Here is a 121,896-nt window from a genome sequence, read left to right as displayed (position 1 = left end):
TGATTGGAGGGAAGGAGCACCTTACACCTCCTTTGGTAGAGATGTAACTCCACCCTGCCGCACTAAAGATATAATTACACGGAAATAAATGCAAATATGATTGCCTGCAAAATAACACGAGCAACACTGTTTATTAACTAGTATAGAAATAGAATTGAGTACAGCTTTCTTGATTACTGATTTTTGATACTGGCAAAACTTGGGCAAAGTATTATTTCATCAGATAACTGAAGTATTGGTTAATGTGCAACCCAGTGTTCATAAAATTTATCAGTTTTAAGAGACAAATGTTTTTGGTTCCTTGGATTGTTAATGATTCTCCAGGTAGATGTGCTGGAAGTATAGGAGCAGGAAGATAAAAGTATGTTCGTATGTGGTTGGAAATGGTGTAGGAAAGGGATTTTCATAGTTCTGGGACACTGGAATGTATAAAAAATGGCCAAGTTGCACCTCAACTAAAGATCTTCCTTCTGCAAAGCTTAATTGGTACCCTGAATGTATTTAAAATAATTTGCAGGTACAGGGAGGTGGAAACCAGGAGAAAATATAATCAAAGGAACATGGGGTGCATGGAGGCATGGGGGAGTCACTGCTTTATTTTCTGTCAGGCACAGGAAAGGAGGTACAGAAGGAAGTTCGCAGACTAATTGTAGGAATATGCAAGAAGGATAGTATTAGGGATGTCACTTCTCCTAAATATAGATGGGGAAAAGTGAATGTTGAGAGTGAGAAAAAGGGAGAAATTCTAAAGTGGTTCTTAATCAGTGTGTTTGCCCAGTGAGAAAGGAGGCATTGCTGGATTTAAATCTGAGAAATGATGTGGAACAAATTTTCTGTACTTCAGTGGGATTGAATTTGGAAGCCAATGTTGATGCATGTTAGCTTTAATCATTTCCCAATATTTCACCATTTAAGAAAAATATAGTTGCTTCCTCATACAACTCACACTTTTTGCCCTTTGAGGCCTTTTTCCATCCTCAGGACAACTCACATTCATGTCCACAGCAAACTCTGATTTAATCTTCTCAGTCACAAGGTCCCCATAGATTATGAATAGTTGGAACTTTGAGCACTAGTCCCGCTAGTCACAGCCTTCCACCTGAGTTGGACCCATTTATTCCTAATGGTTAGGGTTAAGCAACTCTCAATTATTAGTGTTCCATGTGTTCTCAACTTGTTCACCAACCTTTTATATGACTTTTTCATAAGCCTTTAGATCCCAAATCTACGTGGCGTCCTTCAGTGACTCTGCTAGATACATGTATTGAGATTTCCAGTTGGCTGGTTGAACATTTCTAAATCCATGTTGATTCAACTCACTCACATTATTTTCTAAGTATCTTGATATCATTTTTTCATAGATTCTAGCACTCTTCCAACAAATTAGCAGGCTGGTAGTCTCCTGTAATCATTTCCCTTTCTCTCTGAAATACCAAGGTTCCCTTTGTCACCCTCAAATCTGCAGATATTAAGTCAGCTGAGACCATGTTTAAAAAGCCATGTATGTTTTGCTGTTTATTAGCTGAAGCGTTGAATTTAAGAGCAGAGTTGACTGCAGGAATAAGTTTCTTTTGTAGGAAAGTAGCTCAGACATTATGTGTGGAATTATAGTTTAACTGCATTATTTTACGATACCCAGACTCCCGACTCAAATTTACACAGTTGTACTGTGGAGAGCATTCTAACTGGCTGCCTCACTGTCTGGTATGGGAGTGGGGGCACTGCACAGGATCGAAATAAGCTGCAGGAAGTTGTAAAGTCAGTCAGCTTCAGCCTGGGCACTCGCTTCCCCAACATCCAGGACATCTTCAAGGAGCAATGCCTCAAAAAGGCAGCGTCCATCATTAAGGACCCCATCACCCAGGTCATGCCCTCTTCTCATTGCTACCATCAGGGAGGTGGTACAGGAGCCTGAAGGCTCACAGTGAATGATTCAGGAACAGCTTCTCCCCCCCGCCATCAGATTTCTGAGTGGACATTGAACCCATGAACACTACATTACTACTTTTTTGCACTACTTATTAACCTTTAAAAAAGTTACTGTAATTCAGTTTTTAACATGTATTGCAATGTACCTCTACTACATAACAACAAATGTCACGATATGTGCCATTGATATTAAACCTGATTCTGATCTGTGATTTCACCAGGGACCTATCTAATTGCTGCAAGGCCAATTTTCAGTTTCCTTTCCTCCTAGCTAACCTGCAGATATTCAATGACTTATGAACAAGGGGTCCTTTCCAATATCCACGATTACCAGCATAACATATTTATAACCAAGGTATTCAGCATTTTAACACAAACACGAGGAAATCTGCAGGTGCTGGAAATTCAAGCAACACATACAAAATGCTGGTGAACGCAGCAGGCCAGGCAGCATCTATAGGAAGAGGTACAGTCGACGTTTTGGGCCGGGACCCTTCGTCAGGACTAACTGAGAGAACAGATAGTAAGAGATTTGAAAGTGGGAGGGGGAGGGGGAGATCTTAAATGATAGGAGAAGACAGGAGGGGGAGGGATGGAGCTAAGAACTGGAAAGTTGATTGGCAAAAAGGATGCAAGGCAGGAGACGGGGGAGGATAATTTTTTTCTCTCTCTGTCCCTCTCACAATTACTCCTTGCCTGCTCTCCACCTTCCTCTGGTGCTCCCCTCTCCCTTTGTTTCCCCCTAGGCCTCCTGTCCCATGATCCTCTCATATCCCTTTTGCCAATCAATTGTCCAACTGTTGGCTCCATCCCTCTCCCTCCTGTCTTCTTCTATCATTTCGGATCTCCCCCTCCCCCTCCCACTTTCAAATCTCTTACTATCTCTTCTTTCAGTTAGTCCTGACAAAGGGTCTTGGCCTGAAATGTTGACTGCACCTCTTCCTAGAGATGCTGCCTGGCCTGCTGCGTTCACTAGCATTTTGTGTGTATTCAGCATTTTTCTTTGGTGCACCAAAGGGGATGATGTCACCTTTTCCACATTATATTTCATCTGCTGTATTTGCTCACTTAGCTTCTCTAGTCAGATTGCATAGAAATGGGGCCTTTAGCTCACTAGTTCCGCCTGAATTGTCAGGAACCCAATCCCAGTTTATTCTCCCCACATTCCCATCAATTAGGTACCACTAGGAACGTACCAACCTGCTCATCTTTGCCATGTGGAAGGAAACTCACACAATCAAGCTGAGACTTCCACTCTGGATCGCGATTACACCTACTTTATTGGGGCTATGACCTAGTGGAGCCGGCCTGATTGAAATCCCTCTTCTGCCAGTCACGTACTCAAAGAACTCCAGTGGATTAAATAAAAATATGAATCCGAGCTCACTGTTCTTACATGCTTTGTTTACGATTTATTAACTGCTAACAGGACGGAATATTGTGGAGAGTGTGCCTCAGAAGGAAAAGTTTATCCTTGTCCTAATGAAAACATACTGTTTAGAACCATTAGCACCACAGAGCCAGATCATTGACTGGCAGAGTTAAACCGGCAATAGCCTTGGAAGCACTTCAAACAAATTTTAAACGATTAATTATACAAATAAAAATACTAATAATCATTTTACTTAATAGCTTCGTTGCTTAGGGTTTTCGCTGACTAAATAACGCTGGAATCATGCCAAATGACAATTATATTTGAATACTATTGACTAAGCAGCATTTAGTGAATGGAAATGTGCTAACTCTTGTTTCCGCCGGATTTGCGTTCCTTCCAAGATTGAATTGTAACTCCTCGCGTACACTGGAACTAAATAAGAGGAGATGACTATGAATTCAGATTCAATCTATCCGTCGAGTACAATCATTCCGGAAAAACTTTGTAATTCGCAAATCATCACACCGTTAACTTTGAGCAAGTATGACAGAAGATGCACAGACCAGGAGGTGTTGCAGTCGAAGCGGAGATGAATGCACTTATTTAACGTGGCTGTTGGATTCACATTTTTTTTCGGTGTAATCCTGCGACAGCCGCATTCTCCATGCACCAGGAAGTCGGGCAAACTCGCGAAGAGGCGGGTCAGTGGGTGGGGCGGAGAGCTCGCTCGAGTTACCTACCCAATGGTTGCAGGCAGCTGCGCTTGTGTGACGGCAGGCGGGTTTCACCCAGTCAGCAAGTCCTGTCGTCCTAGTGAAACTGGTCCTCGGAATAAAGCGAGCGGTACTTTCTCTGGGTTGGAGACAATTTGTTTCCGCAGGTTAAGGTACCTCTCTTTCTGCACTCGCAAACCCACGAGCGTTTGAGGAGGGTGTTTAATTTTATGAGTAGCTTCGGGGAAGTCGTGCTAACGCTATTAATTAGCAGGAAATTCTTTAATGCACTTGGCAGCGTTGGCGCTGGTTGGAGATGATGCTGTTGTGGGCAGTATCGGTTGCCTGCTGGCTGCTGGCGGACAGCAGGATTACCAGGCGCTCCGCCCGCTGTGATCGGACGTGCGACATCTCCCGGTGTCCCGAGCTGCCTTCCGAGTGCTGGTCGGGACAGGTGATGGACTCGTGCGGCTGCTGCCCGCTCTGCGCCGCCGGCGAGGGCGAGTCGTGCGGCGGCCGGACGGACGAGGCCGGCTGCGGCGAGGGGCTCAAGTGCTCGGTGCCGCCGCCCGCCCACATGGGAAAGAGGAGGATCAAGGGGGTCTGCGTCTGTGCTAGCAGCGAGCCGGTGTGCGGCAGCGACGGCAGCACCTACCGCAACGTCTGCCATCTGAAGGCGGTGAGCCGCCGGGCGCAGAGCTTCAACCAGCCGCCTGTCATCTTTATCCAGAGGGGAGCCTGCGGACTGGGTAAGCGATGGACTGGTTGGTCCCCCTTATGAGCAGTTAGAATAATAAGTATATATAAGTATAATAGCATGTCTCTATATCTGCTTGATCATGTCTTAACAAGGAATGCATGACCTTTTATTGTGTACTTTGCTATCGGCGATGATCAGTTCCACCAATGGAGATTACGATGGCGAATTTGTAGATACCAATGGAGAATGCACGAGTCAGGGTATGCTGCATCCTGATATTTTATGCATACACGATTTCATAACATTGAGTTATAAGTAGATATGCACTGTGTATTTGGTAGGCTTTAAGTTTTCTGTGTTAGTGTGCATAGAACGTGGCTGTTTCAAATGTAGACCTCTGACACTTTTTGCTCTTGTTTAGAAAATAAAGCCAATTTATCCCGAAGTGTGAATGAAGGTTCAAAATACAAAGTAAATTTATTATCCATGTATGCATATGCTACCATGTCCTGACGAAGGGTCTCGGCCCGAAACGTCGACTGTACCTCTTCCTGGAGATGCTGCCTGGTCTGCTGCGTTCACCAGCAACTTTGTGTGTTATATAAAAACCCCAGATTCGTTTTCTTGCGGGCATATTGGATAAATCCAATCGCCATAATAAAATCAATGAAAGACCGCACCCAATGTTCAACCAGTTCAACCAATGTGCAAAAGAGAACGATCTGTGCAGATACAAAAAGGAAATAATAAATAACTCGAACATAAGATGAATATTCCTTGAAAGTTAATCCATAAATTGTGGGAACAGTTTGGTGATGGGGCGAGTGAATTTATCCCCTCTGGTTTAAGGACTTGATGGGAGCAGGGTAATGACTGTTCTTGAACTTGGTGGTGTGAGTCTTGAGAATTTGTCTCCAAGTATAACCTTTTATTCAAGTCAAGTCAAGTTTATTGTCATTTAACTATATCGATATATATAACGTATATAGCCATCACGACTGTACATTTTTCCACAGATGCTGCCTGGCCTGCTGAGTTCCTCCAGCATTTTGTGTGTGTTGCTTGTATATAGAAACGAGGCAACCTTTCTCTGAACCAGGGTGTAAAACACAGTAGTATACATAACACACGATAACTTATGAAGGTGAATCACACATAAATAACAACGGAAAGTGCATTAATATTACATATTGAAGGTACGGAACAGATTAACCGTTTCGAATATGATGCGGCAGGGAGCTCGGAAGGCCAGTGGCCCGGGGGAAGAAACTGCCATTAAAACAGGATGTTTTTGTTTGTCTTCAGTCTGAACAACCAAGGGATGTGTACTGCAGGGATTAAACAAATTTAATTCCTGAAGTTAGCTCCAGTAAATGAACTCGCCCCCGAAACTCAGCACTTTTGTACTAATTAATGTGCATTAACCTTAGGCTACAAAGAAAAGCACAATAACACAACACCCATTGCTCAGAGTCGGATCAAGTGGCCATTTTCCTGTCCTGGACATTAGATGTACTTGTGTCTAAATTTTCATTCTAATGGTTTCAGTAGAATCGAGTGAGTAGCCGATCTTCTGCACGTGATGGACTAATTGATATCAGGAGTTTTAAAATCAGAGCTGTACGTGGATAGCCCAAAATTATTGAGGTATAAATTATTAAGGTGTATTGTGCAGATAAGTTTAACTGAAAGCAAGTATTCAGTTGTGGCCTGTTATTTTTACAATATGAAGTTGTGAACTGAAGCTTGGCGCTATTTAACTATCACCTATTGACTATCTCTCCAGATTCTTTACTTGGCTACTACCCGTCAACCATCAGGCACTCGATCAAAAGGGGATAACTACGTTCACTTGCCCGTCCATTGAGATGTTCCCACAGCCAATGTTCTCACTTTAAGGACTTTTTAACTTGTTATTTCATGTCCTTGTTATTTATTTATTTATTTATATTTGCATCTGCACAGTTTGCTGTCTTCTGGTTGATCTTTCATTGTTCCTGTTATCTTTACAATTTTCTAGATTTGCTGAATATGCTCACAGAAAAATGAATCTTGGGGTTGTATGTGGTCACATATATGTATTCTGATACCATTTATGTATTCTTTGTACTTAAGCTCTGGCAAAGTATACATTAAAATAACACAAGTTCAGTTGCCTGATTTGATGGATTGTGAAGAAATTCTGGGAAAACACTGTCCATAAAATCTAAATATTATCTGAACAGGGTGTGTTGTGGCAGGAGATTCTTGGCATTCATTTCTACACTGCTTTTTATGATAATCATCTAATTGGATTGAAGAATCTCATAATTGGAAGTTTCTTGCGCTGACAGTGAGGCCTTTTATCTGCACGTTCTGATCAAAATCATAAATTAGGTATTTCATTTACTTATCTTGAAGGTTTCATCACTCTTTGGGGTATGTGCTTATGTCGTCTGTCCAAAAAGAAGGAAGCCCATAGTAACCCACTGCATAGTTGGTAAGTGCTCCTGCGACCCCACACATGGGTAAATCAATGAAAAAGTAAGTTTCTGGAGGAACTCAGTGAGCCAGGTGGCATCTGTGGAGGAAAGTAGACAGTTGACAGATGAATTGTCACGACGCAAACTGCTGCCTGTCCATTTCCCTCCAAGATACTGCCTGATTCACTGAGCTCTTCTATTTTTTTTTGCTCCAGATTCCAGAATCAGCAGTCTTTTGTGTCTCCAGGTAGATAAGTTACCTGGGATATATGCCAATAGTGGGTGATGATCTCATAAAATACCAGGGAAACATTGCTGCTTGTCTTTGATCCAGAACCCATGCTTTCATTGTCATTTCATATTCTGTTATGATATAAAGGAAACCATTTGGCCCATTAAATCAGTACTGGATCTTGGACCAATCCTATCAGTCTCATTCCCTCCCCCCCCCCCCCACTCTGCTCTGCTGGGGAGAAGCTGACAGTGATGCAGGTGGATGCTTCCCTGGTCTCATGGATTCTTGATTACCTGACTGGAGGACCACTGTATGTGTCGTGTGCTTGCAACACTGTGTGTCCGACAGAGTGATCAGCAGCACTGGGGCTCCAAAGGGGACTGTCTTGTCTCCCTTTCTCTTCACCATTTACACCTCGGACTTCAACTACTGCACAGAGTCTTGTCATCTTCAGAAGTTTTCGGATGACTCTGCCATAGTTGGATGCTTCAGCAAGGGAGATGAGGCTGAGTACAGGGCTAAGGTAGGAAACTTTGTCACATGGTGTGAGCAGAATTATCTGCGGCTGACTGTGAGAAAGACTAAGGAGCTGGTGGTAGACCTGAGGAGAGCGAAGGTACCGGTGACCCCTGTTTCCATCCAGGGGGTCAGTGTGGACATGGTGGAGGATTACAATTACCTGGGGATACGAATTGACAATAAACTGGACTGGTCAAAGAACACTGAGGCTGTCTACAAGAAGGGTCAGAGCTGTCTCTATTTCCCGAGGAGACTGAGGTCCTTTAACATCTGCCGGACGATGCTGAGGATGTTCTATGAGTCTGTGGTGGCCAGTGCTATCATGTTTGCTGTTGTGTGCTGGAGCAGCAGGCTGAGGGTAGCAGACACCAACAGAATCAACAAACTCATTCGTAAGGCCAGTGATGTTGTGGGGATGGAACTGGACTCTCTGACGGTGGTGTCTGAAAAGAGGATGCTGTCCAAGTTGCATGCCATCTTGGACAATGTCTCCTATCCACTACATAATGTACTGGGTGGGCACAGGAGTACAATCAGCCAGACACTCATTCCACCGAGATGCAGCACTGAGCGTCATAGGAAGTCATTCCTGCCTGTGGCCATCAAACTTTACAACTCCTCCGTTGGAGGGTCAGACAGCCTGAGCCAATAGGCTGGTCCTGGACTTATTTCATAATTTACATACTACTATTTAACTATTTATGGTTCTATTACTATTATTTATGGTGCAACTGTAACGAAAATGAATTTCCCCGGGATCAATAAAGTATCACTATGACTATTTCCTTGTTACTTATTTTATCTCATGTACCCACTGACCTCTTCACTTATTCCCCTACTACCCACTTAAACTTGGGGCAGTTCAGTTATGTGCCATGTCGAATGTCATTGGCGATCATGGTCTTTTCCATGATTGCTCTTGGCAAATGTTTCTACAGAAGTGGTTTGCCGCTGCCTCCTGGGCAGCGTCTTTACAAGGCGGGTGGCCCCAGCCATCAGCAATACTCTTTCGAGATTGTCTTCCTGGTGTCAGTGGTCGCATAACCAGGATTTGTGACATGCACCAGCTGCTCATTTGACCATCCACCACCTACTCCCATGGCTTCAGGTGACCCTGATCCAGTGCTACACCTTGCCCAAGGGGTGACTTGCAGGCTAGTGGAGGGAAGGGGCACCTCCCACCTACCTTGGTAGAGATCTATCAACCAGCACATCTTTGGGAAACTGATACATCTGGTGGAAACCTATGTGATTACTATGGAAACGCCATTACAAACTCCATGCAAGTAGCAAAAAAGGTCAAGATCAAATGTGAGCTGCTGGAGCCATGAGCAGTACAGGGTATGTGTGTGTGCCCTTTATCTCCTAAACTGCAATCCTATTGGCCATCAGATACCTTCAGTGTTTCTAAATACACCTTTTAGGAGGCATCAAATTGTACTTGAGTAATTTAAAAAAAAAAAGTAATCAGTGGCAAAAATAATTTTAAATGCATATTATGATACTAGCAAATACTATATTTTAATGTTTAAAATAAGACCAGCATTTTCTCCTCTACATAATCAGAGAGTTAATTAAGGTGAATGGTGTTACCGTCCATATACCAGCCTTCCCCGACCTGTAACTGAGGGCCTGACTCTGATGTGCATCTTTACTTTATCAGAATAGTGTTTCACTAATACGAATGGCCAATGGCCAGCCAGCATATGTCCTCCCATTGCTGTTAGCTTTCAGTTCTCTTTTGAACCGCATGTAATCAGACAGCATGATTTAGAGCAAAATGCAAAGGATATAATAAAACATTTTTTCAAAGAAGTGCTAAGCATGTTTGACGGCAGTTTTGCTGCATTCGCAAATGAATCAAAATTGTTGCGGGGCCCCCAATTTCTGGAGGCATTCTTTCTTAAAACCTGAAAGCTGTGCAAGAACTAGCTGGAGGCAAAGGATAACTGGTCAATGGCATCTAATAAATTTACCACGGGATTTCCTCTCTGCACCCTTGTGTGGTGAGATGATGAGCCAGATCTTTACAAATTAATTAACGATTCATTAACTTAGTGATTGACTGAGATACAGTGCGGAGTAGGCCTTTCCAGCCCTTCGAACCCCTGATTTAATCCTAGCCTAATCCCGAGACAGTTTACAATGACCAATTAACCTACCGACCAGTCTGTCTTCGGACTGTGGGAAGAAGCCCAAGCAGCCAATGTGAAACGTGCAAACTCTTTACAGACAGTGGTGGGAATCGAACCCAGATCACTGGTACTGTAAAGCGTTGTGCTAACCACTACGCTACCATGCTGCCCTTTCTCTCTGATACAAAGAAAAAAAATGAGCTGATCCATGGATTCATCGCAACTGCCATCCTGAATGCATTTGATCAAAAGTATTTAGTGTTCAAAAGTGCAACTTTGAATTGAAGTTGAACATGGGATTTGCAAATGTGACTTTTAGGATTTGCCAGTTATGAAATGACTCAATTTTCTTTAAAATTATTTAGCAGTACCCTAATTCAAAATGACCACATTTGTATGAAAGTCTGTGGAAAATGCTGAGATGAAATCATTCCACAGAACATTTTAAAAAATAATTTGCTTTCTCCACTGGCTAAATGGAAACTTGATGTTATTTTTTTAAAGAGCATTTGCAGATTGTATTGTAATATTGAAATTTAGCCAAATCTCATCAGTTCTGAGTGTTGTTAAGCCCAGCAATGGGGTATGATCTGATTTTTTAAATTTTTGTTTTGGTTTGAGCAGTTACTATTTAATCTGAGTGTTTTTATTGTTGGCTATTAATAACTGCATACAGTCTGGCCTACCTAATCCTTCATGATTTAAAAAAAAACACAACACTTCAGTTATTTTACATAGTTTTGAGATAACATCATAAAGAGACTTTGAACTTCAATACTTGGCTCAGATCATGCAGATACTGCATGTTGAAGCAACTGAAAGTCAGACATCAATCTCAAAACTGGAGTGAGTGGAAAACATGAAGTAACAGTGCGTGTAGGATTTTCTATATACTATTTCAGAGGGTGTACACGCTATACCTGTACAAATACAAAAGACTGTGTCCTCTAAGTCTCACAGTATTATAAGCAGCTGAAAATACTGAGTAAGTTGAGTATCTTCTGTGCAAAAGCTTTTTTCCTCTTGTGGGTGCCCGATCTATACATTCTTTATAAACAAATTAAGTGCTTATTCCTTAGTACTCTGAATTGAGTGTAATTATTTATCTTTCCTATACTTCAGACTGTAGGAAAATTAGTCTCACTCACTGGTAGTTGAGATAAAAAGAAAGAAGCAGCACAGAAGAGGTCAATGGTGTCCCATTTGTGGTAAAATTTGTACCGAATCAACTGATTTTACTTTTCAAATAAATATAAAGTGCTGTGCAAAAGTCATAAACATATTTATGTAGTTGGGGTGCATGAGATTTTTGCACAGTATTGTATTTGTCAACATGGAGCAGATATTTCATGAAATGTTTTTCTTTGCAGCAGCAGTACAGTACATAATACAATACAGTGCAATACATAAAATTGCTACAGTACTATGCAAAAGTCTTAGCCACAGCCACATATAGTTTTAAACTGAAGTAGGGCAAATTACAAAGGCATTGGGCAGGAGCCAGGAAGAGTTAATTGGGACCATCTTTTCTCTGGCAAATCCATATCAGTCACGTGGAGGGTGTTTAAAGATCAATTGCACAGAATATAGGAAAGGTACGTTCCTGTTAGAAGGACGACCGAGGATGGAAAGATAAGAGAACCTTGGGTGTCCAGAGAGGTGATGAATTTAGTTGAGGCAATAAAGGAAAAGTATGTAAAGCTTCAGGAGTTAGGATCAAATGAAGCATACGAGTAGAAAGAAGCCAGAAATAAACTAAAGAAAGGAATTAGGAAAGCCAAGAAGGGCCGTGAAAAGAGCAAGAGGCTAACTAGTGAAAGGGTGGGACCACTCAAAGATGCAGAGAATGTGAGTGAGGTCCTTGATGAGTATTTTACTTAAGTGTTTACCAAGGAAAAGGATATGGAGGACCAGGAGATCAGTGCTGAGTGTATAAATATTTTAGGGCATTTAGAGGTCAAGAAGGAGAAAATATTTGGCCCTCTAATGAGTATTAAAGTGGATAAGTCCCCAAGGCCTGATGGGATTTACCCCAGGTTATTGAAAGAAGCTAGATGAGATTGCTGGGGCTTTAACCAGTATCTTCCTGTCCTCTCTAGCCAAAGGTGAGGTCCTGGAGAACTGTTGAGTGGCTAATGAGGTAAACCTATTTAAGAAGGGAACGAGGGGAAAATCCTGGGAACTATAGACCTGTGGGTCTTGCGTCGGTTGTAGGGAAATTGCCAGAGAAAATTCTTGGGGATAAGATGTATGAGCACTTGTAAATCCATGGCCTAATTGGGGAGAGCCAGCATGGCTTTGTGCAGGACAAGTAGTGTCTTAACAACTTGATTGAGTTTTTTGACAAGGTGGCGAGAGAGATTGGTGAGGGTAGGGCAGTGGATGTTGTCTACATGGATTTTAGTAAGGCATTTGACAAAGTCCCTCATGGGAGCCTAATCCAGAAGATTAAGATACATAGGATCTGTGGTGAATTTGTTGTTTGAATTCAAATTTCGCTTGTGCATAGAAGATGGAAGGTAGCAGTTCAAGGGACGTGTTTGAGCTGGAGGTCTGTAATTAATGGTGTTCTACAGGGCTGTGCTGGGACCTCTGCTGTTCGTGATGTATACAAATGACTTCGATGAAAATACAGATGTGTGGGTTAGTAAGATTGCTGATGATACCAAGATTGGTGGAGTTGTGGATAGTGTAGAAGAATGGCAAAGAATACAACGTGATCAGCTGCAGATATGGGCAGAGAAATGGCAAATGGAGCTTAACCCAGATAAATGAGGTGTTGCGCCTTGGTGGGGCAAATGCAAGGACAGAGTACACTGTTAAGGGCAAGGTCCTTAATAGTGTTGCTGAGCAGAGAGATCTTGGGCTCCAAGTTCACAGCTCTTTGGAAATGGCTATGAAGATCAAAAAGCTGGTTCAGAAGTTTTACGGAATGCTCACTTTTATTGAGGCATTAAATTCAAAAGTCGAGATTATGTTGCAACATGTAAAATTCTTGTTTAGCCACATCTGGAGTATTCCATGCACTTCTGGTTGCCCCACTACAGGAAGGATGTTGAGGCTTTGGAGAAGGTGCAGAAGAGGTTTCCCAGGATGCTGCCTGGATTAGATGCCATGTGCTACCATGAGAAGTTGGATAAACTAGGGTTGTTTTCTTGGGAGCACCAGAGGCTGAGGTTTGAGATTGAGAGGCAGAGAGCAGATGGGGAGTATCTGTTTCTTGGGGTTGTATTGTCTAGTACCAAGTGAGAGGGGGTAGGTTCAAATGGGATGTGAATGGTGGATGTCTGGAATGCACTGTCTGGTATAGTGGTAGAAGCAAGTACATGAGAGGCTTTTAAGAGACTTTGGATAGGCCTATGGATATAAGGAAGATGAAGGGATTTTGTATGTGGGAGGGATTAGTGTTTGGATGTTTTTGATTTGCTTTTCAGCTGACTAGCATAGCATTTTGGGCTGAATGGCCTGTTCCTGTGTTGTACTGTTCGATGTTCTATATACATATGTGCCTGAGACTTTTGCACAGTGGTGTAAAAATGCCATACAACATCTGAAAAAGCAATAACCTTTGACTTGTTCTTAACACTATGTGTTAGCCACTCGGCTGCCTTTAAATGAAGATGCCTGCAACCAAAGCTGCCACATCATGGCTGATGGTCACCCAGCAGGAAATTCTTCAATACGTTCCATTTGGCCCTTCAACGGTATTGCAATTGCTGCAATTTATGGCATCTTGTTTTAAAATGTCGATGCTCTAATTTTGTTGATTTAAACTGAATTTGAAATCCGAAAGCTGTGGTCAATGATCCAGCAAGTCTTCATTTAAAGGCTTCAGAGTGGCTAATACGAGTTTCCTGCCTTCGTTGGAATCACTTGATGTCATGTGACATTCTGGTATTTACAAAGTAGTCCTGTTATAAAGATGCTGATAATGTTATATGTAGTCCTTAAGTCTTTTCATGGACCAACAACTGATGGTAAACTATCAGTCGCTACAAAAAAAAGCCAATCTTATGGATGCATGTTGTATTTTTATTATGTAGATATATCACGCCACAATGAATTTTGCTGTTTTGTCTTGTATTAGTATATTCCAAACACTAGTACTTTGTGAAATGTGTGTGTTCTTTGAGACTTCCTAAATATGTTTCGTTGCTCAAACAGTTGACTTCAATGCTGTCAGATGTCAGAGATCTTTTGCAGCAGACTCCGAACAGCAGAAGGTGTCAGAAAAGATGAGTCCTTGACATGGTGATCACGGTACTAGGACGATTGCGTCCTGGACGATTGTGTCCCACTCATTAGCGTCCCTGGACATTTGCGTCCTTTTTTTTTCGCCCTGGGCATTTGCACCCCACTATATGTAACTATTACTGAGTAACAAACCCCGTGTTATATATGCTAAGCCTCTTATCTCAGCTTAAAAAGTAACCTTCTAATCAATTAGTGTAATTGTAGGCAAATGAGGGGTGCCTCGTTTGCGACTGAGCTACTTATAAACAAACTCCCACATGTTTCCTGTTACAATTTGGCTTTAAATTTACTTTTTTTTCAGAAACTAAGCTATGTCACAGTTCTTGAAATCAAGCAAAGGTGGAAATATACTTGTTGATGACGGAAATTTTATCCATCACTATCATAAGGAAAATGCTGCGGGCAGGAAAACTTACTGGTGATGTGTGGTATGATCCTGCAAAGCAAGAGTTCATACCGAGAGCGATGTAATAACAAAATGAATTAATGAGCAATTAGAGCAAAAGAATTGATTTTAGAGTTGAAAGAAACTGCAAAATCCTCACAAGAACCAACAAGACATCTGATTGGAACAACTTTGTCAAAGCATGATGAATTTTCAATGGCAGAAATGCCTTCTGTCTCACAAATGGGGAGAAATGTTCGTTGTTGGAGACAGAAAGCACAAGATGCTCCATCTATACTAAACCAAAGATGTAATTACAAAATACCAGAAGAATATTGTATTCACCCCATTGGACAAAGGTTTCTTGCAATTGATACTGGCATAAATGATTAAAATAGAATGCTCATCCTTGCTCCTGAAGAGGGTTTGGATGACTTGACACATCACAGAATTGGGCAGCAGATGGCACTTTTAAAATTTGCCCAAAAATCTATTATCAATTGTACTGCATCCATGTCCAAGATGGTACATTCAGTATTCCCCGTGTTTTTGCTCTTCTACCCAATAAGACTAAAGAAACATATGACCGCCTATTCACTCTTTCGTTGCAGACTCACCCTCAACTTAATCCCAAATTAGTGCTAGCAACACACATCAAAGTTGCTGGTGAACACAGCAGGCCAGGCAGCATCCCTAGGAAGAGGTACAGTCGACGTTTCGGGCCGAGACCCTTCGTCAGGACTAACTGAAGGAAGAGCTAGTAAGAGATTTGAAAGTGGGAGGGGGAGATCCAAAATGATAGGAGAAGACAGGAGGGGGAGGGATGGAGCCAAGAGCTGGACAGGTGATTGGCAAAAGGAATATGGGAGGATCATGGGACAGGAGGCCCAGGGAAAAGGAAAAGAGGGAGGGGGGATAAAAACCCAGAGGATGGGCAAGGGGTATTAGTGCTGATGGATTTTGAACTAGGAGCAAGAAAGAGTATAGCAGAAACATATACTAATGCAACAATAAGCTCATGTATTTTCCATTTGTCAAAATCCATCTTTAAGAAAACATGCGACCTCGGTTTAAGACAACGGTATAATGAAGATCAAGGATTCAATTTAAAAATTAGATGTTTCTCTGCATTAGCTTTCCTTCCAGTAAATGATGTGGTAGCAGGCTTTTTGGATCTGAGTGAAAATCACGACTTGCCTCCTGAATTCATCGCATACTTTGAAGTTACATACATTGGCCACGCAAGAGGTAGAAGTGGGCACAGGATTGCAGCAACCTTTTCCATTGCATCTTGGAATGTTCATGATCGAACAATGAATGACTTGCCTAGATCTAACAATAGTTTAGAGGGGTGGCATAATGCTATCCAAAATTCAGTTGCTTGTCAACACCCCTCTGTTTGGAAATTAATTGATGCGTTGAAGAGGAAGCTATGGCCACAAAGAAGAAAATTGACTAGCAAAGAGGGATTATTGTCCAACCAAGAAATAAGAATATCAATAAGCGCCTTCAATCGTTAATTGCACGTTACAATCCTGAGGACAAATTAAGTTTCTTACGAGGGGTAGCCCACAACATGCATACTTTTTAAGTTTGGACTTATAAACTAATTTTTTAAATCAATAAAATGCATGCTACAATCCCTTTTTAAATTAATAAAACTGTTTTTGATAAAAAAAATTACATAAATATGTAAAATTATATCCTTTATGAAATATACATGTATTGGGACACAAATCTAATATGAGACATACATATATTGAGACACAAATGTCCAGGATGCCAAAAAACCGGATGCAAGTGTCCAGGGACGCATTTGACCGGGACATAGTTGTCCAGGACGCAATTGTCCTGGCACCGGCGATCACTTGTGGTGGGTTGCTTTGGGTTCCTTGACAAGCATTGATGCCTTGTCACTGACTACAAATTGTGGCCTTTTAGCTTGCAATTTAATGGCAGGAATTCATCTGAATTTCCTAATTAATACTGTGTATATCCCAAAGACATACAAATAATTTCCAAACGTATTTACTGCATGTACGGCGTAAATCCCCTGGTTGTTACTCACATCTTCAATAGCTGAATAAATGAAGTGGAAAGCAGTGGAGTATGTCACATTATTCAGGCAACAGCTAAAGTTTTTCTTTGAAATCCTATTGAAGCACTGTATTTTCCAAATAATTTGAAGGTTCAAAAAATTGGTTCAAAGATGATTTCTGCTTAATTTTTCATTTAAAAGCCTACTCTGAAACAAAACTAACCATTTGTTTTTCTGTGTCGGGTAACTGTCTCGTTTTGATAGCAAGGGCAAGGAATCAACTGCAGAGATGTTGAAAGACCTTGGCAGCTAGAATGAAGGATTAGGTTTAGACACGTGGTGAAGGCAGCAAGCAGCCAGGCAAATGCATTTCTTCTTATCCTAGGGGGAGTGGAACATTTTTTAATAATTTGAGGCTTCAGCTATTCCTTATTAGATAATAGCATTGGGTAGAGATAATGCCTTAAGCAGAAATTGGAGAATATGATAGAATTTATGGAATTAATAATGAAACTAATTTCTCAATGGTAGAAAATTAGATGAAATGAAATAGACAAGTAAAGGATAAATTTAGAATGTGTGCATGAGAGACTGGCTTGGTTTTGTAGTTACCATGGTAACACTGCATACCTCATGCTTGGACATAATTTAGTTCAATATTTTCAGTACAGTTTTGAAGGTGTACTTCAGTGTAGGAGGTGCCAATTTTAAACTAGCTTGAGATGCCAATTATCTTCAGATCTGTGGAAATGCTTGAGAAGCTGGAAACCTAATTAGTATAAAAAGCACAGGAGGAGTTGGTTGGCTATTCGTGCCTGGCCTGGCTCTTTGCCATCATCTTACCCCACGCTCTGTAATTTTCTGCTTTTTAACTGTTCGTCCAAGTTTTTAAAGTTATTTTTCCACCTGTTTTTATAATCCTTTTTAAGTCAGAGTATTCTAGATGAATGTATCTTGCTGGATAAATAATATTTATTCTGTCCTTTTCCCTACTTGTTAAAGCGGCTGAATTGAACTCACATCACTGGTGTTGTAATGATGTTAGCCTAAGCATCACACTATCCATGTTAGTGTGTGTTTTGTTCTATTGTGCTAGTTTTAAAGAATCTGTAATGAAATTTCTCTGAGGACAAAGCAATCATACAGGCTTGTTGTGGCCAGTAATTGCATGGTAGCTGTCTGGTCGTTCCTCTTGGCATAGAAATGTCCAGATACATCTAGGATTAAGCTGATGCGTTTTGGAGCAGAAACGCAGGGCATGCTTTTTTGTTTGGAGTGTATTTAGCTGAAGCCAAGCTCATTTTGAAAGGAGAATTGCTGAGAGACTAATTTCTTTTATTATACAAAATAACATGCTTCTATGTCATATAAAGTAGTAAAATATTTATCTGATGCAAAGATTGATTTATTTATTGAGATACAGTGTGGAATAGGCCCTTCCGACCCTTTAAGCCACGTTGACCAGCAAACCCCGATTTAACCTGAGCCTAATCACGGGACAGTTTACAGCAGCCAGTTACCCTACCAACCAGTATATCTTTAGACTGTGGGAGCAAACTGGAGCAGCCGGATGAAACCCACACAATCATAGGGAGAACGTATAAATTCTGTTGGGTTGCTGGTGCTGCAAAGCATTGTGTCGATCACTACGCTACCGTGCCGCTGTGTTATGGCAAATAATTGAATTGAATGATCTTTATTGTCATTATACATAGGTACAATGAAACTCTGTTTAGCTTCCTCTCAGGCAATGGATAATGGATCCAGAAGCACGTGTGTGTATGTATACATGTATACATATAGGTGTGTATATGTGTATACAGTGTGTAGTATATAATATGGGAGATCAACTACTTTAATCTTACAAAATTAGAATGGTATTTTTTCCTCAGTTGCTGAGTGATGATATCCTAGAAGAGGCTAAAATTTGATTTCAAGAGTCGGGTTTCTTTACTCAACCCTAATCAGCCTGGAGAAATTGTTAGCGAGACACTATACTGAATAGTTGCTGTCCTCTGGTAGCGCGACTCCCACCTCAATGTTTGGTCAGGCGCTCCAGGGTCACAACTTGCTGATGGAGTCACAGATACTGTATGTTTTTGCGAGTTGGGTTGGTGGGGAGCTAGCAACCCTTTTTTGCCTTCTGACTTTGAAATTCCGTACTGCCCACTCCGTGAATCTGGGAGCTTCTGACTCGTGAAAAGCTGCTCACAACGGAGCTCCAAAGGGCACTAGTGCAGCTCGTTGTGCTGCTGCCTCACAGTTCCAGAGACCCGTGCTCAGTCCTGATTTCGGGAGCTGTGTGTGTGGTGTGTGCACGTACTCCCATCATGAAGGTTTTCTCAGGGTGCTCTGCCTTCCAAGACATGCAGGCTGGCACGTTAGTATAATCTGGGTGAAGAAAAGACTGTGGGAAGAATAAATTAAGGGGAAAATTAGTGGAGTTATGTGGTTGTTCTGTGAGCTGCATAGGCTTGATGGGAAGAACTAAATTCCTGTGTCATATGGTTCTGTGGAAAGTCTTTATTAACCATCTATATAAATCAATAAAGTCCTTCAAACAGGTGCTGAAAATAATCAAAAAGGCTAGTGGAATATTTATAAAATTACAGTACAAGGGTGGTGGGGTCAAGGATCTGGGTAAAAGTTGTAATGTGGCACAGTAGCATTGTGGTTAGTATACTACCAGTGACCCAGATTCAGTTCCACCGCTGTCTGCTGGGCGTTTGTACATTCTCACTCTGACCACGTGAGTTTCCTCCCACATTCCAAAGATGCTCAGTTACAATTAATGATTTGTGGGTGTTCTATATTGGCACTAGAAGTGTGGTGACACTTGTGGGCTGCCCAGACCAATGTTCTCTGATATGGTTTGTTACAAACATCCCATTTCACTGTATGCTTTGATATTTGATGTACATGTGACAAATAAATCTTTAATCTTTGGATATTCTTGAGTCCTGAAGAAGGTTCTTGTGTCAAAATGGTGACTGTTTATTAATTTCCATAGACGCTGTCTGACCTGCTGAGTTCTTCCCGAATTTTGTGTGTTGCTTTGAATCTTAAGTATTTAATGCAGCTGCACAGAGCTTTGAGAAGACTACATCTAGAATCCACTGTATCTTAGGAAGAACAGTCTTGGGAAGAATACAGCAACACCTGATTGAAATTGCATCTGGACACCATGTCTTAAATCCTGAATAAAACATCTGAGAATATTATTGGTTAAAAGGGTGAATTGCTCAGCTTTCAAGTTATTAAGAGTAGACAGAGAATAGCTGTTTCTGAAGGGCGGAGAGTCGCAATTAGAGCTGAATCTTGAGAGAAGAGGGATCATTTCTGCAAAGAAGCTACTAATTCAATGATGATGCGTCTGCTGTTAGTTTTACATTAGATCGGTAAATGTTTATTCACAAAAGAAACTAAGTATATAGGGGAGAAAAGTAGATACCGCAAAGTTGGGTTGCTAATCAGCCATGATCATGGTGAGTGGAAGGTTAGGTTCAAGGGACCAACAGGAAATTCTGCAGATGCTGGAAATCCAGAGCAACATACAGAATGCTGGGGGTTCTCAGAAGGACAGGCAGCATCCATGGAAATGAATAAACAGTTGGCTTCAGTCTGAGACCCCTCATCAAATCCCTTTATTTAATGACCGTTCATCATTAAATAATTTGCTTCTACTTCGATGTTTCCTGTACTCCGTGTCTGACAATATCTCCGTAACAATAAAATTAAATAATTTTACGTGTATTTTATTATTAAGGGATGCAGTATTTTTGACTTGTGTGATGTTACTAAGCATGGAATGCATTGTTCAATCTATCTAAACTAAAATCCAGTGACTATCACACAAACTGCATCGCAATACCATCTTACAAAGTTAATAAAGAAATACAGTAAATTATTGTATAGCATGCCCAACCTGGAAAAAAATGCCTGAAAACTCACTTGATTACTTTTTTTTTTTTGCTTGCAGCTCAAAATGACCCCAACAGCCTGCGACACAAATACAATTTTATAGCAGATGTGGTGGATAAGATTGCTCCTGCTGTGGTTCACATTGAACTTTTTCGTAGGTATGCAAGACCCTTCTTGAGTCTTTCAGTTAATCTCTCTATAATTCACATGTTAATACTGTAGCACTCCTCAGACAAGTGAGCATTAGAAAAGAGGGTGGTATCACTTATTGAAAAGTCTCCTAAAGCTTCAAATAATGGCAGCCTTTTGTGGAAATTATAGGAAGAAAGAAATATGAAGATAATTTCCCAGGCCATGCTTACCATGGTGCTTTCATGTTTTTAAAAAAACTAAATATTAATAATGCCTAATGGAAAAGAGGGAGAAATCTGTTTTCTGGATAGAAAAGATTTAATTGGGCCATTTCTCTCTCAGATAAAAATCTTTTGTACAATTCTGTTAGCTCTGTTTGTTGTATGTTCACCTGTATTTAAATGTTTTAAAAACTTTGTGAGGTGTATAGGTTAGTCAGACTAGGAAGCTTAAAGCTTCTAGTAGGTGGGATGTCTGGCATGTTTCCAAATACTGTTGTTACTAATTGAACAATTTTGAAATATTGGTTACTTGTGACTATGCATTTGCATTAATAGGAATAATAAGAAAGGTAGAATTAAGGGACAATACAAGATGAAGGCAAATTATAACCAATCATAAAATTTTGAAATAAAATACCAAAAGCCAATGTTGGATACTTCACCACACTTTACATTATGAGTAGATTATTATGAATCTACTTTTATTCTCCCTGTTCTGGCTGCTTTTCAAGCTTATTAACTTCTCATTTTTTTGACTTCCCTTCCCCTGGATTTTGAATGAAATGGATGTTGTCATCTTAAACCAGGTCCAAGTCTGCTCCACCCAATGCCATTTGTTTGACAGACTCATAGAAAGCAAAATCTGACATAATTCACTCGCTGTACTCCCAGCCACGTCTTCACTGATGTTGTTAGCAGTACTATCACGTTCTTCTATTAAGGGAAATCTATGTCATCATCAGATCAGCTGAAATAAATAAAACTGCTTTTAATCTGAAGCTTTTACCTAGTGTTTTTAACATCTTTCCCATATAAGGAAGCCAATACAATACACATTTTTTTCAGAAGCAATCTTGCCAATGTCCTATAAAATGTTTGAAATATTCAGTTCCCCTCACAATAAATAAGTATTTGATTTCTTAACTACTAAAGAGGCCAACAAGTCTCATGGATCCTCCACTAGAACACCAAGATTGCTCTAAATCTCAGCCTTTGTAGATGTATTTTAAAAGTGATTTCCCCCCCCCCCCAATCAGGAAGGCCTAAAAGTCCTCTGCTTCTTTCTTGACAAAAGAACCAACTAAACCCCCGCCCCCACCAACCCACTCCATCTGGCAGAATTGGTCTTCATCCTGAACAACTTTTCCTTCGGGTCCTCCCGCTTTTTCCAGACCCGAAGGGTAGCCACGGGCACTCGCAAGGACCCAAGCTATGCCTGCCTTTTCTTTGGCTGTGTAGAACCGTCTGTGTTTGATGCCTTTCCCGGTTATACTCCCCCAGCTCTTCTGCTATTACATTGATAACTACATTGGTACTGTTTCATGAATCCATGCCGAGCCCCTCAATTTTGCCTCCAGCTTCCACCCTCCCCACAAATTCACTTGGGTCGTCTGACACCTTCCTCCCCTTGATCTGACTACTTCTGGAGACAAACTGTTAACCGGCATCTTTTATAAACCAACTGACTGCCATGGTTATTTTGACTATGCCTCTTCTCACCTATCTACTATAAAATTGCTATTCCTTTTTCTCAGTTTATTCGCCTCTGCTGCATCTATTCCCAGGATGTGGCATTCCATTCCAGGACATCAGAGCTGTCCTGCTCCTTTAAAGAATGGGGTTTCCCTCCCTCTACTATTGATGCTGCTCTCACCCGTGTTTAATGTAATTCCTCCTCGTAACTGAAGCCCTCTAGTCCAGGTAAAATCCTGGTGAAGCAGGATTGACAAATGTAGTCACTTATCTGACATTCATCATTTGTGGAGTATTTAAGGTCTTGGAGTTGTGAAGTGATTAAAAATTCAATGAGTTACACTACAGTGCAAAAGTGAGGCTGGGGTGCCTAAGACTTTTGTACAGTACTGGTTTTTGTCAACATAGAGCAAAGAACAAGTTTGTAACTCTGTCAGGAGCAAAGGATGTTGAGAATGGTGAGGGCAGAGCACAACAAGAGTGGCGTGGGACGGATGGCAAAGAAGGTGTGCCAGGGCAGTGGGTGGGTGAGGAGGGGGTGGGATGGGTGCAGACATACCTAGCTCTGAAATGACAGATAGGGTAATTTGATTCCAAATGATTGGTTTATTGACCATTACAGAATGTCCTGCTGATGCTTCCTGCTTCCCCTCTTCTCCCTTCCCCTTTTCTCAACCAAGGTTCCCCACTCCCTGCCCCTTCCCACCCCCACCAGTCCTCAGTAGAGACCTATATCAGAATCAGATTTATCATCACTAAAGTGTCATTTAAGTATTTTTTTTGTGGCAGCAGTACAGTGCAATGCATAAAGTTACTACAATACCAGACAAAAGCATTTGGCACCCTAACTATACAGTATGTATGTGCTTAAGACATTTGCACAGTACTGCATCTCATTGAATGGTTATCCTGCCACAAACCCAAGATCTTAAATACAACACAAATGATGGATTTGAGGCAAATGACTACACACTTGGAAATTCCCCCACATTTCTACCAGTGTGGCATAATTTTCAATATACCAAGCTTTATTATATAATTCAATTCAAATTTGATTGTCATTCAACTATACACGAATACAGTGAAAGGAGACAGTGTTACTCCTCCAGGGTCAAAGTACAAAACACAGTACTAACAGTCACACACGGAACAAAGCACACACAGCATGTTGACCTGAAACGTGAAGTAACAAGGTTAAAAATGCTTTAAAGTGGGGTCATTGGTTGTGGGCACATCTCAATAGATGAGCAAATGAGTGTAGTTATCCCTTTTTTGTTCAAGAGCTTGATGGTTGAGAGGTAATAACTGTTCTTGAACCTGGTGATGAGATTCCTTAAGACCATAAGATATAGGAGCAGAATTAGGCCATTTGGCCTATTGAGTCTGCTCCACCATTTCATGTCTGATCCATTTTTCCTCTAAGCCCCCACCCCTGGCCTTCTCCCGGTAACTATGTCCAATCAAGAACCTGGCAATCTCTACTTAAGTACACCCAATAACCTGGCCTCCACGGCTGCCTGTGGTAACAAATTCCATAAATTCACCACCTTCTGGATAAAGAAGTTTCTCTGCATCTCTGTTTAAAATGGACACCCCTCTGTTCTGAGGTTTCAATGATCCCCCCCCCCACCATCCTTCCAATTTCCAGTGAGTACAGGCCCACAGCCATCAAGTGCTCTTCACATGACAAGCTGTTTAATCCTGAAATCATTTTCGTGAACCTCCTTTGAATCCTGTCCAGTTTCAGCACTTGTACCTTCTACCTGATGGCAGCAGCGAGAAACGAGCATAGCCTGGGTGGTTGTATATGTTGCAGATTTCTGGGGGTACACAAGATATAAAATATAAACAATATGCATTGAAGCCTTTATATTTCTTATTTATTTAGAGCAGTTTTTTCCAACCGTGAATTGTCTGTTGCAAGTGGTTCGGGGTTCATTGTCTCTGAAGATGGATTGATAGTGACAAATGCACATGTGGTCACCAACAAGCAGAGAGTAAAAGTGGAACTGAGGAATGGAGCGACATACAATGCCAAAATACAGGACATAGATGAGAAAGCAGATCTTGCTTTAATTAAAATTGATACTCCGGTAAGTTCTGTGCTCTGGTTACTGTATAGTGTGTGATAATAAATATTATTCCCTATCTTTCAGAAGTTACACTTTAACATAAGTTAGCGCAAGTGGTGGATGCGGGGTCTAGTTCAACATTTAAGAGAAATATGGATAGATGGAGAGCCGTTGACTGGGTGAAGATTGACTGGACTAGGCAGATTAATGGTTCAGAACAGACTGGATGGGCTGAAGGGCTGCATGTTCTATGACTCTAAGCTAAAGCTACCAATTTTTCTCAGCACTGAAGTACTTATTAAAGAAAAAAAATGAATAATTGAATCTTTAATTGTATTATTTAAGGCAAGGAACCAGACATCACATTATGTGTTACCTCTAATGGAACAGTCTTTTAGTCTGTCATCAACCGTTACTTTTTGCTCTCTTTCAAAGAGGCATTATTTTCAATCCCAATATTCCACGCTGCCTTGTATATTACTGATTGACCAGCTGCCACGTGGGAACTTGCTAAAAGCCTTGCTTGAATTAACTGTGTTGTGGTGTTTAAAAAGATGGCTAAGCAAACTTTGCTTGAAAACCTTTCTTTTTATGATCTTAAATTCAAGTTAATCAGACCTGAGCTTAAGAAATTTATGATAATTTTCCTTGATTAATTAGTATGCTTCCAAATAATGGTTTTACTGGCTGCCTTTCCAGTAATTATATGATTCCTGAGTATAGGCTGGCCCCAAATTACCATTAAACAACAATAATATATTAGCAGACCTCCAGTCCTTAAGAATTTTTCCAGAATGAAAATTGGGCAGAGCCTCCTTTCTTTGTTTCTTTCAACAACCTGGGAAACATTTAATCTGAGTCTGTTAATTATCTCCTCCCAGAGATGCTAAACCATTTAATATCTCTTCTCTCTAGGTTTATCCCACTCAACACTTTGTACACCACCTGTTCCAGTACAATATCTGTGTCATTCCCCTATTTTGTAAAGATAATTTAGTAAAAACAGTGCCAATGCCTTTTGCATCTACACTTGTATTGCATTTTAAATCCTTAATATAGCCTTATCTTCCTTTAGTTATTCACTTCTGCTTATGAATTGGAGCAAAATAAACCACCTCTGTGTATTTACAAAATATTTTTGTTTTTCTTGGTTTTACTAGTTGTGCTAACTTACTGGTTTTATGTGGTTTCAATAATCTTTTAATTCTCTGATTTTTTTTCTCTCATCATGTTTTGATACCAGCACTATATATAGTCTTGTAGGTGTCCTTTAGAATAATAATTAGTTTATGGCATAAACTTTGCTTGTTTGTCTTAAACTATTCTGTGTGCTCCTTGGCATTTGGGATTGCCATTCTGTTAATGGAAATACCTCTGCTCCGACACCTCCCTTCCCCTTTCATAAACATCTCGTAGTTGTCTGACATTGATTTATTCCACGTAGCTGTTTCCTGTTTACTTTTGCCAAGTTACACCACAGTCAAGTTAAAATATTCTTGCTGCATTTTGGAACATTTCTGGGCCTGGCCAACCTTCAAGACTGTTTTCCTAAACCATTCTTCCACTGATATTGCAGCCTAGATCTTGGTTTCATTAGTTAAATCATAAGCCCAGAATTTTCTAGTATTATAAGGTATGCTACATTTTGAGGGCATTGTAAAAATCCTGTGCTGTTTGTATTTTTTGTGAACTTACCTCATTTTGGATTACAGTAATGTTCGAGTGTTTTTGCACTTCTTGGCTATTGCTCATGTACATGTTTGCATATGACAACAAACAGCCTGGTTGTTCCTTTTAATTTAGATTTTTTTTTGTGCCTACAGGGCCAACCCTATACCTTACTGACCTTACTCAACGTAAGTTCCATGCTCAGGAGCCTGTGACCAAAGATGCTGAAGGGTTTATCTTGCCCTTTTTACACATTGTCTGTGACAACAATGACATCACATTGCCACGTATTTGTCTGCTTCTCCGCACTGACAATATCTTGCATTATGTTCTACCAACATTCTTTGTCAATTCTCTGTTTTCTAGTCTGCTTTATAAATTTCTCTTCTGTTTCTGAATCAACACTAGGTGTACTATCTCCCTGCCAAGTAATTCCGCTCCAAAACCACTCTCAAACCAGCTGATAATATTAGGGCTGACCAAGAGATTGGGACTAATCTGGATTTTATTTCCCTTTAGTCCTGTTTATTAATTCCTTTCTAAGCCCTGCATCTTCCTTTCTGTGGCCTACCAACCTTTCATCTTTATCTTTTCATGTTTCCAACTCAAACTAGTCCATTAGTTGTTGGAAATGTTGAAGAAACGGAAAGGTTGCAGAGAGACTTAGTCAGTTTAGGAGAGTGGGCAAAGAAATGGCAGATGAGATACAACGTTGACAAATGTACGGTTGTACATTTCGGAAGAAGAAATAATCGGGCAGATTATTATTTAGATGGGGAGAAAATTCAAAAATCTGAAGTGCAAAGGGACTTGGGGGTCCTCGTGCAGGATACCCTAAAGGTTAACCACCAAGTTGGATTGGCGGTAAGGAAAGCGAATGCTATGTTGGCATTCATTTCAAGAGGAATAGTGTATAAGAGTAAGGAGGTGTTGATGAGGCTCTATGGGGCATTAGTGAGACCTCATTTGGAATACTGTGTGCAGTTTTGGGCCCCCTAGAAAGGATATACTGATGTTGGAGAGAGTTCAGAGAAGATTTACGAGGATGATTCCTGGAATGTAGGGGCTAACATATGAGGAGCGTCTGTCGGCTCTTGGATTGTATTCATTAGAGTATAGAAGAATGAGAAGGGATCTCATAGAAATGTTTCGAATGTTGAAAGGGTTGGACAGAGTAGATGTGGAAAGGTTGTTTCCCTTGGTGGGTGAGTCCAGGACAAGAGGCCATAGTCTTAGAATTAGAGGGTACCCAGTTAAAACAGAGATGAGGAGAAATTTTTTTAGCCAGAGGGTCGTGGATTTGTGGAATTCGTTGCCACATACAGCTGTGGAGGCCCGATCATTGAGGGTGTTTAAGGAGGAGATTGACAGGTATCTAATTAGTCAGGGTATCAAGGGATATGGGGAAAAAGCCAGAAATTGGAACTAGATGGGTGAATAGTTTAGCTCCTGGGGGAGCTGTGGAGCAGACTCGATGGGCCGAATGGCCTAGTTCTGCTCCTTTGTCTTGTGATCTTGTGATTAGCAATATATTTAAAGTTATGTAGAGCAGTGACATAATTTAGTAGATACTTAGGACATGAATTGCTAGCTACTGTACATAAGTAATGAACCAAAATATCTGGTCTGGATGCAATTGTTAAATTATGCTCAAACCTTTCTTGAAATTTCACTGTAAAATAGGCAGAAAATGACAAATATGCAAAATAAAAGTGGAAAATATTGCATTAGCCAATGCAGTGCAGTTTGGAAACGTTTTGGGATAATGCTTCTGATTTGTGTTGCCAGTTTTATGAATGAGGTACTATTGGCTGCAGCTGAATATAGAAATGGAAGAAAAAATCAGATGAAGAATTATATAAGTGGTTTTGCATATAAATTGCATACTGAAGATCTACTGATACTTTGAATTGAAAATGAGTGGAAAATTGATCTCCAAGCCCTACCCTGCTCAAAATAACCCTTTATTTTGCATTTAGCCGTTTTTTCACTCAAGATAAACATTGGGCCATTAGCGACAGCTGTATAACAGGCTGAACCACTGTTAGGAAGGGAATCATTGGAAGCATGTTTTCTGGAAGTGCACATTCCCAAGTCATTACTGTAACAGCGAGAATGCTTTAATCTTTCATCAATCCAGAAACCATTATTGATACTATGCATCCTAGCAGATAGAAATGGGTGAATATATGAAAAGTTTGATTGGATGATTGATGCGGACTGGGGCGCTACGGTGAGAAATGGTATTGGCTAGCAACGCAGGGCTGAGATGAACTAAACGGAACCCTGGTTTGATGTTTGGTATTTCTGTGTTGTTTGCTTTTTGCAATTTGTTCTTTATTTTTAGCATGTTGGTGTTTTCTTGAACGGGTTGAATGGTATTTCTTTGTTTGGTGGCTGCCTGCAGGAGGAGGGATCTCAGTTGTATTCTGTATGCATACTTTGTACTCTGAATCTTTAATCTTTGAATGTATAATGGATAATTAAGAAATTATAGAAATTTTAAGTTTATGTCTGTGAGATGAAGTTTGCTCTGCCAAAGTGCTAAGATAAAATGTGATTCCAAGCTTTATCGCTTTGTGGTGTTGCTGGCAGTAGGTGCATGAACCAGCCTGGGCTCACTCATTGTTCAGCTGCTGGATAGCTGGACGCTTATCGCTGTGACAACCTTTGACTGATGTTGCGGGCACACCCTTAGACTTGCTGAGTGCCAAAGCTGTCAAGTTTATTTTTCAACTTGCCTCGCTGGCACTCGGAAGCATTCAAAGCATTTCGAATGAAACGGAGAGTGTGTCTTCTGCTCCAGAGCCTGCAGTAATGCCAGAACTTGTCCGGATATCTTTCTGTAAGTTCTGGTTGTTCACCTTTTGGCGTTAACTTGTGATCGTGTCAGGATTTATGGCCCTGTCATCGCTGGCTACAGCTAACCCTATACTTAATGACGTTTAACAGCAGAGTGATCTTGGGTTTCTCCACTTTCAAGCCAGAAAATCTGTCCGTGGAATCTGAACCCAATGAAACCTTGGACAAGTGCCACAGGGCCCACTCAAATAAATGGGAAATAACAGCTTCTTGGGGTGGGGGGGAAGGTCAGGAATATTTTAAGTTATATTTAATGCTTCCATTAGATTTTTTTTTGAATACAAATGTGTGTTTCTTTTACTTTAATGGGCTATTTGTAAAACTGACATTTTAGGCAGCTGCTGAGCCGGGCAGTGTACGGACAGCCGCCAGTGAATGCAGCCGGCTGTCTGTACTCCTCTGTAGTATGGGCCATGCCAAAGTGCAGAGAGCCAGACTTCCTGTGGAAAACTTTCTACAAACCTCCCTAAACCAAAGAACATGACAGGGGGCAGACAGTGATTGATTTCTGAGATAATGGTAGTTCTGCCTGCAAGATTGGGGGGAGGATTATTTCTTAAACATTTAAAGAATAAAGTTTTATGTGAAGTCTTTAAAAAAGGAATGCTTTTTAAATATTTAAAGAGTACTACAATCAAATACTTTTTAAAAATAAAGCATGGGTTAGCTTAAATTTAAAGTTATCCATTAGTCTTGCGAGACCATGGATCGGTGCCTGGAAAGTCTTCACTCTCCAGGGCGCAGGCCTGGGCAAGGTTGTATGGAAGACCAGCAGTTGCCCATGCTGCAAGTCTCCCATCTCCACACCACCGATGTTGTCCAAGGGAAGGGCATTAGGACCCATACAGCTTGGCACCAGTGTCGTCACAGAGCAATGTGTGATTAAGTGCCTTGCTCAAGGACACAACACGTTCCCTCGGCTGGGGCTCGAACTCACGACCTTCAGGTCGCTAGTCCAATGCCTTAACCACTTGGCCACGTGCCCACATGGGGTTAACTTACCCTTGCCTTTATTCCTTAGAGCCATCAGTTCTCCATTTACACAAAAGGACACATGGATGATGTGCCGGGTCTATCCTGCCTGGTGCAGGATTTATTATTTTAATATTTTAAAACATTGGGGACAAATCTTGTGGGCAGGTTTACTAGAGCTGTTGGGAGTGGTTTAAACTAATATGGCAGGGGGATGGGAACCACTATGATAGAGCTGAGGATGAGCCAGCTGGTTTACAAGTAGAGATGGATATAAGGAAGGACAAGCCAATGATTGGCTACAAATGCAAACAGAGCAAAGAGTTGTACCGTAGAGACAAAATTCAAAAGGGCAAAGAAAGCAGGACTGAAGCTGCTGTACTTAAATGCGCGTAGCATTCGGAATAAGGTGGACGACTCATGGTGCAATTAGAGATTGGTTGGTTTGATGTTGTGGACATCACTGAGTTGTGGCTGAAAGAAGGCCAGAGTTGGGGGCTTAATATCAAAGGGTATACTTTGTATCGGAAGGGCAGATGGGAAGGCATAAGCAGTGGTGTAGGTCTGTTGGTAAGAGATTGAATTATATTTTTAGAAAGGGGTGACATGGGGTCAGGGAATGTTGGATCTCTGTGGGGGGAGGTAAGAAATTGCAGGGATTTAAAAAAAAGACATTATGTGAATCATATAGGCCTCCAAATAGTAGCCAAGATGTGGGGTTGAGATTGCAGAAGGAGCTGGAAAAGGCTTGTAATAAGGGTGATGACACAATTGTAATGGGGGACTTCAGTACGCAAGGGGATTGGGAATATCGGGTTGGTGTCAGATTGCAAAAGAGGGAATTTGTTGAATGCCTGCAAGATGGCTTTTTAAAGCAGCTTGAACTTGAGCCAACTCGGGGAAAGGCTATCCTAGATTGGATGTTGTGTAATAACCCAGATTGTATTGGGGAGCTTAATGTAAAGGAACCCTTGGGAGGCAGTGATCATAATATGATTGAATTCATACCGCAGTTTGGGAGGGAGAAGCTTAAGTCACATTCATCAGTATTGCAATGGAATAAAGAGTATTGCAGAGGCATGAGAGAGGAGCTTGCCCAGGTGGATTGGAGGAGGATACTGGTGGGGATGATAGCAGAGCAGAGATGACTGAAATTTCTGGGAATAGTTAAAGAGGCACAGGATGGGTATGTCCCACAGACAAAAAAGTAGGCAACTGTGGCTGACAAAGGAAGTTAAGGACTGCATAAAAGCCAATGAAAGGGCATATAAGGTAGCAAAAGTGAGTAGGAAGTTGGATGATTGGGAAGCTTTTAAAATCCAACAAAAGGCAACTTAGAAAAAAAACTATAAGGGAAAAGATGAAATGTGAGGGCAGATTAGCCAATAATATAAAGCAGGATACCAAAAAAGTTTTTCATTTATATAAAGAGTAAAAATGAAGTGAGAATTGATATTGGACCACTGGAAAATGAAGCTGGTGAGGTAGTAATGGGGACAAAGAAATGGCAGATGAACTTAATGGTACTTTACATCTGTTTTCACTGTGTAAGAACACTAGCAGTGTGCCAGAGGTCTGAGTGTCAGGGAGCAGGAGTGAGCGCCATTGCTATTACAAGGAAAAAAGTGCTAGGCAAGCTGAAAGATCTTAAGGTGGATAAGTCACCTAGCCCAGATGGACTACATCCCAGAGTCCTGAGAGAGATAATAGATGCATTGGTCATGGTCTTTCAAGAATTGCTTGATTCTGGCATGGTCCCGGTGGAATGGAAAATTGCAAATGTCACTCCACTCTTCAAGAAGGGAGGAAGGTAAAAGGCAGGAAACTATAGTCTATTATTAAGGATAAGGTTTGGAGGTACTTGGAGACTGATGATAAAATAAGTCAAAGTCAGCATGGTTTTTCTGAAGGGAAATCTTGCCTGACAAATCTATTAGAGTTCTTTGATGAAGTAACAAGCAGGGTGGACAAAGGAGAGGCAGTGGATGTCACTTACTTGGATTTTCAGAAGTCATTTGATAAGGTGCCACACGTGAGGCTGCTTAACAAGATAAAATCCTGTGGCATTACAGGAAAGATACTGGCATGAATAGCAGAATGGCTGACAGACAGGAGGCAGCAAGTGGGAATAAGAGGGGCCTTTTCTGGTTGACTGCCGATGAATAGTGGTGTTCCTCGGGTCAGTTTTGGGACCGCTACTTTTCACATTGTTTGTCAATGATTTGAGTAATGGAGTTGATGGCTTTGTGGCAAAGTTTGCGGATGATACGAAGACAGCTGGAGAGGTGGGTAGTGCTGAGGAAGCAATGCATATAGCAGGACTTAGACAAATTGGAAGAATGGACAAAAAGTGGCAGATGGAATACAGTGTTGGGAAATGTATGATAATGCATTTTCGTAAAGAAACAATAGTGCAGACCATATTCAAAATGGAGAGAAAATTCGAATATCAGAGGTGCAAAGGGACAAGAATCCCAGGTGGTTAATTCACAGGTTGAGTCTGTGGTAAAGAAAGCAAATACAATGTTGGCATGTATTTCAAGGGAGAATAGAATATAAAAACAAGGAGATAATGCTGAGGCTTTATAAGACACTAGAGAGGCTGCACTTGGAGTCTTGCCAACAGTTTTGGGCCCCTTATCTCAGAAAGGATGTGTTGTCATTGGTGAGAGACACAGAGGAGGTTCATGAGGATGATTCTGGGAATGAAGGGGTTAACATATAAGGAGTGTTTGGTGGCTTTGGGCCTGTATTCATTGGAATTTAGAAGAATTCAGGGGGATCTCATTGAAACCTACCGAATGTTTAAAGGACAAGATAGGGTGGATGTGGAGAGGATGTTTCCTATGGTGGGGGTATCCAGAACTAGAGGGCACAACCTTTTAGAACAGAAGTAAGGACGAATGTTTTAGCCAGAGAGTAGTAAATCTGTGGAATGCTCCGCCACAGGTTGCAGTGTAGGTGGGTATATTTGATAGTTTCCTGATCTGTCAGGGTATCAAAGGATATGGCGAGAACTCAGGTGTATGGGATTGAGTGGGATCCGGGATCAGCCATGGTGGAATGGCAAAGCAAATTTAATGGCCTCATTCTGCTCCTATGTCTTGTGGTCTTATTGAGATGCAGCATAGAATAAGCCCTTTGAGCCACTCCGCCCAGCATTCCCCAATTTAATCCTAGCCTAATTATGGGACAATTTACAATGACCAATTAACCTACCAACTGGAACGTCTTTGGACTGTGGGAGGAAACGGGAGCACCAGGAGGAAACCCACATGGTCTTGGGGAGAACGTACAATCTCCTTATAAGCAGCAGTGGGAATTGAACCCTGGTCGCTGGTACAGTAAAACGTTGTGCTAACCACTAGGCTATCGTGCAGCCCCAATGATCAGATTCACCATCATCTATGGTGTGGAGCTCCAGCAGGTTCATGCTCACTGGGGGGGAAAGCCCAGCAACCTTGGACCAATATAGATTGTCTTGCTGGTGAACTACTGCACTTTAAAGGTTTACCCAATTATTTATTCTGTCACACACTTCAATGCATTTTGCGTGGAATTATTTTAAATGCCAGATTAAGCTGTTATAGAATGCAAAGGAATCACTGTGCCAGGGAAATGTAGTTTTATCTGAATTATATCATATAGATACACTAAACCCAAAGTCTGAAGATGCTGGAGTTCCAAAGCCATGAGCACAGAATGCTGGAGGAACTCAGCAAATCAAGCAGCATCTACGGAAGTGAATAAACGGTCGATGCTTCGGGCCGAGATGCTTCTTCAGGACTGGAAAGGAAAGGGGAATACACCAGAATAAAAAGGTGTTGGGGGGGAAGGGAAGGAGGAGAAGTAGAAGGTGATAGATGAAGCTGGGTGGGTGGGAAAGGTAAAGGACCAGAGATGAAGGAATCTGATAGGAGAGGAGGGTGGACCGTAGGAGGCCATCCAGGGGGGAGGTGATGGGCAGGGGAGAAGAAGTAAGAGGCCAGAGTGGAGAAGGGAAAATCGATATTCATGTCATCAGGTTGAAGTGCTACCCAGACGGAATATACGATGTTGCTCCTCCACCCTGAGGGTGGCCTCAATGTGGCACTAGAGGATTTAGTGGGCTGTCAAATCAGAACAGGAATCAGAATTAAATCGTTTGGCCACTGGGAAGTTCTGCTTTTGGCGGATGGAGCAGAAGTGCTTGACAATGCAGTCCCGCAATTTACCATGGGTGTGTCTCACCAGTGTAGAAGAGGCTACAATGGGAACACTGGACATAACAGATGACCCCCACAGATTCACAGGTGAAGTGTTGCCTCACCTGGAAGGATTGCTTGGGGCCCTGGATGGAGCAGAGGGAAGAGGTGAATGGGCAGGTGTAGCACTTTGGCCATTTTCAGGGATGAGTGCCGGAAGGGAGACTAGTGGGGAGCGATCTCTGCAGAAAGCAGAGAGTAAATACACTAGATAACTATCTTGTTCTTTGGAGGTAGTCAAGTTTTGACAGTACTCAGTATAAAAGTATTAACATAAAACAAACCTTGGGGGTGCTAGGGAGGGTGCAGATAATAGAAATTTATTAAACTATAGGAATAATATTTAGAAGAAATCAGACTGTTAATTGCCACTTGTATGATCTGGGCAGCTAGATGTACAAATTTGACTATCAGAGGGTCAATGATTTCTTTCATATTAAGGAACACTTAATTATGATTACTTCGATTTCACTTATTGATGAGTTGATGATTAGGTTGCCTATTACCCAATAGCCTGTTGGACAGGGTGTATGAATTGCCAATCATCATATTAAACATGAGTTAAAATTGGGTTTGTATTAGTCACTCTGCTCTTTTGCTCTGTTCATAGGGATGTTCCTACTTGATATGCTGGACTGAAATGAATTTATTGGATAGATATCCTATTAATATCCGGAGGGACTATTTTCTAAATACTCTGACTTTGTGCATAAGAACATAAGAAATAGGAGCAGGAGTTGGCCATCTGGCCTGTCGAGCCTGCTCTGCCATTCAATAAGATCATGGCTGATCTGACTATGGATACATCTCCACCTACCTGCCTTTTCCCCAAAATCCTTAACTCCCCTGCAATGCAAAAATCTATCCAACCTTGTCTTAAATATATCTACTGAGGTAGCCTTTACTGCTTCATCGGGCAGAGGATTCCACAGATTCACCACTCTTTGGGAAAAGCAGTTCCTCCCCATCTCCATCCTAAATTTACTTGCCCGAATCCTGAGGCTACGTCCCCTAGATCTAGTCTCACCTAACAGTGGAAACAACTTCCCTGTCTCTATCTTATCTATCCTTTTCATAATTTTACGTGTTTCTATCAGATCTCCTCTCATTTTTCTGAATTCTAGCAAGTATAGTCCCGGGCAACTCAATGTCTCCTCATAGTCTAATCTTCTTCAACTCTGGAATCAACCTGGTGAACTTCCTCTGCACCACCTCCAAAGCCAGTATATCCTTCTTCAAGTAAGGAGACCAGAACCGCGCACAGTACTCCAGGTGCAGCCTCACCAGTAACCTGTACAGTTGCAGCATAATATCCCTGATCTTATATCCCTTCCCTCTAGCAATGAAGGCCAACATTCCATTTGCCTTGCTAGTCTGCTGCACCTGCAAACCAACCTTTTGCGATTCATGCACAAGCACTCCCAAGTCCCTCTGCACAGCAGCATGCTGCAATCTTTTACCATTTAAATAATGATCTGCTGTTCCAGTTTTCCTTGCAAAGTGGATGACCTCACATTTACCAACATTGTACTCCATCTGCCAGACCCTTGCCCACTCACTTAACCTATCTATATCTCTCTGCAGACTCTCTGTATCCTCTGGACAATTTGCTTTTCCACTCAATTTAGTGCCATTAGTAAACTTGGATACACTACACTTGGTCCCCTTGATTTAAAAACAACTGAGCCTGTGTTGATTGTCAGCAGTATAAGAGAACAAAGTGATCCCTAAAACTGTAGGACACAATCCAACCTTTGAAGCAGTTTGCATATGAATCAGACTCAGGTTTGATAGCACTTAACATCTGTGTCAATAAACTTAAAGGGCTGGCCATGAAACTTGATGTTCTTCTGTTATTGAACATGCAGAAATCTATGTTGGTTCTTTGCTCAGATATCTTTTTTGTAGTAAAATTTAACTTTCTTAAATTATAGATCTTTTTCTGGCTTGTACTGAAATGTTGAGTGATCATTTCTGCTGAATGATGCAATGTATCAATGATGAACTTCTAACTTGTTTGTAACTTCATGTATATTCCGCTATCTGTAACCAAGTGGAGTGCAGTCATTATAACACCAGTCTATTTTGTAAAATAGTTTTGGATTTGTTAGGGGTTCCGTACTAAACGTGAGAGCTAGAAGATCACATTACCGTACGGGAAAACTGCTGTCTGGTTAACTCATTGCCCTTGGTTTCAAACTGCTTTATCCACCACATAGGGAGGCCACAGTGTTTGCTCCACAATGCCATGTTATTGGATTCAACAACCAGCTTGCTGAACTGTTTTCACCTTGTAATACAGTATACTTATTACTATTCCATTATGGATTTATTGAGTATGCCCACAAGAAAATTAATTCGGGTTTGTATATGGTGACATGCATGTGCTTTGATAATGAATGTACTTTGAAATTTGATTATTTTTATGTCATTTGTTATGTCTTTAACATAATTTCTGCCGTCTTTTCACTTTTTGTTCCTAACCTTATTCCTTGACAGATTAATCTGTGTCTTTATCCTCATGCAGATTTTTCTTAAAACTTTTTTGTTCTGTTTCTCCTCAAATGTAATGCCCTTTGTATATTTGTAATATTCTTTGGTAATGAGGAATGGTTTTACCTGAAAGGTCAAATGAGGTCTTTTCTCAGTAAATGTTGAATGCTTGCTGGAGTCTGTTTTGTCCTGCTTTTTAAAGGGGGCTTTTTAGTGAAGATCAATTTGAATGTTCCTGTCCATTTGAGTTTCTCTGTCCCTTAGCCCAGATCATTTCAATAAACCAGTTTCCAGTGAGTATTTGAAAATTTAATTTTAATGGTGATGTTGACTTGCCTGCTTTCATTTCTTCATCATCATTATGTGCCGTGTCCTACTGACGTGGGCAATCATAGTCTTTCCATAACCATAACTGATCTTGTTAAATTTTTCTGCAGAAGTGGTTTGCCATTGCCTTCTGGGCAATGTTTTTATAAGATGGGTGACCCCAGCCATTATCAATGCTCTTCAGAGATTGTCTGCCTGGTGTCAGTGGTCACATAACCAGGTCTTGTGATGTTCACCAGCTGCTCATACAGCCATCCACCACCTGATCCCATGGCTTCATGTGACCCTGATCATTGGGCTGAGCAGGTGCTACACCTTGCCCACGGATGACCGGCAACAATGAATATCAATTGAGTCAGGTTTTATAAAAACAAACAAACATTTATTAAACTCTGCTCAAAAATAGCAAAAAGTATTCAACTGACTAACTTTAACCGGAAGTTAACTGCTATATGGCAACTCTGGAACAGTTCTTAAAAAGGGAAATGCGAAAACAGTTCTTAAAGTGGTAAATTTGAACACAGTTCTTGGAATAGTAAATTCAAAGGTCCAAGAGATTTATACAGTCAATTAGGAGAGACTTTCCTGAAGTAAAGAATTCCTCAAGATGTGATGTTACTGCTGATCCCAGCCAGAACCTGCCTTGTCCGCAGGATTCATGACGACAAAAATAAAACGGTGTAAAGGAACTGACCTTTTCCTCTAGAGAATAGACACTGCACAACCTTTCATACTTTAGCAGAGATTATCTCACGCAGGTCACTGTTACTGGAACGAAGATTCAATAAAGGTCGATCCTCTCCAAAACCACTAAACGATATCAGGTTTACTCGACTCTGTGAACTCCTGTACTTTGGTAAGGTCTTCACTCTCCAATACTACTTACAATAGAAAGTAGAACTTTAAAACAAAACTGTGTCGTAAGACAAATACGCAGCAATATAGAGTAACTAACATAAAACTAAACTGAAAACTAACTGCGTCACACCAGGGGTCTCCTTTATATACCTGCTGAAAACAGGTCATCATGTGACTTCACTGGCGGGAAAATTACATCATGTGACCTCCACAAAACCATTACCTCATCCTCATAAGACAGTCACAAGGTGTGTAACAACAGACTCTTTAATTTTTCAAATTAACTGATTATCCAGGAAGCAGGACTTAAGCTATCATTCAGTCATTCTCTTTGTTGTTTGTAAATTTTACTAAGGCATTTTGGTCTATACAGTTTTTGGGAAGTCACAAATTGAAGCAGATTACACAATTCTCAGATGCATTACAACAGATCCAAGATAATTTTATCTAAACATTTATGGTTCATTATAGCTGGCTGGTAGTAGAGTGGCATCTGTGCTAGACTTTGAGGTGAGTCACAGTGGTCCCAGGTTGAAATCCAGCCAGCTCCTTGCACACTTTCCATCTGTGCTGGGTTGAGCGTCGAGCTAGCAATTTGGCTTCGTCTTTTTTTTTAAAAAAAAAAAGGACAAATGCTAAAGAAACAGCAAAGTTGCCGCACGATGCACCACACAGCACAGAAAGGAACAGCAATCATTGTTTGTGCAATTGCTTCTCTGGAGCTCAAGACCTGAATTTCTCGAATAGATAAACAAAATTTTATCAACCATAACAGTAAAGTTTCTTTCAAAGAAGTCATTAAATGCCACACAAATCAAAGCATTCTGTGGAATTTAAAACATTTACTGTTGCCTGAGTTACGTTGTTTATCTTGATTAAATTTTATTTGAGTTTTTAAAAAAAAGTCAGTCAAAAGTAATTTTTTAATCATAATACTGTACGTCACCTGAGATTCATTTTTTTTGTGGGCATTCATGGTAAATATAAAGAAACAATAAAATCAGTGAAAAACTACATACAAAGGCAGACATAACCTATAAGCAAATACAAAAAGAAAATAAAAATAATAAATAAAAGGTAATAATTAATGTGGAGAACATGAGTTGTAGAGGCCTTGGAAGTGAGTCCATAGGTTGTGGAATCCATTCAGTGTTGGGCTGAGTGAAGTTATCCTGGTACTTTAGGAGTGAGGGATAAAAACTGTTCTTGAACCTGGTGGTGTGAATCCTCAGGCTTCTGTACCTACTTCCTGAAGACAGCGGTGACAAGAGAGCATGTCCTGGATGGTGGGAGTCCTTGATGAATGCTGAATTCCTGCAACAAAGATCCATGTCCATGTAGATGTGCTTAGTGGTGGGGAGGACCTTGCCTGACATGAACTGGGCTCCTTCCACTGCTTTTTGTAGGCCTTTCCATTCAAGGGCATTGTTTTTTTTCTATACCAGGCCATGATGCAACCAGACAGCATACTCTCCACTGCGCATCTATAGAAGCTTGACAAAGTTGTAGATGACGTGTCGAATCTTCGCAAACTTCTAAGAAAGTAGAGGCGCTGCCAGACATCCCACCTTGCAAAAACTCATTTCATGGAGGTAGCACCATCAATTTGTGAGAGACTCCCGGAACTTCTGGGAGAGGTGGGATGTCTGCAATAGAGTAGCTCCTTAGCAGCTAGCCAGCTAGGTTAAATAATGTTAGCTATGCTAATGAACGAATGACACCTGTTAAACTCACCTCAACATGTCTTTTACAGTCTTAACCCACCATGGGCAATAGAAAAGTCACTGTTGCAAACAGTGCAGCGAGCAACACTGTCATTATTTTGACCCCTATTAGGCAGGGGTACACTTTAGTGTAGTCTGGGGTGACGTACATTTTATATTTTTTTTGGAACACTCTGCCATGGCGCGCTCTCTGTCTCGTGGTCACTTGCGCGCTCTCGCTTGCTTGCTCTCACTCTCTCGCGTGCACACTCTCTCTTGTAGTCACTCTCGTGCTCTCTCTTGCTTTATCTCGCTCGCTCTCAAAAAAATTGATTTCCGTGATATTGTATATGATTTGCGGGCATCAGGGAGCCACTATTAATATGCAGGAGACTCCCGGAACTTCCGGGAGAGGTGGGATGTCTGCGCTGCTGTGTACTCTTAGTAATGGCACTTTTGTGCTGAACAAGGACAGATCCTCTGAAATGATAACACCGAGGAATTTAAAGTTGTTGATCCTCTCCACCTCTGATACCGTGACGAGGACAGGTCCATGGACCTCCAGCTTCCTCCTTCTGAAGTCAATAACCAGCTCTTTGGTTTTGCTGATGTTAAGTGAGAGATTGTTGTTTTGGTTCCACTTAGCCAGATTTTCAATCTCCCTCATGTGTGCTGATTTATCACCACCTTTGGTTGGCCTCTGACAGTGGTGACATCAGCAAACTTAAATATGGCGTCTGAGCTGTAATTAGCCTTACAGTCATCGGTGTAGATCAAGAGATAAGCACATAGCCTTATGATGTACCTCTGCTGATGGTGATGTGGAAGAAAACTGTGAAATCAGTGTTATCACTGTACTAGTGGCTTCTTTATTTAGAAATATGGAAATGACCGACTTTAGTAAACAAATTTAGGTTTTGCATGTATATTTTTAATTATAATGAATGATATTTTTCTCTATTTCTCCCTGATAAGGTGAAACTTAAATATTCTGTGATGCTAGAGATCAAAATACCGCATAGCAGTCAGCTGGTCACACACCATCTGAGGAGAAAGCAGCAAAGTTAATGTGTTGGCTTCATGATGTTTCACCAGAGCTGAAGGGCAAGTTAGTCACATGTACAAAATTTAATTTTGAGTTGGTGATCAGCTGAGCAAATTGACTGAACTGGAAAATGAAAGCCTGGTCAGGAGTCAGCTGCTTCTAGTTAGCTTCATTTAAATTAGGCATTTAATCAACTATTATTGAAGTGCTTAAAATTGCAGAGAATACTTGCTATTAATTTATATTACTTTTATCTAGAATGCATGCTTAAAATAATAAAGGGTGTGCTCATGCAAGCAAGTTGGATCATATATTTCTTAAGAAAGTTGTTCTGGGTTGAATCACTGAAGTAATCTCATGACTCTTGCACGCCATTCTCTGATTTTGTTTAAGGACAGGTTTGAACAAATGTTAACCACTGTGTATCTAAATAATAGCCTAATGTTGCTGTGAAAAGATATTTTTTTGTGGTGGGATCTGAATTCCATTGGTTGCCCTGGCCAAGCCAGCTGTAATACACACAAAATGCTGGAGGAACTCGGCAGGCCAGGCAGCATCGATGGAAAAGAGTAAACAGTTAACGTTTTGGCTCGAGACCCTTCATCAGAACTTCCCTGTCACCCAAGTTGCTGGATACACTTCCAATACTGCCCCTCAGTTGGTGTATCTAGTCCAATCCCATTCATCTGAAAGGCATTTGTGATCTTTATTAACATTTTTCTTTATTTCATACTAATTAAAAGTACTTTAATGCATTTTAAATTGAACTTTTTCAGAATTATTTTAATTTCAGCCATTTTAAAATTCTTGATAATCAGATATTTAAGAGCAGCATAACAAGTTTTTGACATCAGGGGAGTGGGAGACTGGGCCAGTATTGAGAGTATTGAGAGTATTGGGGGTAAAACTAAGCTTAGTTATTTAATAAAAGATAGAATTTCTGTTAGTGGGGGGGGGGTGGTGGAACTAGGATTATGTGTTGGAACAAGAGTTAGTGTTGGAGAAATAGCACGTTCATTCAATGTTACCATGCTAGGCTCACTGTTACTTTCAGTTTAATTTTAAATTTGTGAGAACCAATTATTTAAACTTTCTTATGCCTTTCCAAGATGCTCTCACTTGTCGTCAGATCTCCAAGAAGAGTCTTGCAGCATTTGTGCTGCTATATTTGGCATTCTCCCAGGGAATGCTCTTACCAGCTTCTATTGTAATGTTTGAAATATTTGTTGTCTAAGTAGGAAAATTTGCTATTTTAATATCGGAAATTTCATTATACCTTGAATGGAACAACTTCTGTCAGAAAAGTGTTTTGGCATTTTTTAGTTTCCACTCATAACAGGGATAATGAATTATAGAATTGTCATCAAAGAATGTGCCTGATGATTCAGGGTAAAACATTACCTTAATATTTTGTTTCTTGTTTTCCAAATATAGTCTCTTCAATTTATGGTTCAAATGACCAACTGAAAAATAAATTTGTCACCTTGTTTGAGAAGGGAAATCCATTTTGCTTTAATGGTGGAAGGAAGAGAATACCTGCCTATGACTGTGAGGCAAGTTGTGTGGTGATATATGTTCAGAATGGAACTTCAGTTATCTGCATTCCAGTACTCTCCTCTGAATAACTGCCAAGAGACTATGTTCATCTGGCCGATACTTTATTGTACAGGCAGATAACATAAATATCTGAGAAAATCAACAGAGAAAAGTTTGCATTTCTGTCCATGACCTATTTCTCAGTGTAGGATGTTGGCTTGCTCTGTAAGCAAAACTGTGAGCACTGTCCTGCAAACTCTTAATGAACAGGTGCGAGCAGATAAGCACCAATTTTAAGTCAGCCAGAGTTTTTAAGGTTAGCTGTGATTAAACACTTGCTAGGAGTGAATCTTATCAGATCACCAGGATCAGTGAATACTTTTGGTCTAATAATAATCCCCCAACCAGATGCATGTGAACTGCATTAGGAGAACAAAGTATGATGTGGTTTTTGCAACTTCAAGTCCAGGCATTCCCAATTATCAGTCAACTGAATCTCCTGGTTGGGTGAGTACTGAAGATTTTTGCCTAAAACACACTAAGAAATATGGGACTTAAGTAATTGAAATACCTTTCCCAAGGAATTGTAGATAACCCTTTCGAAAAGACTTAAAAAGGCATATTTCTTCAGTGATATTCTTTTCCTAATTCCTTTGTTCAAGAAAGATATTAGGGGTAACCCTGCGAATTGTAGACCAGTGAGACTTATGTTAGTCGTGGGCAGTCTAACGGAGAGGATTCTTAGAGGATTTATAGGCATTTGGAGAAGCACAGTCTAATTAGGGATTCTGAGTGGCAGGTTATGCCTTGTGAGTCCAATTGAATAGTTCAAGGTTAATGGCAGATAGCTTAGTGTGGAGTTAACAGAGGGATCTTGGAGTCTACGTCCCTAGACCTCTAAGTTGCCATGCAACTTGATAGGGTGGTTAAGAATGCATGTGGTGTGTTGGCCTTCATTAGTTGGGGGATTGAGTTCAAGAGCTTTGGGGTATACTTGCAGCTCTGTAAAACTCTGGTGAGACCATATGTGGAGTATTATGTTCAGTTTTAGCTGCTCATTAGAGGAAGGATACGGAAGCATTAGAGAGAGTACAGAGGAGATTTACCCAGAAGCTGTCTGGATTAGAGTGCATATCTCATGAAGAAAAGTTGAGCGAGCTAGGGCTTTTCTCTTTGGAGCGAAGGAGGGTGAGAAGTGACTTAATAGGGATGTATGAGATTAAGAGGCATAGAAAAAGTGGGCAGCTAGCACATTCCTTCCAGGGCAGCAATGGCCAATACCAGAGGACATAGTGAGTGGAGGAAAGTTAGAGGAGATGTCAGAGGGTTTGTTTTTTTTTACACAGTAGTGAGTGCCTGGAATGCATTTCTGGGGGTGGTGGTAGAGGCAGACATAGTGGGACATTTAAGATGGGCATATCCTCTGAGAGGCCCACAACCTTTGAGGGTTTGAAGGTTTGCATGCCTCAATGACCAGGAGAGCTACGTTAGGTGGAGTCAGGGCTTGTGCTTTGGCCCAGACCAAGCAGGTAAAAAGGTAGAGGCCAGACTAAGAGTGGTTCACTGGCTCTGCAGATTCAGCGGTTCAGAGTCAGGGCCAACAATGTGGACTAGTCAAAAAAAAACTATTTTACGGAAACAGCCACACAGACCAATGAAGGATCTTCATTGTTGTCCTAAATGCCAGTAACATAGTGGGCAGTAACAACAGATCAGCAATTGGGTGTAAGAAAAAGAGGGTAACATGGCTGTAATAAAAATGAATCTCAGGGTTGTAAATGGTGAACCATAGCTCTCCATACCCCTACCATCCATGTACCTATCCAAACCTCTCTTAAATGTTGAAATGGAGCTTGTTTGCACCACTTGCACTGGCAGCTCGTTCCACACACACAGTGAAGATGTTTCCCCTCGTATTCCCCTTAAACTTTTCACCTTTCACCCTTAATCTATGACCTCTGGTTGTAGTCCCACCCAACCTCAGTGGAAAAAGCCTGCTTGCATTTACCCTATCTATATCCATCATAATTTTGTATACACCCTGTCCTCATTATATGTGGGGGATACATTCCTTGAAGCCGATGCATAACGTGAAAACGCATAATGTGAGTAATTATTTAAATGGAGAAAATAGGGATACATTCTGGAGGCTTTCTAAATATGTTTTATCTGTAATTTATTCACATCTTCATACCAATACAACACAAAAGCAGTACCACAAGGCAACATTCGTATTATATTTCATCAATTTAAGGTGATATTCAACATAATAAATCATAGAAAGTTAACATACTAGGGTGTACAGTACACTACTCACCAACAGTGGCAGGTGTGTTCGCTCCGGGAGATGAGTGGTTGTTGTGGTCAGGCAGCTTTACATGAATGAGGTGGATGGTTGTGTGTCGTCAGGATCATCAAGGACAGCAAGGGGTGAAGGAAGACTCAGAGAACTCTCAGTACTGCCGGCAGCAGGAGATGACACCGGTTTGAAGAAAGTGGTGAGGGTTGTTTGCTTGGCAGCATTTTGTTTTCCAGCATAAATTTGCTTGTATGGAAGAAGGCTTGACTGCAGGGAATGACTGAAATGCTGACTCCTTTCTAAACTTGGGTCCATGTCCATCGCCATTTGTGCCAAGTGTTCCGCAGCCTTAAAAAATATTCTGCCAGTTGCTTCACCGTAAAATCCTTCACCTGCAACTCAACACTTTCTTCTTCATCGTTGTTAACTTTAAAGGCAAGATTCTCTTCATCTTACAGTCTCCTTTGGCATTGGAACACATAAGCAAAGTTATTCTATCCTTTGCTACCTTGAAACCTGATGCAGTTTTTTCATCTTTACTTAAGTAAGTGCGTTTCGGCATACGCTTCCAAAAAAGCCCGGTCTCGTCTGCATTAAATACCTGCTTTGGTGTGATGCTTAACTCAGCTAATATAGCCTGCAACTGCACAGGGGTAGCATTCAGCAGCTTCGTGGTTAGCACTATCTTGCTCACTACGCACAACTAAGTTGTGAAGCCTGTGACGATTAACAAACTTAGAAAACCATCCCCCTACTTACATTAAAGCTAAGAATATCACTTGACACTTCCTCATTAGCCTCTGCACAAAGGCGACCATAAACTTCTAAAGCTTTCACACGAAGATGATCGGAACTAAGTGTTTTTTTCTTTGTTTCATGCTCAATGTACAAACTCAACATTTTCTCCATTTTTGTCATAATCAGGTTACGCACTTTGGTAACAATCTTTGAAGACACGTGATGAATCAATCACTGAACTTTTTATTTTCTCAGCATTTCTCTTTATGTTTCTGATCGTGGACTCACCCAGGCCGAAGTAGCGTCCCAGAGCTGTGTTACCTTCACCTGACATCACCCTGTTTATATTTCCAACTTTATTTCAAGTGTTAAAGCAGTTCTCTGCTGCTTGGCTGATGGCCCAGGACTTGACATCGGATGCTTAGGAGGCATAGTTAAATATTTCAAGCACAAAATCAGTGCACCATAGGTAAAAAGAACAAAAGTTTAAGAGCGCAAGATCGCACATCCGCACGTTGCCCAAACCAATGCAAGACTGGCAAGAGTGAGACTGTGAGGTGTGCGCACGTGACTTGTACTGGCGGGAAAGCAGTGCTCCTCGCATAACTGAGTTTTGGACGCATGTAACGGGAAGTTGGTAGAAATAGGTTCCTCGCATTACTGTGAATCTGCATTGTCTGAAGTCGCATATAACGAGGATAGGGTGTACCTCTGTCCAGATCATCTCTCAATCTTCTATGTTCGTAATTGTTCTACCTGCATTAGTTTCAATTTGTACATCCTAAAGTCTGTTGTTGTTTCTTTTTTTTTTTGCTGCCTCTGTTCTCAGTACTTCGGTTTGACTAATGCCTTCAGTTACCACGCTGAAGAATACTAGAAAGCTGATGCTAACCATGAATGGTCAAATTCCACTGGATCTGCTCTTCATTATAATATCCTATGACTTTACTCATGGTCTGTATTAAGTTTACTTTCTGAACTATCTTAGCCCTTTGAGGTGAGCTCATGGGACATAGAGGTGTTTATTGCAGGCTGACTCTATTTTGTGTTCCAATAATTCCGACTTTTCTTTTGAGGCCCCTAAGCTCGTTTGCCCATTCCATAATTACAGAAAGGTATTGAAATGGAAAACTATTCAATATGAGAAAAAGAAAAAAGAATGGGATGGGAACTGTTATGTCCAAGTGACGAATACAAGAGTTATGGAAAAAACATTCCCACTGCTGTCTGAAAGGAGTTTGTGACCGCTTGGGTTTCCCCCGGGTGCTCCGGTTTCCTCCCACAGTCCAAAGATGTACCAGGGGTAGATTAATTGGTCATTATAAATTGTGCCGTGATTGGGCTAGGGTGAAATTGGGGATAGCTGGGCAGAGTGGCTCGAAGGGCTGAACAGGCCTATTCCACACCGTATGTCAATAAATGAATAAAAATTTTAAATACTACTATTTTAGATCTGACAATTGAAGCGTAATGTGGCAAACTGTTCATTTAAAAAAAAACCCTCAAAAATAAAGAGAAGCATAAGTGGTGAGCAATTGCAGAGGGATAGAAGTGTTTTGGTGAATGATTTGTTGAAGGCTAGTAGAGAAACATAAACATAGAAAACCTACAGCACAATACAGGCACTTCGGCCCACAAAGCTGTGCTGAACATATCCTTACCTTAGAAATTACCTAGGGTTACCCATAGCCCTCTATTTTTCTAAGCTCCATGTACTTGTCCAGGAGTCTCTCAAAAGGCCCTATTGTATTTGCCTCCACCACCATCGCCGGCAGCCCATTCCACACACTCACCACTCTGTGTTTATATTTTTAAAAAACTTACCCCTGACATCTCCTCTATACCTACTTCCAAGCACCTTAAAACTGTGCCTCTCATGCTAGTCATTTCAGGTCTGGGAAAAAGCCTCTGATTATCCGCACGATCAATGCCCCTCATCATCTTGTATACCTTTATTAGGTCATCTCTCATCCTCCGTCACTCCAAGGAAAAAAAGTCCGAGTTCACTCAACCTATTCTCATAAGGCATGCTCCCCAATCCAGGCAATATCCTTGAAAATCTCCTCTGCACCCTTTCTTTGGTTTCCACATCCTTCCTATAGTGAGGCGACCAGAACTGAGCACAGTACTCCAAGTGGGGTCTGACCAGGGTCCCATTACCTGAGCAACATTACCTCTTGGCTCCTAAATTCAATTCCATGATTGATGAAGGCCAATATATCGTATGCCTTCTTAACCACAGAGTCAATCTACACAGCAGCTTTGAGTGTCCTATGGACTTGGACCCCAAGATCCCTCTGACCCTCCACACTACCAAGAATCTTACCATTAATACTATATTCTACCATCGTATTTGACCTACCAAAATGAGCCACTTCACACTTATCTGGGTTGAATTCCATCTGCCACTTCTCAGCCCAGTTTTACATCCTATCAATGTCCCGCTGTAACCTTTGACAGCCCTCCACATTATCCACAACACCCCCAACCTTTGTGTCATCAGCAAACTTACTAACCCATCCCTCCACTTCTTCATCCAGGTCACTTATAAAAATCACGAAGAGTAGGGGTCCCAGAACAGATCCCTGAGGCACACCACTGGTGACTGACCTCCAAGCAGAATATGACTCGTCTACAACCACTCCCTGCCTTCTATGGGCAAGCCAGTTCTGGATTCACAAAGCAATGTCCCCTTGGATCCCATGCCTCCTTACTGTCTCAATAAGCCTTGCATGGGGAACCTTGTCAAATGCCTTGCTGAAATCCATCTACACTACATCTACTGCTCTTCCTTCATCAATGCGTTTAGTCACATCCTCAAAAAATTCAATCAGGTTCGTAAGGCACGACCTGCCTTTGACAAAGCCATGCTGACTATTCCTAATCATATTATGCCTCTTCAAATGTTCATAAATCCTGCCTCTCAGGATCTTCTCCATCAACTTACTAACCACTGAAGTAAGACTCGCTGGTCTATAATTTCCTGGGTTACCTTTACTCCCTTTCTTGAATAATGGAACAACATCCACAACCCTCCAATCATCTGGATCTTCTCCCGTCCCCATTGATGATGCAAAGATCATCACCAGAGTCTCAGCAATCTCCTCCCTCGCCTCCCACAGTAGCCTGGTGTACACCTTATCCGGTCCCAGTGACTTATCCAACTTGATGCTTTCCAAAAGCTCCAGCACATCCTATTTCTTAACATCTACATGCTCAAGCTTTTCAGTCTGCTGCAAGTCATCCCTACAATTGCCAAGATCCTTTTTTGTAGTGAATACTGAAGCAAAGTATTCATTAAGTACTTCTGCTATCTCCTCCAGTTCCATACACACTTTTCCACTGTCACACTTGATTGGTCCTATTTTGTCACGTCTTATCCTCTTGCTCTTCACATACTTGTAGAATACCTTGGGGTTTTCCTTAATTCTGTCCGCCAAGGCCTTCTCATGGCCCCTTCTGGCTCTCCTAATTTCTTTCTTTAGCTTCTTCCTGCTAGTTGTATAATCTTCTAGATCTCTATATTACCTAGTTTTTTGAACCTTTCATAAGTTCTTCTTTTGTTCTTGACTAGATTGACAACAGCCTTTGTACACCATGGTTCCTGTCCCCTACCATCCTTTCCCTGTCTCTTTGGAACGTACCTACGCAGAACCTCAAGCAAATATCCCCTGAAAGTTTGCCACATTTCTTCCGTACATTTCCCTGAGAACATTTGTTCCCAATTTATGCTTCCAAGTTCCTGCCTGATAGCCACATATTTTCCCCTTACTCCAATTAAACACTTTTCTAACTTGTCTGTTCCTATCCCTCTCTAATGCTATGGTAAAGGAGATAGATTTGTGATCACTATCTCCAAAATGCTCTCCCACTGAGAGATCTGACACCTGACCAGGTTCATTTCCCAATACCAGATCAAGTACAGCCTCTCCTCTTGTAGGCTTATCTACATGTAAGGGGTTTATTTTTTTTTAATGTCACTGCATAGTCTAATTAAAATGGCTTCTTTGTTCTGTTACAATTGAAAGGGCTTCTTTGTTATGTTAACTGCTGAGAAAGTCCTTCCTGCTAGCAGTTTGTTTGGATCACGTTATTGATGAGAAAGGTGTTATGAACCAATTGGGATAGTTATGCTTTTGGTGTATCTGTAAGATATTGCCCGGAGTTTTGTGTGCAGAAGGTGGGGGGGGTGGTAGGGTAGGAGAGAGAGAGAGAGAGAGAGAGAGAGAAAAACAAAAAAAAGAAAATGAGAATGGACCAGGTGCCGTGAGTCCGCTAACGGGGTCGGACCCCGAGCAGGGCGTTTGGCGAGGAGAGGAGACAGAGACGGGCTCGTGTGGAGCGTCTGGTCGACCACCATTGTTGGTCCCAGGCGGCCAGTGGAGGTGGTCCGAGGGGTCGCAGGGTGAAGAAGAAAGGTCCTGAGCTCCAACTGTTCGTGCACGAAGAGATTGAACTTTGATAAGTGTGGTGCCTTTTATTTTACTTTTATATTTTATTTTCTATTGATTATATAGTTCCAGTAATATCTATAAACTAAATCATTTACTCGTATCTGGTGTATTGTCTGTTATTTGGGCAGGGTGGGGTACATCTCACAGCATCCACACAAACTAATTACCTAGTTTGCCGGGGCCGAGGGCTGTTTCCCTAGACGACAGCAAGCCAAGTGACCCTGAGGCTGGCCGGGGGGCTACATACATATTGTATCAAGAAACCTTACTGAACACATCTCACAAACTCCACCCCATCTAAACCCCTCGCTCTAGGGACATGCCAATCGATACTTGGGAAATTAAAATCTCCCACCACAACAACCCTGTTATTATTACACCTTTCTAGAATCTGTCTCCCTATCTGCTCCTCGATGTCTCTGTTACTATTGGGTGGTCTATATATATATATATATATAAAAAACACCCAGTAGAGTTATTGACCCCTTCCTGTTCCTAACTTCCACCCACAGAGACTCCGTAGACGATCCCTTCATGTCTTCTTCCTTTTCGGCAGCCGTGACACTATCTCTGATCAACAGTGCCACACCCCCACCTCTTTTGTCTCCCTTCCTTTCCTTTCTGAAACACCTAAAACCCAGCACTTGAAGTAACCATTCCTGCCCCTGAGCCATCCAAGTCTCTAATGGCCACAACATCATAGCTCCAAGTACTGATCCACTCCCTAAGCTCATCCACTTTGTTCATAATACTCCTTGCATTAAGATAGACACATCTCAAACCATTGGTCTGAGCGCATCCCTTGTCTTCACAGTATGTAGAGTGAGAGTATGTAGGTACTGTCATTGATTGGGAAGTCTTAACAGTATGTTACCATCTTGTGATGGAAATTGAATAAGAAATTATGGAAATTGTTTCATTTATACAATAATTCTGGTAATTTCCCCCCTCTGCCTTCCTCCTCCATTTCCTCATTCTAGCCCCCTGCTTACCTCTTCTCCTCAACTGCCTATCACTTCCTACTGGTGACCTTCCAGCTTCCCTTTCTCCCATGGTCCACTCTCCCCTCCAATCAGATTCCTTCTTCTCCAGCCCTTTACATTTTCCACCTATCACCTCCCAGCTTCTTACTTCATTCTCCTCTCCCTCAGCCACCAAGCTCCACCTATCGCCTTCTAGCATGTACTCTTTTCCCCTCCCCCACTTTTTTTCTTTTCCAGTCCTGATGAAGGATCTTGGCCTGAAACATTGACTGTTTACTCATTCCCATAGATGCTGCCTGAGCTGCTGAGTTTTTACAGTATTTTTTGTGTGTGCGTGTGTGTTGCTTTGGATATCTGGAATGTGCAGAATCTCTTGCGATTATCTTTTATACTGTGTACAATATTGGTCACCTTGTTTAGGAAAAATGTTAATGCTTTGGAAGCAGTTCAGAGGAAGTTTAAGCTAATTCCTGAAGAGGGTGGTTTGTAATGTGTGAATGTTCATCAAGCAGGCACTTAGAAGAATAAGGAAAGACTTGACTCAAACATACCGTAGTGTGCAAAAGTCTTAGGCACCCTAGCTATATGCGCCGAAGACTTTTTGCACAGTTCTGTATGATTTGTAGAGTCTTGACGGTGTGGATGTGAAGAAATGTTTCCTCTTGTGGAAGAATCTAGAACAAGGGATCATAAAATCACTGTTTAAACTTAAAGGGTCACTCATTTAAGACAGTGATGAGGTAATTTATTTCCTCTTTCGGGGGCACGTAGGTAGGAATGTAGAATTGACATTACAATTAGATAATCTGTGAGCCTATTGAATGGCAGGAGAGGCTCAAGGGTTAAGTGGCATATTACTGTTCCTAACTTGGTTAATGCCCTCTCAGCAGCAAGCAGCAGTGATTATTCTGACTCATTGCAGCATGTAACTGATGCTTTTTTCCCCACATTATGGTTCATAGGAAAATATACAGCCAAGGGGATGACTTTTTTTCCTTGTATGCTTGTCTAAGCATTAAAGGCATCTCTGTAGATGTAGAAGGTGGTTTTGAACTGAATCAGGCAGACAAAAATCTTGTCATGCTACTGGTTGTACAAACGTGCTGAGGGAGCAAAGTCTTGGTTATTAGTGCTGAGCTTCTGTTTTGGATGATAGAACATATCTTAATGTGCAAATGTCAGCTGAACTTTTTCAGAGTATTGTTTCCTGCTGCAAATTTTGGAAAACTTCCAGAAATGGCACGGTAGTTGTAGCGGAGGGTTTATGTGTAGGATTTTCACTTCTTGATGAAGTTCTTCATCTTGGCTTGTGAGTTCAAAGTTTGCCTGATTAATCCTCCCATTTGATAGTTAATCCACTCTTTGGGAGAGTGAGGCCAGCTTTCTGCTTGGTCATTGTCTCCATTGGTATAATTCCCAATTGGTGTTCAGACTGAACCGAACATGGGTGCTTATGAATACAAGTAACTTCAAATCAGGAACCAGTTGGACTTTACCTACAGTTCTAGCATGTATTTATTTCTCTGTCTAAGTTAATTTGGCATATTAATTCACTAACAAAGAATTTTGCAGTTTTTTAAAAACCATAACGGAAATCTTAGAAGAGGCTCTCCAATTGTATTTATTATGTGGATAATGAACTGTCAATTTTGTGGCCTCAAGTTTTGTGAACTTCAAAGTTCAAAGTATGTTTAAATTATTCAACCTTGAGATTCGTCTACTTCTAGGCAGCCGCAAAACAAAAAAACTAAAACCCAGTTAAAGGAAGATCAACACCCAATAAGCAGAGGGAGGGAAAACAAACACAAATCATGCAAACAATGAAAGCAAGCAACAGCATTCAGAATGAAAGTGACTCCATAAACACAAAGCCTGGAGAAACCGGAACAGGCCCACAGCCTCAGTGCATCACACAGCGGGGCAAATTGTCACGTAGCCAGCAGACATATAGCCAGGAGCAGCCGGAGCAGGACACAGCTTCAACCTCAGTGTCTTGGAGAGTGGAGTAAGGGTCACGGAGCAGTGAGCAGAGTCAGCCCGTCCCTCACCTCCGGTCCCAACAGCTTGCCTTTTCAGTCCATCTGTCCCAGTGTTTAAATTGTCCAATCTTCGACTAAGTTATAAGCAGTTCATGTCCTCTTTCATAAACAATAAACTGGATTAAGTTTGTCCATTTTCCAGATGTTTTGCAGCTGTGCAACTCAGAAAATAACCACTTCATTAGTTTGAACTTGGATTCAAATTCAGTCTCATACATGAAAAACACATATGCATGTGTGCCAAAAACTGAGGAAAGCATCATTCTCCAAGTAATGTACCTATTTCTCTGGGCTATATACAAATTGTTAGGAATCATTGTGAACATTCATTCTGTGTGAAATCAAATGACAATAAAAAGGCTTTGTTCCTGCCCAACCCTGCAATATTTCTGGAGCTCATTGCATTTTTAAGGGCACATTGGGCATCTTGCATGCACCTCCATCAAAATGATTGGAATTGCATTGGAGGAGTGAGGGAAGACTTGAGCACCAGTGTATCCACTGTATGCCCTCGCTGCCTTGTATCAACATCGTATTTTCAAAGGCCTTCAACCTGCCTCTTTCCTTTAACCCATAACCCCACTTCTTCCTCCTTGAGGCCCTCAAATCTGACTTCTGCCTCATCAATAGCTCTATGCTGCATTGGCTGAAATCAATACTGATGTCCTCTGAAAGTGATTGTGATTCAGTCTTACCCTCCTTGCCCTTTTAAGATTGTTAACCACTGCATTTACTTTACACTTTTTATCTGCTATCCACTTTGATAACATTCTCTCACACCTCCACTAATCAGTTTACTTAGTTTCCTTTTGGTCCTGAAGAAGGGTCTTAGCCCAAAACATCGACTGTCTATTCATTTCCATAAAGGCTGCCTGACCTGCTGAGTTCCTCCAGCATTTTGCGTGTGTTGCTCTGGATTTCCAACATCCGCAGAATCTCTTGTGTCCTTTGATTCCTTTCTCTGTTCTCTTTAGCGAAAACAACCATGAGGAATAAAGACACCTGTAAACACTTGCAAAAGGAATTTAGCATAGACCATATGATATAGAAGCAAAATTAGGCCATTTGGCCCATCGAGTCTGCTCATCATGGCTAATCTATTTCCTTCTCAGCCCCTATCTCCTGCCGTCTCCCCATTTTCCCCCAACCTCTGCCTGAAATATACCCAATGACTTGGCCTCCACAGCCACCTGTAGCAACAAATTCCACAGATTCACCACTCTCTGGCTAAAGAAATTCCTCCTCATCTCCATTCTAAATGGAGGTCTCTCTATTCTGAGGCTGTGTTTTCTGGTCTTAAACTCCCCCATCATAGGAAACATCCTTTCCACATCCACTCTCCACATCCATTCTATCTAGGCCTTTTAATATTCAATAGGTTTCAATGATATTACCCTCCTCATTCTTCTAAATTCCAGTCAGTACAGGCCCAAAGCCATCAAACACTTCTCATATAAGCTTTTCACTCCCAGAATCATTTCATATCATATTTTTGGTGGAATTTCAGCTGAATTTTTCCTGTTAGTTTACTGCCTATCCACTACATCCCACACTTCAGCATTAGTGTCGGAGTATTCTTGTTCCGGTCCTCCTCATTCTGACTTTACTCGTCATCTCTGTGCTTTGTAAACCTCAGTAAAACCACAAAATGTTCAGTGCCCACTGTCTTTTTGTTACATAACTAGGAGAGGAATATTGTTGCAGGAAAACATGAAAGGGGCATAATTCTGTTAAGGAAGGTGGGGCAGTTATTTTAAAATCAATTTTTAGTGTTTGGGCATCACTGGCGAGGTGAACATTTTTTCACCTCCATCCCAAGTTGTATAAAATTATATATTACAACACAGAACCAGTTCATTCAACTATCTTGTTGGAGCTGCAATTATCGAGGCAAGTGGAGAACATTCTGCATACTTCTACCTTGTATTTTGCAGATAGCAGAAAGGTTTTGGGATGTCAGGAGATGAGTCAATTACCAAGAAAACGCTGTTACACAGAACATAGAACAGTCCAGCACCGGAGTGGGCCCATTGGCCCACAATGTTGTACCAAATCAATTAAATTAGTAATCAAATGGCCAACTAAACTAATCTCTTCTGCCTGCACAATATCCATATCCTTAGATTTCCCTGACATTCATGTGCCTATATAAACACCTCTTGAAAGTCCTTCATGTATCTGCATCTACCACCACTACAGGCAACATTTTCCAAACACCTACCACTGTTTTTTCAAAAAAAACTTGCCCCTTTCATCTCCTTTGAAATTACTCCCGTTCATCTTGAATGAATGATGTATGCCCTCTGGTGTTAGACATTTCAACCCTGGGAAATGAATACTCCCTGTCTACTCTTATCTATGACTCTCCTAATCTTATAAACCTCTATCAGAGCTCCCTTCGTTGTCTGACGCTTCCAGACATCCCATCTCTCCCGGAAGTTCCAGGAGTCACCCGCATATTAATAGTAGCTCCCTGATGCCTGCAAATTATTTACAATATCCCGGAAATCAATTTTTTTGAGAGTGAGCGAGAGAGAGTGAGAGAGAGCGAACGAACACGCACGAGAACGCACGCCATGGCAGAGTGTTCCAAAAAAAAAAAGAAAATATAAAACTTACGTCACCCCAGACTGCCCTAAAGTGTACCCCTGCCCAACAGGGGTCAAAAATAATGACAGTGTTGCTCGCTGCACTGTTTGCAACAGTGACTTTTCTATTGCTCATGGTGGGTTAAGACTGTAAAAGATATGTTGAGGTGAGTTTAACAGGTGTCATTCATTCATTAGCATAGCTAATATTATTTAAACTAGCTGGCTAGCTGCTAAGGAGCTACTCTATTGCAGACATCCCACCTCTCCCAGAAGTTCCGGGAGTCTCTCACAAGTTGATGGTGCTACCTCCATGAAATGAGTTTTTGCAGGGTGGGATGTCTGCGCTTCGTAGAAAACAATCCAAGTTTGTCCAACCTCTCGTTAAAGCACATGCCCTCTAAACCAAGCAGCATTCTGGTAAACCTCTTCTGCACCCTTAATAAAGCCTCGACATCCTTTTTATAATGGGGTGACCAGAACTGTGTGCAATACTCCAGATGCAGCCAAACTAAAGTTGCTTTTTTTTATGTATAACTTCCTAACTCTTTGTACTCAATGCCCCGACTAGTAACAACAAGGATGCCGTTTGCTTTCTTAATCACCTTATCAATCTGTGTCGCCACTTTCAGGGAGTTGTGAACTTTGACCCCAACTCCATCTGCTCATCAACACTGTTAAGGATCTTGTTCTTAAAAGTGTACTGAATCTTTGCATTTGACCTACCAAGGTGGCCAGGTTAAACTCCATCTGCCATTTCTCTGCACATATCTACAACTGATCTATACCTCACTGTATTCTTTGTCAGTCTTCTATGCTCTCCACAATGCCACCAATCTTGTATCATCTGCACACTTGCTAACCCACCTATCTACATTTTCACCTAGGTCACTTATATACATCACAAGCAGATGAAATCCCAGTACAGATCCCTGTGGAGCACCATGAATCACAGATCTTCAGCTGGAATAAGTCCCTTTGACCATTACCCTCTGTTCACTGGGCAAGCTAGTTCTTAATCCAAACTGCCTATTCACCATGGATCCCATGCACCTTAATCTTCTGGATGAGCCTCCCATGAGGGACCTTGTCAAAGACCTTACTAAAATCCATGTAGATAACATCTGCAGCTCTACCTTCATCTCAATCACCCACGTCACCTCATTTAAAATAAAAACTCAAAAACTCAGACGTGACTTGCCCTACACAAAACCATGCTGACTCGATCTAGTTGGGCCATTATTTCCCAAATGCTCATAAATCCTATCCCTAAGAATTCTCTCCAGTAACTTCCCTAACTTTGCTGTTATGGCCAGTTTTTATATGGTTAGTGAGGTTGAGTTTCTGGTCAACAACAATCCTTGGCATTCTGATAGTGGGTGCTCAGTGACAGTAGGTGCTCAGTGACAGTAATGCAGTTAGCTATCAAGAGAAGGAGCTTAGTCATTCTCCTGTTGGAGATGGTAATTACTTGGAACTTGAGTGACGTATTATTTGTTAATTATCAAGTTTATACCCAAATGCTATCTAGATCTTGCTGCATTTTCTGAGAGGATGCTAATAGAATTGAATAAAACACATTCATGGATGAATATCCTACATCTGACCTTATGATGGAGGGAGTTCATTGGTGATCCAGCTGTAGATAGTTGGACCTAGGACTGTGCTCTGAGGAACTTGTGTCCTGGGATGGGGATAACCACTTTCCTTCATGTGAGGTGTTACTTCAACCATTGGAATGGTTTTTTTGTTGATGCTTGACAGAGCTATACCAGGCTTTCATGATATCATGCTTAGTCAAAAGCTGCCACAAAGACAAAATGAGTAATTCTCACCTTATCTACAATCTTGCATCATTTCTTAATAACACACACAAAACTCAGAAGGCCAGGCAGCATCTATGGAAATGAATAAGCAGTCAATGTTTTGGGATGAGACACTTCTTCAGGACCTTCTCAGCCCAAAATGTCGACTGTTTATTCATTTCCATAGATGCTGCCTGACCTACTGAGTTCCTCCAGCATTTTGAGTGTGTTACTCTGGTATTCCAGCATCTGTACAATCTCTTGTGTTTCATCAACATCATCATTATCTGCCTTGTCGTAAGAGTTAGACGATCACGCTCTCATGACCATGAGTGTTCTTGGCAAATTTTTCTACAGAAGTGGTTTGCCATTGCCGCCTTCTGGCAAAATGGGGGATCCCACCATTATCAATACTCTTCAGAGATTGTCTACTTGGTATCAGTGGTTGCATTACCAGGACTTAAGATATGCACCAGCTGCTCATATGACCATCCACCACCTCCCATGGCTTCACATGACATTGATCGGGGGAGGGGGTGCCAAGTGGATGCTACACCTTGCCCAAGGGTGACCTGCAGGCCAGTGGAGGGAGGGAGCCTTTTGCATCTCCTTTGATAGAGATGTATCTCCATCCCACCATCCATCCCTTGTGTTTATCTTTTCTTAATATCTTTAGTTAAAATTATATTTGTATTTCAAATCAAGATGAGCAAGTCTGTAGAATATTTCGGTTGTTCAATGCAAGTGTATTGCCTACCCTATTCTCTCTCTAGTCTTGCAAGAATGCCTGAGCAAGAGGGTCATGAGACCAACTCTATCCAAGTTCTTTTGCACTTTGCTACGAGGGGTGATTGATAAGTTTGTGGCCTAAGGTAGAAGGAGTCAATTTTAGAAGACCTAGAAAATGAGTTATTAACTTCAAACTTTCTGCATAATCACTCAAAGAGTTGAACTGCACGTGCATGTAACGAGTGCTGTACAACTCATCTCCTTCTACCTTGGGCCACAAACTTATTAATCACCCCTGCTGTGGACCACTTCCTGGAGGTCCAAGATGCCGACTTCTATGAAAGAGGGATCAGTATGCTCCATGACCACTGGACTAAGTGTGTAAATGTAGGAGGGGACTATGTTCAAAAATAAAAGTGCAAGGTTTTCTAAAATGGACAACTTCTACCTTGGGCCACGAAGTTACCAATCACCCCTGGTATAGTATATCTTTACTTTCCTGTGGATTCCCCCAAGAAAATAAAGTATGTATACTCTGACTAATGATAGCTACATAAGATTGTCTAGAGTGACTTCCCTTGGGTTATGGACGTCCTTCCCTGCATCTGAATGCCATGAACTTAACATTGAGATGTTCTATGCTCCAGGCTGTATTAAAATTGTTTTATCAAGTTACCCACTCTGGTCTGTTGACTTCATAATAAATGAACTGCAAAGAAATTTGATGAGGAATTGGGCATAATTCCCTTGGAAAGGTTCTGTCACTTTATTTATTGTTTCAGTGTTGGAACGCAGTTCATTTAAATGACTGGCATGACTTTGCACTGAAATGTAACCAAACATGTACTGTAATCCTTTTGCCGTCTGTTGTAGGTAAAACTGCCAGTACTGCTGCTCGGTCGCTCCACAGACCTGAGACCAGGCGAGTTTGTGGTTGCCATTGGAAGCCCATTTTCACTGCAGAACACAGTCACGACAGGAATAGTGAGCACGACTCAGCGGGGAGGAAAGGAATTGGGACTTCGGAACTCTGACATTGATTACATTCAGACGGATGCAATTATCAACGTACGTTTGACACAGGCATTCTTGAAATTATTTAAGCTTTTCACTCAATTTTCCATAGTCCATGTTTTGATCTGAAAGTGTTCTGTTTTTTCACAGTATGGAAACTCAGGTGGTCCTTTAGTGAACCTGGTAAGAGCTTTTAAAATCTGTTTTCTGTGCTGCCATGCTGGTCTACATTAAACTTAATTTTTGTTTCTTTGTAGGTCTACTTTCACACTAACCACTGTCTTCATTCTGAGGTTTTTAACCTAACACTGTACTAACATGCCAGCAGCGAAAAGATGTCTATGCAGCACTTTCATTTCAAAGCCACCACTTAAGTCGGAATGGTTTGTATTCTTATACTTTACGCTCTCTGCATGGAAGTACTTGAATGTTGAAAATAAATTTCATAACCCTATTTTAAAGAAGTTCACCTTTCTCACTGTTCCTTCTCTGTCCAAGAGAGATCATTCTTAAATCGCGTAATGGGAATTTTTGTGCACTGTTCCTTTCAGGATGGTGAGGTAGTTGGAATTAACACCCTGAAGGTGACTGCAGGAATATCATTTGCAATTCCATCAGATAAAATTCGGCAATTTCTAGTTGAATCTCATGACCGGCAAGTGAAAGGTATGTTGAATTTAGATTTTTCTTTTATTGCTTTAATGAATTGTATCTGGTGTTGATTACAACTTGAATTTAAAATGTTCTGTTACGTTTGTTCATTTGTTTGTTACGTACTGTGTCGGATGATGTAGGCAAACGTGGTCTTTCCACGACCATGATTATTCTTGGAAGATTTTTCTGTGGAAGCAATTTTCTATTGCCACCTTCTGGGCAGTGTCTTTACAAGATGGGTGAGCCCAGCCATTATCAATACTCTTCAGAGATTGCCAGCCTGGCATCAGTGATCACATAACCAGGATTTGTGATATGCACCAGCTGCTGATACGACCATCCAGCACCTGCTCCTGTGGCTACACGTGATCCTGATCAGAGTGGGGGGGGGGGGGGGTGCTAAGCAGGTGCTACACCTTATCTAAGGGTGAGCTGCAGGCTAATGGAGGGAAGGAACACCTACAGCTCCTTTGGTAGAGACTCATCACCCCACCACCTGTCTTTTAAATAGTAGTTGTATTACAGTTGTGTACAGGCTTGTTTTGTGGAATGATTGGTGATTCTTTCCACTTACAAAACTCTCCTGAACACACATTGGAACTAAAGGAGGATTTTGCCACAGATCCAAGAATTCATGAATCAACTCTGTACAGTTTACATAATCCTCGGTGCAATAAGAACTGCAAATCAGTTTAGCCTGTAGTTACTTGCACAGAATAGAATACTATAAACAATCAACGTTAGTTCATTTTTAATGGGAATTTTCTTCAGATGAAATGTAATATTGGTTTTGGTTTACCATTGTCACATACAGTGAAAAGCTTGTCTTACATACAGTTCGTACAGATCAGATCTACAGAAATAGTGCAGTGCAGGTAAACGGTTGAGTGTAAGATCATAATGAGGTAGATTGAGAGGCCACAAGTCCACCTCATCATACAAAAGGTCTGTTCAAGAGTCTGATAACTGGGATAGAAGCTGTCCTCGAGCCTATTGGTACATTATTTATTTATTTTATTTAGCCAATAAGACACAGCCGCATTGCCCAGCATCACCCGACTTAACCCTGTCCTAATCATGGGACACTTTACAATGGCTAATTAACCTACAAACTATTATGTCCTTGGATTGTGGGAGGAAACCAGATCACCCAGAAAATACCCATGGGAGGACAGCCAAGCTCTTTACAGTGGACACCAGGATTGAATTCCGAACTCCAGCACCCCGAGCTGTAATATTGTCGTCTAACTGCTGTGCCCAAAACATTGAAAGCTTTTGTATCCTCTGCCCAATGGGAGAGGGAAGAAGAGAAAAAGTATGAGGTGGGCGTGGACTATTTTACCGAGGCAGTGAGAAGCGTAGGGTGCCAGGGTGGAGGTGCATCTCTACCAAGGGAGGTGTTGGGTGTTGCTTCCCTCTGCTAGCCTGTAGGTCACCCTCGGGCAGGATGTAGCACCCGCTTAGCCCTCCCGGCACCATGCAGACAATTTCTAAAGAATATTAAAAAAGGCTGGGCTCATCCGTCTGCCCCAAAGCAGGCAACGGCAAACCACTTCTGATTTTAAAAAAAACATTACCAAGAACAATCATGGTCATGGAAAGACCATGATTGCCCACATCACACGATGCAGCACAACAAAGGAACAAGTCCTGTGATGTCCGCTCCTCTCTGCATTTACTTGCAGTCACTTGCAGAGCAAATAGGATGCTGACATTTATCTATTAAGACACAGTGCTGAATAGGCCCTTCAAACTGCACTGCCCTGCAACCTGATTTAATGTAGCTCAATTATGGGACAATTTATAATGACCAATTAGCCTACCAAGTGGTAGGTCTTTAGATTGTGGGAGGAAACTGGAGCACATGGAGGAAACCCATGTGGTCATGGGGAGAATGTACAAACTCCTTTCAGGCACCAGTGGGAATTGAACCCCAGTCACTGGTACTGTAAAGCATAGTGCTAACCATTATGCCACTGCGCCACCTCACACGTTCTACGATGCATTGATAATAGCTCAGATTTCTAATGCTTGAACAGACGATCTGAACAATAAAAACAAGGTAGCTAAGTTAGGGACTGTGCACATTAAAGTTATTGTCAAAAAATTACTAATGGCAGGAGTTGCATGGTCCATTACTGTTAAAATTGGACCAAATTCAAAACCAGAGGCATTAACAGAGATGTCCTGTCATCAAAAATGTTTGTAAAAGCACTCTTAAGGAAAATTCCTAGAAAATAGTCCGACTCTCAATCTTCTATTGCTAGATATTTTCAGAACAAATTTAACAAACCTTAAAGATGGCCAAGAATGGTATGTGAAGGAGTTACATAATTCCATCTGTAGTTGCCCACTTAGTGTCAGACTGTCAGACATCCTTCAAGCTGTTTGGACTAGGCTGAGCGAGGCTTGCCATCCACACTTGCACGAAAGCACATAATTGTTGTGCTCTTGCCCAATTTGCATCTGGAAAATTGCATGCCTCAAAGCAAATCTTCGTGCTAAACGGTGGGGCTTTCAGTGGCTTCAGGGCCTTGCGTGTGTAACAGCTGCCATGTGGCTGAGGCAGAACAAGACTTGCCCACAAACTGGTTGCAAAATCTTTGACATATGCCAAAGCCTCCCTCACCTCAAGAAATTCCACCTGTTAGAGCAGTCCAGTATTTTGATGCTTTTAAATGAAACTGACATAAAATGTATTCAAAGACTTTTGAAATGTAAGTAAATTGTAATTGTTAAAAATGAATAAAATAATAAATTAATTCATACACACATTAAATAACTAGGTGCATTACAGGTAAAAATCTTGCAACCAATTAAAAAAATATAAATCCCCTCGGAATCCTTCTTCCCCACAGCCATAAGATCTCCCTTCCAATAACCCAGCACAAGAACCATAGGCAGACTTGCCAGTACAAATGCTGAGGATTGCCGGCTAGTTCGTGTTCCATTGTCAAAGGGTCCAGGAGAGGTTCTCGAGAATTATCCTGGGAATGAAAGGGTTAATGTATGAGGAGTGTTTGGCTCTGCGTCTGTACCTGTTGTCGTTTACAAGAATTGGTCGGGGTGGGGGTGGAGGATCTTACTGAAACCGATCAAATATGGAAGTGTTGAGCTAGAGTAGGTGTGGAGAGGGTGCTTTTTATAGGGTAGGGGGTTGTGTCTCAGAATTCAAGAACCCCCTTTAGAACAGAGTTGAGGAATTCCCTTAGCTACAGGGTGGTGAACCTGTGAAATTCATTGACACAAATGGCTGTGGAAGCAAATTCATTGACACAAATGGCTGTGGAAGCCAATTCATTGGGTATTTTTAAAGTTGGAGTTGATTACTAAGGGTGTCAAAGGTTATGGAGAGAAGGCCGGAGGATAGGGTGAAGAGGGATAATAAATCAGCCGTGATGGAATGGCGGAGCAGACTCGATGGGTAAATTGGCCTAATTCTGCTCCTGTACTTTACAGTCTTATAGTCTTATGGTCTTATTGCTGGATTCATTGAAAATGTCAGCAGAGTATAATGACTAATTTATCAATAGAGTGTGACAGCAAGTTTATGATTTTGGTAAAGTGGCCGAACGTAGTTGCATCTCAAGTGTTGTAAGCTTGTTGGGTATTAACTAGGAAGTCCTCAGCCACTGTAAATATTTTAGTGAGCATTTATCCTGTTTAGTGTTAAAAATACATTGTGTTGAGTTTCAGAACTAGTGGTTGTTTCCTAATGCCCTAATAAAACTGACAAGTACCTTCAAAAGACAAGTGCTCATGTGAAATGTGTTTCAAAAGCTGAATGAACTTAAGTGCTCCCTTTTTCTCATCAAGTAAATTTGTTTTGTTTTCTGCTGTAGGAAAAACAACAACAAAAAAAAGATATCTTGGAGTTAGAATGATTACACTTACCCCTGGGTATGTATTATTTGGTCATGTGAAAGCTTCATAATGTGCATCCTGAAGTATTTTGTTCCACTGCTGCTCTGTTGTCAAGTAGACAGAGCTACAATTGTACTGTGATATGGAATGTGCAGCTGCAAGTGATGGTGGGGCTAAGTATGAGTCCTTGTGTTTGATGGTTGCTTCCTGTTGACAGCCTGGTAAGAATGTCACTATTGGATTGAATAACTCTTTCGCACCCCTGTCACTCGCGCACACAGGATTGTACATCCCAGCAGCGTCTGACACTGAAATCAATGCACAGCTGTATGTGGAATTTCCAGGCTGAAGCCACCAGCAAAACAAAGGGCCGGATTTAATGATTGCAGCCAATTGACTAAAATCTGAAAGCCAATTTGTTGGAAAGAAAGTTGGGGACAAAGTAGTAATTGGGAGCGAATGTTATAATTTGGCTTTAGTGTGGTCCCTGAGGATTTGAATGAAGGCTAGGAGATGGACAGCAGAGCTTTAAATGTGCTGAAGATTAAGGAGGGTGGGGTGGGAAAAACATTGAGTACATCAAGTCTGAAGGAAACTATGGCATGAAGGAGAGTTTAAGGGTTAGTTAAGGAAAGGAATGAGCCTGGCAATATTGGAGAGGTACAAAGGGTGTGTCTGTGTAATGAAGCTCAGAAGCTCTGGTCAGCTCAATTATTTATGATGGTCACAATCTTGTTCAACATAAAGCAGTGACCAGAGAGTGGACTGGACATCAAAGTTAGTGGACATGGAGAGGATGTTTCCCATAGTGGGGAAATCCAGGGCCAGACGGCACAGTACCAGAATAGAAGGATGTCTCTTTAGGACAGAGATGAGGAGGAATTTCTTCAGCCAGAGTGTGATGATTCTGTGGAATTCATTGCCACAGGTGGCTGTGGAGGCCAAGTCACTGGGTATATTTAAAGTGGAGGTTGATATGTTCTTGATTAGTAACGGCATCGAAGGGCTTGGGGAGAAAACTGGAGAATAGATTAGATTAGATTATGAGGACACGCAATTCTCTTTTTATTGTCATTTAGTAATGCATGCATTAAGAAATGATACAATATTCCTCCGGTGTGATATCACAGGAACACAGGACAGACCAATACTGAAAAACTAACAAAACCACATAATTATAACATATAGTTACAACAGTGCAACAATACCATAACTTGATGAAGAACAGTCCGTGGCACAGTTAAAAAAATTTCAAAGTCTCTCGAAAGTCCCACATCTCATGCAGACGGGAGAAGGAAGAAAACTCTCCCTGCCATGCCCGACCACAGTCCGACTCTGAGTCGTCCGACAACTTCGAGCTCCGATCAGCCCTCCGACACCGAGTACTGAGCACCATCTCTATCCGAATGCTTCGACCTCAGCCTCGGTCGCCAGCAGCAGGCAAAGCTGGGGATTTTGGGGCCTATCCTCCAGAGATTCTCGATTGCACAGTCGCAACAGCAGCGAACCGGGCATTTCAGATATTTCTCCAGATGTTCCCCTGCTTCTCACGTCTGTCTTCATCAAATCAGAATTGTCCACGGCCCCTATTTAACAGATACAATATCATTTCACCGGAGAGCTGCACCAGAATAGGGTTGAAAGGGATAATAAACCAGCCATGATAGAATGGTGGAGCACACTCAATGGGCTGAATGGCCCAATTCTGCTCCTATAGCCTTAACCAGCCTATATTTGGTCTTTATTCACTCAAGCCACATTGATCATGTGGATACTCAGAGACTTTTTCCTAGAGCTGAAATGGCTAGCACGAGAGGGCATAGTTTTAAGGTGCTTGGAAGTAGGTACAGAGGAGATGTCAGGGGTAAGTTTTTTATGCAGAGAGTGGTGAGTGTGTGGAATGGGCTGCCAGTGACGGTGGTGGAGGCAGAAACGATAGGGTCTTTTAAGAGACTCCTGGATAGGTACATGGAGCTTAGAAAAATAGAGGGCTATGGGTAAGCCTAGGTAGTTTTAAGGTAAGGACATGTTCGGCACAGCTTTGTGGGATGAAGGGCTCATATTGTGCTGTAGATTTTCTATGTTTCTAAGCCATCACCCTTTTCCACATCTAAATCCATCAAAGTCTTGCACGCTCTTTCATTCTCGTGTGTGCTTTTCAGCCACTCCTTAAGTGCCTCAGTGCTATTTGCTTCAACCACTCCCTGTGGTGGCTAGTCCCACATCCTCGTTCTTCTTTGGGTAAAGGAGTTTCTTTTGAATTCCTTGCTGGAGCCTGTGGTTTGTGGTGTGCCAAGGATGATGCTGTGATCTTCCAATCCTCAAGCACATAGATTAGGAAGGGGAGAAAGCCAGGGGTAGTTTGGAGCTGCTGTTGGAGGAATGAGAAGCTGGGTTTATTCAGAGTGGGACCGTGACTACTCAGAAAAATAAATTTTCTTCCAACAATCAGAATTACCAAGATGTACTGAACAAAATTAGGGTCATATCCATGTATATCAAAGCCCACTTCAAAAACTATGAAATAACTTGGTTCCTCATGGTCAGTAAGAAGGAGAAAGAGCTGTGGTGACTCAGAAGATATACATGATTGTGGCAAGGGATTTGCTTTAATCCTCCAATCCTGCAGAGTCAAATACAATTTGTGTTCCTATTTGCTTTATTTATTTAAATATTAACCTTGTGTTTCATTTACTTACATTCTTTAATTGTGCAACTCGCACAACATACACAACTTGTAATTCCTCACGATTTAAAACTATTTGCATTGAAATTCATCCCCCCAGTTTGCAGTGCTGCACCCAAAACACGGCAGCATCAGCACTCAGTTCTCTGTCTCCAATTCATTGCATTTACTTTGAAAGCATGATGCAAGGAAATGGTCCAATACCCATGTGTCAGGGATGTAGGATACGAATGGTACTTGGTCCAATAATGAGAACTTGACATCTCAAAAGTTAGCCATTTACTTCTTCTATATTCTAATCTTTTATAAAGATTTTTATCCATGCTAATACCTTGCCTGAGGTCCCATGTGATGCCTTATCAACACTTTCCTGATATGCTTTGTCTGTTGGATTCATCCTCCTGTTACATACCCAAAGATTTGACAGACATCCCTTTTGTAAACCGTGTTGCCTCTGTCTAATCAATCTTATAATCCCAGCATTTTTCTGGAAGTTGCTTTCAGGCTACATAATCTATCATTCTTTTTATTAACCCTCCTTCCAATCCTCAAGCACATAGATGAGGAAGGGGAGGAAGCCAGGAGTTGGTTGGAGCTGCTGGCTTTCACAGTAACAGTAATATTGCCAATTTTGCTATTTTCCAATCTGCCAGGACATTTCCAGAATTTAGGGAATGTTGAGAAATGCCATTAAAGCAGCTACTTTTTTGGAATCTAGGGGTGTAGAACATCAGGTACTGTGATTGGCTGGCTTCTCATTCCAGTAATTTTGGAAAATGATGTTTTAAAAAAAGAAGTATAGGTTCCGGTATGGGTGTCGACCCTGATGAATTTAGTATCTTGTAGTGCAAAACCCTTTGTGGTCACACTTTGATATAACCATATGTTGTAACAAAGAACAATAAATTTGATGCAGATTTTTATTTGGATTCGTACAAGTTTTGCTGAGTCTTATTTGTTCCTCTAGCATTGCCAAGGAACTGAAGGAACGTCAGAGTGATTTCCCAGATGTTAATTCTGGAGCCTATATCATCGAGGTCCTTCCACGTACACCTGCTTCCATGTAAGTCCAGGAAACAGATTTTGTACCCTTTAGGAAATAAAATCAGCAAGTGCTGGAAATCCAAATTAAAAGTAGAGAATGTTGAAGTGTTCACCCGATTAGGCAGCATCAGTAGGAAGGGAAAAAGAGTTGATGTTATGGGTCAGCAACTCTTCTTCAGGACTGAAGGAGTCAGAAGGGAGGGGAGGGTAGAGAGAACAGAGGGACTCTCTGTAATAGGATGCAGACCAAAGTGGTCAAGTTTACTCTTTAAAATCTGGTGGTTGGATCAAAATGACATAGAGACAGACTGGCACACAAAAAAAAAGAAAGAAAGAAAGAAAGAAACAAAGGTATTACCACATCTTTGATTGGGGGAAAAAAAGGGGCATTGACCTGAAATTGTTAAATCAATAATGAACTCGGGTTGTAACGTGCCAGAGTTAGAAGATGAGGTACTATTCCTGAGTTACACTGGATTGATAATTGACGATGGAATCTGACAGGAAAGGGACATGGAACATCGCACTAAACAAGGTAGTGGGGTTGGGCAGATGGGAACAGTGGAGAAAGGGACTGTTGGGACTGGTGATATTGTAATCCAGGGGTTCTTCAGAAGTTAAAAATGAGGCATAAATATTGTGATTATAGCCATGTTTTTTTAGATGTTCGTAGCAAACAAAAATAGTAATCAACTTATTCTATTGTAAGGAAGGCAGAGAAGAAAGAACAAAGAGAAAGACAAAGAAGTTGTAATCATCGTATACTGAAAACTAGCCCAAACTAGAGAGTTAATGAGACATTCTAGAGATGAGGAATAACCAATGAACTAGTCAGGTACAATGTCATGACACAGGATGCAAAGAACTTACTAGAAAAATACAGAAATAACTATATAATTACTGAAAGTTCACTGAACATATACGTGATTACATAAAAATTATAAGCAAGCATAATTTTTTTGTTGAACTACAAGAAAAGTAGCAATTTTACACTCTAATCCACAGGTCCCAGTTTGTGGTTTATATAGACTATGTGAACATGGAGTATGTGGAGGAGGGAAAGAAATGGGGTGATTGGGGCTTGGGGAGTGGCAATTGTAGAAGGAATTGGGTGGACCAAGAGGAGAGAGAACCGGATGGGGGTGGAACAAAATACCTGAAATTGGAGAATTTGGTGTTCATACTCTTAGATGTAAACCACCCAGGCAGGTTGTGAGACGTTGGTCCTCTAGCTTGTGTTTAGACTCGTCTTGGCAGTAAAGGAGGCTAAGGAGAGATCTGTATGGAAATGGGGAGGGGAATTAACATGCTAGTAACTAAGAACTCCAGATAGCCATAGTGGATGGAGTATAGATACTTGTAGAGGAGGCCATAGTGAGGGTACCAAATCAAAAATATACAAGGTTGGAGGAGGTTCATGTGAATCTCTGCCTTGCCTGGGAAGTCTAGTTAAGTCCCTGGATGGTGGTGAGGGAGATGGTGTTACACTTCCTCGCATTGCTGAGGAATGTGCCTGGGGAGGGATAAGGTGTAGTCTTGGTAACTGCAGAATTCAGTAGGTTTTTACTAAACGTCAGTGGATGGCTTGTCTCCTGAGATGGAGATGTAGAGATCAAGGGAAGTGAGAGGTGTTGGAAGTAATCCAAGTGAATTTGAGGGTGGGGTGCAAGTTGGAAATGAAGTGATGATGAAATAGACAAGTTCTACATGGATGCACTAATACTGTCCTTGATCTGGTGGAGAAATTGCTGGTGAGGGCTATCAGAGTAGGTTTGGAACACAGGCTGTTCCTTGTAGCTAATGAAAAGGAAGGCATAGCTAGGGATCGTAAAGAGTGGGAGGAATCAAAAGAGAAGTTGTTCAGGGTGAGAACAAGATCTGTCAAGCAGAGGGGGGAATATAGAGTCAGAATATTTAGTACATGTCAATAGGGGGGGACTGGCTAGATCTTTGTTCAAAGGTTTCAAAGGTATATTTAATGTCGGAGAAATGTATACAAACATTGGACATGTATACAAAATATCGGACAAAGTCAGCATGGATTTCTGAAAGGAAATTCATGTCTGACGAATCTCATAGAATTTTTTGAGGATGTAACTAGTAGAGTGGATAGGGGAGAACCAGTGGATGTGGTATATTTGGATTTTCAAAAGGCTTTTGACAAGGTCCCACACAGGAGATTAGTGTGCAAACTTAAAGCACACGGTATTGGGGTAAGGTATTGATGTGGATAGAGAATTGGTTAGCAGACAGGAAGCAAAGAGTGGGAATAAATGGGACCTTTTCAGAATGGCAGGCAGTGACTAGTGGGGTACCGCAAGGCTCAGTGCTGGGACCCCAGTTGTTTACAATATATATTAATGACTTGGATGAGGGAAATAAATGCAGCATCTCCAAGTTTGCGGATGACACGAAGCTAGGCGGCAGTATTAGCTGTGAGGAGGATGCTAAGAGGATGCAGGGTGACTTGGATAGGTTGGGTGAGTGGGCAAATTCATGGCAGATGCAATTTAATGTGGATAAATGTGAAGTTATCCACTTTGGTGGCAAAAATAGGAAAACATTATTATCTGAATGGTGGCCGATTAGGAACAGGGGAGGTGCAACGAGACCTGGGTGTCATTATACACCAGTCATTGAAAGTGGGCATGTAGGTACAGCAGGCGGTGAAAAAGGCGAATGGTATGCTAGCATTTATAGCGAGAGGATTCGAGTACAGGAGCAGGGAGGTACTACTGCAGTTGTACAAGGCCTTGGTGAGACCACACCTGGAGTATTGTGTGCAGTTTTGGTCCCCTAATCTGAGGAAAGACATCCTTGCCATAGAGGGAGTACAAAGAAGGTTCACCAGATTGATTCCTGGGATGGCAGGACTTTCATATGAAGAAAGACTGGATGAACTGGGCTTGTACTCGTTGGAATTTAGAAGATTGAGGGGGGATCTGATTGAAACATATAAAATCCTAAAGGGATTGGACATGCTAGATGCAGGAAGATTGTTCCCGATGTTGGGGAAGTCCAGAATGAGCGGTCACAGTTTGAGGATAAAGGGGAAGCCTTTTAGGACCGAGATGAGGAGAAACTTCTTCACACAGAGAGTGGTGAATCTGTGGAATTCTCTGCCACAGGAAACAGTTGAGGCCAGTTCATTGGCTATATTTAAGACGGAGTTAGATATGGCCCTTGTGGCTACGGGGATCAGGGGGTATGGAGGGAAGGCTGGTGCAGGGTTCTGAGTTGGATGATCAGCCATTATCATAATAAATGGCGGTGCAGGCTCGAAGGGCCGAATGGCCTACTCCTGCACCTATATTCTATGTTTCTATGTTTCTAATATGCATCCTGAAATGTTTCTTCTTTGCAACCATCCATAAAAACAGAAGAGTGCCCCCAAAGAATGAATTACAGTTAAATGTTAGAAACCCAAAGTCCCCCCCCAGCTCCCCTCCCTGGCATTAGCAGCAACAAAACATTGATTCCCCCCTCCCCGACCAGCAAAAAAAGCATCGGCACCCACCACCGAGCACTCAAGCATGCAGCAAAGACACAGACTTGCAGTACCCCAAAGACTATGCGTTCACCCGGTATTTGACATACCACAGGCTCGCTCTCTCTCTCCCTAATAAGGGAGAAAGAGGTGTCCCTGTTTAGAAAGAAACTGCCCTAAATATAAAAATGACTATTCATTTGGATTACTTTGCAGAGTGTATTTACATATTTTCTCAAGTGGTAACCAATCCAAATATTCTCTGTTGTTAAAGTTTGAAAACAACATTAAACTTCTGTGTTCCGCTAATCCTTGCCCAATGATATCTCTTTGCAATGGCAGATAGATAGCATCAGCCCAAGCAAGATTTTGGAATTTCTTTTGTGTATGGACCAAGTTACAGTAAAGTGAAACAGATGCTGCCAAAGTTTGCAGAACCTTTTAAAATCAGGCATGTGCAGAGAAGAGATTTTTATGGCTAGAAAGTCAGCAATTTATCAACTCCTCCTGCGAACTGTTGAAAATGAAACATGCTCTCCCCAATGCTATTAATATATCAAGGAATGTGTGGGAGTTTGAGACTGTGATGATAAATTTCTTTCTCCTCAATCCCATGCACATATCTTGTATTGCTTGTAAAGGTCACTTGCATCATACTGGAATGGCTTGCATTAGAATGTCAGTAAACTTCTCTCTAAGCGGTTCCTGAACACCAACAATGATTTGTTTCCATCTCTGTGTGCGTTCTGAGGTGGCCATATCAGCCAATATGGTAACCATTATAATATTTAAAAGGAAAAGAACAGGCTGGACGCAAGCTGGTTTATGTCAGACTAGGCACATTAAAAATTTTGGTTATATATTTTCATGATCATTTTTTTTCATGGGGTGGCATGGTAGTGTAGCGGTTAACACAACACTTTACAGTACAGGTCACCTGAGTTCAATTCCCAACGCTGTCTGTAAGGAGTTTGTACATTCTCCTGTGAAGCGTTGGCTTCCTCCGGGTTATTCTGGTTTCCTCCCACAGTCCAAAGGCGTGCTGGTTGCTAGGTTAATTGGTCATTTTAAATTGTCCTGTGATTAGGCTAGGGTTAAAATGGGGGTTGCTGGGTGTCACGGCTTGACAGACTAGAAGGGCCTGTTCCGTGCTGAATCTCAATAAAAAAAAAATAAAAGGGACCGATTTATTGTCCTTTCAGTCAGATATTGGGTTTGACAATTTGATGTTTGTGATGCCAGTGAACTGCTGCAGCATATCCTTGAAACTTCACCATAATGCTTGCCTCTTTCCACAGAAACAACCACTTGACTCAAACATTTCAGTGCCCCTGATTAAGCATTACCGTATAACAACTGCACAGTTCTATTCCCAAACAGACAAATCAAACTCCAGTGCAAAATTGAGGCTTTTTTCATTTAAATAGTTTCCAGAATATTCTGACATGCACCAAACTTGCATTTATCTTTTTGTTTCTCATGATGGTTCCCACATAGGCATCTTCAACGCAGGAGTCCAAAGGAAAAATAAAATTCGCCCTTATCCCAACAGCTGATGGTTAACTGACAAGTGGCACATTGTCAGGAAACATAATGGCCTTTAATATTTTGTCAGCTTTATTTTTACTTTTTTAAAATTTTAATCTTAAAACATACTTTGTTGCACATTTGTATGCAAGAATCATTTAACATCTTTCTTGAATTATTAGGGTACTAGAAATAGGCACCGAAAATGTTCGAAACTGCAGTCATTGGAGAAATCGGACTAGAGAAATTAGATAAGTGACACAACATCAGTACATTTTGCAGTGATATAGTACTACAAGTTCTACATGTTCCAGGAGCATTACAAAGTAGATGTTGATACTGACGAAAGAATGTAAGTTCTTGTGAATGTGTGATTGTGAAGGATATTAAAGAGAGACTAATATCTCAAAGGACAGAAGGCCACAAAAAAGTAGAAGCTTTAGGCTTCTTGGCTCTTCCTTAGAACCTTCTGTCTGATCTGTCCCAAAACCTCAACGTGTCTTCTGTGCCAATTCCACATAGCTCTTAATTCTCCAACCTTCTCCAACTAGCCTCCATAACCAGCTGGTGTAGAGAATCCCAGAGATTCAGGTCGAGGCTTTTATAAACAACGATTCATGTTCTCCCTCTTAACTCCAGATTTACCCTTCTGATTCTTTTTCCATAGCTGCTTGGATTTCCATCTGTCTGTCTAGGTACCATATCCGATGCGGACATTGGTGACCATGCTTTCCCATATAGATCTATCCTTCGTTTTTGGATAACTTCCATTTCTTCGATGTGTAGCCACCTGGCTGTGCTTTTGATGTACATAAGCCGAGGTCTTCCTCTAGGTTTACTCCCTCAATCTTTCCAGAGAGTATGAGTTTTTCTAGTTCATCTTTCTGCATGATGTGTCCTAGGAATCTGAGTTGTCTTTCTCTTATTGTTGGTATGAGTGATCGAACTGCTTGGGCTCTTCTGAGAACTTCTTCATTTGATGTGTGTGTGGTCCATGATATTCATGGATTTCCATCATCTGCAGGTTTTCTCTTGTTGCGGATTTACACATTGACTACATTGTCTCGCTTACAGTTCATCCCCACCATATTCTCCCAAGCCCTTCCCTGCTTCTTAAAACTAACCTGCTTCTCAATTCTGGGAGATCTCGGACCTGAAGCATTGACTCTGTTACTCTTTCCACTGACCTGCTGTATGTTTCCAGTATTTCCTCTTTTTATTAGCAGCAACTTAATGGGTTAAATGGAATTTTGAGTTTAAGATTTTATGATTCCAATAAATTCCAAAACAATTTAATGAATCTTTCTAATTTCCATTAAGTCATTGTTCTATGTGGTGTAAGTGTAATTGCTCCAATTAACTGTATAAAGTGGAGAAAGATTATTTACCTTTCATAGTGATTGAATCAGTTTTGTTCTAAATCAAGACCAGAAAAAAATCAACTTCCATTTGCCTTTGACTATTAACAATAAATATCCTTGTCCTTGAAACTTAATCAAGCTAAGTTGGCATGCTTGGAATGCATTAAGGCTGCAGTTTTGAACATTTTCAGTGGCTATTTCTAGTACCCTATCTATTCAAAAAATTATGTTAAGTGATTCTTGCATACAAATGTGCAATAAAGTATGTTTTAAGATTAAAAAAAGATCAAGTAAAATAAAGCTGACAAAATATTAAAGGCCATTAAATTTCCTGTCAATGTGCCACTTGTTAATTAACCATCAGCTGTTGGGATAAGGGTGAATTTTATTTTTCCTTTGGACTCCTGCGTTGAAGATTCCTGTGTGGGAACCATCATAAGAAACAAAAAGATAAGTACAAGTTTAGTGCATGTCAGAATATTCTGGAAACCATTTAAACAAAAAAGAATTTTCCTCAAAAAGCCTCAATTTTGCACTGGAGTTTGATTTGTCTGTTTGGGAATAGAACTGTGCAGCTATTATACAACAATGCTTAATCCGAGGCGCTGAAATGTTTGAGTCAAGTGGTTGTTTCTGTGGAAAGAGGCAAGCATTATGGTGCAATTTCAAGGATATGCTGCAGCGGTGCACTCTCAGTATAATCACCAAATTGTCAAACCCAATGTCTGACTGAAAGGACAACAAATCAGTCTTATTTATTTATTTGTTTGTTTATTTATTTGATATACAACATAGAATTGGTCCTTCCAGCCCTTCAAGCTGCACCATTCAGCAACCCCCGATTTAACCCTAGCCTAGTCACAGGACAATTTACAATGACCAATTCACCTCTCAGCTTTGGACTGTGGAAGGAAGCCAATGGACCTGGAGGAAATCCATGTGATCATGTCGAAAATGTAGAAGCTCCTTACAGACAGCGTCGGGAATTGAACCTGTGTCACCGGTGCTGTACAGTGATGTACTAACCACCACACTACCCTGCTACTCAATGACCACCCCATTTTCTTCGTTACCTTGATTCTCCATTCATCTGAGAACAGTTCCCACATGTCCCATGTCAAGAACCTGAATTTCTGTATCAGGTTTCTAGTCTTTACATCTCTGCATTCACCAGTGAATTTGATTCTGACCACTACAGATTTTGTTCATTGCTGCTATGATCCTGTCGTATCTCAGATTTTTCAGTGTGAAACATGGGAGTTTCTTTAGCAAGAGGATTCAATGTTTGTCGGCAGACTTGTATTATTTATGATAGTAAGATGTAACAAGTGTTTAACTGTAGGAACAGCTTTTGAGAGCTTTCAGTGGAAATTGAAAGTGCCAGCATGGAGGTACTCTTTGGCCATTCATGAAGATCCACTGGGAAGTGGGTAGGTGAAGAAGTCATGGTCCTGCTGCAAGAAGAGGTTTCTTGCAATCTGCAAAGAACAACAGATTTGAAGGGATTCATACTAGTACATTCAAGAAGATTATCAGACTTCTCAAGAAACTACAGCTGGGTTCTGACAAAAATAGATAATCAGTTAATGTAGGTGTCATGTCCATTGGCCAATTTATCCTCCACCATTGTGTGGAGAAACCAAAAATCTCCTCTGCTGTTCATTTGCCTCATCAAAAACTCTACAGCTGCACCTGAAAGCTAATGACCTGAAAGCTGGAACTTGCACTGATCACAGACATCTAAAAACAAACAAGAGAAAATCTGCAGATGCTGGAAATCCAAGCTGGAGGAACTCAGCAGGCCAGGCAGCATCTACAGAAAAGAATACAGTCAACGTTTTGGGCCAAGACCCTTCATCGGGACTGGAAAAGAAAATAGACCTGGAATCGGCTCTGTCTGCTTTACCTTTTGTTAATGGAAGCTCCTGCCCTGTCCCACTTACTTAAGAAAATGCAACCCATTAAGAGCCTCCAGACTTTACTGACATTCTATATAATTGACTACATGTGAAAAGGAATCTCCTTTCATGTTCAAAGGCCACATCCATGTTAAGTGGATTTGCTGTCTTGTTCTTTAGTTGCCAGATACCTAATTGTTATCGTCCATAAATCTAAATTAAACTTTCCCCTTGAAATCATTGGTACAAATTCGACAGTTGAACAAAGAAATTAATTTTAAATTAAATCAGAGTTCTTGCTTGCCTAAAGAAGCCATCGTAAAGAAGCATCAATAATCATTTAATAACTTCTTCCAGTGATGTCATGTGCTATAAATTTCTGGGTAGTGAAGTGAGAAAATGAAACTATTATTGTTCATGAGATAATGTAGATCATCTTGGAGAGACAGTTCCGGTTAGGTGAGATAAGCCAGCATGGTAGATCTTCCTATGTAAATTTATTTCTTGATTTTTTTTTTGACATGATCTTCCACGGTTAGAGACACATTTGGTGGCAGAAGCAAATCAAATAATCAGAATCCAGAAGCTACTTAGTAAGCATCTATTTGTCTGTCACCCCATCACGTATTGGGGTGGCATGGTAGTGTAGTGGTCAGCTCAATGCTTTACAGTACAGGATCGGGTTCAATTCCCATCGCTGCCTGTAAGGAGTTTGTACGTTCTCCCCGTGACTGTGTAGGTTTCCTCCAGGTGCTCTGGTTTCCTCCCACAATCCAAAGAAGCACTGGTTGATTGGTTAATTGGTCATTGTAAACTACCCTGTGATTAGGCTTGGATTAAATTGGGGGTTCTGGGTGGTGTGGCTTGAAGGGCTGGTAAAATTCTAGATAAGTAAAGACATCTTTGTTCTTTCCACTCCTAATACAACTTAAAGTAAGTAGGTTCTGTTGAAAGATCATTAGAATGAAATGTTAAGTTGGTTTGTTCTTCAAAGATACCATTACTTGACTCAGTAAATATTTCTAGCATTTTTGGCTTTTTCTTGGGATCTCCAGCATTAGCAGTTCTAGTTTTCCCATTTCAGATAGAAAATTGGGCTGTATAGAGGACAATAAGTTATCACTGAAGTTGCTGTAATACTCAGTTGGTTGACTTTTTTTTTTCCTTTTCCTTTCTAGTGGTGGCCTGAAGGACAATGATGTGATTATTAGCATCAATAATCATTTAATAACTTCTTCCAGTGATGTCAGTGAAGCAATTAAAAAGGATCCATCCTTGTCAATTGTGGTCCGTCGAGGCAATCGAGATGTGATAATAAACGTCGTCACTGAAGAAATTGAACCTTAAAATGGAGCTGGGTCTCCTGCCTTTATGAATGAAGCAACAAAGATATTGGGTATTTACTGGATAAATGCAGTCTCTAGTTAGCAGCTTATAATCCTGTTAATATTTCTGCTACAAGATGTTATCAGAAGATATCTACGGCCTGGGTTTAATTCTTTGTTGATTACAAGCTGAGATGATCCTGAATTTGTAAAGCACGTTTCATGTATTTCCCGAGGCCTCTTTTCTTTTTATTTTGATTTTATTGTAATCTGTTTTACTTAAAATGTCAGTGTAAACAATGACTTGACTGGAGATTTCACTCCATGACAAGATTATCATTATTGGCGCTAATTCTCTTGCAGTTACCTAACTGTCACTTTGTAATGGTAAATCTGAGTAGTGATGTTGCTCACGTGGCCCTGGAAGACGTTTGTGCTGCCTTTTTCTCCTACTGGATCTCAGTAGCCAAGCTACTCAATCACGACAAAGTAGACTGTGGAAACATGGGAACATATTCCCCATTCTTTCCTTCTTTCAGCACTCACTGTCCACGGTTTCTACAGCACAGGCGTACTATGAGGTTGAGGAGGCAACATTCCCTGGGCCATGAGAGTGATATGTTGGTGAATTACTTTTGTTCTTCTATTTTGTATGAATATTTTTCCCACCAGCAGGTTATTTTACATGCATTCCAGTATCATTCTACAAGGGAGAGTGAGAGGGCATTCTGGGGAAGTGAGAGGGTAGAAATTCTTTATCCAATGGACCAGGCTGGTAATTTTTATATCCCACCAGCTCCTGGGAAATCTGAGTTTGTGTCGTTTGTGTACACTCCACCCATCTCTAGTTAAAAAGTTTCAAGTGAAACTTGGGGGAGATTAGGTTTAAACTGCAAATGTGAATAATGCCAGTTGATACCAGGACTTTGTGGCCGTGGTTAATATGCTATTAAAGCACACTTATATCAGGGTAAGTTTTCTCTGTACTGCTCCAATGCGCAACAAAGGAAAACTTGATGCTAATTGTTTGCCTTGAACAAGACGGCAGCTGAATTTTTGTTTGCACCTGGTTTTATTTGAAACATTTTAATGAGGTGAATGTCAAATAGCCCTGCACAAAACACCTCTCTAGATTGCACTAGGAAAAGTCCAGTGGAAAATTGTCCCATTAATGAGGTACTCCTGCCTCCTGCCCAGTTGTTCAGGAAATAGATATTGTCTTTGGAGTTCAACTTGTATTGTCAATAAAGGTCTTTATTGGTTATACTTGGTTTAATTTTTTTCCTGCTTTGGCGTTTGTTTCAAAATGCTGCTCAATTTTTACATTTGTTCATGAAAAGCGCACTGTACAAAATGAGAATAAAGCTACACAAATAAAGCCACTCGTTCAAATCCTGTTCTCAGTCAAGTTACAAATCCTTTGGGAATGCTAACAAGGGAATGTCCTTTGCCTCTTAAGGTCTGAGTTGCCTTAGCATAGAACATAGCAGAGGTCAGGAGCAGGAGCTTCAGCCTACAATGCCTGTGACTAGGTCTCAAAGTACAACACCTCACTCCTGTCTGCATTGAATTCCATCTGCCATTCTCCAACCGGTTTGGATCCTGCTATAAGCTTTGATAGGCTTCCTCGCTGTCCACTGGATCCCCAATTTCCTCAAAGAAAGACACTTTACTTGTAGCATATCTACAATGGAGGTTTCACTTCTATAAATCGTTGTTGAAGTCCCAGCCAAAGGTGCTCTTAGTTGTTACCCAATTTAGTTGTCCTCTTGTCTATGTTGAGGATTTGTATACTTGTCTTCAGTCTATTCATAAAGGATTTATCATTCTTTGCCATGTTCAGTATTAACCAATTTCCCCCGGGATCAAGTATGACTATGACTATAAATGGGTAAATTATAGTACTGTTCAAAAGTCTCAGGCACATTTTAATAGCTAGGGTGCCTTAGATGTTACTACAATACTGTACAAATTTTGTGTATTGCACTGTACTGCTGGACCAAAAAAAATAATTTCATGACCTTTGTGAGTGATGGTAAACCTGATTCTGATATGGGTTTGTATTTGTGGACTTGAGAGTGGGACAGGACGAGGGAGAGGGGAATCATGGTTGGAGAAAAAGGGAAGGGAGAGTGGAGGGGGTAGGAAGTACCAGAGAGACATTCTGTAATGATCAATAAACTGTGAATCAAATTACCTTGCCTGGTCTCTCAGGGCTGGGTGTGACTGCACACATGCCATGTCCTGCCCCTGGCACTCCTCTGCCACCTGTCCCGCACCCCTCCTGCAGTACTCTACCCTCACCATTCCCAATGTCCTTTGCTCCCACCAGATTTACAAACTTGCTCCCTGCTCCACATTGGCAATGCAGTACTGTGCAAAAGTCTTAGGCACCCTAGCTAAATATATACATGCCTGAGCTTTTTGCACAGTACTGTATGTGTAAAAGTCATCATGTGTGTAAAAATATTCCAAAAAAAATCTGCAGCTCTTACAAAACAATGAAGCTTAACACTGAATATGTTTCATATATAGTGTATTCCTTTTATTGTGCTGTTTGTAGATAATTTGAGCTTAATAATTCAATTTTCATGCTTCCACGAACCATTGCCACCATTCTCCCCTACCCCCGCCCCCCCAGCCATCTAAATAGAAAGCTGAATATAAGGGCATCCATGTATAAGAAGATACAAAGTTTATCCAAGCTTGTATCCATGCCCCACTCATAGCTGGGGTTCGGAAATCAGCAGAGGAACTTATTCACCACTTGTTACTCATAAAGTATGAAGTGACTTCAACAATCTGGCTCTATTTGACAATTCTGGAAATAGAATTCCAAGTCTTAAATTATTTAAAAACATGAACTCCATATATAGTGCTGAACCAAGCTATCAGCACTCCTTGTTATGATCCATTAATATTAATTGTATTCCTGAAATAAATGGTGGTCTTAACCCTCTGTGTAAATGACTCTGACGCTAGAGCCTGGTTTAGGTCACTATTACTTTTCTAAAGTCAGCAATTAATTGGGAACCACTCTAATTAAACTACCTTTGCCACATTCCTTTGCATAACGCTGATATTGTAGTCATCCCCAGAGGGACTGTTCAGTTTACCTTCTATTCTTCATCTTAAAACATTTGTTCTTGTTGATTGAGTTAAAGGTCAAGCTTGGGAGTAAATTTGGTGCTTCATGCATTTTGTGAAATAATTGAGTGGAATTTATAATGAAACAGCTTTAATTTTAAATGGGTGCTGTTGGTCATTAGATTTGCATTTCACTGACATATTGAGCCTGTAGTTTGAGTAACAGCATACAGTATAGAATTGAATCTGTACAGTTTTTTCACACAAGTAGTCTTTTATTTCCCATTTTCGCTTGAGGGAGCAAATGATTAATGGGATTATGATTCAGAAATGGAAGCCATCAATCAAATGTAATCATCGTTTTTAAAGCAGCTTCAGAACTGAAAATAACTTGTTATTTATTTATTGAGATAGAGCACAGTAAATGCCCTTCTCACCCTTCAAGCCATGCCACCCAGCAATCCCCAAATTTAATCAGAGCCGAATCATGGAGCAAATTACAACGACCAATTAACCTACCAACTGGTACATATTTGGACTGTGGGAGAAAACCAGAGCACCTGAAAGAAACCCACACAGTAACAGGGAGAATGTACAAACTCCTTTCAGGCAGCAGTGGAAATTGAGTCCTAGTCGTCTGTACTGCAAAGCCTTGTTCTAACCACTACGCTACTGTACAGCGTCCTGGTTATGAAAGGTTCACAGGATTTTATACATGTTAACACTGATCACTGCAGTCTTAATATATTTTATGTTATCAGGCTCTTGAGTGAATTGAAAAGGGCATCATTACTGTCTGCTAATTTCTATCTTATGAACCCAATGTTATTTCAATGCTCTAATAAGTGGAGTTGCCTTTAAGAGGAAAATCTGACGAGGAACAAAAATGGGGCCTCTTGAAGCAAGCCAAAGCATTGCATTAATTGTGGTTTCTCATTCTACATTTAAAATCTATCCCCCTGGAAAGGTACATTGGTTTATTGTTTCAGATAGAGTATGTGCAGAAATGGGACATAATGGTTAAGTTATCAGAATTGTGTCCAGAGGTATTTAGTTGTGAGACCAGGGCTAGCTGCAGAATTTAAATTCAGCTAGTTAAACAAATCTGGATGAAGAAAAGATATCTATAAAGGTAGCCAAAAACCTGCTGCATTGACGTGGAAACCAATCTGACTCATTAATGTCCTTTAGCAAGAGAACCTGCTGTTGTTGCTCAGTTTGCCATATTAACTGCTCTCTGTTAAGGGGCAATTAGGAGCAAGTTATCAAGGTTCAAAGGACATTTATTATCAAAGTATGTATATGATATACAACCTTGAGCTTGGTCTCTTCAGGCAGCCACAAGAAACCCAATAGAACCGAGATGGAATCTTAGAGCAGCTTGTACTGGAGCCTACCAGGGAGAAGGCAATTCTGGATCTAGTGTTGTGTAATGAACTAGATTTGATAAGGGAACTCGAGGTAAAGGGGCCATTAGGAGGTGGTGACCATAATATGATAAGTTTTAATCTACAATTTGAGAGGGAGAAGAGAAAATCAGAAATATCAGTATTACAGTTGAACAAAGAGGACTATGGAGCCATGGGGGAGGAGCTGGCCAAAGTTGACTGGAAAGATACCCTAGCAGGGATGACAGTGGAACAACAATGGCAGATATTTCTGGGAATAATACAGAAGGTGCAGGATCAGTTCATTCCAAAGAGGAAGAAAGATTCTAAGGGGAGTAGGGGGTGACCGTGGCTGACAAGGGAAGTCAAGGACAGTATAAAAATAAAAAAGAAGAAATATAACCTAGCAAAGATGAGCGGGAAGCCAGAAGATTGGGAAAGTTTTAAAGAGCAACAGAAGATAACTAAAAAGGCAATATGGGGAGAAAAGATGAGGTGCGAAGGTAAGCTAGCCAAGAATATAAAGGAGGACAGTAAAAGCTTCTTTAGGTATGTGAAGAGGAAAAAATGAGTTAAGAACAAAGTTGGGCCCTTGAAGACAGAAACGGGTGAATTTATTATGGAGACCAAAGAAATGGCAGACAAGTTGAACAAGTACTTTGGATCTGTCTTCACTAGGGAAGACACAAACAATCTCCCAGATGTAATAGTGGCCAGAGGACCTAGGGTAACAGAGGGACTGAAGGAGATTCACATTAGGCAGAAAATGGTGTTGTATAGACTGATGGGACTGAAGGCTGATAAATCCCCAGGGCCTGATGGTCTGTATCCCAGGGTACTTAAAGAGGTGGCACTAGAAATCGTGGACACATTGGTAATCATTTTCCAATGTTCTATAGATTCAGGATCAGTTCCTGTGGATTGGAGGGTAGCTAATGTTATCCCACATTTTAAGAAAGGAGGAAGAGAGAAAACAGGGAATTATAGACCAGTTAGCCTGTCATCAGTGGTGGGGAAGATGCTGGAGTCAATTATAAAGGATGAAATAGCGGCACATTTGGATAACAGTAACAGGATTGGTCCGAGTCAGCATGGATTTTCGAAGCAGAAATCATGCTTGACTAATCTTCTGGAATTTTTTGAGGATGTAACTATGAAAATGAACAAGGGAGAGCCAGTGGATGTAGTGTACCTGGACTTTCAGAAAGCCTTTGATAAGGTCCCACATAGGAGATTAGTAGGCAAAATTGGAGCACATGGTATTGGGGGTAGGGTACTGACATGGATAGAAAATTGGTTGGCAGACAGGAAACAAAGAGTAGGGATTAACGGGTCCCTTTCAGAATGGTAGGCAGTACCTAGTGGGATACCGCAAGGCTCGGTGCTGGGACCGCAGCTATTTACAATATACATTAATGATTTAGATGAAGGAATTAAAAGTAACATTAGCAAATTTGCAGATGACACAAAGCTGGGTGGCAGTGTGAAATGTGAGGAGGATGTTTTGAGAATGCAGGGTGACTTGGACAGGTTGAGTGAGTGGGCAGATGCAGTTTAATGTGGATAAATGTGAGGTTATCCACCTTGGTCGCAAGAACAGGAAGGCAAGTTACTATCTCAATGGTGTCAAGTTAGGAAAAGGGGAAGTACAATGAGATCTGGGTGTCCTTGTTCATCAGTCACTGAAAGTAAGCAAGCAGGTACAGCAGGCAGTGAAGAAAGCTAATGGCATGTTGGCCTTCATAACAAGGAGATTTGAGTATAAGAGCAAAGAGGTCCTTCTGCAGTTGTACAGGGCCCTGGTGAGACCACACCTGGAGAATCGTGTGCAGTTTTGGTCTTCAAATTTGAGGAAGGACATTCTTGCTATTGAGGAAGTGCAGAGTAGGTTCACAAGGTTAATTCCCGGGATGGTGGGACTGTCATATGTTGAAAGGTTGGAGCGACTGAGCTTGTATACACTGGAATTTAGAAGGATGAGAAGGGATCTGATTGAAACATATAAGATTATTAAGGGATTGGACACGCTAGAGGCAGGAAGCATGTTCCCGATATTGGGGGAGTCCAGAACCAAAGGCCACAGTTTAACAATAAGGGGTAGGCCATTTAGAATGGAGTTGAGGAAAAACTTTTTCACGCAGAGAGTTGTGGATCTGTGGAATGCTCTGCCTCAGAAGGCAGTGGAGGCCAATTCTCTGGATGCTTTGAAGAAAGAGTTAGATAGAGTTCTTAACGATAGTGGAGTCAAGGGATATGGGGAGAAGGCAAGAACGGGGTACTGATTGTGGATGATCAGCCATGATCACAGTGAATGGCGGTGCTGGCTTGAAGGGCTGAATGGCCTACTCCTGCACCTAATGTCTATTGTCTAAGCCATTAAAAGACTGCCAAACACCAACGTGCAGGGAAAAAGAAACAGATCAGTAAACAAATAACATTTGGAGCTGAAGTTCACAATGGTGAATCCACAGCCACGAAACCAGTCATTACTGCGGCCAGTTCAGGAGCCCATTAGTTACAGGCCACAGCCTCCGTTCAGCACAGAGATGAGTAAACCTTGCAGAGCAGTGAGCTGAATTGGCCCATCATTTGCCTCCAGCTGCGAAACCCTGACATTTTAAATCTGGTCCAGTGCTTAAATCATCCAGACCGCAGGTCGTTCCTCTCTCTCGGGCTCTGGCCCTGTCGCCTCGAATTGGTCTGTGCCCGCCCTTTCCAATTTGGTGGTTAAATTGATCAAGCCTCAGGCCTTTCCTTACTCTTGGGCCCAGGCCTGGGCGCGGGCCCCTGCACCTCAGCTCTGCATGATCTGTAAGTGCTGATCCACCCATTGATATTCTCATCCTGCAGGAGGTAACATCGAAGGCTGATGAACGCTGATGGGAGATGTTGTCATTAAGGATGTTAGTAAGGTATTTGACAGCATCCTCGTAGTAGGCTGCAGAAAATTGAGGCAAATGGGCAAAAAGGCTAAGATGCTAAGTTCTGAGTCTTCCATTTTCAAACTTGCCTGAGTTATTTGTCCTGTTCACAATTTCTGCCTTAACTGAATAATGATAGAAAGACAGGATGTGTGTATCTTGCAATTAGCTTTGCTAGCAATCCTTTGCTTTCCCATCCTGGAAATGTACCTGTTTCTTTGGTTGTCCGATTTTTCACAGTAGATCTGGATTCTATAAATTGTTTTATGATTTCTGTTTGCTTTGCCATGGGATCCTGTTCCCTTCTCATCTTTATGCTTTCTGTTAGGCCTTTTTGTGGTCCCATTTACTTAGAGCACTGTGGACGTTTCTCATTTTTGATGTGGCTGAACCCTTGGCATCATACTATTCGATGTCTTGCAATAACACTATCCAAGAGTTAGAAACCAGAGAGGTAGAAAAAAAATCTAGCGTACTAATGATTCCCATTCCATTATTTTGTGGCACATCGGACAAGATAATGATGGAAAGAATTAAGGGTATAAGAAGGCTCTCCAAGGATTGTCCCCAAGGATTGATTGAAAATGCAAACGCTGTTGAAACTGAAATAAATTGTTGCAAGAACAGCAAAATATCAGAGACGAAAACAATTGAGTGTGTCGTTAAAGAAATCGCTTTCATTGTTCATGCCTTTAATACCAATCAGTGTTTATGCACACAGTCTGGATTTGATTCAGCAGAGTGCAAGTTGATTGAGAGCTATGATATGCTCCGTGCAGCATGTGAAAACTATGAAGTAACTGATTGCCTGCTGACAAATTATGAAGGTATGTGCAGACTTTAACTTGATTTCATGCCCATTTGTCCATCAATGTTACACAGACTTGTGTATTTATCAGCCCAGAACTAACAAAGGGCACTTCACATTGACAACTGTAAACCTTCTCTAGTCACAGGTTCCTATTTGCTACTAATGTGCTTTTGAAAAGACCCATAGCTGTGCCTGGACAGCATTCTGAATGAACACAGATGTCACTGACATCTTCTGATTGGCTTATGCCCATCTGTCACATCAAAGCCTCAACTTCAACAAAGTAATTCTTGTTTTATATTGTTCCCAACATTTTGCTGGAATTTATTCTGAAGAACTAATGAAAAAGTAGCTTTCCAACTAATGATTTTGAAACTATTTCTGTTGATGCCCTCACCCACCCTCCAATCAACTCATCAGGGATAGGGTTCCTCTTGTCCTTACCTACCATCCCACCAGCTTCTGCATCCAGCACATAATTCTCCATAACTTCCGTATCCCCACTGGGGTCCCACCACTAAGCACATCTTCCCCTCCACCCCCCCACAATTTTTGCTTTCTGCAGGGATCACTCCCTACGCAACTCCCTTGTCCATTCATCCCTCCCTACTGATCTCCCTCCTGGTACTTACCCTTGCAAGTGGAACAAGTGCTACACCTGCCCCTCCATCTCCTCCCTCACTACCATTCACTACCATGAGGCGACACTGTTCGGGTCATTTGGTGCTCCCAGTGTGGTCTCTTGTATATCGGTGAGACCTGACATAGATTGGTAGATCGCTTCGCTTAGCACCTATGCTCCATCTCCCAGAAAATGCAGGAACTCCCAGTGGCCACCCATCTTAATTCCACTTCCCATTCCCATTCCTGCATGTCCATCCATGGCCTCCTCTACTGTCGTGATGAGACCACACTCAGGTTGGAGGAGCAAAACCTTGGTTTCCATCTGGGTAGTCTCCAACCTGATGGCATGAACATCAATTTCTCAAACTTCTGGTAATAGCTCCCCCACTTCACCATTCCCTATCCCCTATTCCCTCTCTCACCTTATCTCCTTGCCTGCCCATCACCTCCCTTGGGTGCTCCTACCCCCTTTTCTTTCTTCCATGGCCTTCTGTCCTCTCCTATCAGACTCCCCCTTCTCCAGTCCCGTATCTCTTTCACCAATCAACTTCCCAGTTCTTTACTTCATCGCTCCCCCTTCAGGTTTCATCCATCACCTTGTGTTTCTCTCTCCCCTCCCAACACCTTTTAACGCTACCGCTCATCTTTTTTCCTCTGGTCCTGCTGAAGGGTCTCGGCCCGAAACGTCAACTGTACTCTTTTCCATAGATGCTGCCTGGCCTGCTGAGTTCCTCCAGCATTTTGTGTGTGTTGCTCAGGTTTCCAGCATCTGCAGATTTTTTTCTTGTACATTATACTAGGTATATTGGTTGACCCTGATGTCAATATCTCAGAGTTTAATATGGGTAAGCCTGCCGGTCTATTTCACATATCACCAGGTGGCATGGTAGTGTAGTGGTTAGCACAATGCATTACAGTACCAATGACCTGGGTTCAATTCCTGCCACTGTCTGTAAGGAGTTTGTACGTTTGCACATTCTCCCCATGACCCGTGGATTTTCTTCTACAGTCCAAAAACATACCAGTTGGTAGGTTAATTGGTTATTGTTAATTGTCTTGTGATTAGGCTAGGGTTAAATCAGCATTACTTGGCTGGAAGGTCCTATTCCATGCTGTATCTCAATAAACAAATTTTTTTTATTGCAGACATGTGGTGTAACGTTTGCTGTGCAGTGGTCTGTTGAGAAACAGCTTGGCTAAGGCAAATGCAACCTACTGAGTGTACTGGAAAGCAGAAGCAAAAATAAAATGTACATATCTGGCAAATGAGGCAGACTGTGGAGAGAAAACTGCTGGCGACATTTCAGGTTCCAGAGAATGGCAGCGGGGCAAGGAGACTGGAGAAATGCTTAACATAAATCTTGTATATCATTGTAGAATGAGATTACATTCTGGGCAAAGTGAATTCCATTTATTAAAGGCCATAAGGGAAAGAAAACAAAATGGCTGATTAGGTTTTGCTCCCTAGTTCAATCACATTTCACTCTGACAATCTGCACTCTTCCCTTCCATCTTACATAGAAAATAGGTGCAGGAGTAGGCCATTCGGCTCTTCAAGCCTGCACCACCATTTATTATGATCATGGCTGATCATCCAACTCAGAACCCCGCCCCAGCCTTCCCTCCATACCCCCTGACCCCCGTAGCCACAAGGGCCATATCTAACTCCCTCTTAAATATAGCCAATGAACTGGCCTCAACTGTTTCCTGTGGCAGAGAATTCCACAGATTCACCACTCTCTGTGTGAAGAAGTTTTCCTAATCTCGGTCCGAAAAGGCTTCCCCTCTATCCTCAAACTGTGGCCCCTCGTTCTGGACTTCCCCAACATCGGGAACAATCTCCCTGCATCTAGCCTGTCCAATCCCTTTAGGATCTTATACGTTTCAATCAGATCCCCCCTCAATCTTCTAAATTCCAATGAGTACAAGCCCAGTTCATCCAGTCTTTCTTCATATGAAAGTCCTGCCATCCCAGGAATCAATCTGGTGAACCTTCTTTGTACTCCCTCTATGGCAAGGATGTCTTTCCTCAGATTAGGGGACCAAAACTGCACACAATACTCCAGGTGTGGTCTCACCAAGGCCTTGTACAACTGCAGTAGTACCTCCCTGCTCCTGTACTCGAATCCTCTCGCTATAAATGCCAGCATACCATTCGCCTTTTTCACCACCTGCTGTACCTGCATGCCCACTTTCAATGACTGGTGTATAATGACACCCAGGTCTCGTTGCACCTCCCCTTTTCCTAATCGCCCACCATTTAGGTAATAATCTGTTTTCCTATTTTTGCCACCAAAGTGGATAACTTCACATTTATCCACATTAAATTGCATCTGCCATGAATTTGCCCACTCACCTAACCTATCCAAGTCACCTTGCATCCTCTTAGCATCCTCCTCACAGCTAACACTGCCACCCAGCTTCGTGTCATCCGCAAACTTGGAGATGCTGCATTTAATTCCCTCATCCAAGTCATTAATATATATTGTAAACAACTGAGGTCCCAGCACTGAGCCTTGCGGTACCCCACTAGTCACCGCCTGCCATTCTGAAAAGGTCCCGTTTATTCCCACTCTTTGCTTCCTGTCTGCTAACCAACTCTCCACCCACATCAATACCTTACCCGCAATACCGTGTGCTTTAAGTTTGCACACTAATCTCCTGTGTGGGACCTTGTCAAAAGCCTTCTGAAAATCCAAATATACCACATCCACTGGTTCTCCCCTATCCACTCTACTAGTTACATCCTCAAAAAATTCTATGAGATTCGTCAGACATGATTTTCCTTTCACAAATCCATGCTGACTTTGTCCGATCATTTCACCGCTTTCCAAATGTGCTGTTATCACATCCTTGATAACTGACTCCAGCAGTTTCCCCACCACCGACGTTAGGCTAACCGGTCTATAATTCCCCGGTTTCTCTCTCCCTCCTTTTTTAAAAAGTGGAGTTACATTAGCCACCCTCCAATCCTCAGGAACTAGTCCAGAATCTAACGAGTTTTGAAAAATTATCACTAATGCATCCACTATTTCTTGGGCTACTTCCTTAAGCACCCTGGGATGCAGACCATCTGGCCCTGGGGATTTATCTGCCTTCAATCCCTTCAATTTACCTAACACCACTTCCCTACTAACATGTATTTCGCTCAGTTCCTCCATCTCAATGGACCCTCTGTCCCCTACTATTTCTGGAAGATTATTTATGTCCTCCTTAGTGAAGACAGAACCAAAGTAATTATTCAATTGGTCTGCCATGTCCTTGCTCCCCATAATCAATTCACCTGTTTCTGTCTGCAGGGGACCTACATTTGTCTTTACCAGTCTTTTCCTTTTCACATATCTATAAAAGCTTTTACAGTCCGTTTTTATGTTTCCTGCCAGTTTTCTCTCATAATCTTTTTTCCCCTTCCTAATTAAGTCCTTTGTCCTCCTCTGCTGAACTCTGAATTTCTCCCAGTCCTCAGGTGATCCACTTTCTCTGGCTAATTTGTATGCTTCTTCTTTGGAATTGATACTATCCCTAATTTCTCTTGTCAGCCACGGGTGCACTACCTTCCTTGATTTATTCTTTTGCCAAACTGGGATGAACAATTGTTGTAGTTCATCCATGCAACCTTTAACAATAATGCAATCTTCCACAATAAAATCTTCTGGCCAAGAAAAAGGAGGAGGCATGTATAGGGTTTAGGAGAATGGGGATGAATGAGTCCCTTGTCGATGAAAAAGCAATTAAGAATACGAGGGAGAGGGAGAGAAAGAGAGAGAGAGAGAGAGAAAGGAATCTGGAGGAAAAGAGAGAAAGTGTGATGAATTTGGCAAGCAGGGCAGCCTATGTCTCAAGCCCAAGGATAGAATTTCTAGCAAATATTTCTCCTTAATATTTACTGAAAAGGTAATCATAGTTGCTCAAGTGATAAAGGAAATAAGTAGAGATGTTTTTGGAGAACATTCATATTACCATGGAGTGATAATTTCAGCCTTGCTGCACATTATGGTCTATAAATCCCCAGGACCTGACAGAGCAAATTCCTGGGCTTTGTGGGAGGCTAGAGAGGAAATTATGGAAAGAATTGCTCTGTGTTAGTCACTGGTGAAGTTCCTGAGGACAGGAAGGTGACTAATGTTGTTCTGTCATTTAATAGGGGTAACAAAGGTACATCAGGGAACTACAGGCTCGTCAAATGGACATCAGTAGTGTGGAAATTACTAGAGGGAATTCTGAGGGACAAGATCTAACAGCATTTGGATGGGCAGAGTCTGATTAGGAGGAGTCAGCATAGATTTGTGTCTGGGATTGGTTTTGCTATTAATCAGAGACATAATGAAGGGGGGGAGTGGGTCATCCACTAAATCTATATGGGTAGAACTTAAAAATCCGAAAGATGCAATCACTTTGATGGAATTATACTACGGAACCCTTAAATTGCGTGGCTGTCAGGATCAAGTAGTCAATTGGATTATATATTGGTTTAGCAGAATAAGGTTGTAAACAGCTGTCTCTCTCATTGGAAGCCTTGTGACCAGTTGTGTTGTTGAGGAATTGGTGTTGGGTCTGTTGGTTATCATCTATGTGAATGATTTAGATTTAATGTGGTAAACTGGATCAGCAAATTTGCTGACACCAAGATTGGGGGTGTAGTGGACAGCAAGGAGGTCTATCAAAGCCTGTAGCATAATCTTGACCAGTAGGGAGAATGGACTGAAAAAATGGGACTTGGAATTTAATCCCAGCAAGTGTGAGGTTTTGCATTTTGGCAGGAGAAACCAGGGTGGGACTTACTGTCATGTGGGAGGGGGTTGGCTTATTTGCTGGTCAAAAGCCGCTTTTGCTGTGTTGGTTGTTGATTGGCCCATTTCACGGATACTGCTGCTCTTTCCCATTGGTTCAATTGCACTCTTATACCCAATGGCTTCTGGTTCTGACTGCTTCGGGTATAACAATAGCATTCACAGGAGCCTTTGCCTCATTCTTTTGTCTCCAAGGCCTGCTTCAGGCTGAAGTTGTGACCAGCGCTGAAGAACCATCGAGAAAGAGTATTGTGGACATAGACAGCTCCGCATTTGTTTAGTTAAGAATGGAAAGATTAGAGAACCTTGGATGTCCAGGGAGTTTATGAATTTAGTCAGGAAGAAAAAGGAAAAGTACATAAAGCTTTGAAGTTAGAATCAAACAGAGCACATGAGGATTATAAAAAAAGACAGAAAAGAACTCAAGACAGGAATTAGGAAAGCAAGGGAGGGCCATGAAAAGACCTTGGCAAGTAGGATTAAGGTGAATCCCAAGGCATGAAGAGCAAGAAGATAACTTGGGAGAGGGTAGTTCCACTCAAGGATAAAGAGGGGAACATTTGCTTGGATGCAGAGGATGTGAGTGAGGTCTTTAATGAGTATTTTACTTCAGTATTTACCAAGGAAAAGGACGTGGAAGACCAGGGTATCAGTGCTGAATGCATAAATACATTAGAGCATTTAGAGGCCAAGGAGGAGGAAATGTTGGGTCTCCTAATGAGTATTAAGGTGGGTAAGTCACAGGGCCTGATGAGGATTACCTCCAGTTATTAAGAGACGCAAGAGATGAGATTGCTGGGACCTTGACCAGTATCTTCTTGCCCTCTTTAGGCATAGGTAAGGTCACAGAAGACTGACAAATGGCTAACATTGTACCTCTATTTAAGATGGGAACAAGGAAATATCCTGGAATCTATAGACTGGTGATTCTCATGTCAGATTATTGGAAGTTAGCCAATGTTGTTCTGCTATTTTAAAAAGGCTCTAAAAATAAAACAGGAAATTGTAGGTCGGTGATTCTGATATCAGTTACGAGAAAGTTATTGGAAAATATTTTAAGTGACTGGATATATACTGTAAATATTTACATAGACATGGACTGATTAAGGATAGTCATCATGGCTTTGTGCATGGTAGGTCATGTCTTATAGAGTTTTTTGAGGAAATTATCAGGAACGTTGATGAAGGCAAGGCAGTGGCTGTTATCTACATGTCTACAAAGCATTTGACAAGGTCCTGCATGGGAAGCTGGTCAAAAATGTTCAGTCGTTCGGCATTCAGGATGAGGTCGTTAGCTGGATTAGACACTGGCTTTGAGGGAGAAGCTGGAGAGTGATAGACCATAAGACAAAGACAAAGGAGCAGAAGTAGGCCATTCGGCCCATCGAGTCTGCTCCACCATTTTATCATGAGCTGATCCATTTTCTCCTATTTAGTCCCACTCCCCCGCCTTCTCACCATAACCTTTGATGCCCTGGCTACTCAGATACCTATCAATCTCTGCCTTAAATACACCCAATGACTTGGCCTCCACTGCTGCCCATGGCAACAAATTCCATAGATTCACCACCCTCTGACTAAAAAAATGTCTTCGCATTTCTGTTCTGAAAGGGCGCCCTTCAATCCTTAAGTCGTGCCCTCTCGTACTAGACTCCCCCATCATGGGAAACAACTTTGCCACATCCACTCTGTCCATGCCTTTCAACATTCGAAATGTTTCTACGAGGTCTCCTCTCGTTCTTCTAAACTCCAAGGAATACAGTCCAAGAGCGGACAAGTGTTCCTCATATGTTAACCCTCTCATTCCCGGAATCATTCTAGTGAATCTTCTCTGTACCCTCTCCAACGTCAGCACATCCTTTCTTAAATAAGGAGACCAAAACTGCCCACAGTACTCCAAGTGAGGTCTCACCAGCGCCTTATAGAGCCTCAACATCACATCCCTGCTCCTATACTCTATTCCTCTAGAAATGAATGCCAACATTGCATTCGCCTTCTTCATTACTGACTCAACCTCGAGGTTAACCTTAAGGGTATCCTGTACGAGGACTCCCAAGTCCCGTTGCATCTCAGAACTTTGAATTCTTTCCCCATTTAAATAACAGTCTGCCTGTTTATTTTTTCTGCCAAAGTGCATAACCATACACTTTCCAACATTGTACTTCATTTGCCACTTCTCTGCCCATTCTTCCAATCTATCCAAGTCTCTCTGCAGACTCTCCGTTTCCTCAGCACTACCAGCCCCTCCACCTATCTTCGTATCGTCAGCAAACTTAGCCACAAAGCCATCTATTCCATAATCTAAATAGTTGATGTACAATGTAAAAAGAAGCGGCCCCCAACACTGCTCCCTTTGGAAAACCACTGGTAATCGGCAGCCAACCAGAATAGGATCCCTTTATTCTAACTCTCTGTTTCCTGTCAATCAGCCAACCCTCTACCCACATATGTAACTTTCCCGTAATTCCATGGGCTCTTATCTTGTTAAGTAGCCTCATGTGTGGCACCTTGTCAAAGGCCTTCTGAAAATCCAAATAGTAGATGGTTGCTTCTCTGACTGAATGCCTGTGACTAGTCGTGTGCCTCAGGGATCTGTGCTGGGTCCTTTGTTGTTTGGCATCTACAGTATATTGATGATCTGGATGATAATGTGATTAGCTGGATCAGCAAATTCGCGGATGACACCAGGATTGGGGGTGTAGTGGACAGTGAGAAAGGCTATCATGGCTTGTAGAGGGATCTGCATTGGCTGGAAAACTGGCAAATAGAATTTAATACAGTGAGAAATGAGCTACCAGCACAAGTGGTGCATGTGAACTTAATTTCAATGTTTAAGAGAACTTTGGATAGATATTGTACATGAATGGTAAGGGTATGGAAGGCTATGACCCAGGTTCAGGTCAATAGGAGTACACAGGTTATATGTTTTTGCATGGACTAGATGGGCCGAAGGGCCTGTTTCTGTGCTGTACTTTTCTATGACTCTTTGACTCTAAACATGAGGTGTTGCCCCTTGGTAGGTCAAATGCAAGGAGGCTGTAAACTATTAAGGGCAAGACCCTTAACAGTGTTGCTGAGCAGAGAGATCTTGGGGTCCAAGTTCATAGCTCCTTGAAAGTGGCTACACAGGTCGACAGACTGGTGAAGATGGCTTATGGAATGTTTGCTTTTATTAGTCAAGGTATTGAGTTCAAAAGTCATGAGGTCATGTTGCAACTTTATAGAACTCTGGGTACGTCACATCTGGAGTATTGCATACAGTTCTGGTCACCCCACTATCAAAAGGATGTTGAGGCTTTGGAGAGAGTGCAAAATAGGAGTACTGGGATGCTGCCTGGATTACAGGGTGTGTGTTATCATAGAGGCTGGACAAATTTGGGTTCTTTTCTCTGCAGCAGAGGCTGAGGGGAGCTCTGATAGAAGTTTACAAAATTATGAGAGGCATAGATAGAGTGGACAGAGAGCGTCTGTTCTCCAGGGTTGAAATGTCTAATACCAGAGGGCATACATGGAAGGTGAGTGGGTTAGGTTCAAAGGGATGTGAGGGGGAAGTTTTCAACTCAGAGAGTGGTGGATGCCTGGAATGTGTTGCCTGGTATGGTGGTAGAGGCAAATACACTAGAAGCTTTTAAGTGATGTTTAGATAGGCACATGAATAAGAGGAAGATGGAGGGATATGGACATTGTGTAGGTAGGAGGGATTAATTTTTGAGGGCTTTTTGAATTCACTTTTTACCTTGTGGTCCAAAGAGCCTGTTACTGTGCTGTACTATTCTATGTTCCATTCATTTGCCTAGTTCTTCAGTTTTATAATTTGGGAAGATTTGATGGAGTACCCATTAACTTAAAGGGTGACTGAATGTTTAATATTGTACTTTTGAGTATTTCAGATGAGCACTAGTTTAGCTAAACACCTGGTTTATTGCTCTGCTGTTCATTTTTCAATAAATAGTTATACTTTATACTTTATTGTCACCAAACAATTGGTACTAGAATGTACAATCATCACGGCGATATTTGATTCTGCGCTTCCCACTCCCTGGATTACAAATATTAAATATTAAAAATATTAAAAATGGTAAAAATTAGTAAATATTAAAAATCTAAATTAGAAAATAGAAAAATGGAAAGTAAGGTAGTGCAAAAAAACCAAGAGGCAGGTCTGGATATTTGGAGGGTACGGCCCAGATCCAGGTCAGGATCCGTTCAGCAGTCTTATCACAGTTGGAAAGAAGCTGTTCCTAAATCTGGCCGTACAAGCCTTCAAGCTCCTGAGCCTTCTCCCAGAGGGAAGAGGGACGAAAAGTGTGTTGGCTGGGTGGGTCGTGTCCTTGATTATCCTGGCAGCACTGCTCCAACAGCGTGCGGTGTAAAGTGAGTCCAAGGACGGAAGATTGGTTTGTGTGATGTGCTGCACTGTGTTCACGATCTTCTGCAGCTTCTTCAGGTCCTGGACAGGACAACTTCCATTAAGTTAAGGTGTCCATTCACAAACTGTCATCTATTTCACTCAGTGGATCCTCAAATCTGCCTCCACATTACACTTACAGAGAGGGTGTTAGTCCTCTGAGGTGTGCAGTAGAACAAAAGGACCTGGAAATACAGATCCATAATTCCTTGAAAGTTGTATCATGAGGAAATAGGATCATATAGAGAGCTTCAGGCACATTGGCTTTCATAAATCAGAAGATTGAGTATAAGAATTGGGATGTTATGTTGAAGTATAAGATGTTGTTGATTTAGATGACTAGTGGGGTACCGCAAGGCTCGGTGCTGGGACCGCAGCTATTTACAATATACATTAATGATTTAGATGAAGGGATTAAAAGTAACATTAGCAAATTTGCAGATGACACAAAGCTGGGTGGCAGTGTGAAATGTGAGAAGGATGTTATGAGAATGCAGGGTGACTTGGACAGGCTGGGTGAGTGGGCAGATGCATGGCAGATGCAGTTTAATGTGGATAAGTGTGAGGTTATCCACTTTGGTGGTGAGAACAGGAAGGCAGATTATTATCCAAATGGAGTCAAGTTAGGAAAGGGGGAAATACAACGAGATCTAGGTGTTCTTGTACATCAGTCACTGAAAGCAAGCATGCAGGTACAGCAGGCATTAAAGAAAGCTAATGGCATGCTGGCCTTCATAACAAGGGGAATTGAGTATAAATGCAAAGAGGTCCTTCTGCAGCTGTACAGGGCCCTGGTGAGACCACACCTGGAGTACTGTGTGCAGTTTTGGTCTCCAAATTTGAGGAAAGACATTCTTGCTACGGAGGGAGTGCAGCGTAGGTTCACGAGGTTAATTCCCAGGATGGCGGGACTGTCATATATTGAAAGATTGGAGTGACTGGGCTTGTATACACTGGAATTTAGAAGGATGAGAGGGGATCTGATTGAAACATATAAGATTATTAAGGGATTGGACACGCTGGAGGCAGGAAGCATGTTCCTGCTGATGGGTGAGTCCAGAACCAGAGGCCACAGTTTAAGAATAAGGGGTAGGCCATTTAGAACAGAGTTGAGGAAGAACTTTTTCACCCAGAGAGTAGTGGATATGTGGAATGCTCTGCCCCAGAAGGCAGTGGAGGACAGTTCTCTGGATTCTTTCAAAAAAGAGATGGACAGAGCTCTTAAAGATAGTGGAATCAAAGGTTATGGGGAGAAGGCAGGAACTGGATACTGATTGTGGATGATCAGCCATGATCACAGTGAATGGTGGTACTGGCTCAAAGGGCCGAATGGCCTACTCCTGCACCTATTGTCTATTGCCATATTTGGACTACTGTGTGCAGTTCTGGTCATCTACCTCCAGTAAAGAAATCAATAAGCTTGCAAGAGTGCAGGGAAAGTTTACGAGAGTGTTGCCAGGACTTGAGGAAGAAAGGCCAGAGCAGGTTAAGACTTTGTTCACTGTAATGCTGAAGAATGCGATGGGATTTGATAGACATATTCAAAATTGAGGGAATAGATACACAGGCTTTTTTCCCCTTAGGCCGGGTGAAACTAGAACTAGGGGTCATGGGTGAAAGGTGAAATATTCAAGGAAAATCTGAGGAAACACTTATTCACTCAGAAGGTGATGTGAGTGTGGAATGAGCTGCCAGCAGAAGTGTTAGAAACAGGTTCAATTGTAACATCAAATAGAAATTTGGATAGGTACATGGATAAGAGAGGCATGGAGGTCTATGGTCTGGGTAAATGTTGATGAGATTAGGTTTAACTAGATCAGGCCAATATGGACTAGATGTGCTGATTGACCTTTTTCTGTGCTGTAGTAGTCTATGACTCTGATTTGGAGTGGCATATTTTTAAATTTTGTTATAAAAACTGAAACGGTTGGAGAGAAGATTAGCAAGATGGAAAGGAAGAAGGAAATGCCTGTTATTCAATGAGGTCAAACTGTCCTCAGGATAAATCCTATACATCCACTTGTCAGATGAAATAATGGGTAGTTAGAGGGTCATAATACAGTTAAGATGTGAGGTATTGTAAGTGCAACATGTCCAGCAGGTCAGGCTGTGCTAAAAACTGAGACAATGTCACAGATGGATATCCGATATGTCAAGCCTTCCAGTTCCGAAATCATCATTATGAATCTTTTTTGCACCTTCTCGAGCTTAATCTCATCTTTCCTATAGAATGGCAACCAGAAATGAACAAAGTACTCCAAGTGCAGTCTCATCAAAGTCTTACAGTAGCTCTAAAATGGCATCTCAATCATTGTGCTCAATGCTTAGGCCTATGAAGGCAAGCATGCCATATATCTTCTTCACTACCCCACCTGCAGTATCTCTGTTGTCAATTTCAGAGACTAGGTCATCTACGGAAATGAATAAACAGTCATCAGGACCTTGAAGAAGGGTCTCAGCCCGAAACATCAACTGTTTAGTCTTTTCCATAGATGCTGCCTGGCCTGCTGAGTTCTTCCAGAATTTTGTATGTGTTGCTCTGTTATTCCTCTGCCTATGTCCCCGCTGATCAGTGTACTGTTTTAAACTTAAACAGGTTCCTTAAAGTTGTCATTAAATGGGTGGGGCAAGGGATAGCGGGCTAAGCTCCCACTACCTTTCAAATGCTCCCAATCATGTGTCTCTCAAACAGCCTCTGACAACCAAGTTGGTCTCCTGAACTTCATGGGTTATTTAGCTACTAAGCCCGGTGAAACTGTTTCCACTGACAGGAGAAAGGGCAAAGGCAGGTTACTGGTGCCTTAAAACCGGTCACTTCAGGCAGATGTGGCTTGTCAGCTGTAGATGGCAGCTCATCCAGGTGAAGGAAAGCTCTGATACCAAACCTCTACTGCCTTGCACCTATACTCACCCATGGGGAAGGCTTTGGGAGTAAACCTTATGGGAAAATCCAGAGATGGAGTCCCTAAGGCAGTCCTATGTTGGGTTCAATGCTGACTGGCAACTCCGGCAATGCTGCTGGTGCCCAGCTGTATCGGTTTCTACCATTCCTTTGGATTCATCAGCTGCATGGAGAGAGAGAGTCTTCTACATGGGAAACAACTTGCTCTCAATATCGTATTGCCCTGGCTTGTGTAACATCCTGGATGCAAAATCCATGATTGACCAGACTAATGGAGAGCCTTCAACCTTTAACATTCTTTACAGGCCTCCACCTCATCAACAGTGCCACTAATTGTTTCACCTACATTCTCATCCAAATCAATTAATATAATATCATGAAGTATTGTTCTTGAGATTACGTTGGGCAACATCTGTTGTACGTGGCCCATTTGTCAGTACGAATAGAGAGGAGAGATGAATTTATCATCCGGGCTAATCTCTGAGGGCCAAAACATTAGTCTGCCTGCTCTGCTCATGATTTCTGTACTTGGTTGAGCTGATGTAATGTATTGAAAGGGAGGAGGTAAGACATTGCTTGGATGACAGAAGAGAGGAGAAACTGGAAATCAACTCAAGCTGGACATTTATTAAGAGTCCATCCTCTTGGGTAGGAAATTCAAAGCAGAAAGGGGGAAAAACACATTTGTTCCAGGAAAATTAATACTGAAGATTTTTTTCTTAAGTGCTTCGCAATGCAAGTCTCATTTCAATTATGAGTGACATACGAAATAACATAGGAGATTGTATTGAGTCATTACAGCTGAAAAAACATAGGCACATAGCCACAAATTGTGATTTACCTCGCCCATAGCCAAAGCCCTGTCATATTAGAATTTGGCACAGATTATTTAATATGCTCCTCTTCTGCATTAAGAAATTCAAAGCTTTGCTGGCAAGTTGAGGAGTGCTTTAGTGATCTGACAATGGCAGAAATATGAAAAATTAAGTCTTGCTATTAAACTCATCAGCTATAACCATGATATTCTGAATTCAGTGCTATTTAGATGAGCAGGATTAGAGGCCTGAACTAAAATAAGGTTGTTAGATAGAGTCTGTGGCTCTAAACAATTCTATACAGTTAGGCACATAATCAGAGCTGCTCTAAGATTTCATAAAGGATTAAAATATGCTGATTTGTATCAAAAGGTTTTTTGTTTATTATAAACTTAAAACAGAAAGGAATGAAGGTTTGGTTAATGCATTCAGGGAAAGCTTTCTTTTGTAGGTTCTGTCTTGTGACATTGTAAAGATATCTGTAAAGTAATGGTAACAATTATATTATAAATGGCGTGAAACTGAGTCAGAGGAAGAAGTATTTCTAGCTTTGCTTTCTGAGTCATGCATAAAAAGTAATATGTATTTAATTTCCCACAACTGATTACAATTTACTACATTAAAACATCTAAATAAAATGATTTGTAAATAGCAGACTTTGATCATAAGGAAAGATTGTACACTAATTCATCTTAAGGCTACCCAAAATATGCTTCTTATGTAACTGTGCAATACTTAACAAGAATACTTGAATTTCTTGCTTGCCGAAATCTCTGAGACCTTAAAATATGCCGATCCAACTGGACTATGAAGTTCAATACTGTCCCTACGAGAATTGACTATGTGCATAGGAGAGCCTCTCTTTGTTTGACATGATACTGAAGCGTTCACTCTGAATCCCATTGAACCATTCAGCTTTCCAGAAAAGCTCCACTTCAGCATTCTTATAATTGTGCCAATTCAATGAATATTTTTAAAATTGCTGTATGTCCATGAAAAACCTGCTAACCACAGGGGAGGAAGGGAGCGCTTTATAAATCACTCAAAGCTGGAAGGTGATGTACCGGCTTTTGGATTTCTATTTAATCTATTGATTCTCCTTTGTCTATCCTGCTTGTTATTTCTTCAAGCAATTCCAATAGATTTGTCAGGCAAGATATTCCTTTGAGGAAACCATGCTGACTACAGTCTATTTTATCATGTGCTTCCAAGTACCCTGAAACCACATCCTTAACAATTGACTCCAACATTTTCCCAGGTCAACAACTACTGAGGTCAGACTAACTGGCCTATAATTTTCTTTCTTCTGCCTCTTTCCCTTCTTGAAGAGTGGAGTGACATTTGCTTTTTTCCAGTCCTCCAGGACTATGCCAGCACCTATTGATTCTACTTTCATAACCCTGGGGTGTACACCATTTGGTCTAGCTGATTTATTGACCTTCAGACCTTTGTCAATTTTCCAAGCATCTTCTTCCTAGTAATGGCAACTTCATTCACCTTTTCCCCCATGACACCCTTGAACTTCCAGCATACTGCTAGTGTCTTCCACAGTGAAGACTGATGCAAAATACTTAATCAGTTTGACCGCCATTTCCTTGTCCCCCATTACTACCCCTCCAGCATCATTTTCCAGCAGTCCAATATCTACTCTCGCTCTTTTACTCTTTAAATATCTGAAAAATCTTTTGGCACCCTCTTTAATATTATTGGCTAGTTTACCTTATTCCATTTTTTCCCTCTTTATGACCTTTTTAGTTGCCTTATGTTGGTTTTTTAAAAGTTTTCCAATCCTCTAACTTCCCACTAATTTTTGCTCTATTATATACCCTTTCTTTGGCTTTTATGTTGGCTTTGACTTCCCTTCTCAGCCATGATTAGAATACTTGATCTTTGGGCTGTGTCTATCCAGCACCTTTTGGATGGCTCCCAGAAACTCCAACCTTTGCTACTCTGCTGCCATCCGTGCTAGTGTTCCCTTCCAACCCACTTTGGCCAGCATCTCTCTTATGCCTCTGTAATTTCCTTTACCCCAGTGTAATACTGATATATTTGACTTTGGCTTCTCCCTCTCAAAGTGCAGGATGAATTCTATTACCTTATTATCACTGGCTCCTAAGGGTTCCTTTACCTTAAGTTCTGTAATCAACTCCAGTTCATTGCACAACACCCAAACCAGAATAGCTGATCACTTAGTCCACTAGTAGGCTCAACCACAAGCTGTTCTAAAAAGCCACTTTGTGGGTATTCTACAAATTCCTCCTCTTGGGATCCATCACCAACCTGATTTTCCTAATATTGAAATCTCCATGACTAGTGCAACATTGCCCTTTTGACATGCCTTTTCTATCTCCCATTGTAACTTGTAGCCCACATGTTTGCTACTGTTCAGAGGCCTGTATAAAACTCTCACCAGGATCTTTTTCCCTTGTAGTTCCTTAGTGCTACCCTCAACAATTCTCCACCTTCTGATCCTATGTCACCTCTTTCTAAGGATTTGATTTAATTTTCTACTGTCACGTACCCAGTGACGGGAATAAAGAACCAGCAGAAATAGAAAACACTTTGAAGTCCAGTATTGTTATTAACTAATAACTATGCAATACAGTAATATAAATGTAGATGAATCAAACAGGTTAGCAATAATACTTATTAGTAACTATGCAATATAGTAATATAAATGTAGATGAATCAAACAGGTTAGCAATGATTATATATATAAGTAAATCAGTAAGTGTGGAAATATATATATGAAAAGCCAAGCTCCTTTAAGTCTAGGGGTAAAAAGATACGGTCTTACAATGATGAGTAAAGTTCAGTTCAGTTCAGTTCATGGTATTGAGTTGAGTAGTGATAGAGAGAGAGAGGGAGAGATTTGAGACTTCAGGTGAGCTGACGCCGTCGATCTTCTCGTTGTCCTCCGAAATCCTTGAAAAGTCACCGACTGTGAATCTAACAAAGGGGACCGGTTTTCTGTGGTGGAGCTATCACCCCAGGCGAGGGCGGACACATGGACAACTCCCCACCAGTCAAACCCCTTTCTCACTGCAAGAGCGACTGATCGATCTGCCTGATCAATCCTCCAAAAACCCACTTTTCCTGCGGGCACAACAAAACTCATTCAGTGTCCGAACATGTGTCTGAGGTCTATATCATCTGACCTCCTATTTATCTCACTGTACTGGATACCAGCTGTCATTCAGATAACTCCTCCTTCCTCTCTCTGTGTAAGAAATGCAGGCAGGCGATGTCCTTGAAGAAAACAACCTGAGAGCAGTCTTCATCTCTCTCTCTCTTTCAAAACAGCATGTCGGTGTTAAATAACTCTCTCTCTCTCTCTCTTTTCCAAGGCACAGTTCATAGGGGTAATTCAGGACCCCGTCACACTACCAACAGAGCCACTCCACTCCCTCTGCCTACCTGCCTGTCTTTTCAATACAATGTGTATCCTTAGATGTTAAGCTCCCAGATATAATCTTCTTTCAGCCACGATTCAATAATGCCCACAACATCATACATGGCAATCTCTAACTGTGCTACTAGTTCTATATTATTCTGAATACTGCATGGACTCAAATATAAGACCTTCAGTCCTGTATTCATCACCCTTTTCAATTCTGTCTCCATTTTACATTGCAATTCATCCTGTTGTCTGCAATTTTGCCCTATCATCAGCCTGTCCTTGCTAGCCATCTCACCACACACTGCCTCTGTTTGTAAACCAATTGCCTCATCCTCAGCCCTATCACTTTGGTTCCCATCCCCCTGCCAAATTAGTTTAAACTCTCCCGAGCAGCTCTAGCAAACCTGACTGCAAGAACATTGGTCCCCCTCTGTCATAAGGAGGTGGCTGGGAACAGACCCAAGTGCAAGACGCAGACACTGAAGTACTAGGGACAGGACTAGGATACAGGCTGATGGCAAGGACATGGTCAGGAAAACCAGGAACCTGGAACAGGACTGGACAAGAGAGCTCGGAGCCCAGGCTTGGACTCCGAGCCAGAGACTGGACAAGGACCCAGTACCTGGGTCTTACTTCTGGCTTGGACCCCAGAACTAGGCAAGGATGAGGCTTGGCAGGCAGGCAGGTCAAGGCTGGAGTCTTCAGGCTTGAAGCTAGAGGCAAGGCTTGGCTGGAGGCAGGAGGCTGGAGTCTTCAGGCTAGAGACTAGAGACTAGAGACTAGAGGCGAGGCTTGGCAAGAGGCAGGAGGCTGGAGTCATGGGACAGGAAGGGACAGAACCAACCGCAGGTAACGGCATGATGGCTTGGCTTACCCAATGGAGGCAAGGGACAGGAAGGGACAGAACCAATCGCAGATAATGGCAAGATAGCCTGGCTTACCCGACGGAGGCAAGGGACAGGAAGGGACAGAATCAACCATAGGTAACAGCAAGACGGCCTGGCTTATCTGGGCAGAGGCAAGGGACAAGAAAGGAGCTAGGTACAGGGTGGCTCCAGGACAAGACTGCAGGCGAGACGAGGCAAGAGTTACCAGCAAGACAAGGCAAGGCTTCAGGTAATGCAAGGTGAGACGAGAACTTCAGGTGAGGTGAGAGTTACCGGCAAGACAAGGCAAGGCTGCTGGCAAAGCAAGGCGAGACAAGAACTTCAGGCGAGGCGAGAGTTACTGGCAAGACAAGGCAGGGCTTCAGGCGAGGAAACAGAAGGCAGAGGAAGAGATACAAGGAGTAAGGACAAGAACAATCCAGCAGCCACACCCTGGTCTCTGAAGGTATTTATGCAGCCAGCCCCAACGAGCATCAGCTGGCTCAATTAGAGCTCAACAAGAACAGAAACAGGGTAGACAGGAAAACCTGGAGCAAGGGTCGATGGACTGGACCATGAACCGGAATACGGACATCACGGACCGGACCATGACACCCTCGTGTTCAGGTGAAACCCATCCCTTTTGTACAGGTCATACCTTCCCAAGAAGAGATCCCAATGATCCAAACATCTGAACCCCTGCTTCTTGCACCAGGTCCTCGGCAATGCATTCTTCTGCCAGATCATCCTATTCTTACTCTCACTAGCGCATAGCACAGGCAGCATTCCCAAGGTTACTACCCCGGAGTTCCTACTTTTCAGCCTTCTACCCAGCTCCCTAAAATCTCTTTTCAGGACCTCCTTGCCTCTCCTACCTATGTCATTGGTGCCAATGTGTATCAAGCCTTCTGGCTGCTCACCCTCCCATTGTTGCAAATGATTTAAAATTTACCTCACTTGTTAATAGAGAAAAGTACTTAGTTAGTCATAACCTTTCTTATAAAATAGTTTGGCCTTTATCCAGCAATGTTTGAGAACACAATGGATGGATGCTGTTTGCCTGACAGTTTCTATTGGATCCTGATGAAGTGTTTGGCCCAAAACATTGACTGTTCACTCTTTTCATAGGTGCTGCCTAGCCTGCTGAGTTCCTCCAGCATTTTGTGTGAGTCGCTTGGATTTCCAGCATCTGTAGACATTCTCTTGTTTCTTCTGTTGGATCCCATTGCCTTCGTGGCTCTTCAGCTATAAAATCTGTATTTTTCTGCATTCTCAAAAGGAGCAGGCTCAGATTAGCTTGCTGATATACTACGCTGGAAACCATAACAAAACAAAGATGAGGAGAATGTCAGATTACAAAGGCATTCGTTACCATTGGCAAAACTTGGCAAGACTGCCCAGAATTTTGGTTTTTCATCCTTGACAAAGTAAAGGATAGGTTCAGAGAGAAAATTTTTTAAAGTGGCTCAGAACCACCATTTTGCTGGGCAGTTCATATTCATGAAAACTTCCAAAATAGCCGTAGTTATCATGCTTGCAGGCTTCTAAGCATTATCCATGACTTTCCATTCCTCGCAGAGGTAATCCCCTTGATAATCGAGTAATGCTGGCAATAGTATACAATTTTGTCTATCTGGTTGCTCACTACCTGTTCCTTGTATATGGTTTCCAATAGAAATTGCAGTGCCAGAATAAATAGTAATGAAGAATGAATGTTTTATGTTTATTTCCATGGCACAAGTTACACATGAAACCAAATCACTTTAAGTAAGCAATATTAATGTCAGCACACAGAAGCTGTTTTCTAAATGGTGGACCCAAGTCAAACTTCTCTGATGTGCAGTGGCGGTAAATCTTCTGCATCTAGGAGAATGAAAAGATAATTACTACAGGGAAATCTTAGAGTTTCATGAAAGCAAAATTACTGAGCCATCTGTCATTACAAATAGAAAGCTTGTTTGTAATTATAATTTTAATCTTGTACATGCTTAATGTAGAATTTTGTGATCTGTGTTAAGGTAAACCTGTAATCATAACAATTATGGTGACTCTAGTTGAACGCCCGAGTTGGGCGGTCTTTCACCGATTCTGTTATAGTTAGTATTTTATAGATTTATTGAGTATGCCCACAGGAAAATGAATCTCAGAGTTGTATATGGTGATTATGTTGACTTGTACAGGGAACACCACCTCCTCCCTTCTCTTCTCACGCCAATAAAAATGTATGTAATTTTATATGGGTTAGGACATGTCTGTCTTCTGAAAGCAAATGGAATTGTTCCACTGGAAAAAACTTATGTAAGAATCAGCCAGTTCTTGTTTCTACTTGAGTATGAAAGACCTGTTTGCTGTACCTACTGTATCTGGTGCTCCCATGTGGCCTCCTGTATATCAGTGAGACCCAATGTAGATCCTCCTGTATATCAGCGAGACCTGATGTAGATTGGTAGACCACTTCGCTGAGCACCTACTCTCTGTCTGCCAGAAAAAGCCGGATCACTCAGTGACCACCCATTTGAATTCCACTTTCCATTCCCACTCTGACATGTCAGTCCATGGCCTCCTCTACTGCCGCGATGAGGCCACACTCAGGTTGGAGGAGCTACACCTGATGGTCTGTCTGGGTAGTCTCCAACCTGATGGCATGAACATCGATTTCTCAAACTTCTGGTAATTACTGTACGAGAGCCCCCTCTCCTTTACCATTGCCCATTCCCATTTCCCTCTCTCACCTCATCTCCTTACCTACCTATAACTTCCCTCTGGTGCTTCATCCCCTTCCCTTTCTTCCATGGTGTTCTACCCTCTCCTATTGAATTCCCCCTTCTCCAGACCTTATCCCTATCACCAATCAACTTCCCAGCTCTTTATTTCACCCCTCCCCCTCTCCTGATTTCACCTATCACCTACCACCTTCAACTTCTTCCTCCCCCCCCCCAACTTCTTACTCTGACCTCATCTTTTTTTCCAGTCCTGATGAAGGGTTTTGGCCTGAGATGTCAACTGTTTACTTTTTTCCATAGATGCTGCCTGACCTGCTGAGTTCCTTCAGCATTTTATGTGTGTTGCTTGGATTTCCAGCATCTGCAGACTTTCCCTTGTTTATGAAAGACCCACGAACTTTTATTATAATCTTCTCCATAGACTTTTTGGTTCACTAGTTCTCATAGGTTGCTGGATAAAGGCCAAACTATTTTATAACAAGGGTTATGCCTAATTAAGCATTTTCCTCTAATAACAAATGAGGTAACTTTTAAATCATTTGCAGCAATGAGAAATTTATATGGAGATTTTCCCTTTAGTCACATAAAGTTATAATGACTACATGAGAGAGTACCAAGTTATAACCGGGTCATCTTGGAATGTTAACACATGCTGCTACAAATGTAAATCCTTTGTAAATATTTCATTCAAAGCAAATTAGTTTAGATGTTAGAAATGGAAATAGAGCAGGAAATACTGGTAATGTTCAGCAGGTCAATCAGTGTCTGTTGGGAACAAAGCAGAATTAACAGTTTGGGCTCAATCTTTTCTTCTGAACTAGAAATCTGTTGAAAAGTTTGATGTTGCAGAGAAAAGGAGACAAGGAACAAAAGAGATATGTGGTTCTATCACTGATACTTCTACACATGAACATTCTTTGCAGCAGAAGACTGTGGTTGAGGTCTAGCCCTTTAAATTTCAGGAGGCCTTTATTCCCTGCACCCCCTCACCACTTTCTGCTCGGCAACAGCTTAGGTTACCCCTCGGAATTATTGTTAGGTCATTAGTCAGTATACAGGGTAAGTATGAGCAATAGCTTGCTCTGTTTTTGGTTAGGCTTGTGTATGGTCACAATATCCATCTGTCTAGACAATAGTCTTCAAGTTCTGTGTAATTTCAACTAATTTCTTTGAATTCAACTTTAAACCATGACAATTCCTGAAAGCAGCAATAAACATGGACTAGTATTCTATTGGTCCTTCCAAACCACAGTGCACTGCTGCTCTGCATGATTAACTTTTCAAACTGGTGGGTAAAGTGACGTGGTTAGCTCTTGTCAAACTGTATTGGTGAACATTCTGGATGCTGGATGTCAGAAATAACAAAAGGAAATTCTTAAGTTTTTAGGCAACATGTGTGATGAGAGTTAACATTTCAGACTAAGGAACTTCCCATCTTAAACATCCATAACAAACAGGAAAGAATTTTGAGTACAGAATTTGTTGAGCCTTCAGGAACAAGTGATCATAATGTTGTTTTTTGGGAGAGTATGTCACTAAAAGCTAAAGCCAGTAAATTGAATTTCAGAAAGGCAAAGTTTGTGCAGATGCAGCAAAGACTTCAGAAGGTAAACTAGAAGGAACTGCTTGATGTTGAGTTAGTTGAGGAACAATGGGGTCAATTTAAAGAGGTAATACACACAGTGCAGATGATGTTCATACACAAGGTAGGGAGAAGCAATAAAAACAATAGATCAACTACATGGATGAATAAAAATATACACAAAAGTTATTGAAGAAAAGGCAGTTGTACAAGGAATACAGAAAAAATAGTAATGATAACTTTAGAGCACATAAAAGTATGACAGCTATAGTCTAGAGGGAAATTCAGATCGCTAAAAGGCAGTGTGAGAAGGATATTGCTGATAATGCTAAGACTGACTCCAAAAGATTTTTTTAATACTTTAGTAGTAACAGAAAAGTCAAAGAGGAAGTTTTATTTATTGATTATTTATTTATTGAGATACAGTGCAGATTTAAGTGTATTAGGAACAATAGTGGGATGTTAAATTATACAGAGAAGGACATAGCTGATACTCTTAACTCATATTTTGCTGGTGGTGTTAGCAATATGCCAATAAGTATCGAGAAAAATAATGTTGTTTTAAGTGACCTAGAGATCTTAGAAAGTGAGGTCCTGCTTCAGCTCAAAAGGCTGAAAATTAATAAATCTCCAGGCCCAGACAACATATATCCTAAGATACTTAAAGCGGTCTGTGATTTTATATATATATATGGGACCCCTAACATGAATTTTTCAAAAATCATTGAAGACTAGTGAAACCCCTAAGGGCTGGAAATAGGCTAACATTGGTATCCAAGAGGGGTTACCACACTGACCCTGGTAATTATAGATCAGTAAACTTAATGTGTATTCTAGGTAAGATAATAGAAACAATAGTAAAGAATGAGATGAAAAATCAGCTGATAAGACTAGGGATGTTAACAAAAGGCCAACATGGGTTCAGGAAAGGAAAATCATGTTTTACTAATATGCTAGAGTTCTATGAAGAGGCAACTAAAATTTATGATAACAAAAGAGTGGCTGATATCATTTACTTGGACTTTCGGAAGGCTTTTGACAAGGTACCCCACGAGAGGTTAATAATCAAATTATAAGACATAAGGATTCAGGGTAAGGTGTGCAAATGGGTGCAGAATTGGCTCAAAAACAGAAAACAATGAGTTATGGTGAGAGGATCATTTTCACACCTAGAAGATATTAAAAGTAGGGTTCCACATGGAATAGCTTTGGGGCTGGTGCTGTTTTACATTTACATTAATGATTTGGATACACCAATAAACCAGTAAAGTTTGCCAATGACACAAAATTAGGGGGACGGACTGATAACATTCAGGTAGCAGAATCAATACAACTAGATCTAAACAATTTCCTGATGTGGGGGAATAAATGGCAGATGAAGTAAATATAAGTCAATGTGAAGTATTACATATAGGAAGTAGAAATATTAGATATAAATATACAGTGGGGGGTATTGAGTTAGAATGTGCACTGTCTGAGAAGGATTTGGGTGGCCTGGTAGACTCCTCTCTATCAACATCTAGAAATGCACAGAAGCCATTAGGAAGGCTAATAGAGTGTTAGGCTACATAATGTGCTCAGTGGAGTTTAGGTCTAGAGACATTCTCCTTAAGCTGTATGACGTGCTTGTGAGTTCCTCGTACAATTTTGGTCTCCATATTGGATGAGGGTTGTGGAGGCACTAGAGAGAGTTTAGAGAAGGGTAACTAGACTCATTCTAGATCTGCAGGGTATGAACTATGAAGAAAGATTGAAAGAATTAAATCTTTTTAGCCTATGTAGACAGAATGAGAGGGGACATGATAGAAGTGTTCAAAATCATTAGGAGGATACCAACTGCTACTTCAAAATTAATCCATCATCGAGGACCTGGGTCCACAGGTGGAGACTGGTTAAGGGAGATTTCAGAATAACTTCACAAAGCATTTCTTTACACAGCAGGTTGTGGAGACAGGGAACAAACTATCTAGTTGTGTAGATGAGGGTAGTAAATTAGAGACTTACAAGTCTAAACTCAATAGTTATTTCAACGCATTATGTGAATAGGAATTTGGTAAGCTTTGTTGGACTGAATGGCCTGTTCTTGTCAAATACTTTCTAATTAGCTTTTCCTAATAAAGCTGTAGGATAATGGTTAAAGGTTAAAGGTTAAAATGAATCTGAATGAAACTTGCTAAGGACAATGTTGAAGACATAGAGTTATAGAGTAATACGATATTCAGGTCCTTCAGGCCTGACAGTACATCGGAAGCACAAGAAAGTCTGTGAAATCCAAAGCAACACACACAAAATGCTGGATGAACTCAGCAGGTCAGGCAACATCAATGGAAATTAATAAACAGTCATTGTTTCGGGCCGAGACCGTTCTTCAGGACTGAGAAGGAAGGGGGAAGTTGCCAGAATAAAAAGGTTGGGAAGGAGGGGAAAGGGAAAGTGATAGGTGAAGCCCATGTGTGGGAAAGGTCAAGGGTTGAAGAAGAAAGAATCTAATAGTACAGGAGAATGGACCATAGGAGAAATGAGGGGATCTAGGGGAAAGTAATAGGCAGGTGAGAAGAAATAAAAGACCAGAGTCAGGAAGTTGGGGGGGCTAATTTTGTTTACTGGAAGGAGTAATTGATATTCATGCCATCAGGCTGGAGTAACCAGATGGAATATCAGGTGTGCTTCTTCACTCTGAAGATGGACTCATCTTGGCCAAACAGTACATGCCAACCACATTGTCTACCCAGATAGTCCTAATTTCCTGCATTCGGCCCATACCTCTCCAAACTCCTTTCCATGTACCTGTCCAAGTGTTTCTTAAAGATTCTACTGTACCTGCCTCAACCCCTTCCTCTGGCAGCTCATTCCATATATTCACAACACACTGCTCGAAAATGTTGCTCTTAAATCCCTTTTAAATCTTTCCTCTCTCCACCTTAAACCTATGCCCTAGAGGTTTAGACTCACTCGCCCTGGGAAAAGCACCTTCCATCTCTCATAACCTTAAACACCTCTATAAAGTTGCCCCTCATCCTACATTCCAGGGGATAAAGGACTAGCCTGGCCAATCTGTCTCTATAACTCAAACCCTCTAAGTCAAGTCCAGTATGTTTTCTTTTATTTCATCAATATATTTTCAGAACTATTACTTTTTCTAGAAATAGTTTACAGTATATTGTTTATGAAAAGCATTTTTAAATTCTAAGAGTAATTAACATTAAGATCCAGACAAAAAACAAACAAAGCTGATAAAGTTGTAGCAACTATTTCGGACAACCACAATGGAAATTACTAATGCACCAGGAAAATTTCAGTGGAAAACTCCTAATGCATTGGAATGTATCCCGTGAGAGCATTTTTGGGGTTAGCACATATAGAAAGTAACTTCAGCAACTGACTTCAGCTATCAATCGTCAAATTCATATATGAACTGTGGATTGAATCTAAAATGCAGCTCTAAACCAGGACTGTGAGCCACAGTTAATTGGAGGTATGTAGTTCAAAGGAAGCATTGTAAATATGGAATTGCCCTTTGACCTTTAGCGGATAAAATATTGTGTAGTGTTGGATCAGGCAGACCTTCTTCCTCCAAAAGGGTCTCCATCTGATGCCAGCTGTGTCAGTAGACTGCCATTACTTCTCTCCAGTGACTTTGTTCACGTGACAATATATCCCATAAGCAAACAACTAATTTCAAAACTTGCAAATTCTCTATCACTATAAATTTGTATTGAACAAAGGCTAAACACCATAAAGTTATCAAATTGTTGGGTTACAGAAAGGAGGGTAGTTAACTCATTAAATCCATCTCTGTTCTTCCTAGAGCAATCTATTTTGTTGCAACCATTGCTTTTTCCACATACCCTTGCAAATTATATTCTGATTACTGCTCAATAACCCTGATTGGGCTATCTACCGCCCTTACTGACATTGAGTTGCACACCTTAAATAGAGCTGCCTTCTTAAATAACATTCCAAATCTTTCTTTGCTCATCACTTTGGTAGATCTCTGAAAAGAAAATGATTAACATGTATTAATTAGCAAAAGAAATATACTTCTCTTTGTTACTGTCTGATACAAGAGGGCATGGATTTAAGGGGAGAAAGGGTAAATTCAGAGGCAGTGTGTGGGACAAGTTTTTTTTTACATAGAGCATGCTGGGTGATAACTGGGGGGGGTGGTGGAGGCAGATACATGATGGACTTATAAGAGACGTTTAGCTAGGCACATGAATGTGCAGAAAATGGAAGGATATGGACATTGCGTCGGCAAAAGGATTTAGTTCCGTTGGCCGTTTGATTACTGATTTAATTGGATCGGCACAACATTATGGGCCGAAGCACCCGTTCCTGTGCTGTACTGTTCTATGTTCTATTGCAAGCAATAAAAATGTTTGCACATTCTGTCCTTCCAAATCAATGGCCTGGTTTTCTTGGCGATTGTTATATGACTCAGTTGAAATTTGGTTACTTTAAGGAAGTTTGTGGTATTAAGTCATACAGTTTTTGACATTTATAAAAACAGAGAGCTAACAGATGAAAAAAAAAGGAATGATTCCAAAGTGTTATAATTTTCAGAAATATAAAGCTTTCATCTTCAGATACAAATCATATGAAGGATTAACATTAGCAATATGCAAACTGTGTTTGGGTGAATAGACAATTAGTGGTTTTACCATCTTGCAAAATAGCAAGGATATTGTGACAAGATGTTACCGTACAAAGTAGTAAGGAATTGAAAACATCTTAGGAAGTGGATTACTGGGTAACTTTCCATGCCAAAAAAACAAGCTGGTTCTCAGAAAAAGCCCTAAAACAAGGCAAGTTGTGTAATGTTTACTGCTTTCTAAATCTGTCAAAACAAGTTTGTCTTTGTTGACCTTTCTACATTAGTGCTAAAAAAAATCTACAACAGCAGAAACTTGCATTTATTTTATGTTTTAGTGTTATGAATTCTCTTAAGGTCTTTCATAGAAACACAAACTCCAAATTTTATTCCCAAATGTTCGGCTTGATAAACGGAAGCTTGGTCAAAGAGGAAGTCTTTAAGTAATGTCTTAAAGGAGGAAACAGACGTGGAAAGAATTATGGAGCCAATTCCAGGGCCTGGATTTTGGCAACTAATGGTACGACATTAATGGCGGTGAGATTCATTTTGGTAATGCTCCAAGGAGGTAAAAAAGTAAACTTGCAAGGTTGGGGACAGAAGAGTTCATTCATAGAACTAAGGGAATTTGCAGAGATGAAGCATAGAGTTTCAAACTTTTTTTTATTGAAACATTGCTGATTCAGAATGTCGGACAGTGAGCAGAAAATGAGAGTTTAAGGAATGGATGACATTGTAATGGACTTCTTAAGTTTCTGGAAACTGGAAAACAGAAGAAAGATCAAGATTGTACTGGAAGAGTGAAGTCTAAAGAGCACTTAAGGATAAGGAGTTTCAGTAGCAGAGGAGAGGTCATGTGGTATAGTATAGGAAAGGAGTCTTAGTCATGGTTTTGTGTGTGTTCCATTAACTTAGTTATACATCTGAAGAGAGCTCCATTATCTCAAATAACCATCGGAGGGGAAAAAAGGAAATAGACTTCAAATCCTAAACAAGCATTGAATTTGATCATGGCTAAAATTTGTAATTGTTTGCAATTTTCTTGAATATGCTACTTAACAACTCAATCCATTAACTAGTAATATCACAAACATGAGAAAATCTGCAGATGCTGGAAATCCAAAGCAACACACACAAAATGCTGGAGAAACTTCATTTGTCCTGATGAAGGGTCTCAGCCCAAAATGTTGACTGTTTGCTCTTTTCCATAGATACTGCCTGGCCTGCTGAGTTCCTCCAGCATTTTGTGTGTGTTCCATTAACTTGTAATGCAATTTCAATATATTGTGAAGATTCTTTTTTGTGAACTCTCAGTGCAGTTGCCCAATTTCTTAAGTTTATTTTGAATACATAATGTGACAATACAGCTTTCTGTGAATCTCAAAATGTTAAGTTATCCACTTAATTTAAACATAGCTGAGACCTGTATTAATTTATCGGTTTGCAATATGTGCTAAGACTCAAATAGGTTGGAGATAATTCAGAAGGTATGAAGCTCAGACTGTTGATGGTTGGGCTGAGTTGTTCTCCAATCTTGGCTATTTAATTGCAAACATTTTGTCACTATGCAAGGAGATATCATTAGGGTGCTTGATAATTGTGGCATCCTCTGAATACTTGGCCTTTATATACTTATGAATCAGCTCATTGGTCATCATTACAGAAACTCAGTTGTGATTTGGGGATGAAATCTTGGCCAAACTGGGAGAAAATTATCCATAAGTATCCATGAACATCAACTTGCTATAGAGCAGCATGACGAACTCTCCCTCACCTCTACCCAAGACCACTTCTCCCTAGTCTCTACCCACGAAGATCGAGACAGACACAAATTCAACTGGGCATCAGTGAAAGTTAATGGCACAAGCAAACACCTGACATGCAAGAGAATTCCTAGAAGTGAGGCTTTCCGTGAACAATTCTGTAAGCAAACACATAGACCTTGATCCTATTTATGAGCTGATGATGGCAAAATTCCAGACCACAATGCTTAAAGTTCACCACACAGCCAATCAATGACGAGATATCCTCCCCCCCAGCTGAGTTTCCAAAATAGCAACCAGTCAGCTGATCGATAATAATATAAAGGCCAAACATTTGTGGGACACACCACAATTAACAGTCGCATTGACAATGTCTTCTTGTATGGTGATGAAACATTTCCAAATAAACTGCCAAGATCAGAGAACAACTCAACCCAACTCAAATAGGTATTACACTTGCATTTTATGATCGTGAGCAGAGAACACCAAAGTATACAGCAAAGAAAATCTGTATAGCAGAATCTAAAATTATTCTGTCACATTAACCTTATAGCTAGCTTTGTTCCAAATATTTACCTAGTTTCCATTTTAAAGTTGCAACATCTACCACCATAATTTCCATACCAGTGATCCGCATCACTACCCATCGTCAAGGACGTAAATACAGAAAGGTGCCAGATAACAGCCAGAGCATCATGAAGGATCTCACCCACCTTGCTCATGGACTATTTGTCCCACTCTCATCAGGGGGGAGTCTGCATAGCATCCATGCTAGGACCACCAGATTCAAAATTAGTTACTTTCCCTGAGCAGTAATGTCGACCAACAACTCCATCTACTACGCCACTCCACTACTATATCATTTCTTTATGTTCGGACACTTCTATGCTTAGCATCACTCTATAGACATACAATCAAACAAGCTATCTTATGTATTAACCAATTTAATAGCACTAGTAAAGACTGGACGTCATAGATTGAGAGAGTTGAATTGTATTGTAAAGTAAACAACGTAGAGAAGCAAGAAAAAGCCCGTACACTTCCTAGCTTAATGGGCCCAAGAACTTAAAGTCTCTTACACAACCTAGGAATCCCTGAAAAATCAACAAGTAAGATATTTGACAAAATTGTTATAATTTCACAAAATCACTTGAGCCCTAATCTGCTGGCAATAGCTGAGAGATTTAGATTTTACAAAGGAAACAATCAAAAGATGAAAGCATTTCTGTATACATTACAGAACTGCGCAAACTTACCCAGTATTATGGCTTTAGAGATGGACTTTCTGATGCATTAAGGGACAGGCTTGTATGTGGCATGCATATTCAAAGCACTCAAAAGAAGTTACTGTCCGAAAGAGACCTAAACTTAGAATGGGCAATGACCATTGCAATATTGTTAGAGATTGCAGCAAAGGATGAAGCAGAGCTACAGAAAAGGTTAGAATGTGACGTGTACAAAATGTCCCTTGACAGTGCAAAAAGCCAAAAATTTTATTGATATGGCAAATCCTCCCATGATGAAAATGACTGATAGTTCACAGAAAAAATTCTGCAGGAAGTGTCACAGACAAGGTCACATTGTGCAAGTCAGACAAAAAGCACAACCAAGTGAAAAGTCTCAAACACAAACTAAGCAAATGCATAAAATTACCAAATGTAAAGCAGAATCAGACAACATAGAGTCTGACAAAGGTGAACTGTCATGCCTAAAACTGCATAGTATAACTGAAGCTGATCACAAAATCCTCTGGATTACAATAGGTCTGGTGTAAAACTATAAATGGAGCTGGATACAGGGTCCGTTTTGTCCATGATTCTAGAGGCTGACCAAAACAGACTGCTTTCAAAGATACCATTAGAGAAGACCTCAGTGATGCAAAAGACTTACACAAGTGAAAAGATGTCGTCCAAAGGCAAACTGAAAGTAAATGTGACGTATAGAGGCCAAACACAACAGTTAGAGCTTTATGTATTTGAAGGTGAAGGGCCAGCACTTTTTGGATGTGAATGGTTGAGGAAAATCCAACTAGACTGGCACTTAATCAAAGCTCTCAATGATAATACTGAGCAAATGAACTCCATCTTTTCTCAAAATCAAACATAGGTTCAAAGGTTCGACTTCTAATTTTCTCCAAACTAAGACATAGCATCACTTGAGCGAACCATTGTGACAAAGTGGGAGCTGATGTATCCTTCCACTTCAACATAATGGCCCTCCTAGCTATCAATGTAACAAATGTAATAACGTGTTGCAAAGAAATACCACGGATATTTTGAGGAATTAGTCCAAAAAGCACAGTTAATTTGTTAGGTTGTAAATTAATTTTAAGTGCTTTAGAAATTGTCGAAAAAACTGACTTCCAGAACTGTTCCAGTATAGAACAAGACCAAAACACGTGTGTCAGTGTAGCTGTCTCAGTTGTACATCTATCATAATAACTATCAATGTTAGGGAATATTTTAGACAATCTCTCCTTCGTCAAATGGTAACAATGCAGAATTTTAAATTGAATCAGTGAATGACTAGCATAGATCGAAGAAGAATTAACCAGCTTCAGAATCCACATCCAATCCTCCATCAAAAAAGTCAAGTTGATTTCCTTTTCCCAGTCTTGTTTAATCTTAAATAAAGGACGCTTATCCCGTTGTAATAGTAAATTATAAATTCCTCCAATGGAACCCTTCATCGAAGGGTTCATACTCATAATAGTATCTAACAGATCAGCATACAATATGTAAGGAAAATTACTTAAATATTTTTGTAAAAAATGTCTAACTTGAAGGTATTGTAAAAATTGTAAGAAAGAGAATATTTATCAACTAATTGTTCAAAAGACATCAGTCTATCTTCTTTAAATAAATCCAAAAAAGAATTAATACCTTTATTTTTCCAAAGTAAAAAAATTGGATCACTCAAAGAAGGCTTAAAAAACAATTTTGATAAATTAAACTACAAAGTTTAAATTTTTTAAGATTAAAAAAATTGCGCAGCTGGAGCCAAATTTGTAAAGAATGCTTAATCACAGGGTATAAATTTAAATTAGTAACTTTAGCATTCAAGGTAACAAGAGCCAGAGAAGTGCTACAGTATAGGGACTCAAGTGACCCGAAGGTGGCTAGAGCAGGGATCCAAGTAAGTACTGGCAGGAAGTGGAGGGCGGAGGAAGCTGTTCAGGAGGCAGAAGCGAGGCTGCATCACAGGAGGCTGGTGGGAGTGGTCACACAAGGCCGAGCTGGGCTAGGATCTTTTCCAACTCCCCAAGTGGACACCAGAGGGAAGGAAAGGTGTCGTCTAGTTCAGGAGGAGGTGAGAGCAGTAGTGGAGGAGATGAGAGCCTGCAAGGCGGTGGGAATGAAGCAACAGGGAGCTTGGACAAGATGGGAGAATGCGGTTGAGAGGAAAGTGACCTGGGCTGATCTTTGGAAAGCCGAACCACACCGCATCCAATTTCTCATCCAGGCAGTATACGATGTGCTTCCAAGCCCATCAAACCTGCACACATGGGGCAAGGCAGAGTCATCTGTGTGCCCACTGTGCTCCAAGCGAGGAACCCTGGAGCACATCCTCAGCGGCTGTGCAAGGGCACTTGGTGAGGGACGGTACAGGTGGAGGCATGATCAGGTCCTGAAGACCATCACTGAAGCCGTCAGCACAGAGTTGAGTGGGCGAAGCGGTCCCGACCCTCCAAGCAGACCATTGCCTTTGTCAGAGCTGGGGAGCAGCCAATACCTGCCAAAAGAATATCTGCAGGCATTCTGACCTCTGCAAGGGACTGGCAGCTGTTGGTGGACCTCGAAGGGCAGCTGAAGTTCCCCAACCATATCGCAGCCACCACCCTGCGACCAGGTATTGTCCTAGTGTCTGAGTCTACTAAGCAAGTGGTGCTGCTGGAGCTGACAGTCCCATGGGAAGATAGCTTGGAAGAGGCCTTTGAAAGGAAGCTCTCCAAGTACGCAGGACTGGTCAGCAACTGTCAGCAGGCTGGATGGAGAGTGAGGTGTCTCCCAGTGGAGATTGGTTATAGGGGATTCATAGCCTGTTCTTTAGTTAGAGCCTTCAGCATTTTGGGCATCGAGGGAGAGAGGAAGAGGACAGCCACCCACAGTACCACCGATGCGGCAGAGAGCGCCTCAAGATGGCTGTGGCTCAAAAGAGGGGAGCCATGGAGTCATAAGTAGCTAGCCATCTGGACACAAGCTGGGGTCTGATCAGCCCCGGCTGGGTCACCTGGAGGAGGTTGTATGATGTTGAAAGACCCGAAACACCCGATGATTCCAGGAACATCACTGAAGATGTGTCCAGAAGCATCAATAGATGTATGTACACAGCTAATTGCATAGGTAAAGCAGCTCCCAATAACAACGTTAAATAAAACTGTTTCACAGCTTTCAATTCCAAGTCTACCCAAATTGGTCGATCATTCTTATCAACCCAAAGTAACCAAAAGGACATGTATCGCACATTAACAGCCCAGTAATACATTCTTAAATTAGGCAAAGTGAGACTTCCATCCTTTTTCAACTTTTGTAAATAACGTTTACTAATACTTGGTCTTTTATTATTCCAAATAAAAGATAAAATGATAGAATTAATCTGATCAAAAAACTTCTTAGTCAGAAAAACAGGGATATTCTGAAATAAATATAAAAATTTTGGTAAAGTCATCATTTTGACTATATGGATGCGACCAACAAGTGGAAATAAATACTTCATAGAATCTACCAAGGGAACAAAATTAGCTTTATGAAGATCCTTATATTTTTTAGTGATTATAACACCTAAATATCTAAGAGAACCGGTGACTTTGAAAGGAGTATTATCATATATAGAAACAGATTCATTTAAAGGAAACCGTTCACTTTTACTAAAATTTATTTTATATCCTGAAAAATCTCCAAATTCATTAAATAATTTTAGCAAGGCAGGAATAGATTCCTCGGGATTGGATATATAAACCAATAAATCGTCAGCGTAAGGAGAAATCTTATGAATGGTCTCATTTACAAAGATCCCATAAATATCTTTAGCTTCATGAAGAGCAATAGCAAGGGGTTTTAATATTAAATTAAATAACAAAGACTTAATGGGCAACCTTGTCTTGTCCCCCGTGAAAGCTGAAAACAAGGAGACCTACAGTTATTAGTAATCTTCATCTCATGTTCTCAATATTTATTGCTTATTTATATATTATTATAATTTCTTCCTTTTCCTTTTGCACAGTTTGTTGTCTAGGTGGGTGGTCTTTCATTAATTCTGTTATGGTTATTATTCTATAGATTCATTGAATATTCTCACAAGAACTGAATCTCAGGATTGTATATGATAACATAAATGTACTTTGATAAATTACTTTGAACTTTGAACTTTGAGTTATGGACTTTGAAAAGGATAATTGAGACTGTTTTGTATCTCTCACTCAGAAGGTTCAAATGTTCATTTTATTGTCAATGTAGGCAGGTACAATACAACTCTGATATTTGTCTTCTCCAGAAAGCCATTAAATACAGGAAGGCCATGAGAGATGATGAAAGTAAAGACATCAACTCCCCACCCGGCACGATAAAGAAAATAAATAAAGTTTGCAGACCCCAAAACCGCCCCTCCCCTGCAGCAAAAACAGCGACAATAACAGTCCCCGACCCCCTCACTTGCAGAAAAGAACAGTGACAGTAGCACCAAACACCCTCCCACACCCACATATACACACAAGTTAACAGATCACCAACCTGCCAATTGGCCACAAGAAAGAAAACACTGAAAAGCTGAAGGAAGCCAATATAAAGTACAGCCCAATAATCACATAAACCTCAGAATGAGAAACGTCTTTTCATCTGCATCCGAGAAGAGGAGCCGCATGAGTTAGTCCTTCCATAAAGAGTGACCACAGACTCAGGTCCTAATGCTGCCAATCTGGCTGCTTCCGTTGGGGACCATTGCTGACCCCCCACCCCCAGCATATTCACCTTAATGCTTCAATCCCTCTCTCCATTTCGAGATGGCGTCACTCATGACTTTGCGCCTCGCCTCGCCTCTGCTCTTTTCCATGAGTCAGCTTCTGTTCTCGGTCCTTTTTGCCCCTCCCCCTATCTCTAATTTCCACGGGGCAGCTTTCCGGACACAGTATCAGTCTGGAGCCTGCGGTTGAGTTCCAAACTGTACATCATTGGCTCCAACAGGTTCCTAACTCCAACAACACAAAAAGAACAAGCAGGAAGCATAGAAAAGTGAAATAATTGGAGAGATGTGCTATCAGGAAGATATTGCCTGAGGATTCATTGTTTGCTGGTGCTGTTTTGCCCGGAAGTCTTCATTTCCACTGGATAAAGCAGATCCACATGGAGATATCAGGTCTGCATAGTGACACAACCTTGCAGAGACTTGGGTTCATTACCAACCTAAGGTGCAGTCTGTATGGGGTATGCATATTCTGTCTCGGACCACGTAGATTTCCCATCTCAACTTATCTTCCACATCTCACATGGGTTGGTCGGCGAGTTGGCCACAGTTAATCGTGACTGAGTAGTAGAAGTTGGGTAGAGGATGTGGAGGGAATAAAAAATCAGGTGAATTGTTTTGACAAAGTGGCTGGTTGATGCTCAGCGTGGACTTAGTGCGCCAAAAGGTTCGTTACTGTGGTGTATCTCTGTGTGAAACTATTAGACTGTGAACTTGCAGTGTTCAAATTACATTTATTATTGAAGTATGTATGCAGTATACAACTCTGAGATATGTCTTCCCACAGACAGCAACGAAACAAAGAAAAACATCAAACTCCCAACACACAACAAAAGAACTAATTATGCAAACGGCAAAGAAGTGTGAAAAACACAGAATGTAAAACATCAATCCACCAAAGTCATCGAAAATGTCCAGACCTATTCAGTTCAGCTCAGTTCAGTTCAGTCTAATGCAGTGTTGTATTTTACTGAAGGCGGCAGAGCCAATCTGCCCAGACCAAAAGTGCACAAAATAGCAACAAAAAAAGGAACAACCAGAAAACAGAAGCACATCAAGACATGAACCACAGAGCCCAATCCACAAACTGAGTCGATTAAACCTTGCACAAGACCTGGGACTCTGACACCATCGTCCGGCAGATTCAAGTGAGAGGGAGAGAGAGAGACCGTTCCTCCGGAGGCATCTCCCTCCTGGAGCAACAGGTGAGAGTGAGAGAGAGACCGATCACATGCAGGTAGACAGCGCTGAACACCCACTCAACTTCTGCCCTCCTGCTCATTGATTTCAATCTTCCTCGACACTTTAATCAGCGAGATCGACAAGAAATGGAGTCGATCATGGGCTGATGCCCCATCTCCAGGCTGCATACTTTGCTCTAAACCTTGCTAAACCCCCTTGGAGACAGCAAAGCGCCAAATCACTCAGTCAGCCAGAAAACACACCAGTAAAATGCAGATCACAGGCTCCAACAGTAGCAGCACCATATTTGAAAGAAAAAGCAGTAAAAGAGGTTAAAGAAGTAGTTTTGTGAACTGCCTGGAGGACGTCGCACTTGGTCACATTGTTCACTGGCGCCATCTTCCTCATCTGGAAAGTTAACTTACATTAAGTTATTTGTTGAATAAGACAACCTAATTTGTTCTTCATCCTATTCTTTTCAGAGATGAAAAAAATGTAACAGTCTAATGTTAGAGACTGATACTTAATAAAGTAAGGAAAGTGGAAATGCAGCTAGAGTCATCGTTTAGCATCTTTTCATCCATCACTAATTTTCTGTGCCTAAGCCCTTGTAAGCCAATTTCATCCTGATTAGATACTGAGGCAAGTAACTTTATTTCAGATCTGTAATAAAGTGGAAGTAATGGAATCCGATGTCATTAAGACTAATAGCTAATGTGGCCTGTAGTGCAATAACTCATTCAGATTTGGACACCATAATTTACTTATCACGGCTCCAAGTTGGCCAGACATTCCTATTTCTAAACAGCTCTCTCCCTTTCTCTCTCTGTTGATTCAGCTGAGAATAATTACACAAAATAGACATAAATATTGGTTGATTTCTGTCCGACAATTTAATATGAGTACTTAACTATACAGCACTGAACATTTTTGATTAACCTTTAAATTGTGTTACAAATACTCATGGCAAAAAATATATGCATCAGCTTCTGTGGCAGTGAATTTTTCCAGACTTCAGCTGTAACACCAGTGGGCGTAACTTTGACGAAAATCCCAATTTAAACAGTAAATTGGCGTTCCACTGAAGTCGCAGTAAAGGAATTGAAGAGGACCTCAATATATTTACTTCACATCTGATATTAATTCTGTAGATTTATGAGGGCAGACATGCAGAAAATCAAAACTAATCCACAATGTTCAATGACACCTATGTTCAGACTTTTAAATTATAAAATTATGTATTTATTTACATAGAAACATAGAAACATAGAAAATAGGTGCTGGAGTAGGCCATTCGGCCCTTTGAGCCTGCACCGCC

The 121,896-nt window shown here is 41.3% G+C and overlaps 1 protein-coding gene across 1 annotated transcript; it reads left to right on the top strand.

Moving 5' to 3' along the window:
- Nucleotides 1–4,077: 4,077 nt before the first annotated feature.
- Nucleotides 4,078–78,033, top strand: htra1b (HtrA serine peptidase 1b). The gene is made up of 9 exons (XM_072239485.1): nt 4,078–4,766; nt 20,725–20,824; nt 24,381–24,585; nt 58,781–58,975; nt 59,072–59,104; nt 59,473–59,587; nt 63,418–63,475; nt 67,093–67,188; nt 76,621–78,033. Exons 1-9 carry the CDS (start codon nt 4,334–4,336, stop codon nt 76,787–76,789), a joined length of 1,404 nt encoding a protein of 467 aa, XP_072095586.1. The 5' UTR covers nt 4,078–4,333; the 3' UTR covers nt 76,790–78,033.
- Nucleotides 78,034–121,896: the final 43,863 nt, after the last annotated feature.

Source organism: Mobula birostris, chromosome 21 (assembly GCF_030028105.1).
Source record: "Mobula birostris isolate sMobBir1 chromosome 21, sMobBir1.hap1, whole genome shotgun sequence".
Lineage (NCBI taxonomy): Eukaryota > Metazoa > Chordata > Chondrichthyes > Myliobatiformes > Myliobatidae > Mobula > Mobula birostris.
Note: the sequence above shows the minus strand (reverse complement) of the source record. Positions and strands in the feature narration are given on the sequence as shown.

Coding starts and splice junctions, on each gene's coding strand:
- htra1b (XM_072239485.1), top strand. CDS start 4,334: ATGATGCTGTTGTGGGCAGTATCGGTTGCCTGCTGGCTGCTGGCGGAC. Junction 58,976..59,071: donor AGACGGATGCAATTATCAAC/GTACGTTTGACA, acceptor GTTTTTTCACAG/TATGGAAACTCAGGTGGTCC. Junction 63,476..67,092: donor ATGATTACACTTACCCCTGG/GTATGTATTATT, acceptor TTGTTCCTCTAG/CATTGCCAAGGAACTGAAGG.